Source organism: Oryzias latipes, chromosome 7, assembly GCF_002234675.1.
Source record: "Oryzias latipes chromosome 7, ASM223467v1".
NCBI classification, from domain to species: Eukaryota; Metazoa; Chordata; class Actinopteri; order Beloniformes; family Adrianichthyidae; genus Oryzias; species Oryzias latipes.
This window is the reverse complement of record NC_019865.2, coordinates 13,080,707-13,207,017: the sequence shown is the minus strand read 5'-3', so window position 1 is coordinate 13,207,017 and position 126,311 is coordinate 13,080,707. Positions and strand designations below refer to the sequence as shown.

Sequence of the window (126,311 nt, the reverse complement as noted above, 5' to 3'; positions counted from 1 at the left end):
GCTCATAGCTCAGACGCACATATCAGGTTGTGATGATATTTGTCTCCGTTTCCTTCCCACGGATGTTTACGCGCGCTCGATTATCTCTAGGCCCCGCCCCTCCACATATTTTAGCCACTTGCAGTGACTTTCCCTATTCTTCTCAGACGCATTGGCCGCCTCAGGCATCACTCAATGAAACGCGAGTGTGTGCTCGCGTGTGCTCGCGTGTGCTCCAGTCTCATGAGTATTCGCGCGAGTGTGTGTGTCTGCCTGCGTGCGTGTGCGCTCGCGTCTCATTGATGATTTCATCTCTCATTTCATCGATCACTGACGTGCTCCTTTCATGTTTAATGTATAAAAAATACGGAGGGTGGAGGATGTAAATTTACTGGTCGCACATGTGCGACTGGGTGTAAAATTCAGTCGCACACTCTCAAATTTTGGTCGCAAAATGCGACCAAATGGACGCAGTCTGGAGCCCTGTGTATATATTAAAGCTTCTAAAACTAGGTTCAACTCACCGTTGATTGTGTGTACACTTTTCCCACAATGAAGCCGTTTGTGTCAGTTGTACGTACTGTGAGCATTAACTCGGCTATGCCCACATTTTCTCCTCCGTGATCTCCTCTTACCCTGACAATAACATGAAAATCATGTCTCAAACACATAATTACAAATGCATCGCAAATACGGTACACATCAATTTAAAATGTAATGTTCTTATGTATGATGCCAATAAGTAGAATTTCTAGGTTAAAAAAATTCCAGGAGTGGGTTACATGTATCACTGGGGAAAAAATGAGGTGAGAGAGACTGTTAAGGGGGGGTAAAATGTTATTCATGAGGGGAAAGAGTTTTAGAGTTGCCTTTGTTTATGGAGAGGAGTCTAAAAAAAGTAATTTTATTTTTGTACAAATAACCAAGTACTTATACTGCCTGATATGTGAATAAAATATTTCTTTATGAATGACATGAATACCTCAGAGGAAAGCCATAAACGTTCACAGCGTCACTGAAGAAGGCCAAGTGGGTGTCTGCACAGTTGTTGTCTGCTATCTTCTCAGGTACAGGATACATGGAATACAAGTACAAATACTTTCAACTGACAGATGTTTACGGCGGCAAAAATGCTAAATTCCCAATTGACAGGTAAAACAGTAATACAACAGGATGATAAAATATGAAATAGAATAGAATAGAAGGGTATTTAATAATCCCTGAGGAAAATTTTTTAAAATGGCCATCTTAAAAAAACACATAAACACACATGCATTACAAATAGAAATATCACAAAATAAAAAGATTGATAAAAAAAGGTAAATAATTGGAAAATCAGTGGGTAAAATTAAAAGAAATTACTTGTAAGATGCCCTGCCAGAGAGTTGTATTGCCTGATGGCACGAGGAACAAAAGATTGTCACGCTGTCACGCTTCAGTAATTCCTAGAGAATAAATAAAAACACAACAAACATGGATTAGATCATTTAGCTGTCTGATCTTAAATTACATAATTTTCAAATATATGAAAGGGGAATTTTTTTAAAACACTCTTGCTATGATTACTTGAGCTTGTAGTAAAGAACACCTTTAAAAAAATCAGAGACAAGACTCTGATCACAGGAAGCCTGTGTGTAATACTTACAGTAACTTCTACTCTAATCACTTTTGACAGCTGATTTCTCCCATCCACCCTTTCTGTGACTACTTATCGACTACAAAACAGCCTAAAAACATAATGTTTGGGATTCTTGTCATTACGTCATTGGAAGTAAAGATACGGGGATTTTAGTGGCTGTCACTCTGACACAATCTCACAGGGCTTTTCAGCACAATACGGGTTCTAACGTTAGAAACTTAATGAGGCTTCTTTCATTCAACAGTGGATTCATGTCTGTTATATTTAAAAAATGCCGTTTTCATGAATGTCATATGAATTAACTTTGTTGCACAGTCCACCCCGTCTTAAAGTCTGGGTTGTGAAAATGCTGTGTCTAACTTTAACCCGGATCGCGTTTACATAAAGGCAGCACACGGAACAACTAGCTAGTTAGCATAGCATAGCATCAGTGTTTAAACAAATCGCCGTCTCCAAATCAATACTTTTTATTAAACTTTCTTTGCTGCTGTAAATCCGGCATGCTTTTCCCCTTAGTTCCTTATGAATCATGTTAAGAACCTACAGATCATTGGCTATAGACGCTAGCTTGAACCGACACCGGCTTGAACTTCACTCACACTCACAGGCAGACACAACTTGCACAGGCTAAGCAAAACAAAGCTGAGCTAATTTGCGGTGGGGGTACTCTGCAAACGACTCGGCTGCAGTGTTCATAAAGCATTCACACATGTCACTTGGCAAAGGAGAACACTTCAACTTAGTATTCAATAACATTACAGGACGCACAACGAGGGAATGATCAAATAAATGCATTACTTACGGGCTGAGACTGATCCCGTTCAGAAGACCTCTCCGCCATGTTTGCCGCCCGCGTCCTCCCAACTGCTGTGCTGAACAGCTCCCTCCCTCGTCACTTTGAAAGTGAGGAGTGTAAGGGGCCATTCGATTGGTTAAAAGCGAACCCGCCTGCTTTGCCGATGAGTTTGATTGACAGATTCACTAGCCAATGGTGAGATTAGTCGACCCGCTCCGTCAGATGAGTCTCAATATTCACCGTAGAAAAATCTCTCACACACACGGGGAGATTCACAAACGAGAACGGGATTTTGAATGCACAGTCTGCAGTTCGAATGATCTGTGAGTTCACATCACATGTGTAACTAAAAATCACGTTTGTGAAGCACTTACTGTGCATTTCTGATACATTTATTGTGAATTTCTAAAATGTTTTTGTGAAATACAGTGTGCACATTTGTGAGAAACACTTATTGTGCATTTGTAAAACATTTAGTGTGCATGTGTGAAACACAATCTGTGTGTTTGTGAAACACAGGGTGTGTATTTCCGAATTTATTTTTCACGTTTGCATAAAATGACATTTGTGAATCGGAGCGTGTGCATTTGTAAAACCGGTTGTGTGCATTTCTGATTATTGAGACTGAATTAACTCCATGTTTTAGTAAAATTCATATTGGTTTACATAGGAACAATTTGATAAACTGTTCATTACGGCTTTAGATTTATGGCATTTTGTACGTTTTCTGAAGCACAGGTCTTTGACAGATGTCAAGAGTTAAATTGAGTATTGCAACGGTTTGATTCTTTTTTGTCTTCAAGAATTCTTTTGGAGATGTTTGCTTGAAATGGTTGTCCTGTCCTCTGACACAACTTAGGTTTAGTTAAGCTTTTGGCCAGATGACCCACTGACTTTGCATAGAAACTATTTATGTTCCCCACCAATGTCTTTGTCACACTAATGTTTGTATTTTCCACAAAAAGTTGATGGATATTTTACATTTTATTTTATTCTTGGTCTTGCCTAAACATAACACTTCTCCAAGAAGCTTTTAATATGATGATTGTATTGTTGTTGTGTATTATTCTTATTTGATAGCTTGAAATAAACCATTTCAAATCAAATAAAAAAAACGTTTTGGTGCAGCTTAGGCCTAAAAGCTGAAAGGGGATGACTCAAGACAACATAACATTTTTTTACTGATCGGTTTTTTGTTTTTTTCTATCAGAATTACTTTAGAATTTGTCTGTTCCTGCTGGAAAAAAGTTGCCATAAAATTAGCAAACTATAAAATGATGTTTTTATAAATGCAGATACGCTTTTTAGTTGATCAATGAGAGGAAGTAAAGCAAACTAAAACTTCAATTTAAAAGGAAAAAAAAAGGAAGCCCGGAGGGAAAACTCAAATAATAAAAAGGCAAGAAAAGTTCAAAAATGTCTGATTGACAGATGTAAAATTGGAAGAAGATGCAAACACTAATTTGTGTTAATGATTACTGTTAATGTTTTTTATAGTATTTCCAGAAAAAAAAGAATAGAAAAAAGTATACATACATGTTTTTCTCTTGAACTTGAACAGAGAATAAGCTACTATAGGTACTGTAGTTTATGAGCCACATTGTGCACTTTATGTTCATTTTAGGTTCATTCATCTATATGTTAATCTTTAGATTTATTCAGTTTTTAAAAACATTTTGAAATGTAAAAAAGTTTTGACAACCAAAATAGTTTTGGTTTTTAGCAAACATGAACTGCGACCTGGATCCCGAGCTTTAAGTACGCTCCACACCTTCTACTGAAGTCTTGCAGCCAGTAGAAGTGATCCAAAGCAGGCAAGAATCTGATCTCCAGCACACTGCCTATCCCTTTGTCTTAGAACCCAGGAGACCCTGAGAGCCCGTCCATCACAGTCAGAGAGTGTACCGAGAGCTGACACAGGAGCAACATTTCACTTTGACAGACCAGGACAAATGCCAGCCTGCGGATGAGGGTGAGCCAACTTTTTCTGGACTGTTTTCCGTGGGTGCAATGCAACTTCTAATGAATTATGGTGTGTTATCCCCCTTTTTTTCCCCCTGAAAATGTGTTTTGATTTTGATGCTGACAGTTTCTTGCAGTTATATTCATTCAGTTTAAAAGCAGTCAAGAAAATCCCTATTCTATAGTCTTACTTTTTTTAAGTTTTGAAAAGGTATGCCAGGTTAACGGAGAGTTTATTTCATAACAGAAGATGGGATCAGAGAGACAACATCGGATAAGCAAGAATTAAAATAAAATTAAATTAGATTGAAATAATAACAAATTGAATGTGAAAATGTATTTGTATTTTGTTTTTAATTAATAAAGCTTTTTTTACATAAACAAACGATGTAACGTATGTATTTGAAGCAACTTGGTTACGATCATAAACAGTTTGAACAGATGATAATAGCTCATGTTTTCAACACTCCTAAAGTGCATTCTTTAATAGTGAGTCAGAGATTTTACCTTCATCAGATATGATGATATCTGCCTGACAAGTGAGTTCTCATCTCAGTAAAACACAGCGTGGCCATGTGTCAGCAAGTGTATTCTGATTGGTTTGGATGTCTCAGATGTGGATGTGGTCTGATCTGAGTTCTCACGCTTGACCATGAGTGTCTGTTTATGCCGTATAAACTATCTGTTACATCTTCTTGATGAACTCATCTGAGAATCCTCATTTTCCATAGTAGCATAACTTTTTATATCAATTCACATTGAGTTGTGGGATTGCTGCTTCATCCAAAACCTGGATATGAACTATTCCAACTCCACGATGGAAAGATATTTTTTACAGTAAACTGTTTTATGGAAAAGTTTGACGCAAAGTCCCAAACATTTTTTATATATTTAAAATGGGAAAATTGTTCAGCTCAAGCCAACACTGCTTGACAACCAAAAAGTTATACTTAGATTCACATATATATATATATATATATATATATATATATATATATATATATATATATATATATATATATATATATATATATATATATATATATATATATATATATATATATATATATATATATATATATATATATATATATATATATATATTTGAAAATGTGCAGTTTTTGGAAAAATAACACAGCTGTGAAAAAAGTTATAGTTGTTTCTAACTTTTATGTTACAAGCGATATGGAGGATGGGTCATTGCCAGCATGTGCATAGCATATGACCACTGAGGTCTTGAAAGCTCAAATTTAAACCATTTGAGCTCATCTGTATGTCTGTGTGTGGGCTGTGTCAAGAATAACACAAAGGTGACATGACACATGCCACTGGATCGAACAAACATTTTAGTGATTTATTGAAAAACTGCTAAATTCCCTGTCTTTAAAAAAAAAAAAAACTCCTTAAAAGGTCAATGTGCATGTTACTGAATAAACAATTAGTAAGATAATGTCTCAAATTAGTTATTTTCACCAGATAGTGATGGAAGGAAACTAGGGGTGTAACGATTCATTTTAACAACGATTCAATTTATATCATAAGTTGTGGTTGCTGATCCACCTGTATAGACGATTTTGGTTCGCTTTGAACGATTCGATTCACTGTCCTAAAATTAATCTGGACATCTTTAGCCAAAGATTCAACCAGTGTGACGCAGAGACTCAGAACAGCTGGGGTTTTTTTCTTGCAAGATAATCAAGTGTAAATGAAACATGTGTACAAACAAGTAAACAAGAATTAATGGCAAATCCATTCACATTTTTGTTTCATAAAGTTCACCCCACTGTTGTTTTTCTACATCCAAATGTTACAAATGGAACATTATTAGAACATTCTAGCACACTGTACGGTCACATGTCATTGCTAAATGTCCACACATTGGACTGGAATGATGGACTGATCATTTTATGCTTCCATCACATGTGTGTTGTCCACTGTGATGGACTTGGTCATTTTTAACTTATAGTAAAATAAACCTACCATGCCTCAATCCATTTTCAAAATCAATATAATCAATTTTTATTTTATTTTAATAATAATAATAATAATAATGGATTGGATTTTTCTGCGCTTTTCAAGACACCCAAAGCGCTTACATTATGTCCATTATTCATTCACTCCTCATTCATACTTGGTGATGGTAAGCTACGGTTGTAGCCACAGCTGCCCTGGGGCAGACTGACAGAGGCGTGGCTGCCAGTTCGCGCCTACGGCCCCTCTGACCATCACCGGGATCATTCATGCGCATTCACACACCAGTGGAGCCACACTGGAGGCAAGGAGGGTGAAGTGTCTTGCCCAAGGACACAACGACATTTTGAAAGTGTTTTGTAATGGATTAGGTTGATTCTATTAACAACTTGTCTCAAACAGATCGATCTGGTTGGATCGTAGGATTATGAATGGATTCACTGATTAATTGAATAATTGTTACACCCCTAAGTGAAATCCAACTGTTACACCCTTTATTGAAATTCTACTGTAAAAGAGATTTTTTTTGTAAAAATTACATTTTTTACAAAGTTCATGCCACAGACAAAGTAATGTTCTTCGTCAGCACTAAAAATCCTCACTTGGTGTCCGTGTGACCTCTTTGTCTTTTGAGCTCACAGTACAGAGCTGAACAGAAGTGAGGAGGGGTGCTCACATGTGTAATGTTTCTTGTTTGTGTCTGTGTGTGTACTGCATTTGCTGCCCCACCAGGACCACGTATGGTATAACCACTGATCATGTACCATTACCAGGGAGAATATCAACCACCTTGTTGGAAGCTAATGGAAATCCCTACTGAATAAACAAATCACAATAAAGGCTCAGTAACTTCGACACTTCAAAATAGAACAGCCGTATATGGGGGATGGATTTTGTTTAGGCAAACTGCCCTGGAATGTTTGTAATTTACTTATTTATTGTCACAGTCTTATTATTATTTCTTTTTATGCCAATGTTTTATCATGATTTTAATGATTAAAAAATAATTTAAAGTTATAACTTTTTCCTACCACCATCACCTGACACAAGGTCAGCTCTGCCACCAAAAATGCTGGCCACGCCTCCACGAAAAACTGGCTCCACCTCTGACACAAAAGAGTGGCTTCAGCTTCACCGAAGTATGGCTCCACCCAGAAAGGCTGCCTCGAACTCTGTTATATAAAAACATGCCTCTGTCTCCTTCCCTTAGAGCTTAATTATTGTGTTTTTAATCGTTTTCTTTTTTCTTTTTAATCAGTTTGACAAGAATATTTTTTATTTTTAAAGAAAAGGTTAGAAAAGAAAAAATGATAATGCACAATGCCGTTCATTTTATCATAACTTGGACAAAAAGATGGTCCAAAAAAGAGAACCTTTTTCACATTTGCTGTTTATCCACTGATTTTTAGCAAGAAAAAATGGAATATTTATAGCTGGTTACCTGACATGAGTGAAAAATAATTAAATCATTCCAATGAATTAGAATTTTGTTACGACGAAAAAAATGCAAAATGTGTACACAACTGTTTTACATATAGATGCATTGGCAAAATATATTTTATTCATGATTGCTTTAAATCAGTTATATTTTTTATAGGAACCATGTAATCGGAAGCATTTAAGTTAATTTCCACTGGAAAATACAGCGTGTGTAAATTATTTCAAGGGAAATATTAATTATTTAATTATTCAGTGGAAACGAAATAATAACAATTTGAACAAATCGAGGGAATTAATTTTCCTTCTGAGGGAACAAATTACTATTTTGAAGGAATTAATTACTGTTCCAAGGGAACAAATTAGTAATTTTTTTTCACTCATGTCAGGTCATGGGCTCTGTTGGAACTTTTTTTTCAACAGTGAAATAAAAGGTGTTAAAATTAGAGTAGAAAAGGTGGATCCCAGCCGCATCCTGCGAATCAGGGAACCCCATAAAGTACTAAAAGTCTAAATGTCTGTGTGTGTACTCACACATATTTTCTATATGTGTGTGGGATGGGGGGATTGCAGAATGTCTGAAACTAAACCACAATTGGTTTTTATACGCTTGTGGTTAACTGGACCCAGATGTTGCAGCCAGCATTAAACCTACCATCAAAATGGCCATTTACTTTTCTTTTTACTTTCTCTTTAATGTGTTATATGCATGCAGGCTTGGACACATGATTTTATGTGTAGATAACGTAAGTTTAATTAGAATGAACTGCCAACACCTCTGTCGATGCTCAGAACTAAAATGATTTTGAGGCACAACTGAACAGTTTGGGAACGATTCCTTCATATAAAAGCAAGTAACAGCTGGAATGTTTTGACTTGACACACTTCAAGATTTTTAACTATAAAGAAAGCTGGTGTATTGAAAATTGAGAACACATCACAAAGGAATACTGTACATGCATGAAAATTAAGGTCCACTTAAAAAGTAAGATACCCTCTGAATAACAATTCTGACCTACTTGAAGTCCCACTCCAATCATCTTTTAATCTATTTAAAAGCAGTCCCAGTGGTCTTTTAATTATGATGATGCTGTTTTAAGCCAAAATCAATAAATCAATAGTTTCTGCATAGCTTCAGTTGTTCATTTGAAATTCGTCTTTGAATTGTTGGTGAGACTGTTGGTGCAGAGTATGCCCACCCCTATTTCCCGTTATCCATCTGTTTCGATGGTTTTTCGCCATCTTACAGCCCCTCACAACAGGGGCTCAGTGGAGTGGGTCTTCATGAAATCGTTTTAGTTCATCATTCTCCTATAGTTTACAGCAAAGTGTAGCTAAGTGTATTAAATATAACTGCAACCAGAAAACCCCCTTTTGTGTTTTCTCTGCTCTGCTCTGATTCCAGATAGCAGACTTTTTAGGGACTTCTTTACTGTTAAGCTCTGTCTAATTAAAAAGGCCACAAAATGTCTGAAAATAGAGCAAAATCCCAATTTTATGAATCTGTAAAGTTTGATTTATGTTCTTCAGCACGTCATTTCACCCCATAATTCTAAATAAGGTAGGTAACAAGCTCGACCCTAAATGTTGTATCTTTGAAATGCAACTGGCACTAAATCACCAATAACATATTTAATGGAGGAATTTACGGACAATGACCAGCTGGAAAGGGGGTTCTTAATTTATACGCTGTTGAAAGCAGTATTTAATAAATGTTTTGACCCTCAGGCTTTTATTTGAGGGTTTCTATGTAACATGGAGGAACATGTACTGAGAGCTTCACACCCGTTTTTTTAGGCTGTACTCATGCAAGTGTGCAGATAAACAGATGCTTACAAAGGAAGCATAGAGCTAAAGAGCAGCACCTGAGAAAGGAGAGTGTTAATTGAAAGCGAATGTGTCTTTTCTGGCTGTTGGGCAGAGATGGGCTGAAGTCCCACTTGGCTTCCACTTCAAAGGCCCTGCCCGCCTGACTCGAGTGCACCTGCAGCCGGTTAAACCCGGCTCTCATCACTCAGGCCGTGGAGAAACCTCTCCCGCTACTCAGAGCCCTCATCGCAGATCTTTTTGCCAAATACCCGTAATGGCTCTCATTCAAGAATTTAACCTGCAATAACTGGTAGGCCGTACAAACTTTACTAACAACATTATGGCAAGAGATCTATTCACAGTGGGTTCATTATAGGTCACAGAGCTCAAATTTACTATTTAGAATTGTAAAATAGGTGCACTCATTTAGATGGGTTAGTATTATTTAGATGATATGCAGTTCATATTAAAATCAGGGGATTTTTACATTTTTTTTATCTGTTAACATTTTGCTGATGACTTTCATCATTTTAAAAGAAATACTTGTTAATCTGTTAGGTTTTACCATATTCTAACTATGCATTTAAGCCAAAACCCCAGTGTGTTAGGTTTAATGAAGGCAACTGAATTCACTCAAAACAGGCTTCTGTCAAAATACTTGTTTAGATTTAAGGAACCAGAAGCAACAAATGAAAAACCATTCAGCATTAAAAAACTTCAGTAATTTAAGTCTGTAACCAGGAAAGTAGTCAAGTAATATTAAAGAAGAAGTAAGAAAATTACAATATTCAAAAGGTAGGCTTAAGGTGTTTACATTATTTTCATTTAAGACATAAATTCTAATCTGAACCAAATCTAAACAATGACAGACCTGTTTTTCTGTTAAAAAAATTTAATCAAAGACAAACATTTTAGAAGCAACAATGACCTAAGGTGCTGTTAAATGAAAGGATCCAAAGGCTGCTATTACTTTGCAGCTTTTAGAACCATATCACTAAGGAATCTGAAATGTAGGTGAACATTATAAGACACAGAAAGACTTACAAAATGTAGAATTTTATATTTTTAACAGGATTGCACATTTATTCCATTCATGCATTTTATTTGAGGGTATTGAGAATAATAAGAAACTGAAAATAAAACTTGTCAATGACCTGATTTTTACAAAGCTATCTCAGTAGCGCAAAACGTGACCTGCAGATACGTCACTCAGACCGCTCATTATTAAAACAGAAAACAGTTCAGCAGACACTCAATTCCCTTTAAAAGAAGCAAGAACATCATCTATGGGTAACAGCGGAACAGTCCTCAAAAAGGTACATTTTTTAAATCAGCTTCAAAAACACGTTTTGATATTTATTTCAATCTGGGGGGAGTTTTAATCTACAATTTCAGTTTAAAGTCTGAAATTGAATTTGATCCTTTCATTTATTTCTGATAAGGGCTGTTATATGTCATCTTAATCCAGATTATGGTAAAGAATTTCATTTGAAAACATTCACTCAGGCTTTTTTTCCCAAATTGCTCTGATATTTTCTGTATTATTTGTGCTGCTATGCATACTTGTGTGAGAGTTTACACACACCTCAGACTCATGCAGTATCATGGCACCTTCAGGGGTCCTGTAATGTTCTCCTATGGAGCCTGAATTTGTGTGTGATAAAATCAAAAAATGACAACTTATCCTTGAAAAAAGGAAGACTTTCAAGTATGTAGTGCTTACTCCTATGAAGGCCAATGATGTAACATGACAAGGTACGTAGAATGTAGCTGTGAAACTGTATAGGAACAATTGTCTTTCAGTTCATATGCCTTCTACTGCACCTTTCACGCTGGCAGAGAAGTGATTGACAGCAGGCTCTGACACTTTCTCTGAAAGCCAGCCAAATGTTTCAGAAGCCTCTGGAGTTGCTTTTTTCTTCTTTTTCTTTTCAAAGCAGTTCATCACTGTTGGCAGATCTAAATTTACTAGACAATAAATTACCACAGTTCTGGTTGTCTGGCACACACATTGGGGTTATATATTTTTAGGGCCCATGTTGTAATCTGACATTTCATTAGCTTTAAAAAAAATAATAGAAGAGTTTCAGATGATCGATATCTAAACCGATTCTTCTTGGGAAGCAAAAAGAAAAAAAATCCTTATCACTCAGATATAACTGAGTTTATGTCTCAAATGTTTGAGATCATTTTTGCAGGAACTCAAATAAAGTGAATCTCAATAGTTTTCTAAAAGGGTTTAAACGATTGAAAACAGGATGCCAGATTTGAACACTGGAAACTGCTGATGATTTGACGTCATTTTCTTTAAAAATTTTCACTTTGGTTGCCCTTTTGGTTTGTTCATGTTTGTGGACAGTGGTGTCTCTGTTGGTTTTCTCTCAATAAAAAGATTAGGCTCCAAATGAACTTCCTTTAAATAATTTCTCTGAGGTTTTCTCAAAGTTTCTTCTCTTTCCCCACACTCTCAAAACAAGCACTTGAGGCTAAATGATTCTAAACCATCTTGGAAGTGTTATTTTTAGTCCCTCGTCTGGGTGACAGTGTCAGCTGAGACACCCCTGTGTCCCTGAAGAGGAGGATGTTGTTCCATCCATCTTCTGAATCCCTTCTGGGGTCTTGGGGCTGCTGGAGCCTATCTCAGCTACTGTTGGGCAAAGGTGGGGTTCACCCTGAACAAGTCACCAGTCTGTTGCAGGGCCACATAACCACACATTCACATCTATAGGGACAATTTACAATGATCAATTTACCTATGATGCATGTTTTTGGACTGTGGGAGGAAGCTGGAGTGCCCGGAGAAAACCCACGCATGCAGGGGGGAGAACATGCAAGCTCCACACAGAAAGGTCCAGCTAGAACTTGAACCAGGGCCTTCTTACTGTGAGACGAGAGTGCTGAGCACTGCACTACATACTACATACACCACTGTGCAGCCTGAGGATGTAAGGGTACAGCTCTTAGCTTGTCATTAGTTCCATACCTCCTGTTTGTTTCTTCAGAACAAGCTAATTTAAGGACCAAAACAAGCAAACATTGGTCCGCTCGAAAGTCTGCACTTTTCCTATAAAGCAAATGTGGCTCATTCAATGAGTGAAAATAAGGCAAAAAGAATCAGAGTTTTGAGTTCTGGGTACTTTAAGTAAAAATGGAAAGATGGAAAGATCTAAGAAAGTCTAAATAAAAGTGAAAGTTGTAAACAAGCCTAAATTTCAATGAGTCCATTGATTATTCTGTTCAGATCAGGCACTTACTCACTATATACCCTTGTTAAAGCTTTACTGTTTGTCTTTATTATTTGTGTCTGTTTTATCCATTTTAACTGGTACTTTTGACCTTTTAAATAAACTCAATAAAACTTTTAAGCCCCCACTTGAACCATCTTTTTATCTATTGTGAGAGCATTCCCAGAGGTCTTTTAGAAATGATTATGCAGTATCGGCCAAAATCAAAAAGTCTGCGTCCTATTTTAAGACATAGTTTCTGCAGAGTGGCAAGAGTTCTTTAGAAATTCGTCTCGGAGGTGTGGACAAGAGTGTTGTAAGCCTGTGCTCATTTCCCATCATCCCTCTCTCACTCTAGTTTACAGCCCTCACAACCCCAACTATACATTACACGTGCAACAAAAATGGCGAGGAATATTGAAGCTGCCCGGCTGCACAGTTTTAAGCCAGAAACCATCTTAGAATAGTAAAAAGGAAGATGCACGTGAATTTATTTATTGTTCAACATTTTGACTATTTACTGTACAGAATGGAAACTATTTTTGTAAAATACTAATTAAGTTTTTTTAACTAATTCTTTTTAATAAAGTTTTTAAATGTCCATCTCCATCCTGGGAACTGCTCAATTCTGTTTTCCCTTTTTCTCCCTTCTACCTACACTCTTTGTATGTGGGAACCCGGCCAGGCTCCATGACCTGCTGTCTTCTCTGTCCTCCCTGTTTCAGTCTGCCAGCAGGATGAGAATACACACTGAGCTCATCTCTGGACTGCTTGACCAGTGGCATCCAACGACATAATCCCCACAGGGGACACATTACTATGCCATTAGTGCAACTCTTCCAGCTACAGCTCATGTCTCTGGCTCACTTGGTTTATTCCCCTTGTCCAACAGAAAGTTTGTGGTCACAAATAATCCTGAGTAATACTGGTGTATTAACACAAAAATCTATTGGATTAGTAGCTGAAAGCCCCTGCCACCGTTACTCTCACCTCCATTCCTCTGTTAGCGCCGAGCAGCATTTCTACACAGCAATCTTTAACTGTTCTGCTTTTATTTTGAAGGTGGCTGTCTGACTGAACTTTCACATATTAGGGCAAAAACCCACATCCACCAAGATAGGTGCTTTGTTTTTGCAGCAGAAAAATACCTCATGTTGTCTAGAGACTAAAAGTCTTATCCAGCCAGGAAGAAAAACTTCCTGCAGCATTTCCTGAAATACTGCAGGAAGATTCTTCTTCAGATGTGGTGGTTCTTCACTGGCTCCTGCAGGTCAGGAGTCTGCAACCTTTGACGCTAAAAAGGCCATTCAGTTCAATTTCTTACTGACCAAAACTCAGCCAGAGCTGCAAAATTCTACTTTTACGGTTTAGAAAAACACACTTTATTTATGTTTTTGTGGTAAATAAATTGTTCATTTATGAAATATAGCTTTTAAATGAAATAATTGAACTATGACAGTATTTTATATTTCTATTTGTAACAATTTTAACTTATTTTACTTTTGACAGCAGCGTATACAAGTTCCTTTCAAAATAAAATACACCCTGTGTCAAATAAAATCCACTTCCTGCAGCGGATTGACTTGAATGAAAAAGGTAAGAAAGTCAAACATGCCATTTTACATCATCAGGACTTTACTGTCTTGATTCTTCTTCTTCTTTTACAAGAAAACATGACAATATACTGTAGGTGTAGAATCAATTTTTTTTAAATATTCATCTATGCATTTAAATGCAATTCTATCATTTTTCCATTTGAACTCTAACTAGACACAGTTATGCAGCAGAATATAAGAAATATGTGCTTGAAACTATTTTTAAAAATAGGCCACTGTAGATTTTCCCTTTTACCATCATTTTGCTTAGTTATCTGTCATGTTAAAAATCTAAACAGAAATGACAAAAGCTAATTAACTAAAAGAAACGACCTAAAACAGCACACTCAATATCGTTGGCATTTTTTCTTCAATGCCAAAGGGCCACAATGGAGGAATAAAAGAGCCAGACGTGGCTCCGGAACAGGTTGTAGACCCTTAGTATATAGAGTAAGTCAAAGTTCAAGTCCATAGGCATCCACAAGCATTTGTTTCCCTCACCTTCTTTGACTCGTACACTTCTCACTGCAACCCACGTTTTTTGAATGTGTCAACAGCGCAGATCAATCCCGCCTGCAGTTCTGCACACAGACATGCACAAAAAAAAAAGTCTCCTAAAGGAGCTTAGCTTTAACACTAGCTTTGGCAGAAACACTGGGACTGTTTTCTCAAGCTTTCAATGAAATGGCACTTTGCAACAGCTTTTGCTAATTCTAATAGTTTCAATTCCGACAGGGATTTTCCTGATATGTTTACTTGTCGGCCAGCATTATTGGGGTCAGCTGAATGAGCCATGGCATTTTCTGTCTCAAGAAGTAGGGTTTCTTATCAAAAGTAAATTCATTTAAGCAGTTTTCAGGAACGTCCTTTACTTATTTTACAGGAATCGCTCAAGAATGAGTATTGTTGCAGATTTGATGTTTGAAATAGATGCACTTCATGATCACATGAATAAACTGGGAATCAAGGTAAGGGTGGATCCACAGACCGTCATTCCTAGTGTGTGTTAGTGTGTGCTTTAATCCGTCGCTGTCTCAGCATTCTCTCTTAAACATGTGGTTCATATTTAAACCAAAGTGCTGTTCCACTGGACGATTTGGCTCTGTTTTCTCTTTCCCACATTCCCTGCTTTATTCTTTAAAATTTTCTACGCTTTTACTTGTGAATGTATACTCATTTAAAGGAACAGGCATTTGTTACTGGTTCTATACTGTGCAAACACATTGGACCCAATGTATTCCTCATTATCATTTAATTCAAAAACTTTTAATCTGAGTTATATTTATATGTAGTTCAATCAGATGAGGGATTAATTTTACCATCCAGAAAATGTAAGGGGGTTGCAATGATATTGCATGAATTTAGTATTGAATTTGCAACATTATAAATGTTTTAGTTCATGCGTGAAGCTAACACATTAATGGACTCTTTGCCATCAGCAGCAGCATCACCCTTCCTTGCGCGCACCTTTCTCCATCCCTTTTCAATATCTCCTTCTTCGTCAAACCCTGTAACCCCTGCTGCTGCCCAATGAGGAAGAGGAGCTGTTAGTAACCAGCCCACCCTCACCCCCCTACCTTCTCCCCCGCTTCTCCCTCAGCTCAAACTCTGTCCATCGTGCACTAATAAAGGAGAGGTCCTGCGCCCGCATTCAACCCAACAAAGAGTCTCGCAGCAGACAGAGCAGCGAAACCCCTTCAGCTCTGATTCTGTCTTTTTTTCTGCTTCTGAGTTCAAGGATAAGAACCAAGGAGACTCAGATTAGAGGCAAAACTTGCACTTGTTGCTGGCCGCGGCAGGTAAGCTGCTCTCTCCTCAGAGTCTGGAGCGCACATGGCACCGAGAATACGCTCCTCGCTCTGCTGACAGCCGCGCACCATGGAATTACGCACTGGATAATGAGACTTTATAACTCCATAGCTTTGTAAAATACACTCTCTTCCCATTAAAGGATATCTAGGAATATCTTTTTTTCCTTATATTTTACCGGTGGGGGGAAAAAAACACACGAAAAAGCCATGTCGGGTTTAAACAGAACCCTCATCCTCCGGACAGCTCGGACTCCGCGCGTTGGTTCATCGTGTTCCTCACTCTCATCCCGGTCATCTTCATGTCAGAACTCCGGTGCCAGTTCCAGGATTTACTGTGCCTGCCTGTTGCTGCTGCTGCTCACAACGCCTCGAGTGGACTCATCGTGGTGGTGAGTGGACAACCTTTACTTATTTAGAGCTACCTGGATGGCACCAAACGATTTAGAAACGCACCATCTTCATCATCCTCTTGAGGGGAAGAACAGACTAAAAAGTGCCTAAATTAAATGAAACAAATAGCAAACATTTTGTTAAGGCTATTTTATAGACTCTTAGATTGGTGTTACCATATCTGACAAGTAATGATTTCTTAAAGCTTGGCGTAAAAAAGTTTTTTTTTTGGAGATGTTTGCAGCAAACTGAGCGTAAAATTCCGATGTTGTCATCAAATTATGCTCAGCATGATTCAGAATTTTTTGGGGGGAAATGAAAAACATAATTTCCCCCACCTGTTATTTAATTTCCCCCTGTAAAAATGGCCAAAACACATAGTCATAAATAATTATGAGTTTGTGAATGAAACTCGAGCGTCCCTATGATTCCGGTTCCAAAATGCTTCTTGGGGCCTACTTGTGTTGGCCAGACGCACTGACAAATGATGAGTACAGATCAGTGAATTAGGTTCCCTGTTGGCTGGTTAATTATTCGGCAGGTATTCAGTCACATCCCACACTGACACGGGCGCGCACAGGTGACAGCGCAGTCATTCACAACAAGTGGAGCTTAGAATTTTGCCTGCTGCGCAAGCAAAAAAAAAGTGCGCGTGAGTGTTTATAGGAGAGGTGTCCATGTGTGGGCGGGTTGAAGGAGATGGAATGCAATAGTTTGTGTATTAAAATCAGTTAAAGGGAGTAGTGAGGCATGCTAACACTGGCACTTTGCAATCTTTATGGATTTATTTCCATTAAGCTTTGGCTTTCTTTTTGCTAAAGCTGGAGCCAGTAATGAAACTCCAGAAATAAAATTCATATTTAAATCTCAGTAACTTTGCCATTTTTACTGTGCACCTTACTACAAAATAATAACAATGAGGCTTATTAGTAGTGACCAATTTTACACTATTATTTTATTTATACAGAATTACATTTATTGTGATTAATTGTTTCGTTTGAAAGCACCAGAAGCTATGACAAATTTGGAAATGATCTGATTTGGATTTATGCATCCTTGAATGAATTGATCAACACTTAATTGCAATGATCTAAATACTTAGTTTCTGCAGGGGTTTGGTTTTCTTTCTCTGTCTTTTTTTTGCATCGTCTTTCCTTCAACTGGAAATAAATGAGACCACACCCTCCAGACTCTTTACTTATAACTTAAGTACTGTTATTAAAAAATACATTTAGCGTAATTTGGGCTTTTTGGAAAGACAGACAGAATTGGATTGCAAGAAACTTTCATTGATTGGAATTAAACGGATGGAAACATTTTTAACTAAATTTGCTTGGTTTTCATATATAATTCTTTTGTCAACTTTAGTTGGCAATTTTTCTTTTTACAAATTAGCAAAATTAAACAGAATTTGAGGATGTGTGTACAATTGTTTCGTCCTAATAATGCATACAAAATTAGGTTTTTGGTAAAAATGTTATCTTTTGATCATAAAAAGAATAGCAAATAATTATTATTATCCTCACAGGATAACATTAGCTAGTAAAAGAGTCCATTGTCCCTTTTTGCTTTGTTTTTGTAACTTTATAACGCTTTACAGCATGCTGCTTTCAACTTGTAAATTATAGTTTATTAGTAAATTATAGTGTTCAATAAAATCCAAAAGATCTTCTGACGCTCAAACAAAAAAAAATACATTTAAAACACAACTTCTTCCCTTTGATGAGCACTCTGTTGCCTTCCATCATTTCTAATCCCAGTTTTGGAAGTGTCTCGTCTCCAGTCTCCAAATCTTCTAGCCCAACCTCATAAAACCCGACCACACAACTGCACGCTGCCTCCCCTCCCCTCTGTAACCCTCAAGATGCCCTGCAGCCACTATGTCTGCAGGTAGCCTCATGCTTCTGCACTGAGACACACTGGAGTTAGAGTCCATTTTTAGTAAACCAAGGAATTTTTGTTCACAAGCTAATGTAAAACTGTATTTATATAAAAAAAAAGGAGGATAGTTTCCAAGAACTTTTGAGGAAGGAACAAGATCAAAGCTGGTCAAAACAGTCTGAGGTTGACAGTTATTGGAGGCCCAAGACGTTACCCTCTTTTTTGACACAATTTCAACTCTTTCACTGTGAAACATTCAAACAGACAGGTCCTGTGGGGAGAGGTTAAGTGCTTATTTATTTGAAGAGAATGGTAAATGGTTTCCACTCCCCTCCTCAAACCCTAAACTGCTAAGTGTAGTGAACTCTGACTCACTGAGGACTTTTACTGTAGCTCTCCTTCATGGCCAGGCCAGTACAAGTTTGCTTGAGTTGACAGGCAGTAAAAGTCGCATTTGAATCAAGAAATCAGCAATGTTATACTATTAAGTAATATTTTCAACATCTTTTGCAAAAGTGATCTTCACTCAAGTCCTTTCTGTTCTGGACACTCTCAGGTATATTGGTGCTCTGGGAGCCCGTGTAATCTGTGACAACATCCCAGGTCTGGTGAACAAACAAAGGCAACTCTGCCAGCGCCATCCTGACATCATGCAGGCCATTGGCGAGGGCACCAAGGAGTGGATCAGAGAGTGTCAGCACCAGTTCAGACACCATCGATGGAACTGCAGCACACTGGACCGTGACCACACCGTTTTTGGACGCGTGTTGCTCAGAAGTACGTCTGCATAAACACAATTTTCCATCTGACAGCTGACTGTGTGGCCAAATGATGCTCCGTTTAAACCTCAACTCCGTGTCTCACTGTGCTGTCTTCACTTTTCTTTGTCTTTCATTTTGCTTCTTGTACTCCATGTTTGCTGCAATGGCCTATGTTTAGATGCCCTAATTGAGATTTGTTTTGTTCTATAGGCATTCAGACATAAAGATGCAGCCCGTCCATGTTTTTGTTTACTTCTCAAGCAAGAACTCGCCGCTCTGTGGCACTGTCAAACATCCATGTTAGCCTGCATGTTCTCCTCCAGCTTCCATATCCATAATGCAGTCCTGAAGTGCAGATGAAACCTCTGCATTTAATTGAAATGGAATGCATGTTTGTATAATGTAAATTTGAATCAAAATTGAAAAAATTTACAAAATTAGGTCAGAAATAGTGGTACATTATTTTTTATAAAATAATTGTTGCATGTGCAGAGGATAAATGTAATTAACTGTATGTAAAACTTTATTAGCATTCTGAATTTGTAAACTTTAGTAATAATGTGTGAAACTTGCATTGTCCAGTTGGATACGCTACAGGTAAACTGCACAATAAAAATAATGGAAGCTAAAATAATTAGTTCCATATTTTCATCATTTGAGATGGAACAAGGAATTTTCCTATTTTAGTTGGAACATTCATGGATGTTAGCACCTCTAAAAAATAGACTGAGAGAGGCTTAGGAACCCTTTTTTGACCCTTCCTGTCAGCTGAGAAACTGCTTTTAGAGTTTGTATTTTTCGGTTTTGGAAACGTTTAGCAAAGGTCCTTTGGAAAATTTGGGCACTTATGAGGAGTTCAAAAATAACACAATGGTTTTACCTGCATAATGGCAAAAAAATGTTTAGCTAAAATACCATGATGAAATTGTGAAAGATCATGCAGAAACAACTGAGATAAATTTGCCAAACATCAGCTGTTACTTTCATGTCTGAAAAAAAATTGACTGTTGCTGCGAGACAGAAGTTTTGTCATTTATACATTTTTTCAATTTGTTGTGAATTTGACTTGCATGGAAAAGTAATAAATGCACTTTTGCACCTGAAAGTCAACAAGGGAAATAACTGCTAAATGTCCTAAACTAAACATGCAGCTGTTGTTTTTTCTTCTTCTGTTCATTTGTGCTTGACTTACAAAGAAATGCTTCCTGGGTAGTCATCTGATATAATAGAAAGGAGCGGGTTGCATGACAAGGTGGTTTTCTCTTCAAATTCAGTTTCTGACATCCCTAACTTAGCTTGTTATTGTGCCCCGTCCAGCTATCACAAGTATGTGTGGGGGCTGGTGATATATGGAGAAAAGTAGCAGATATGGAGATACTGGCTCTGCATGTGTGTGTGTGTGTGTGTGATGGTGTGTGTGTGTGTGTGATGGTGTGTGTTCATGTATGTGTGCGGTGGAGAGGAATAAACAGCAATGTCGATGTAAATATTTAGAGAGATATTCTCACTGTCAGACAAACAGTGCAGGTTTGAAAGATGACCAGTGATGCCCTTCTCACTGCTCCCCCACACACACACATGCACACACACACACACAGACACACTCAACTCCCAATTTCTCCTTCTCTTTACTTCACACATTTATTGGGACACTAGTTTGCACTGAACAAAAAGCTTGGATCCTGGTCCCACAATTTTCCCCCCAAAAAAACTTTTTTGATTGTCTTTATTTTGAGAAAAACTTCTTGCAACAATGTTATTTTTATTATAAACGCAGTTTGCAATAACACATTCGTTTTTTATTAAAACAAAATTCAAGTTTACTACTTTTTAGATTACTGCTTTGCATCAGTTTCTGATGCTCACCCCCTAAAATGACCCAATTTTGATTTGGGATGTCGTTTTTTTGTGTACATGTTAAATGTCTGTTGTCAGAAAATCTTGGACTGTGATTGGCTAACCAGGCTCTCAGGGTTGCTACAGAGCACATCAGTGGTGTTTTCTTTAAGATTTACGTGATGAAATTTATAAATGATTGGAGACCGACTCCCATCACCTTTTTGTCTACTGTCAAAACATTCCCAGTGGTCTTGATGTTCTGACAATGCCATTTTTAGCCAGAATAAAGAAAGCCCGTGTCGAACATAGTTTCTGCAGAGCGGCAGAAGTTCATCAAAAATTTACCTATGAGTTATGGGTGGAACTTTTGGCACGAAGTTAGCCTGTGCTCACTTCCCATCATCCCTTTGTATACGCTTTGTCCTGCTTGCTTACAGCCCCTCACAACCCCAACCCAACATTACCGGTGCAACAAAAATGGCAAGCAAAATTTGAGCAATCCAACCGTAAAAATTTTAACCAGATGCCAGCTAAGATGAAGAAAACGAAGACATTAATTGATCTATTTGTCTGCAAGTGGATGCATCGAAATTGATTTTTTTGTCTGCTGTCTGCAAATGTCTTCAAACTAATTTATAACAAAAGTCGCAGAGAAATAGTTTACTTAAAGCTGCTGAGCAAATCACAACCTGTTTTATAATCACTCTGGTGCAAACCTGAAAAGTATTAAAATTAGGTAGCCTTAAAACAATATGGTATGAATGTTTAGAGATCAATATTTCATCAGGAGTGGTGTATTCTTTTTTTTCATATAGGATCATTTGATTTATAACAAAATCCTCAAATGTTTTTTTTTATTATTATTATGTTATTTATTGGAGAAAAGGGATGACATAAGTCCATGTACAGAAAATTTATCAGTTTATTTTGGTCTGTAGTATTTAAAACAAAAACTAAATCCCAGTTTTAATAACCAAAACATAAAGTTTAGAAAACTAGCAGGCACGTCAAATAGCACATCTGTGAATGATGGGAAGATTTAAAAGCATAGGGCTTTGCAGGAATAAAACTTTATCACTTGAGAAACGTTTTTCTATTTTATTTTTATACAAACATTCACAAAGTCAGTTGTGAATATGGAGCTTATCAGTGGTGGAAAGTAAAGATTGCTCAGATGAAAGAAATGCAAATTTATGGATAAATTCCAAGAGAAATTGAACAAAAACACAACTAATTTAGATGGGTACTCAAACTAAAACTTAACAAGAACATGAAACTTATTTGGTCAAATCTTCAACAGTTTTGGTAAAAGAGTTAGGGAAAACTTATTTTCACTTATCAGGTATGAGTGCTATTCTTAAAACCAGACAAAATTTATTTCAGGCTTAGCATTAGATACCATTTTAAACATTTGGTTTGAATGTTTTAGAGCATGAAGGGGATAATTATACTCACTCCTCTCTATTTCAATAGTCTGTGACAAACCGCTGCATGTTTCTTCTGTGTCTTTGGCCACACAATGCTTGAGTCATGTTTCAAAGACCTAAAATGAGAAGAAGCAATGGTGGATATTGATGCCATGACATCACCGCAGTGCTGATAAATGGGGTATCACTGTGACTGTATTTAAACAGTTTATGTGAGCAGAGCAGAGCCGTGCAGCAAGGATTATTTCCATGATAATATTTAAACAGATCTGGTATATTCTACGCATCAGAGCTGATATGTTTCACCTTCTTGTCCTCATGCCTCACACTTAAACATTGTCATGGTACAATGTGTGTCTCGAAGCAAAACATGAGGACTTAAAAGCTCTCAAGTCTTTGGTTCTTAGACGGTCTATTCCATGACGTGTCTGTGATTTGGAACACACTAGGTTACATTACCCTCAAATAATTTCATTTTTTTATTCGTTTTTCTTCCCAGGCAGTCGAGAAGCAGCCTTCGTCTACGCCATCTCCTCAGCAGGAGTTGTGTATGCTCTGACTCGTGCCTGCAGCCAGGGGGACCTGAGAACCTGTAACTGTGATCCTCATAAGCGAGGACGAGCTAGAGATGAAAGAGGCGAGTTCGACTGGGGCGGCTGCAGCGATAACATCAACTATGGGATCAAGTTTGCCAAAGCCTTCATAGATGCCAAAGAGAGGACAGTTCGTGATGCCCGGGCACTCATGAACTTACACAACAACCGCTGTGGCAGAACAGTAAGTTGACTGAAAAAGCCAGTCGTTTTACTTTGGCAAAGCTGAATCTGTCACCTGTGTGTGACGGAGATCCTAGAGTTAAACCAAGTTAAAACGTTGTGGTATGTAAGTTTGTATAATCAAATGAAAAATAACTTTCAAACCTGTCAATGTAGGCAGTGAAGCGCTTCATGAAGCTGGAGTGTAAATGCCACGGTGTGAGCGGCTCTTGCACACTGCGGACATGCTGGATGGCCATGTCAGACTTCAGGAAGACAGGTGACTTCCTGAGGAGGAAATACAACGGGGCCATTGAGGTGACCATGAATCAGGATGGGACAGGTTTCACTGTAGCCAACAAAGCCTTCAGGAAGGCCACTAAAAATGACCTGGTCTACTTTGAGAACTCTCCGGATTACTGCATGCAAGACAAAACAGTAGGTAAGACAGCAGGGGGAGGGACGGCGGCAAACTGAAAGGCAGAGGAGCAATTTCTCATGGCTGTTGATGGATTACCCTGACTGTGTTATGATTTAGGGGTGTTATGTGTGTGTCGTGTGTATGCTCATGCATGAGTTGTAAGTTTTGTGGGCAGAAATGCTGGCATGTGTGTGTGTGTGATGGTAGTCGGATAACACAGAAGGCCTCCTCTGTGATGTTGGTGCAAGCTAATATCCTTGTACCCTGAGGACATGGTCTTTCTACGACCACCTGACCTCTGTCTGTCTCTGTCAACAAACAATATGACATACACATTCACGCCTGCGGTCTCAGGATGTCTTAGTCCACCTTTTACACAGTCATTTATAACTGCGTCAAACTAACTGGTTGATGAATGAAACACTCCTGGACAAATTTTTGGGGCATCTGGCACCAGCATCTCCATCATTCAGAAACTCTTTTCTGTTCTTCATCATACTCACTGCCTTTGTCTGCATCACCCTTTGTCCCAACATCCATCCTCCCCCTCTTTCTCATCTTCTCAGTGGAATCCAGAGCCTAAGGACACAAGCAGCTAATTTAAAAAAAAGTCACTTCTCTGTCTGTCACAGTCTTTCTCCCTCTCTGTCGGTCCGAGCTAAGCGTAGCTGGAGGGCAAAGTGGGCCTCAGAGTGTGAGAGCCTGTCTGTCTGTCACGCTCCACTGTTCATTTAACCCTCATACACAACAGACACACACACACACACACACAGAGGTGCTTCAAAGGAAGCAGTGGCTTGGGAAAGGCAGTGCAACTATAGGCCACTCTACCAACACTGCATAGTTGTGTGTGTGGGTCTGTTGTTCTATGAGCAGCTTGTTGTGATAGGTAGCAGTTTAAACAAGGAGCTTCTCACACCAAACATGAGCTCAAATCTGTGTGAGGATGACATTCATATAAGGCAGACAATATGCCACACATAAGGTAATAGCCAGAGTCATCAACTCAAAGATCAAAATTGGTCAAATGGATCGGTACAACTAAAGTCGAACCATAGACTAGAAATGAATGAAAAACAAAACATTTTTTCTTCAAAGACTTCGTCTTAATTGAAAATGAGTAAAGAAAAACTTCATAGAAAATTAAAAATCTACCACAAGTGTTGCTAAACTCCATGGAGTTTGCGTGGAATTGATAACTATTGCCGATTTATTCTTAAATGGTTGAATGCCTTTACAATTAGAAATGTCTTGGGTTTTTATGTTCCTTCAGTGTGTTGCATTTCTGAGGCTTACTTTTGGACTAAAAACACGAAAAACTCAAATGCTTTAACCAGAAGCTCCTGATGGAATTTAATTTACTGACACTAATAAGAAAAAAAACTGCATAATCTTTAATTTGACCTTTGACTATAAAACTACAACTGTTGCAAATAGCCCCCCAAAACAGAATAGGGAGATCTGCTAACAGAATACGCCATTGACTTTACTCTCTAGGCTAGTGAATTTTTGGCCATTAAAAAGGACACAAAAGAAAAAATAAAGAAACAATTTGTAGTTAAGCATGAAAACAATTAAACAAGCTCTGTTTTCTATTGAGGTAAGGTAAAATAAATCTGACTAGAGGGGAAAATAATAAAAAAGTAGAAACATTGTTCACTGAAGCTTTAAGAACTTTTAAAAATGTTTGGAATTACTACTTAATATGTTCACTTTTTTAAAAATTAAGTTAGTGAAAACTTAAAATCAAAGCATAAATACAAAATAAATTATATATGATAAAATATTCAGCTTTTTTATTAACAAATTTTAAAATGCACTGGGCCTCCACAAAAAATCTAAAATAAAATTCACTGTATGAAAGTCAACTTTAGAAAAGATGAACTAGATGCTGACACATTATTCAATAATTTTGATTTTAAATATAATTTTGTAAATTATAAACTCATCTCTTGAATTCCTTTTGCAGGCTCCCTAGGCACAGCGGGGCGGGTCTGCAATAAGACGTCTCGTGGCACAGATGGCTGCGAGGTCATGTGCTGTGGGCGTGGCTATGACACGACCAGAATCAAGCAAATCACCAAGTGCGAGTGCAAGTTCAAATGGTGCTGTGCAGTGGAGTGCAAAGACTGCGAGGAAGCTGTGGACGTACATACATGCAAGGCCCCCAAACGAGCAGAGTGGTTAGATCAGACCTGAGGAAACACCCCTTTTGATCCTTGTAATGCAGCTTCACCCCTTTCCCCCCTCATGGGACATCCCGTGGAACACTGCATTCTGGAAAAGTCTGTCCAAAAGTGCTCTGCATCTCCGCCCTCCACTTCTCCCACCTTGTTTGCTCATCATAACTGCATGGTTTTTCTACTTGTTTATTAAAACAGTAGAACCCAGTAAAACCACAATGAAATAATACTCATTAGGCCCATTTTGTGTCTCTGTGACTGACTCGCCTGGATTGGGTTCCAGTGACACCGCTGGCTGTTACCACTGAGTCAGTCCAGCCAACCTTTACTTCTGTGATTACTTTTGTGATGTTTTGCAGACAGCATTTCTTCATTACCTGAGCCTTCAAACATATCCAGTATTATTAAACCATCATATACTTGCATTCAGTTTTGGGGGAAATTCATGTCTATCGACAAAAACAAAAAGGAAATTATAAAAAAGAGAACATACGTGATTGGACTTTGGAAAGTAGCTTGGTCAGTGCAATCTGAGAAATAGACTTGGTGAAATAGACCAGCAAACAGCCATCAGTGGACTCAAAGATGGACATAAGATGGACGGGTGCATTATTGAAGCTTTTAATTCTAATGTCTTTTTTAATGATAAGTGATAAGAGAGGTGTTTTAAGCAATTTATTTAAATTGAAAAGTGTTTCATTTCTCATCTATAGATGAGGCTGCACTACCTTGACTTTCACTGGGAGAGTTTCAAGCACTCCCATTGCTGTGATGGACTGGTGTACATTAGCTTCCAGCGTGCAAGATGAGACAACCTGCTGCTGACAGAAAGACAAAAAAAAAATGTCTTGATGCTCATACGATCGAGTTAATCCTACTATTGACAGATTTCACTTTTCTGCTTTCCAGCTTCCTTGTATAACATTGTGTACATTGCCTCATGTAAACAGATCTTCTTATGAAATATATGGTGTAAGAGAAAGACTGGTATTTTTGCTTTTTCCTTTAAAACTACATTTATAGTGGGGAAAATCAGAAGGTTGCTTTCATATCTCCATTTACCATTTTTGACCGAAGTGGCCTGAGAGGAACTTAAACAGCAGACCTGATCCAATCACATAGTGAGAAAAGCTGATTCGGTGTGGACTGGGGTGCGGTGCATTATATCATTCAAGGGGAGGGAAGCATTTGATTAAAGACTCAGGCTAAAACCTCAACCCCTGCTGGCCCTCTCCCACCCCTCACTATGTGGAATTCCAGGTGGGTCCCAGGCTAATGACTAGATGACTGTAATTACCTGCAGCTGTTGATAGCTGGTGATTGGACATGGTTGTGCCACAGAGGATCTAGTGTGGGCTCCTACTGGGACCGCATTTAATCAAAGGCTTCTTGGCCAGTATATCAAAGGGAATACTTTACAGCAATCTTCTCAGCCTTAGCCCCCTCTGCTCCCCACACTCCAATTCAGACACACTGCAGTCCAAAGAGCCCACACAATAGAAGCCATAGTGAATGCCGCACGCTAAAACAAAATTCACATTTGCGCGGATACATTTTTAGAAATCTTGACACGAGCGCTGCATTTTGATGACTCACTGCAACATACTGCCAGCATGCTCGTGATGAGATCCTTGTGATAAGATCTACTTTCAATGATCAAACCAAAGTCAGAAGGCACTGACCTAACAGCTGAAATTAGACCAGAGAAAGGCTCTTCCACAGCAACCAATGCCCCCCGAAAAGACCTGATAACTTGGAAACTGTTTTTAATTGTCACTAAAGGTTGATATAGTTAGATACACCAAGCTTTATTGTCCCTTAGGGTCATTTTATCAGTCACTGAGACTCTTCTGTTGCCATCATTCTGCCTCTGTCTTGAATGCCAGGCTGAGAGCATTCCTTGTGCAGACAGAGACAAACTGTTAGCTGGAAGCTGGTGCTCACTGTCAGAAACCCCGTAAACTAAGTGGCGAACATTATTCACTAATCGCCAACACTTGAGACATTTGCAGTCTTCTAAGGGAACCTCAATAAATTTATCCCAGGATAACACTAGTATTCAAAGAACAAATGATCTAAATCTTTGGGTAGATCTTAAGTGTTAGGAGTTTAACCGTACACATTTTAAAAATAAGATAAATATTACTCAAAATAAAATATCATGTTAATTGCTTTTCCCTGGAAAAGTAGATGATGCCCAGTTGTTTTAGTGTCACAACAAAATAGTGAGACCGAATCAGCTTTTCTCACATGCATAAAAGACATTTATTTGCAGGTTGTTGTAAAGTTTCTGTTAGTTTTTACATTATTGATGTTACTGGTTAGAAGTCACAGCACCAGCCAAAGCCAAACATTGAATTCAAAGCTGTAATAAATCATAAATGGATCCTGTTTTGAAACACCCTTTTTAAAAGACTGTGACTCTTCTCTGCTTCTGACTGACAGTCGTAAAGATGTATTACCAAAATGTCAAGGCTACAATCCATGTCAGTCACTGGTTTCCAAATGACAACAACTCTTAGAATAGAGGCTGAACTTCATTCCAATTACATACACAGACATGTGTGCAAGAACTTGAACTCACAACTGAGCCAATCACAGAGGGAGAGAGATAAGTCAAACAATTATTTCTGAAATTAAAAAAGACCAAATGTGAGACATTAAGGACACGGATATTGAGTCAAACTTGTGAATGCATAGGAGAAACAAACATATAGAGTTACTTTAAGACCTAGTGGGTATGTTTATCAGCAGATCTTAATCTGAGTCCAGCCATGTTCCCCCATAATTCATCATCATTAGCAGCTCCATCTGGCACATCCCTTCAACTGCCTCCTTCTTGCGATACAAGCATGTATTGGTGGGAATCGAGGTGGACTGCCACCTTGGGGTGGTCCAGGTGTCAGTCATGCGATTTGTTTTGGACACATCGTCACACATACCCACCTGCAGGCTGGGACTTGACCCGCCGACTCCCCTATCACCTGTCTGTTGGAGCCATCAGCATGTTTGCAGTCTTTCTGCTCGGTCTTAAGCGTAAAAACGTACACATGCATGTTTATGTGGGCAATGAGACAAGTTCATTCCTTAGGGCAAGCACTTCTTTTAGGATGTAGGGCAGGGCAGTCTGGTGAGGTCGGGGGTCACAAAGTTTAGATAAATGAGCAGAAAAGAGCCCTCAGCACTATGAAAGGCCATCTCTAAACCAGGTCCTGTTGACACCTCCTAAACTCTGACAGCTTGCTTTCCGGTCACCTGTTTGCTGGATTTAAACCTGACCCCAAATTGAGCTGTCCACACTGTCAGTTCTTCCATTCATATACTTTAATTGACTGCCAAGTCTTTTTGGTAAGGTGAGTGTTAGCTCCTAGGCATCAGTTGGTGGAGCTTTATTGGAAATGGGTGGAAACTTTAGGAACAAGAAAAGGTCCATTTTTGTTGGACATCTCAAATAAATATTTATCTCATATGCCAAAACAAATGGGATGTAGAAAAAAAAAGGGGGGGGGGGATTAGACCAACTTGGAGAAATGTATAAAAGAAATTTGCCTCTCCACCACAAGCTTATTACCACTCCCATATACTTGCCCATGTACAGATTTCATTTATTCATATTGTATGAGCGGATACTTAGCTGTTGGGCTGTCATCAAACAATACATTGAGATTTTGTTGCATCACCTACCACAAGCACAGAAGCGCTTTCATATAAGGAGTTACTGTTGAGCTTCTCCGCCAAGAAAAAAAGAGGCCAATGTTGACACGTGCACTAAGATGGATAGTTGTCATTTGATGAGGTTTGCATGTGCATTTGACAGTGCAAGAGTGTTTATCTCTCTTTCTGTGTGGGAATTACAGACACACCTCGCAAGGCACAAACAACAGTGACCTAGAAAAATAGTCGAAATTCCACCAACATACCAGGGAATCTTGGAGTTTGGGCTGACAATACACATGCAAGGCAGAGGTGTGGGAAACAGGAGAGATACAGGGTCAGGGTCAACTTGTGTACGCCTCACAGACACAGATACCAGTGAGTGATACCAGCTGACATGCACTGATGCTGACACAAACAGTAATACCCGGCTACCTGACTGACAATGATCGATAGAGCCAAACTATCCTTAAGTGAACACCACCAATCCAGAACTCAGCTGGTTGTGACTTTTAATTGAATTTGGTGAGGGTGTAATGGCACAACGTTAACAAGTCAGGCACATAAATGCTGAGTAAATAACCCAAAAAGTGACAAAAGTGTTAAAACTGAAGGTATCTGCAAATGGAACCAATACCTGAACCCAAAAAGATTTAGAAATGTGAGTTTGTTGCCGGCTCAAGTGGAGTCCATGTATTTATCGCATCACTGGAGCCAACACAGTGCTCCAAGCCTTCTGGACTCCTCACCTTAAAAAATACAAGCCACTAGAGATACAAACAAGTTCACCCGTACGACGAATCCCTAACTCTCCACACAAACAAACACACTCCATGTGGAATGTGGGAGGCTGTTCTGTTTGTATTTTGAGTTGCAGCTTTCTCCAGGCTTCATTTCTTCCAGGAATACATTGTATATTCTCTTTGGCACTTAAATTGGCTGGGGCATAGAAAGACATCGAACTGCCTTTACCATCTGGATCTATCCCATAAGTACAGCTGTGTCTTAATGCTTTTCCTGACAAGGATTTGTGTTCATGAGTGAGCTGATCTGGAGTCAGGATGCAGTACAGTAGCCTTAATCGCTCAGTAAACAGTGGTGAACAGAGCGAGCGCCCAGCATGAAATAGAAGAACACAGCATGCAAAATATTTACACAGAAGTGTCACTGAAATAAAATCATCTCAGTCTTACAATAAAGTCCTGGAAAAGCAAAGACAACAGACCGAAAGTCATCTGCCCCCCTTTTTGTTCAGAGTGAGTTGTTTATCCTTTGGCTTCCCATGCACTGTAAAGAGATAATTTGGTCAAGTATAGCAGTTATTTCACACAAGCTTTGCCAAGTGTCAGCATGTACCCCACAAAAGCCAATTATCAAGCTGGATTTTATCACTGATGAATTTACTGATTGTCAAAAGTTGAGAGGTTTCATTTTTACTGATGTGGTGTGGACTTAAAAGTTCAAAACCAGAAGATCAGATTTTTTGCCAAATTAAAACATGATCAAATTTTAAACCTAAGAAGAACACAAAACAAGTACCCACTAAGGCCTGCTGTACTACAAAAAGACCACTACAGACAAAAGTGAAAAACTGCTAAATTAGGGCAAGATATCTACTTAATGTAAGTGATGGAGAAAAGGAAGGAACAGTTTATTTGTCAAAGTCACAAGGTGTGTTCTGGATTCCTGTGGATGTTCAAGCTTCTGACTTATGCCTTACTCACAACTGCCCCTTATAGCTAGATGTGGGCTGTCTATAGGCAAAAAAATGGCATCTAGGTGGCCCACACGAAATATAATATATACATTTACCACTCTGTGAGCCTGTAGGGCAAAAACATTAATGCACATTTTTCTACGGGCATGCTGTGAGTGACAGGTCATAGCAAACACTTAAAAAAGAGGTAAGTAAGGGTGCGTAGGTGAGACCCAAGCCTATCATATGGGTTTTTCCATACAACAAGTGTGTGTAGCTTACATTCTTCTTAAAATACAGGCTACTTCATCAAGTACCTGTTCATTCCATTGTGTTTAACTTTACAACAGAAAGGAACATGCTTACGGTCTAATTCAAGACTGTCTACCTATATCTCTGTGATTGTATTTATTATCTACACAAACTAATTAATTTTTATGTTAATTTATGTTTGGGATCAACTTCTCACTCAGACAGGGGGCGTGGTCTTCTTAACAACGAGTGACAGTGGACTCTTTAGATGCTGGACCTACTCCCACAATTGTCAGGCTTGTTTGCTCCGCCTGTTTCCTCGTTTTCTGAAAGGATTATGTGATACCATATCTGCTCAGCATGGTGACCAGCTCAGAGCTGAAAAACTGGCTTCATATTGTCCCAAAACAGACCGATGTGTGAGATCACAACACACTTCTTTGTGCAGTCATTAGGTCTTCTTCAGAGAGTGGCGGGACAGCCTCCCACCATCCCCTCCTGTGCAGAGAGAATAGGCAGGCAGCAGTACCAGAACTCAGTCACGCACAATTGGTATACAAACACAAATCACTTCCGAACTCCAAGCTGCCCGATCTCACAAAAGTGCCTGTCCAGAAACAGGATTATTTAAACAGTGATATGTACCACTCAGACACACAAGCACAAAAAGTAGCTCTTTAAATTCTATTTTTAGTTTTTTCCATGATGCAGTATAAACATTGAAAAAAGACATTTCTTGTGTCATATCATGGATGGTGAAAAAGTGACAGCAGTTTATTGCCATCCTTCTTTGTGCAATGAAACTGTTGAGATTCTGCTGCCAATTACCCCCATCTTAGGCAGAAAAATATAGAGCTCTACAAATATTTCCCTGGTATACTTTTCATTGAAGTCACTGAATAGTCATATGTAAAACATGTGCAGAATTTAAGAGACTAAGATGTTTATAGTATCAGATGGATAAAAGTCATGCAGTTTTTAATTTTATTTTAAAGTCTGGTTCTATATTTTGGTTCCATGGTGACTAATAAAAGGGTGTTAATGGGATTTTGTTCTTGCAGTTTTACAATGATTCTCATATCTTTCCTGTTGGCTTTGAGCTGCAACTGTCAAGTGTTTGAACAGGGATAGTTTAGATAGGAATAAACACAGTCTGATTGTGTTTATCAGACTCTGAGATGTGAACCAACAGCTGTTTACCTCACAGAGAGTCAACCACATGAAAAAACAACAAGGAGAACATGCAATCAGACTGAGCCTGGAGTTGTATAGAAAGGTGATTTGAAGGGGATTTGTTTTGAATTGAATCTGGTGGTTCCATCACCTTGCTTGGTGTCATCCAGCTACTGCTACATACTTCTAATCCTGAAGGAAGTGGAAGAAAAGTAAAGATGAACAAGTATAAAAGTTCTCTTGGTTTTAATTAAACAATAACAAAATGAAAACAATTTCTCAATAACTTTAACAAACATTTATGAGGGAAAATTGACAAATAACTCACATAAAAAGATATTTTAAATCAAAATATCAAATATAAAATTCCAGATTTCCCAAATTTTAAGAAATTCCGGCATCTAATACTAAAAATGTAAATATTAACCCTCCTGTTATGTTACGGGTCAAATGACCCGTTTTAAAGTTTGAACATCTAGGAAAAATAGTTTAAAGTATTTTTTCATGTTTGCATTTTTGCATGAAACTTCTTCTGCTTGCCTTAATTAGCGTAATCAACATATATTGTGAAAATGGTTCATCTCAAATATGTGCAACAAACTAACAAACTGACTAAACTAAACGGTAATCTCTTCCCTTAAACCCTTCTTCGCGGTAAGGAAAACTCCTGATAAAAAAAACGGATTCCGGAAAAAACTAAGAAACCTCAGGGGTGTACACATGAAGGAGGGATCCTCCCCCAGGTCGGACAGGCGATTTACCAGAACTCATAAAGAGGAATTAATTTATCTTACGCTACAACTACATATTTTATGTCCAGCAGACGAGCTTCATTCAGATGGAGTTGGGGGGACAGCCAATGTAATTTTGAAGTATACATTTGGTCATCCAGTTACAAAAATAATACAATTACTGTAAATGTACCTTTAAAAATCAGAACTTTGACAATAAAAAAATATATTTCAGTCATTAAGAAGTTTATTTACACATTTTAAAGCTTGAGACCCTATAAAATGTGAATGAGATTTAGTGGAATAAATCTCATATAATGTTACCTCAAAAATGTATCATTGTAACAGTTAAAGGAAAAATCTATAATACTGGTAATTTCTTTAATCTAAATTTCAGCTCAGATTAAGCAATGAGACTGCATTGCATTTAAATACAACCAAGTTTAGGTGTTTTATCTTGTGTTTTCAATCTGAGATGCACCCCTTACCATTTGTATACAGTGAGTGAGCATAAAGATATTGGACAGTTACATCATTTCCAACATCTATTTTTGTTTATGCTGTGGACAGGGACCCCCCACATTGACTAAAAACATAATCCTGTAAATTGATCTCTCTTTGTACGTGTCACACGTGGGGCCGAATAATCATTAAAGAGAAAAAAAACAATCCAACAGCATCAGTGCAGATTAATAAATTAAAAAACAGAAATAGTAGAAAAATCTGCAATTTGAAACATTAAAACAGTTAAATAGATCACAGGGCTGTGATTTTTTTTGTTGCTGTTTTTGTTATAAATAATATAAATGGTTTAAGAACTTCCCACTTGTTCCTTGTCTGAGAGAGTAAACATTTGTAAAGATGTGAATGCAAAGTAACATAATAAAATGCAATATATGGCACTTCTCTTCTGTAATGAATGTGTTATTGCATGTGTAAAAAAATTAAAGCAAATTAAACAATAATCTTTTTTAGGAAAGTAAAAAGAAAAAAAGTCAAAGAAAGACAATGATAAGGACTAAGATAATGTAAAATCTGAAACGTTTGCATTGAATGACTTTCTTAGTAAACTAAAATTTCAGTTTGTTGAAGAAAGTGGTAATGAAAAAAAGTAATAAAGAATATCAAAAAGTAACATTTGAATTGTAGCCATGGGAATTTTCCTAAAATTTATGTTGTTTTATCATAATGCAGATTTGTTTTGAAGCCTTATTTTCCTTATACTATTTTGCATATATCATGATCTATTGCAGCATGTGAGGACATCATGACCATGACAATCAGCTGAACAGTTCTTACAAATAAAATCACTACCTTAAGCCTCGTGCAGCTTTCTGTCACCTGTAAGGTCAACATGAGGTTGAGAGGGGTCTGAGTGCGGACTGAGCCCAGAAGAGACAGACCTCTTTGGTATAAGGAGGTCAGGATGTGATTGGTGCTAAGCTCTGTCTGGGTCCAGGAATGAGTGAGAACCGAGAGGGGATGGTAGGAGATAAGTCCACTTCAGATGACTCAATGAGACACTTCAGCAAAAGCGCAGTCTAGTGGCTTATAATGAAAGAGATAAAATTAGAGACAAAGGCTTCTCTTAAGCATCTTTTGATACACCTTAGTTTGTTGTTTTTTATGATTTTTAGACTGATATAACATAGTGTTGTTACATGTTAATATAAGTAAAACTACTAAGAATTTCATGAGAATAAACACAAAAAGCACAAGTGTTTGGATCCTCACTGGCTGCAATACCAGTGACAGAGACAGATTAGGTGTCTGAGAGGGACATGACTTTGCAGCCATTCACTCATTGAATGAGATAAAGCGAAAAGTTCTTAAATGCAAGGCGTCTTTGTGGCATCTTAGGTCAATATAAGGCAGCTTTACTTGTGTGACAAAATTCAAGCACTAGAAAATGTGTAGTCCTTTGGAGAAAAATGAGAAATCAAAAGCACAAAAAACTATAAAAAGAAACAAAAGACAGTTCTGGAAAGAGGTTACACACCACCAACAATATCGACTGAGAGATTTGAACAAGGTGTAGAAATTTAGTGCTTTTAATCCAAATCGTATGCAGTATTCTTGTAAGATGGTTCAAAAACCTAATGTAGATATAAATGATAAGAAAAAATTCCATTTACGAATTGTTTTTGGTTAGATCTCTTATGTATGATCAGTATGATGTTGACCATATCAATTGTTCTTCCTGTTTTTTTTCTTCTAACGACCTTGGATGTGACATCACCTTTTTTCCTGCAGACTCCAGGCTAGTTAAAATACTTTGTTTTTAAGATGAAGCATTACAGCAAATTCAGCTACGTTTTTCTTTTGTACACAAATATGGCATGAAGTGTCAAGTCTGGAGCACAAACAAACTTTTAAAGCCACTTTTTCCAACGAATAAAAAATACATACAAGATAAATATTATTGAGCAGGAAAGGGCTCCAATGTCTTTTTACAGCCAAGCACGCTTAATTAACATTTTGTAAACACAAGAAGTTTGATGTTACACCTACTACAAAACACAGATTTGCTAATATTAAAATAAACAAGAGGGCTTGAATTTCTGATCACAATCCAAGACATTGGTTTGAGATGTTTAGAATCTCCCATATCAGAATAACTCATTTCAAAAGGTTGAGGTAAAAGAAACTGTTGCAAAGTCTTACTAAGAAAAAAATACATTTGGATTTAACCTTTAACTATTTTTTATTGTAAACCTTTAACATTATAGCAAGTTGAATGCTTAAAAAAAACAGGAAATCTATAACAGTTCTTCTTTAGGGTATTATTATACTTAGGGTTTCTCCATTTGGACACTGTGATTGAAAAAGAAACTTGCGAAGGTGTAATGTGTGATTGTTCCATTATCTGATGATGCCAAAACAGTGACCTAGACCTGTGCATGGATTTTCACCAACTTCACACTTTTCTCCAGGTTTTTCCCCCTCTTAAATACTTTTTGGTAAATACAGTGTTCCGGCTACAATAAATTCGCCAGTTGTATAAAGATAATAATTTATGAAGAGATACAATTCAAGCTACTTTAATGAAAAAATGAAAATAAAAAAAAGAGAAAAGTCTTAATGAATGTGTGTGAGTCTATGTTTCTCTGTGACCTCTGTGACCCTGCCTGTCTGTTAGAGCAGAGGCTATTAGAGAATCAGAAAGTAGGAGCATCCCCTCTTCCCTTGGTGATAAGATCAAGGCATTCCGACAGTCGAAACGGTCATTACCCTGTGCTCTAGCCCATAATATCCCTCCATTTACACACCCTGTTGCCATGGAAATGCAGCTGCGGCCATTTAAGCAATTTTTGGGCTCTGCTGTCTCTCTGGGTCATTGACACGCACATAAACACACTCAAAAACACACAATGTATCGACATGTTTTTTTGATAAGCATTTACACATGTATGCTGCTATTAGGGGAATTACTTCCCTCTTTTTCTCTGTCACTTATAGACAAACACAAGGACTGGTACAGCTTTAGCTAGGACTTTCTATTGACCAAATTTAAACATTACCAGATGATTTCTAACTCTTAACTTAGTTCTTCAGTCCCACTTTAGCTTCAAACCTAAACAGGAGCATAGAAATTACATTCCTCTGCATTAACTCTGGTCAAATGGCCCCATAAAACCTACTGGGCCCTATTAGTTCCGATTGTACCAGAAAATATCCTAAAATAGGTATCAAAGACAAGCCCACACACATACACACTCACACAGACATAAAGCTGTGCTGTCTGTGCTTCAGGCTCATGTGGGGTCATGGCAACCAGGACAACAGAAAAGTGACGGCGTCATTCTAGGACTGCGAATACAGAGATGGGTATGAGTGTCTGCAGTCGCTTTAATTTAATTTAGCTTCAAGCACACAAATAATATAGGAAATGGATGGGAAGCTGACTGATTTTCATCCATATAAACACATTCTAGCACTGAGCAAACATTAATCAGAATAAACTAACAGGTCTGGTTGTTCAGAAGATCTGGTGACAAACAAACTACCCGTAACTTTCTAGTGCTCATGGGGGCCACAGTCCTGTGGCTTCAGTAAAAACTACCTACATGCAAACACAAACAAACACTTGTAGCTTTTACAACTTCCAAACCTCACACTTTACACAGCAACTAAAACTCCTTATTGCCTCTGCAGAGCACATTATATCCATAAACAACAGCAAAGTTTTACCTTCATTTAGCTCTAGTCTGTGTTATTTAAGAAAATGTGCATATTTATTCAGCTTTAACATTTATCTTGGGCTAATGTAAAAAAAACAAATGCCTTAGTGGAGATAGCAAGTATAATAACTAACTACTAACCAACAAAATGATTAAATTATATCAGTTGCATTAAAAAACAGAAGCAAGAAGGACATGGCGGCCAAGACAAACTGGAAGATGTATTGAAATCTATAGAATTAAATTTCTGTCACTAAAGTTATACAATATTAATTTCTTAATGTGGCTTTGTGACTCCAGCGTTTGGCTGTGTGATTTCAATGACAGCGAGGATGTTTTGAAATTTAAAAGCAATCACAGATGAGGTTGTTTCAACAAATGTAGATGGTTGTAATACCTCCTTGTGTCTTACAAACACATAGGCTGGTAAATAAATTACACATTTTCCATTCTAAGAAAATGCTTGTGACTGAGCGAAGTGTTGATGAAGAATTATATCAGCAAACAAGACAAATATAAAAAAATATTTACCATAATAGTTTTAGAAAACAGCAATCCAACCAAATCTAATCAAAGCAAATGCTGTACGTTAAGTTTAGTGTCAAAGTAAAAACATAGTCAGCCTGCTGACACTGAGCAAAAATGGACCTGTGTTTCCTCCTAGTGGCCAAAGAATAAATGGATTACACAGACATGGTGCTAAGTCTACACTTTCATTTAATCAACATTGTAGTTTTTCTTCTTGGTTTCAGTGAAGAAAAAACAAAAGTTTTGAATTTTGCATTCAGTTTTTTTTCTATTATTATATTTATTTCAGTTTATTTGGCTTCAGTCCAAAGTTGATTGACCTGATCAGTCAAAAGTTTCAAACAAATTTAGAGCTTGCGAAATTTCTTTTAACCAATAATAAGACTGAAAATAGAGTCCAGCTCAGACAGGAAACCTGTTCATTGGATGGATAAAAATAGTCAAAGAATCATACATAATCAAAAGAGATTCCTGATCAACCAATGAATGGATGATTAGAAACTGAAAGGGGTACATCTTACAGTCCCCATGCACAAACAAGGCTGTACATGGTTGTCTGGTGTGTGGTCTAAGGTCCAGATTAAATTATAATTGTATATTGTTGATGAATATATATTTATTTTTGTACTCAATTGAAATGTGAGGGTGACACTGCCAAATATTTATTTTTAACCGTATGAGGTGCAGATTTGGAGATCAGAGACGTATCGTAAGTCATTAAATGAATATTTTGTTAGAGCACCTGTTTCGAGTCATTTTTTTCTTTGCTGAAAACCTTGTTTACTTTTTTGCTTCTGATAAATGTAAAGAAGCTAAAGAAGGTCATTTCATCTGTATTGTTTCTTGTTCAATAATGGTTAAGCTTCAAAACTCAACGCACAATAAACATATTTGTCAAGCATTTTAGTCAAACAAAAAGTTATTTTAAGAAGCATGCTTTTTTTTGTGGCACTCCTCCTTAGCATTATACTGTTACTCATAGATCCTCACTCAGGACCTCAGCCTATAGCTTCCACTATTGTTTCCCATAACTACAATGTGTGACTCAGCTTTATTTTTCTTTAGTTTCCACCACACATACAAGTACTCATCTGGCCTTTGCCACCTCCACCTTCACCTTGTGCATCATCTATCTGTACTCCTGTCTGCTCTGCTCTATTTTCCCAATGTCCCACTTTTTTCAGCCTAACATTTTCCTCTTAAACACAGTCCTAAACTTTATTCCACCACCAAGTCTCCTTATCCGTTTTCTTCATTCCAAATGACACACCAAGTACCTTCCTCTCAGCCTGCCTGGTCACTTTAGCTGTAGCTGTCCAGTCATCTGGGAGAACCTCCTGATCTCCCAAAATCCATTTCAATTCCTCCTTAAAAGCAACACAGCCCTCTTCTTTTTAAATTAACCTAGTCCTCTGCTCTGCCCTTGTCTTCTTTGCCTTCCTCACCACCAGACATTTTACACACCACTATCTTGGGCTGTTGGGCTAGCTACTACATTGCAATTGTTGTTCTCTGTCAGACTGCGTGAGAACAAAATTAATTTGACTTTTGTGTTCCTCCCACCAGTCTTATGAGTCGCCCTGTGCTCTTTTCTGGGAAAAATATCCTCACCATTGTCATTTCCATTCTTTTAGGGAAGTCCACCACCTTCTTCTGTCCTGCTCTGAGCACCAAATTTATTCATCATTTCCTCTTCACCTCTTTCTTCGCCACACTCCCCACTAGAGCAACCATGTATTACCTCATTCATTTCCCTCTAGAATGTCTCTTTCCCCTGTTGTTGACATCCTTCTTGGGGGGATGTAACTACTGACAACATTCAACATCACACCTTCAACTTCCAGCATACCCCCCTGGTTTATGTTAATAATCATTCACAGCTGTTCTCATCTCTGTTAATTGTCCTCAGACTACAAGTTTCTGGTATTTTGTTTGTCTTTGTCAGGTCATCGGGGGGGTATTCCAGGGGGGTATTCCAGAAAACAGGTTATGCTAGCTCCAACGGTAAGTTTGAGGCTAAAGAAGTGCACAACCACCGCTTTCGGTTCCAAAAACAGAGGTATGTTTCGGGTATAGTTCCCCTTACTCATGCTCTGAACATAACCTGGTCTGGAGCTGGTTTAGTCGACGGTTAGTTTGTTTTCAGAGAGGTGAAGGAGCATAGCATGTCCATTTGAAGATGATTTAGTGCAGTGTTTTTCAACCTTTTCTGAGCCACGGCACACTTTTACCTTAAAAAAAATCCCGCGGCACACCAGCATCCAAAAATTTAAAAAAAGAAGGAGAAACTCATAGTCTGTATTGATCTACAGCCCCTCCACAATTGCACATGCATTTTTGAGATAATTGTTGCAGAAAAAGCTGGAAACTGCAGCTGTTTTTTTTCTAAAAGATTCAATAAAAGTTAAGTTAGAAGATTTAAAAATAGTTTGATGTGTGTTCGTTGGTTTCAAGACGTCTAACGACAGATCTCCTTGTGCCCTGTCACTCTCACAACCCAATGCATCATGGGAGATGTAGTGCATAAAACGGCCGGAGATCGGTTTTCGGAGCTTCATCGTTTTGTTTACTTGTTCCACGGTCTGATACCGGATTCTGTGGAAAGCTACAACGCAAAAGACGAGCTTTAGCTGGTATTTTTGTTAGAACTGAGCGATTTTACGAGCTAAATCGGGACAAGGAAGTGAAGACTTTAACCACTTCTGATTGGTCAGACTGATGACATGTGATTAAGCCCCTCAAGAATGATTGGTGGAGACAGTCAAAGGGACGGGACTTTTCCCAAATACAGCCGGAGCTGCAGCTGAATCGCGGTACGGTCATTCTTATCAAAATGTCTTTAATAAAATAAAATAAACTCAAAGAAAAAGTATTTTACGATCTTTTATATTCCTAACTCCTCAGTGTTTTATCAGGGCCTGTTTGGATGAACACAGAGCTGAAATCCTGGAGATGGGAAATGTTTTTAGATCAGTTAATGAGGGCAATTTTCCACGGCACACTTGACCATCTCCCACGGCACACTAGTGTGCCGCGGCACACTGGTTGAAAAACACTGATTTAGTGGATGGAGAAGCTCAGATAATAGTTTTTCCACCATGAGAGGGTGATAAGACCATGTTTGGATGTTGTAAAGACAAAGCTTTTTACTTTGATCTAACTTAATTATTTGCTTCAGTTAAGATAAATCAATTATTTTGAGTTAAGTCAGTTTAAAGATAACAGGTAGCTTTTAGACAGGTATTTTACTTTCATTCAAATTAATTCAATTAAGTAGGTGTAACTTTGGTGCTGCTGTTAGATCGGCACCGCAAGGAATTGTGGGATACCATTCCCTTTGCCTGTCCGGACGGATTTGGGTTTAAGTGTAGGTTTTTGACCACTACACTACAGTCGTCTCAATGGGCTTCGTACCGGTAATTGTAAGGTAAATGTACAATAACAAAGGATCATGAATACATAGAATTCATTAGGATAATACTAAACTTTAACAAAACAGACTAAACTAAACTGGCATTCCTGCCCTTAGACTTCACGGTAAGGAAAAACTCCTAAAAACTGGTAGGTGGCAGTATTGCACATGGAAACTTGTAAAATGCAAAGAAGAAGACGGCCTCAACGTGGGGGTGGTTAACATTCCACAGCATGTGTGGGCGAGGTTAACATTCCACAGCGTTTCAGCATTCCGCGATGTTGAGGGTCCTGCAGGCTGCAGCCAGGGGTAGTTGTGGTCACGTGCACGTTAGGTATGCTGTGTCGGAGCGGGGAATTGTGGGAAATAATCCCCATTGCCTGCTCTGGTCGAAATTGGGTTGAGTAAGGGTTTTTCTTCTGCCTAATACCTTTTCATGTGGCTGTTTTACGTTGTTTCACTCTTAGTTATTTCATCCTTTTTTTCTTTCTTTTTTTCCACCATAAGTGTGGAGAGGAGAGAGGATGAAGAGATGAGTTCGACGTTCAGTGTCAGTTGTGTCAAAAATAAAAACGCTGAGTGCCATTTGTAGTAGGCATGTCAAAATAAAAGCTGAAAGTCTCCCCTTTGATTTAACTATTTCCTTATGTGTATCATCGCAGGCATGTACAATGCTGCCCCCTGTTATGTTCTGCCCTGGGCCACCCCCCACCTCGCCCGTTTCAAAAACCGCCACTGATCAAATGTTTGTTAATGTCAATTCATCTGGATAAATGTTTGACATTATTTGATGTGGCGAATCAGCACTGGAGCTGGCCACACTTGATTGGTCAATACGTAGTTTGTACCGAGAGAGTGCGTGCGGAAGAGCGGGGATCATGACACGCGCAGAAGCACAGGGAGTATAAAGGACAGATAGAGGAAAGCACCAGATGCAACACAAAATGTAAAGTAAAGTAATTTAGTAACACAGGGAAATGAAGCAAAATGTGGAACCATTTGACTTTTACTGATAATAAAAGACTGATAATAGATTGTAACAAAAGAGTGAAGTCTGCAGTAAAATAATTCCATGTAGAACCGGCTCCACAATCAACTTGTACAGACTCTTCTTCTCCAAAACAGCGCAGATTAACTCACTGAGAAACCAGATCAGTTCCTGAAAGCTGAGACACTTTCTAAATATCTAAATCCCAATCTTTTGTTCCTGTTCTGTTCAACTCGCACGCCAAACAGCTCGACCACTGATGGGACTGTCGAGCCATTTGATTGGTCAGTTTAAAACTTGAATAACTTGCAATAAAGAAAAATATCATGAAAATATAAGGCAGTGTAACAGGAATGGTTATTCTAAAAAATATGACTGAGGTTGTTTATTTCTCAATAGAAGTCTATGAGACATTGGCATCTTGGGTCCAGCAGGTCATTCTTATTTGGAACACCAGGGGGAGCCAATGAGTCTGGTTCTCATATACATGCAATCAATGAGTTATATCGCTAGAGGAGACACACCCGCTTGGGAAGCCTGGCCAAAGGTGGCGGAGCGCGACGCCATCTTGGTAAAGTCGTTGGCACCCAGTTGACAATGCATTCTGTAGCCTTTGGTATGGAGAGAAATTAGACTCAGTCGGATTTGTGCGTGCGTAATTCTTGATTTGTGCGTAAATCAGGATTTGTGTATGCATATTCTTGCTTTGTGCGTACGTAAATTAGGATTTGTGCATACATTTGGATTTGTGCCTGATTTGTTACTCACATAATAAGTTTTGTGTATAAGTTAAAAAAATATGAAATGAAAAAAATACAAAATGCAATTTGCGTATGCACAAATTAAGATCACAACAGCTTGAAACAACTTACACAGACACATCTTTAAAAAACACGCACGAATCCCTTGTTACGCACACACGAAGCCAAAGTTGCGCACGGATCTACCGTGAGACTGTATATACTATATATATATATATATATATATATATATATATATATATATATATATATATATATACATCATTTGTTATTGTTAAATAAGAGATACAACCAACCTTAAAAGCTCAAACTTTCATGAAAAATGCAAAGTTGCAGGACTTTTTACAAATTAAAAATTATTACAGAGAATTTTTTAAAATAATTTGTAAACATTTAGAAGTTTTAGACCTCTTTGACATAATGTAAATTATTGAGAAAAGCCCAGCAATAAGTCAACAATAAGTCAATAATTATAATAATAAATCAATAGTAAGTCAATGATAATAATAAATAATAACAATAAATAAACAATAAGTCAATATAATAAATAAATAAATAGATAAGTCAACAAAAAGTCCAAAAGTTATCAATAGATTTGCCCTGAAAAAACAAAAAACAAAGAAAAACAATAGATTTACCCTACTGATTCATGTGAGTGATCAATTTGGTGTAACACAGATGGTATGGTGCCAGGTTCCAAGCAAACAGTCTGGCCAGTCTTATCAAAATCTGGTTCTGTTTTGAACATAGCTAGACTGTATTGCTAGTTTGTAACCACAGTGATCCATCTGGGTCAGCTCTTGTGATAGCTAAGGCCCACTTTTTCCTTGAGTCTGAATCCATTGGAAACCTGCAAGAAAAGTTCAGTCACTGAGTCAGAAATGCATAAATCTATATTACTGTAATAGCCTAGTCCTAGTATACTGTGTAAAGGTTTAACAAAATAAACTTTACATTTATGTCAACAGCAAATTATACGTACATCATCCCAACATGTTGATAATAGCCCTGCAGCATTATGCATGCCAACATGTGTACCATTAATGATGCCCCTGCAGCTTTAAAACAATAGAATTGTAGTACTTACCTGTGAAATGTTATGCCTTCCTCCTTCGTGGACTAATTTCTCCGATTTTGGCAGATGAAACCCGCAGAATGAACTGGCATTTTGCAAAAAATGTGTTCACATGCATGCCCTGTAACAGTAACTTGACCTCACCAAAATGGCGGTGCTCTCCTCCCATGAGGAATCACGTGATGTATCCTCTATCGATACCAGTCCGTCGCAGGGTGCGATATAACTCATTGTGCGCAATACTTGGTATCAGCCATTAACTGCACCAGGTCTGTGCTTGGCACCAGCCACTCACTCTGGAAGCCTCATCGAGTGACAGTGACATAAATACTTGCTTCCGGTTCCAACAAAATGAAGTCAATTCAATTGCCATTTTTTTCTTGAAATGGCTATCATCATGTTGAAACCAGAAATCGTCAGTAAGCAGTAATTGGTCCGAATCTGAGCCAAAATCTCTATGGCAACCACTCTTGCCAATCAGGAGATAGCTGCTACTGAAAGGGAGTTCGGGAGAATTTGTCAATCAAACACTCTGAACGTTCGATGCAAGACCTGATCTACTGGTATTTTCATCTCAAGTATTTACAGAGAATGGTCCAAAAAAAAAATTTATTCAGTGGCCGTCATTTCTGTTGGCGGAAATGCCTTGTTTATGCCAGAGAATGGCCAGACTGGTTCCAGCTGATAAAAAAGTATCACTAACTCAATAACCACTGGTTACAACCAAGGTCTGCAGAAGAGTAACTATGAACACAAAATAGGTCCAATCTTGAGGCAGATGGGTTACAGCAGCAGAAGACCACACCTGGTGCCACTCCTCAGTTAAGACTAGGAAACCGAGGTTCTAATTCACACAGGCTCAACAAAATTTGATAATGGACGATTAGAAAAATGTTGTCTGGTCTGATAAGTCTCAATTTGTGCTACAACATTCAGATAGGAGCAGAATTTGGTGTCAACAACATGAAAGCATGGATCCATCCTTCCTTGTATCAGTGGTTCAGGGTGGTGGTGGTGTAATGATGAGGGGATATTTTCTTGGCACACTTTGGGCCCCTTAGTACCAGTTGAAAATGGTAACAATGTCACAGCCTACCTGAGTATGTCCGTCCCTTTATGACAACACTGTGCATCCATCTTCTGATGGCTACTTCCAGAAGGATAAGGCACCATGTCATAAAGCTGGAATCATCGCATTCTGGTTTCTTGGACACGACACTGTGTTCACTGTCTTCAAATGGACTCCACAGATCTCAATCCAATAGATTATCTTTGGAATGTGGTGGAACGTGAGACTGGCATTATTGATATGAAGCCGACAAATCTGCAGCAACTGTGTGACGTTAGCATGTCAGTATGGACGAAACTCTCTGAGGAATGTTTCCAGTACCTTGTTAATTCTGAGCCATGAAGGTTTATGGTAGTTCTGGTGAAAAAAGGGGGTCCAACCCGGTACTAGCAAGGTGTAGCTAATGAAGTGAGTGTAGTTCTTATATACAGTCGATGGTTAGGACCGGCACGGAATTGTGTCTTCTTGTGGTTTCATTACTTCTGGGTAGGAAAAGGATCATTGGGAAATAACTCACATTTCATTGAAAAATTTGTTCTTTAGTATGCCAAAGGTAACATATCATCATGTGTGTATGTCTGTGTACATGAGTAAGTGTGTGTGTGTGTGTGCGCCTGTACTTCCTCCGCAAACAGAGCTCCTCCCCCCATCATGCAGACCTTCTATAGGGTTGCCATCGAGAGCATCCTGACCAGCTGCATCACCTTGTGGTACGGAGCCTGCCTGAGAAGATCATTGGTGTCCCCCTCACTCGCCTCTCGGACATTTATCAGTCTCGCCTCACCCGCAAAGCCATCAGGATTGCAGGGGGCCCTTCTCATCCATTCCAGAGATGGCCTGTTGCCATCAGGGAGGAGACTGCAAAGTCTCCAGGCCAGAACCAGCAGACTCAAGGACAGTTCCGTCCACCAGGCGATAAGGAGACTCTACTCCCTTCCTGCCTTCCCCCCCTCTGCCCCCTCCACTCCCTTCTGTGAACTTGAACTGAAGAACTTTCACACCTGCATCAGAACATAATATTCACCAAAGACTGCCATCACCGACTCATCTACTTACTGCTCTTAGCACTGTTGTCACTTTGAACTGTCACTTTAACTATCCCATTGCTCTTTTGCATTATTTAGATTATTCATTATAATTGTTATTTTGTATGCTTGCATTGTGGGGCGAGAGGAAAGTATTGTCGTCCGTGCTGTATTGTGCATGCAGCATATTTGCCAATAAAGCTGACTTTGAATATATATATAGTTTACTCTGAAAGACTTAAGAATAGCATGATATGAGAAACAATTATTCATTCATTCATTTTCTTAACCGTTTTTCCCTTTCGGGGTCACGGGGCTGCCGGAGCCTATCCCGGCCACCAAATAAATAAAATTAATTCTAAATAACAGTGAAAATGTAATCATTGATCCAACAACAGGCTTTTAATATTTAAACAATTTCGTGTTTCATTATGATCATGAAAATTATGAATATGAGATGGATGTCAAGGTCTTTAAACGTTCCTTAGTTTCCTTTAAGAGAACAGTAATTATCTTCAACATGTTCTCTGACACAAGTACGTCATCCTAATGATCAGACTAGTCGCCGTAGTAGCCGCTTGTTTTTACGGTTTCGTCCTGTTAGGTTTCGTTTCTTCCGTTTCATGGTGGTTTGGATGCGTTCGCTGACACCTCTGGGCTCAACCGTCTTCACACGGACATGTGTTTCCGCACGGACGGAAACAGACGCCGCCCATGTGGACTGCTAAGAAGTCAAAAGCGATCCGGCTTGTCGAAGTTTTTTTTTTTTTTATCAAAACAATCAGAAGTGCCTTCTTGAGGTTGCGCATCACCCGCGTTCGGACAAATTTCCTGGTCGATTTTTAGCTGTGTCGCTTCACGTTAATATTCTAGCGAAGGAAATATGACTTTTTTTACGTCACGCTGTCAAATTGGACTCGACTTTTTTGAGTTTTTGAACGAGACCAACCGAACCTCAATCAATGACAGAATCCAGCTAAGAGACATTTACAACGCTGAGTTCCGGAACAGGTGAGCGTCTATAGATCCACTCATCGTTGTTGTTGTTGTTGTTGTTAGTGAAAACTTTGTCTCGAAAGCTAAAAACTGCCCTGTTCTTCTTGCAGGACTCCCGGGATTAAAGATCCAAACTTCGGTTCCATTCTTTATGCCCTGAAAACGTGCAGGAAAGTGACCAGACGCAAAGACAAGATATACTTCACCCCCAAGGTACGAATTCGCGTGATTTCAGAATGAAAGATGTTTTCTCAGCTGAGAGAGATCACGTGACATTACTGTAAGCGTTTATGCCATATCTTTGTATTAATTGTCAAATACATGACAATGCAAAGATGAATTCCATTTTATATTGTTCTTTTGAAGAAATATTTAAATAAATTATAATACACGACTATTATTTTATTGCTAGGACTGCTTTGTGGATAATTTGCAATTAAAATAAACCTTCTTTTTATCTTATCACATTCAATACATGCAAAAATGTACTTGAACTTCCCTTGCCTTACCAGGATAGCAACCGCCTGGATATCTAGAGCAAACATGACCAAGGTCAAAATGTTTTTTAAAGCACCTGTAGTCAAACACTCAGGACAGATCACAAAAAGCACGATGGCAGGTGTGTTCTTCACAGAGTTGACAAGACTGTAATACAATACAGATTGTGTGTTATTTTTGTTTAATAGTACTTCCTTAATTTAAAATATTACTTTCTCAGAATGTACGGTGGCCCTGAAGTGCAAATCACATCAACACAAAAACATTATTTAAGATCCCAACAACAATGAAAAAAGTGAAACAAATAATTAAAAAAAAATAACACTACAGTTTAGAAATCAAATCAAAATTCTTGAAATGTAAAACAAAATTCCAGAAATGTATCTGATATATAAGAAAAATAAAGCAAAAATAAAGAACTGGAAAAGGTAAGTAGTTTGGATCACCACTGATTGGATGATGTCGTTTGATTGTTGAAGAAGGAAAGCAGAAGGATGTTTTGAATTGAGAATTATGTGGGTTGATTAAGCAATCACCAAACCTTTGCAGTGGATGTGGCCAGAAAACTTCTGTTAGAAGGTTTGGCTATGCCAAAGAACCCACAGTTAAAAAAGATAAACAAATGTCATCTTCCAATCAGGGATGTATTGACATCCCATATTACCTTCCATTTTCCAGGTTTCTCATTTTTCTTCAATTTGATTCAAGGAAATTACTTTTGTTCTCTGAAATGTTTCCTTTTTATTTGGTTAATTTTTTTTGGACTTGTTTATTTTTTATCTATTTTTGATTACATTTTGGTTTCTGGAATTTTGTTTTGATTTCTCAGATGTAATGTTGCTTTGTTGTTAGTTTTTTTGCTTTTCTAATTGTCGTGATCTTTAATATATTTTTGCATTGAGTGACTTGTTGATGCAGTGATTTGGACTTCAGGGCCACCGTAGTAATGTGTTACACAACTCTTAGATGACTTTTTTGTAAAACCTCCAGGAGCAGAACATAATGGGACAAATGTATTCACATTTAGCTGAGGGCTGATAACGTCTGCTGATAACGTTGCATTTCTTTGGTAAAGTGAAAGCACAACTGGAGGACTCACCCTCACCTTTAGTCAGTTTTGTCTAAAGAAATGAAAATACAGACCCTTTATTCTGAAGAACAATAGAGAAGGTGGAGAACAAACAGAACCTGAAGCTCATGGGCTTCAGAAATCCTCAAATAAATGCTATCTTAAAAATGGGGTTAGAACTGCTGTCCACCTGACCTACAGCAGCAAGAAGAACGGCTACTGATTCAGGGAACAAACAGGAACAAACACACGTATAAGGAACAAGAATGGTCTTTTAACTATGGTTGTGCAGTCTTTAGCAAAAAATCAAAAGCCTGTGTAGTTTTTGAGACGTATTTTCTGCAAAGCACCAGCAGCTCATTAGAAATTTGCTTCTGGGTTGTGGGCGGGACTAACTTAATATTCATAAAAACATGGTAGTTGGACAAAGTGGCCTCGTCAAGCCTGCTTACTTGTTAAACTTATCTAGCACCATTTACTTTAGTTTTAAAACCAGATTTAATCAAGAGGCCAAAAAGTTAATGTCCTACTTGAAAAAGGGGTTCAAGTACAGCCCCCACATCACGAGAGCTTATGTCTTGGAGGACCTATTAACCAAGTTTGTGGCTCCAGATGGGAAGTTCAGAGGAGTTTACGTCAGAAAGTTGTCCTCATTGTCATGTTTTAAACAAGTTGGAAAAAAAAAGAATCAAATAAAGTGAAAGTATGTTAATTTGCACAGGTCAGGTCTTTGTACGTTGACCAGTGGAGCACATCTAGGAACCGACCACGGCAGCCTGTCCAGAATGAAGAAGCCCTCCCAGACGTCATATCAGCAGCCAGCGGCTCACCAGAGGGAGCAGAGACAGGAGTAAGGGCCCGGAGACAACTGGCCATGCTTCTGGTGAAAAAGCTGACAGTAAACAGGTATTATTTAGCTGGTCTGACAAGTTTACTTTACTGCATTTCACTTCTACTAAAAAAAAAAAAGACAGAAGAGTTTTCTTTAATTTCTCATAAAATTTTGATTAAAAACTAACTTTGCTGTTTTACTGCCTCTTTGGTTTTCATGCACCCAGAAAATCTGAAAGGATTTAAAAGCATAAATCCTTGGCTTTATCTGTCTTCTCTTAACAAATTGTATTTGATCATTTTTCTCTCTGTATACATGCAGGACCGAGTATATCTCTGACAAACACGGTGTCAGCATCGTCTCTGACTGTCCGTTTGAAGATGGAAAACTTCACTTTCTCATGGAGGGCACATTTGAGGTTCTTTTCCTTTGAGTATACAATTATAAATTACTTATTGGCAACATGCAAAATGATCTCTTGTCCAAACAGCGGACACTTATCCTGAGTGTAGAAAACATGGGAAAGGAAATCGTCTTCTTCACTTACTACACTCCGCTGCACTGGCTCAAATGCCTGAAACTGTCCGACGTTGAAGGAGTGACCAAACAGAAACCTCTGCAGCTCAGGCCAGGTAATGTCTAACTCAAGGCAGCTAACTTTGATTTGATTTGAGGAGTGAAAAGGATGAAAAGGAACTTGTATAGATGTGATAAACATTTCACTTGTGGCTCTTTGCTCTCAGGTGACAGCTACAATATCCGGGTTGAGTTCAAGTGCAAAGAAGTAGGTTATTATCCAGCTACACTGGCTTTTGAATTCAAAAAAGGCCTGGAACCCTCTTTCGACGCGTTCCACATTGTGCGCACCATCGAAGCGCGGTGCGTAACTGCACTGGGATTGCAGCTGGCCCCTGAATCACCCTACAAGCCTAACTTGCTTCCTGCTTGGACCCCTCAATCTGACTGCATGATTGTGGATGGACAACGACCTGAGGGGTAAGATCATGGACTGTCAAATAGCAATTAAATCTGCGCGAGGTCTGTTTTTTGATGCTAATTGGTTTTACTCCAATTATAGGCAGTCTGTGATGAAGCTGAACTATGTGGTTGAATTAAAACCGTACAAAGTCCCGCAGCACATGACCCACCTCATCGGCTTGCTGAAAGAGTCCAGGTTTAACTCTGATTCAAGGTACGTTTATTGAGGTTTCAAAAAAATCAAAAGGATTTCTAGTGTCATTGTTTCCCTGCTCTGTTTTTTTTTTAAATAGGAAGATGGTGCTGGAGAGTCCCTTGACCTGGGAGAACTACAAAGAGAAGTTCCAGCTCATGCTGTATCTGGAGGAGCTTCAGATGGAAGTGGACATCAGGAGGTACAACATCCCCAACAGCGACAAAGAGTATGCCGTCCTGAGTCCTGACCCCAGTAGCAAGCAACTTCTAGTACTAGAGGTGGGTGTTCATAATTTGTTTATTTCTTCTATTTGTCTTTAATAGCTTTGATAGCGATTATAAGAAGTCAACACACACCTGTTAAGTATTGTAAATGTTAGACCAAGATAAATCAGTTCAGAACTTTTTCCACCTTTAATTTGACGTAATCTATTCCAGCAAAATGAGGTAGTAAGATGAGCAAAACTAAAACTGATATATTGTGATTCAAAATTCTGCACAGCCTTAAAGTAATACTATGTTGAAAAATCTTTGAATTCCATAAAAGTACTCGACCTTTGTTATTGGACTTTGTAAATACAACAGACCTTGAGTCAACCGCGTGCTGAAAGGCTTCTGATGACACTTTGGAACATGGAACTGTTCCAACTTTCTTGATGATGACAACATTTGATGATGATATTTAAGACATATAGTTTTAAAAGAGAAAATAAGACAAAAAAACAAGAAGTATCTGAAAGGGAGTAAGAAGAAGTAAAAGTTATAAATTCTCACTCCACTCATTTGGTTCCATTTAAATCGTATTCCTCACACCCAAATGCATCCCCACACAATTTAAATTTATACTCATATATTTATATATATATATCAGCTTATATTTTGGTATTTGTTCTTGAGTTCCTTTACAGTTTGACATTGTTTTAAGTGTAAACTGGTCACTAACACTTCAATTCCAATTGAAAGAACTCCCCAAAGCATGATGCTGCCACCACCATGCTTGGCAGTGTTTAGTTTTCTCCTGTCGATGTTTAGCTGAACTTGGAAGCTTTTTTTTTCAGTCCTACAACCCTACCCTAAAGCTAAGGCAAATGAAGAATATGTAGAACACACAACATTGCTGTCATATGCACCACACATCCAGTGCTTGGTAGCGATCCCTCTTGAGTTTTGGAAGATATGTGCAGACTTTGGCTTTTGCTGTAACATGACACCAAGAACACCGAATGAGAAGCCTACATAGTAGCAATTGTACCTTACTTGGGGCCCTTGTATCTGAAAATGGACTGATCACACACACAGCATCTTTCTCACAGACTAATGTCTGCGTCCTTGGTTCTCAGGAGCTTGTTTTGAAGATGCTGCAGCTGGGAGCAGTCGAATGTCTGCGGATTTGGCACGGCGGCTTTGCCTCATGACAGCATTTTGTCTAACATTTCTATAAACTATGATTTAATGTGATAGTATGAATCAAACAAAAAAAACTTACATTTATTCAAAAGCATAATTGAAGTACATTTTCTTAGCATGCAATAATACCAGCTGTTTGCTGTTTGATAAAGCTTTGAATGTGGTTGCTTCACTCTGAACAGAGCCGCACCCAGTCTATTAAGAGTATAGGTAGACTTGTGCAACCATGTTATTTGAAGTTCTGAGGTTATAGGTCACATTAAAGACGGGAAACGCTTCAAACTGATTTATTTCGCTCTCATTATTTGACATCACAAAAAGGCAGTATGCATAGTTTTTTATAACCACTGGAACTTCTCAGTAATATGTATCTATAGCTTATAGAAAAATATTTTAACAGGACAAAGGGAATTTGAATTCTATATATTTTTTTAAAGACGTAGTTTCAGGTGTCCTGCTCTCAAAAAACGAATAAAGTTTATCATAATATTTTTAGACCATAACAAATAAAAATATTTATTGTATAAATAAAGATTTTCAAAATGCTGTCTTCTTAAATTGCTTTATTTATCATTCCTATTGATCTTTACTCAGCTTCACCGGCCCCGGCTCTTTCTTCTTTTTTATTTCTGTGTGGACATTCTCGTTATAAACCTGTCTTTAATTGCTGAAGTGCAGACATGTCGAGGCTTCATGAAATTGAATCACACCACTGTGTTCATTCATGTTCACTGACAGAAAAATAATGCTTTCTGCTTCATACCTTTCGTTTTACCTGTCAGCTCCCAGGCGTGTCGGAGAACCGCCCGTCTGTGCTTCGAGGAGATTCGTTGCTGGTGTACCCCCAAGGAGAAACAAACAAGAAGTACCGTGGTTACGTTCACGGTGTGCAGCTGGACAGTGTCAAACTGGGCTTCGCTTCAGAGTATGGCACAACAGTAGCTTGCAGTGAGAAAAGCAAAATCACCCCACGTTGAGCAGAAAAGGTTTGCTTAGCCTTTGTCCATTTTTTTACAATAGGTTTTTGGATCGTTTTAAAAGAGGCAAAGACTTCAGCCTTCTACAGGGCATAAAGTTCAATGTGGAGTTCGTCATCAACCGCCTGACTCTGCGTCTGCAGCACCGAGCAGCAGAACTGGCCTTCACTAACAAGTTGGGAAGTGTGCTGTTTCCTTCTGAACCTCCCTGCTCCTGTCAGCAGCCTGACCTTCCCAAGCTCAGGTGAGGTTGCTGCTTCCCTCCAGAGACCCTGTTCTGTGCAGTTGATCTCAAGGGTTTGCTTCTTGAACAATATTAGTTCAGGCTGCCTTCAAGGACCTTGTGGCTCTGTTTGTCTGGTAAAACTTTACATTGAAATCACTTTTGTAGGCATATTTGAACCTAAAAAAAGGAAATTCTACTGACAAAACACAAAATAGTTTCTTAATATTTCTCATAATGCTTAATTTTAGGATTTGTGAATGCTTTTCTAAGAAGTCCTTTGAAATTGCTAATCCTCTGTGGAAATATTTCCCCCTGCTGGTGATTCCTATCATTACCCTCCTTTTATTTTATTTTGTTCTTTTGCTTCTGTCTTTTGTGTTGATAGTCTGTTTGACCGGCAGCTTGAGAAAAATCCAGAACAGTATGGAGCGGTTCAACAGATTTTAATAGGATCCTCCAGACCTGCACCTTACCTTGTGTTTGGTCCTCCTGGAACAGGTACCAGCACACAGTGCCGCTTTATTCATCACGCAAGTTCTGATAGAGAAAAAGCAAAAGACATTACAGCATTTAAATTTAGTTATAATGCAATACTGCACTTAAAACGCCCTGTTGCACATGCAACCATGTGGAATTTTGACCATTCTAAGTTGAATGTTACGGGAAGGCTACATTTAGCCAGGGTTAATCTTAAATTTAGCACTCTTGTTTTTTTAAGCTACATTAAGAAATGCAGCTGCAATGGTTGAACAACAAATGGCCACAAACCAACCAGACTGATGTCTTTTAAAGTTTAATTTTTGGTAAACATTTTAAACAAATACATTTTCATTTTACATTCTTGGTGTTTTTCTGGTCCATCTTGTGTCCACCATTAAATACTTTCAAACACATTGGTGACAAGGAAACAAAATGGCTCCTAAAGTTACACATTTACAAGAAAGCATTTCAGTTGCAGTATAAAGCAAACGAGCAAAAGTCCTTACTGCACGGACCTTTTCAACCATTTGCAGGATCTGCATGAAGCAACCACACTTCCCTTTTCTGCATCCTTATTGAATCTTACCAACAATGCAGCTTTTGCTCTTGGAAGACTCTATCTTTAAGCAGTTCTATTGAATCCAGAGAGGCTGGACTTTTATATTCAATAACAGACTGGCAAAACAAGTACCGTATTTTCTGTACTATAAGTCACAGCAGCTAAAAAATTCACAATGAAGAAGAAAAAAAAATCATTTAAGTCGCACTTTTGGGAGAAATTTATTTAACAAACTACGAGACCAAGAACAGACATTTCATCTTAAAAGGCAAATGATAATAGCTGAATAGATAACAATATTAGAATGAATGCACGCTTCACTACCGTAACACATTGCTGCTTATTTGGCTTCATGAAACATTGGAGCAATCTATCATATTAGTGCAACATATGAACAATTATTCAGATAACAATAGCATACAGAACATTCTAACAAGTCAATCAAACTCTTTATATTACTTCAAATCACTAAATCAATTCAGTTCTTCATCTTCTGAGCCACTTTTGAACAACTCAGCCGAGCCCAGCACAAGACTAGTCACTGCTTCTTCTTCTGCGCTGCTGTCAGTGTCAAATATTGACACACACCTTAAGGACATGAATACAGTCCCAACCCCGGCTAATCTATGCAAAAGTGTGATTTATAATCTGAAAAATATGGCCATCATGTAGCCCGAAAATAAAACATTTGACAAACAAAAAATATTGAGTAGTTGAAGAATTTTTGACTGAGTTTAGTTGTAGATTACCTACTAAAAATAGGAAAAGAAGCCTCAGAAAACTCTATTGATAGTTTTATAACAGGCGAAAAATAAAAAGCAAATGGGTTTAATGTAACCGCCCCTTATTTTATACATTTGAATTACATTTTATGGTGACATTTCTCATATTCTTCCAGCACAACCTCCTATGAAAGTTCAACGAGTCCCTGGTACAAAATTTAGGCACATTACCTAAGATTTCTTTCTTGTTCAACAAAGAAAAGAGAAATTCAATGCTCCCCTCTAGTTTGGGATGTGATATTCTTGTGGTCTGTTTAGGCAAAACTGTGACTGTTGTGGAAGCCATCAAGCAGATCGAGAAGTTCCAGACCTGCTGCCACATTCTGGCCTGTGCTCCCTCCAACAGTGCTGCTGACCTGCTCTGCACCAAGATCCTGGAGCATGTGGATAGGCACAAGGTGTACCGCATGTACGCCACCAGCCGGGACCCAAAGCTGGTGCCTGACCATCTGAAGGTCAGTCATGGGGGCTTTTTCAATCCCTGTCACTGCTATGGATTTAGGGCTTCTGTGTTTGGTCTCTAACTGACACACTACCACACAAAGTGTTGTTTTATAGATCCGTTATGGATTCTCTATCCTGCTGATCAGCAGCTCTTAACCTGGGATCCCACTAATAATAAAATGAAACAGAAAAATTTAAATAATTTGTACTGATCAATCGTCAATGCTTTCAAAGTGTTTCCTATGATGCTGATTGGGAAATGGGAAGTTCCATCTGGAACCATGTTCTGGTGGAGTTTGAAAACCATTGATCCTGTAGATGAATGGCTGTTAATCAGGATTGTTCTCTAGCTTTTTATTGATATACAACATGTACAAATTCCTTACATTGTCACCAAGAGTGTAAAGATTAATTGACTTAATCAATTTATATTCCAACCAGATGGATCTGTCTGAGGCAAGTTGTTAATCAAATCGACGTAAACATTGAAAAAAAATTGTTTCAAAATGAAATAAATCGATTGTATCGATAGCGGAGAATACTATTTGGATTGATGCATGGTAGGTTTATTTTACTATAAGGTAAAAATGATTAAGTGCCATCACAGTGGACAAAGCACATGTGATAGCAACAAAAGCTGATCAATCCATCATTATACTTTGAACACTTTGAATTTAGCAAAGACATGTGACAGTACAGAGTGCTACAATGTTCTAATAATGTTCCGCTTGTCTTATTATGTGAAAAATAACAATGGGTTGAACTTTATGAAGCTATAATGTGAATGGATTAACAATTAATTTTTGTTTACTTGTTTTTTTTCTACACATCTTAATTCAAACATGATTATCTTGTAATAACATACAAAGAATCTGGAAAACGTCACCTGCACTGTTCAGTACTCTGGTATCTCTGAGTCACACTGGTTGAATTTTAGGCTAAAAATGTTCTGGATCGATTTTAGGTCAGTGAATCTGATCGTTCCAATATGGACCGTGAATCAACAAACACAAATTAGGATATTAATCAAATCATTGTTACAATGAATAGTTAAACCCCTAATCATCTCTCTTTTACTCTCATTGAAAACTTTTTCAAAACTCTTGAACATGACCATTGTGGTGCTTCACAGGATGTCTCTAACCTGGTTGGGGAGTGTTATGAATTTCCTTCTAAAGAGACACTGATGGAGTATAAGATCCTGGTCACCACCCTGTTAACTGCTGGAAGGTAGTGAATAACTCTCTGTAGGCTTCTCTTTACTGACCTGCATGCCGCCTACATTTCACTTTGCTTACTCACTGCCAATATGAACAGCCTCATTCCAGCTTGCAGGGTGGGAATTGACCTCGTCTATTTGAATGTGCAGGTTAGTCTCAGGAGCCATTCCTGTTGGACATTTCACTCATGTGTTTGTGGATGAGGCTGGACATGCAGTGGAGACGGAGTGTTTAGTCCCAATTGCAGGTGAGGGAGATAAACAGCAGTGCGATCAAACTGTCTCCGTGGACCACTCCCCTTTTATTCATTTGAATTCTGTCCAGGATTGTTTGATGCCAGTTTTTGTCAGCTTGTTCTGGCTGGGGACCCCAAACAGCTGGGACCCATCCTCAGATCTCCTTTTGCTCTGAAATATGGGATGGGTAAGTTAAAGAAAATTCTATTTTTTGTGTTATTTGAACTTAAGCCTGTTGAATAAAAATCTACCGTCTGCAGGAGTGTCCCTGTTGGAGCGCCTGATGAATAATTTTCCTCTGTACCAGAAGAACGAAGGCGATTACAACAAACGCTTTGTCACCAAACTCCTGCGCAACTACAGGCATGTCCCAAGAGTCTTAAGACCTCCCAGTGAAATACAGTATCTGTTTTTATATATATATTTATAAAAGTATTTCCTAATAATTGTTCTTTTTCAGGTCCCACCCTGCCATCCTGAAAATTCCCAATGATCTCTTCTATGATGGGGAACTGCAGCCTTGCGCCGAGGAATATTCATGCAGCTCTTACTGCTTTTGGAGGCACCTTCCAAAGATGGTATGACTTCCTTCAATTTGCAACAGTGCTTTGCAAACGGATCAGTTTAGTCTTTTTTATCTTCAAATGTGTAGAAAATGTCAATTTATGTTGCTGTTAAAATCAACAGTATAAAAAAAGCAAAGCAATTTAATTGACTTCAGGAAGGGCGTGATGGAACTGGCTAAACCTCTAATTTTGACAAATTTTGAATATTTCTCATAGAAGTTTTCATAATTCTGGAAACATTTGCAGATGTTCAGACATTCCGGTAGGTTGAAAGATTACTGGAACCCGGAAGGCCTAATTGATCTACATTCACAGGAATGTTTTTACCAATCTCTTTAAGCCTAGTTGCAGACCCTTTTAAAATGGGGTCTGATAAAAATAATAGTTTGTTGTTGTTGCCGTCCAGTGAGTGTAAACTTAAGAGAAACTTTCCTCATAGACATTTAAATAGTCATCAATATACAGAAAGTAGCTCTGCATAAGTTTTTACCTTAATAATGGAGCTCTTCTCTGAAATACATATAAATGTTGTCTTAAACACTGCTTGAATAGAAATACAGGAAAAGCTTTATGTCAAGATTACTTCCCAGTACGATGGCATTCAGTGTCTGGACCTACATGCAAAAAAAACAAGTTTTTCTGATATTTTAGGAGTTTCCTGTGATCTTCCATGGGGTGGCTGGACTTGATGAGCGTGAGAAGACCAGCCCTTCATTCTTCAATGTTGCAGAAATTGAGGTGCTGATGGATTATGTGCAGAAACTGCTGGAGGCGCAGGGCAAGAAGGGGGAGCCAAAAATCGCACCCAAAGAAATTGGCATTATCGCCCCCTACAGGAAGCAGGTTAGAATTGTTTTCTGTCAAGTAACATACTCATAAAACCGTGAAGACATAAGATTTGAGGTGGCTAGGCTGTTAGTCATTCTGTCTGAGGGCTGCCAAAAGACTTTGATTTTGAAAAACTCAAATTTCTAAAACTCTTCAAACACATTTACCCTCTAAGTATTTAATTGTAGTTGAAGCTGTAGTAGTCTGAAAAAACCCCTCTAAACTTCTCAAATGTAGCACTTGCTCTACTAGTTTTAAACGTTTCTGTTGTTTTTTGTAGAAAGAGACTAACAAGCAAAGTGAAGCATGACTGAACCTCCTCTGTCATATTTTTTTATTATCATGTAACAGGTGCAGAAAATTCGTAGAGCCCTGGAAAAGGTTGGCCAGAACTTCAGACTTCTAGACATGAATGCTCTAAAGGTAAATGAAATCTTCAGAATGACACACACACTCAGTGGCTGCTGTGGGAGCCACACCTGTTCAGCTGCTTATTGATATCTGATCAGTTAGAAACAGTTCTGTATTTATGTCTTTAGCAATACAACAAACCAAATGCAACAAAAACACATTCAGTGAAGTTGAACTTGAGTTTGAACTCTGCCACAAGTGACATGGCTCTTCAAGTCGTTGCATGTGTGACTGAGGTGCAACTCCACAGAACAGTCAAAGTAAAAAAGAAACTATTTTTGAACACGGTGTGGCAACCAGTTCCAGAAAAACTGGTCTGAGTGTTTCAGAAACTGCCAGTCTGTTTGCACAAGAATTAATGGTAACAGAGAACTAACCTTGATGCAGCTTTGTGGCAAAAGAAGACACTGAGATTGCTCATCGCCTGAGTACATGCTGCAACATTTATAGTACTTTTTCAAATTATGCACTCTAGATATTATCATCTATTTTAATTCCAAAAGTATTAGAAGATGAAGAGGTGGTGGAAAGAAGGAAAACCCTGTGCTCTGGTACCATGAAAACACTTCCAAAGACTGTGTCTAGCCCTAAAAAAATAAAAAATAAAGTATTAAAGGTCAAATTTGCAGGTAAGCATGGAGTTGTCAGTGTGTGTTGAATCAACAGCTGTGCATTCACCTGTGCATGTCAGGTGGGCTCAGTGGAGGAGTTCCAAGGCCAGGAGAGGAGAGTGATCTTGGTGTCTACTGTTCGCAGCAGCTCTGAGTACATGGAGTTCGACAAAAAGTTCAGTCTGGGCTTCGTCAAGAATGAGAAGGTATGTGAAGTAAAAACAGATGCATGCTGCGTGCTCTTACATCCCGCTAATGCTGTATTTTGTCATCCAGAGATTCAACGTGGCTGTGACTCGAGCCAAAGCCCTGCTGATTGTGGTAGGAAACCCTGTAGTACTGAAAACAGATCCTACCTGGGCTCGGTACGGTTCTCATTTTAGCCCACTTTTTAACGTGTCAACTGTAAAATTGAGCTGAGAGTTTCATTAACACAAATGCCCTCTTCTTTATTCCTACTCAAGTTTCTTGCAGTACTGCAAAGATGATGGAGGCGACACTGGCTTCAAACATGAGGAGAACATTGAAGATGTGGAAATTCGATTGGCTGCTCTCTGCATAAGCATGCAGAGCCATGGTAAGATGTTTCTGCCAAATTCTTACTTTTTTTTTTTAACATGCATTTATTTAATAACTTACCATGCTCTTTTTTATAGCAGAAGAGACAGAGGAGAGTAATGTCCAAAAGTACCAAGATCCTGAGTGGAGGCGTGATATTTGAACACGTACAGAGACTGGAGACCTGTGATTAAAATCTAGACTTGGTTCAGTGCAATCTTACTTATGCATATTGTTTTATAAGATCAAAATGCTTCCAAAAGGGCTCTTTTGAAGTCATATCCATTTTTAAGTGTTACAGGAAGCATAGCAAAGGAATCTAATTGTTCAAATTGTTTCTGTTAGATGTAGAACTTGACCAAAGAGAATGTATTGCTGGGAACTGAAACATTTTTAGAGCAGCGATCATGAATAGCGCTAATAATAATTGGTGCCTATGCAATTATACATTTCAAATGTGAATAATCAATGAACCAAAAAAAGAAAGACTGGACCTTCCGTAATAAATGAAATGCAGTACAATTTGACTGCAACACTGAAACATGATTTTTGACAATAAATGTGAGAACAAAATTATGTGAGCAGAGACTGACTTTTTTCCCCCAGAAGCCTCAATAATAAAGTATTTCAGCCATGTCTGTTTGAATTCCCAAACTAAAAAACTATATAGTGCTCACTTAACCCTTGTGCTATCCTAGGCACCTTAACGTTGGGAGTTGGGTCATCTAGACCCACTAGACAGTGCTCTGAACCTTTTTTCTTCAATGATTTGTGATCTTCACTGGTGTCCATGGATTACATGAAATCTTTCCACCTTTATCCACCTTTGTCATGGTAGGGATAACACGTCAATGTAAAATTGCAAACGAACCACAACCAGTATTAATTTGTTTTTACCATACCTTATAACTGAACGTTGACAGTAATGGTAGTATGGTTACAAGAACTGCAGATTGGGTACTCACTTGGTATTTATTACTTTATGAAAATGTGATAATGACAAACTCACATTAAATATGTGGGCTGACCATTCTCATGGCCATGTGACTAAAGACTACTATGGCATTAGTAGTTGTGGCACAGTAGTTGCTGGTGCTTCTCGACACTCATAGTTCCATCTTTAAAGCTTGGCGGGGGTGCATTTGTAGAAATACATCTTTGAGAAGAATTAATTTGCTTCCCTCTGATTCTTTACAACCATCTTCAACAATTTTGCTATCAACTCAAATATCCTAAATGAAATAAAACTATACATAGTATATTTCACAAATAACACAAGGCAGTTTGTACTGATTTTGAGAGAAAATGGTCTTAAATGGTTTCTGTGAAAAATTATAACAGACTTCAGGTTCGCATCGATACTAAAGATTCCCATATAGAAGCAAGAGGAGTCCAAATCCTGTTTTCCAACTGTTGCTGCTACAGTTGAAGGGGGGAAAAAAGTAAAAAAAAAAAAAAAAAAAAAAATCAAATATATTTGTTATTGTTTTTTTTTTAAAGGAGGTGTTGACAACATTCTGCTAAAACAACTTTTAGTGTATAAAATTAAAATTGTTCCACACAAAGCTCAGAAATGAGCCTGGTGTGGAAAAAAAAAGCAAACCAGGTTCAGGAGCAGGAAACAGGCTAAAGGTTTCTGTAGCTGACAGATTTGAAAGCATATCCACATATATACAAACATACATTCATTTAATTCAAGAAAAGGAACAACTGTCACCCATCACACCGGCGTGCTAGTGGCAGAAAACAGAGTGTGGTAATCTAGTAAACAGAAAGTTGCAGAAAAACTTTTTTTATGTGTCAGTCTTTCATATTTCCTGAATCTGTGAAGTTAGTACTGTCCATGGAAGCCACTGATTTAATGTTTTCCTAAGTCTGTTCTGGATGTCTACAAGTTGTCCCCAGCCCCCTCACAGTAGCTGGCAGCCCCCCTTCTTCTTTTTCTTGCGTGCTTGCAGTGCTGCTCTCGTGGCCATCTCAAACACATCTCGCACACCATCCTTGGTCTTGGCTGAGCACTCAAGGTAGCCGAAAGCGTCGATACGGCTGGCCATGTCTCTGCCTTCCTCAAACCTCACAGGCTCCTGCAGGATTCATGCACAGACATAATTACTTTTTCTTGGAAAGTTTGGGGACTAAACAAGGAGGATGGTAAATATTGACATGATCTCCTTAGCATTAGAGGCTAAAACAGCAACTTGCCTGTTTCATCTTGCCCAACTCCCTGCGTGTGTGGTCATCATTTCTAAGGTCCTTCTTGTTCCCCACAAGGATGATTGGAACATTGGGGCAGAAATGTTTCACTTCAGGTGTCCATTTCTCTGGAATGTTCTCTAAAAAATGTTCAGCAACAAAAGTGAAGTCAGAACAAGGTCATGGGGAACATTTCACTTTACAGCCAAATCTGGACCATCAAAATGTAACAATGTCAGAAAACGCCTTTTTTTGACAGCCAGCTCTACCATCTAAGAACAGCTGGCCGTAGGATCAGTGAGCAACCAACAGGCCTCTTTTTAATAAAATATTTCTCCTATTCCCTGAACAAGCATTTCCAGCTTTACCTAAACTATCTGGGCTGTCTATGGAGAAGCACATGAGGATAACATCTGTGTCTGGGTAGGAGAGAGGCCGCAGTCTGTCGTAGTCTTCCTGGCCTGCAGTATCCCACAAAGCCAACTCCACCTGGCAAAGGCAGAAAAAAAGTCAATGTTTAAGAGGCTGGAGGAAGAGAGAAGATCTCCTGTTACACCATTACAATAATTACCCCGCATTTTCAAACTTCACTGAAATACATGTGAAGAGATGGTAAACTATAAAACAAAAACAGCCAAAAAAAAAACAGTGTTTGGACCGGAAGTAAAAACCTATTCAATCATTTTTTGATTAAGAGGCTAGTAAAGCAACTGCAGATATGCAGGAGGTCCAATGGGCTTTAGGCAGTTAATCAAACTGGTGGCATCCCCTCAGTGTCTGACCTGCTCCAAATAAAGCATGTCATGATGAAAGCAGATCGACAGAGACAACGGTTAGTAAAGCCTTTCGAACACAGCTTAACATTAGTTTTGTGTTTTCTTTTTTTTCTTTTTACTGTGACCCAAATATGCAGTCAGGACCATAAATATTTGGACAGAGACACATTCTTTCTAATTTAGTTTCTGTGCATTACCACAGTGAATTTTAAATAAAACAACTCAGATGCCATTGAAGTGCAGACTTTCAGCTTTTATTCCATGGGTTGAACAAAAAGATTGCATAAAAATGTGAAAAACTAAAGCATTTTTTTTAAACACAATCCCTTCATTTCATGAGCTCGTACGTAACTGGACAAATGAAATAACTGAAAACAAAATGGTTATTACTAATATTTGGTTGAAAACCCTTTGATGGCAATGACAGCCTGAAGTCTTGAACATCACCAGATGCTGGGTTTTCTCCTTCTGAATGCTCTTCCAGGGTTTTACTGCAGCGGCTTCAGTTGCCGTTGGTTTATGCGCCTTTCTGTCTGAAGTTTAGTCTTCAACAAGTGAAATGCTGCTCAATTGGGTTAAGACCAGGTGACTGAGTTGGCCATTCAAGAATATTCCACTTCTTTGCTTTAATAAACTCCTGAGTTGCTTTGGCTGTATGTTTTTGGGTCGTTGTCCGTCTGTATTATGAACGCCACCCAATCAGTTTGGCTGCATTCACCTGGATCTGCGCAGACAGAATGTCTCTGAACACCTCCGAATTCATAGGGCTGCTTCTGTCCTGTGTCACATCATCAATAAACACTAGTGTCCCGGTGCCTCTAGCAGCCATGCACGCCCAGACCATCACACTGCCTCCACAGTGTGCATGCAGTTTGCATGGAGAGCTCCTTTGACTGCATGTTGTCTGTTCACAGCAAAATCTTCAAAATGCAAGCACGAGTCCTCTAATCAACTCCAGGCCTTTTATCTGCTTCACTCATGATGACATAACAAGGGAATTGCCCACACCTGCCCATGCAATAGCATGAAGGTCAATTGTCTAATTACTTACGAGCCCATGAAATGAAGGGATTGTGTTTAAAAAATGCTTTAGTTTTTCACATTTTTATGCAATATTTTTGTTCAACCCATGGAATAGAAGCTGAAAGTCTGCACTTCAATGGCAGCCTAGTTATTTTATTTAAAATTCACTGTGGTAATGTATAGAAACTAAATTAGAAAGAATGTGTCTCTGTCCAAATATTTATGGTTCTGACTGTAGATCAGGGGTCGGCAACCTTTTTTACTCAAAGAGCCATTTGGGACCGCCCCTAATAAAAAAGAAAGCTCCCGGAGCCACAACCCGTTTTGACATCATTATATATATTATGCATGTATATATTATTCAAAGGTGCTCATTACGTCGATCGCGATCTACCGGTCGATCTTCAATGACATGAGTGTAGATCCCGGGCCAGAAAAGATTTTTTTCTAAAAAGTACTTCTTTAAAATCCAACAGCCAATCAAAATCCTCACTGAGAAGTACGGGACTTGATTGACATGGAGATTGGCCAATCGGAGATCGTCTGATGCATACACCGCTGCAAATGCACATTATGTTCTTTAAAGGATGATACTGCGGCCGCGTTGGGAGGAGTTACTGGTTCTGGTCTGATCGCTGCATGGAGCGATGTGTTTATCAATGCATGGTAGACACTGAGAATGTGGAGAGATTATTATTTTGAAGAGTTCTACTTGGTAATCATTTTTCCATGTGTGAGTTCATCAAATCATCCCAGAGAAAGTCTCTTCTTCAACTCCTGCAGGGAAAGCTGCGTCTGAATCTGACGCCCGTGTTTGCATCTCTCTGACAGAGTTTGAAGCCAAAGCCCCTCCCCCGCCTCTCCACCTGCTTTTCCTCTCTACCTGTTCACCTGTTCATATCTTCTGCAGCTGAGAGTTGGTTTCCCCCGCGCTCCTCAGTGTGTCCTACACAGAGAGCGCTAAATACGGTAGTCGGGTCGCTCCAGCGCAGCACAAGGATGAAAGAGCCGGACGCAGGTTATAGCGGGGATAGAGCGGGTTAAGAAAATGAATGCAGGGCTCCAGACTAACTTTTTTCACTAGGAGCACTGTGGCCCCTAACTGAAAATTTTAGGGGCACAACCAGAAAATTTAGGGGCGCATACCGTAAATCAACATGCTAACCAAATGTACTAATTTCCACTGTATTACTAATAAATACTTTAATAATAGATGCAGAAATTACAATGTGCTGTTTCTAATTCAGTGTCACATTTTATTCTTCACTTTTGAAAATGCAACAACAGGTAAACTGACAGCACCATCGCTGTCATGACAGTACAAATAAGTAAAGAAAACGGATGGAAATTTATCTTTGTGACACCAAATAGGTGCAGCCAAGATGCACAATAAGCGTGTTTGAGATCACCCAGGTGGACGCAACGCTGCGCAGATCACCTGGTGAGACATATTTTTGGTTTTGCTCCAACATCAACTGTCAATCATCACAAAAATATCGCGAGAAAGGGGTGGGAGCAAGGGGCAAACCTACCCGGACACAGCTGAAAACTGAACTGACTGAAAGCTGCCCTACAGACTACAAAACAATGCATTATGGGACATGTGTCCTGATGGTCTTTGTAGTTGAGTGATTAATTAAAATAATTTAAAATACCAATTCATTTAAAAAGGCTACATGCATCACAAAACATTAAAATAATCATAAAATAAATATATAATAACACAGATCATACTAAGGGGGAGAAGAATATTGAAACTAAATTGAATGTTAAGGACAACTCCAACATCCTGTTCTCCTTCAGTCTTGCTGCAGATTCGCCTTCATCTCACAGCCCCCCCGGCCTGGTCTCCCCAACGACCCAGGCGAGGTGCCGGTTCATCTCAAACACGTCTATCGTTGCATTTTCCCCACGTATTTTCAGTGTGTCTAAAACTAATGTTGTTTTTGCTCGAACATGTTTAAAGTTCAAGCCCCGTTAGCTGTCACGCATGTAGGTGTGGGACATTTATTCTCATCAGCTGACCATCTCAGCTGACCAGGGGCGGTGTGCTACCGTATCAGCCGTTCATAAACCGTTTGATGCGCCGCCGTAATCGTAACCAAAACTTAACCTTCCTCCGGGTCTGTGTGACCCAGAGAAAGTTCAGCACGGACTGCATGTATTTAGAAAATTACGAGCGAAGAGATACAGGAAAGTAAGGAACTCCTTCATGTGGTCTGGGGTGAGAGGGGGGCTGTCAGGTGTCCTGCTTTCAAGCCCTGTCATTGTCCCGCCCCCACTGTGATCGGTTGGTCATCTCCGTGCACGACAATGAGAAAGTGTCATTCATTAAAACTGGCGGGCTGCAGTAACATTAAACCTTCATATTAAGGTGGGGGCCGCAAAATATCATCTTGGGGGCCGCAAATCGCCCGCGGGCCGCGAGTTTGAGACCCCTGCTGTACACTCTGGCACTGGTACACTAGCCGCAGGTCGGAAGAACGAATCAATAGTTCACTTACTCATAGCTCAGACGCAATATCAGGTTGTGATATTTGTCTCTGTTTCCTTCCCACAGATGTTTACGCGCGCGCGAATATCTCTAGGCCCTGCCCCCTCCACATATTTTAGCCACTTACAGTGGCTTATTCTTCTCACGCGCAGTGGCCGCCTCACAGACGGGCATCACGCGAGTGTCTGTGCTCGCGTTTCATGAAAATGTGCGCGAGTGTGTGTCTGCCTGTGTGTGTGTGCGCTCGCGTCTCATTGATTATTTCATTGACTATTGACGTGCCCCTTCCACATTTAATGTATAAAAAAATACGGAGGGTGGGGGAGGCAAATTTACTGGTCGCACATGTGCGACTGGATGTAAATTCAGTCGCACACTCTCAAATTTTGGTCGCAAAATGCGACCAAATGGTCGCAGTCTGGAGCCCTGGAATGGAAGAAGGCGGCCTGCTGAAGAAATATTCAATATTGTACACATTTTATTTTTAGTCTGAACTGTCTTTTATTTAGAAAAATCTTTTATTTTATCAGTCCAGCAACCAGCAACCTTTTTACGTGGCTCGTGCTTCGTGCGGAGCTAGCAGTGCATTTGAAATGCCATGAAAATTGAAAAAAATAAAATAGAATTTAATTATTATAAAATACTCATTATTTTCCAAAGTCACAGGGAGCCACAACAGATGGATGAAAGAGCCACATGTGGCTCCGGAGCCATGGGTTGCCGACCCCTGCTGTAGATGTTTAATTCACCAAACTCAGCCATGTTATTTTTCTGAATTTGTTATATTAGCTTTACCATCACTAGCTGCTGAGAACTTTTCAAGGAAGCATAAAGAATTTATTTAGATGTTTATTTGTTACCCTCGTGGGCAGAACATCTTTCAAACTTCAGCTGTTAAAAAGTTGTGAACTTAGGATGTGAACTTGTGCTCTATAAAGTGCCGAACACTTGTCTTTCCACAAACTCATCAGTTTATTGCAAGAAAATGCTTTAAGACTTTTATCTTTGAGGGGGGTGATATCAGGCTTCTGGAAAACAGTGTGTTACATTTTTTATTTGAATTGTGCTTTACAAATAACGCTGACTGATTGAATTAAACACCTTGGTTGAGTAATGGCTATTAGGGAGAAAACCCCCACATGACACCAGCAACTGTGGGCTAAGAACAATAAAGAGGTTTAATAGCCTTGCTGTCAAAACTTAACTTATTTAACAATGCGGTTAAATCTTTTGGTCAAATCTAATATACATTACATGATGGCTTGAAAATCACGCCGACTGCCTCTCTAAAAGCTGTTACCAGATTTTGCGCCACAGGAAGCAGGAACAGGAAATGGGACATTAGTCATGATGTACGCTCAGGAAGGTGGCACAGATCACTTCCTGTTGTTGACTACAAGTTTGTCCCCTTGAAACAATGAAATGAGCCAAGGGTTTTGCTTACAGTACACATCAATGGCAACAGCCCATGGTTAACATCTCACCGGGTCAGCGGTGTCACACAGAAAACCAACTGCTCTGGAGACATTTCTATTCTTTTCTGTCACATCTGTTACTCTGTCTTAGTTCTAATGTCACTGATTCTGCAGGCAAATGTCAAGTAGAACTAATGTGCCTTTAATAATGGTAGTTACTGATGCATTGATGTGCAGTTAAAGATTTATTATGAGATTAATGTGTTCACCAGGACAAATAGTTTAGAACCACCTTTAATGAAATCTATTATTAAGTTAACTATTTATCTTTTCCTATTGACAAATTAATGCCAGTCACATGAAATAATAGAAAAAGCTAAAAAAAAAATCAAATTTTTACACTAGAGTGCCCGTTTCAAATATTATTGTGTGAATCTTGAGCAGCTTTTACACTTAATGAGCTCTTCTGATACTTCCACCTTCTGGAACTAAAATATTCATCCAGCTTTCAGCTCATTCGACAATTCTAATATTAAAATATTTAGCTCCTCCAAGAGATTCCTGTTTGTAATTTGGTTTTCACTCGCTGTTTTTGTTCTTTTTAAAGTCCCACACCAATAATCTTTGTATCCATTTTAAAAGTGTTTCCAGTGGTATGATTGTGACATTTTTAGTAAAAAAAAAATAGTTTAAACTCATACATTTAATCTGTAATCCATAATCCATAAATTTGTTTTTTTTAAACCAAATTTGCTCATTTTGGAGGCCATATTTGTTTATCTTATGGTGTTTTTCCATTAATTCAGCATTTATACACTGTTTTAGCAGTTATGTGTCAGTAGAACTATTTATTAAAAAATAGTTTTGTTTGTTTTCTAATTGGAACCTTTGCAGCTTGTTTTACACTTTTTTTAATATATTAATTTTTTCCCCTCAATTATTTGGCTTCTTTAAAAAAAAAGCTTAAAAATAAATAAAGCTTAAAGCAAATTAATTCAGAGTTTTACTCATTTTTCTTGATAATTGAGTTACCATTTACCATGAACTTTCACAGGAAAAGCAATTTGTCATTTGTTTTCTATGGTTACGGATAAAAAAAAACTTAAATCAGAACGTACCTGTCTGCCATCAACCTCAATGTCAGCAATGTAGTTCTCAAAGACAGTAGGGACGTAGACCTCTGGGAACTGATCCTTACTGAAGACAATGAGCAGACAGGTCTTGCCACATGCACCATCCCCAACAATCACCAACTTCTTTCTGAGTGCGGCCATCTAAACAAGAACACAGAATAATTAACGCATACAGTCTGTCTTTAGAGAATAAACTGTAAAGAAGGATTCAGTTAAGCTAGGGTGAGAGGTGCAGGAACAAAACCATAGATGAAAGTGAGTGCAAAGGGAGAAAAGAAAAGATGACCAAAGTCTGTTTCAGAGCCGCACCCTCTTCCCTTTCCTACATTGTGTATGGGGAGTCAGGTAAAAAACAGAACTGGTGAAGGAGGGAAGAGAAAGGAGACACTGCAACCTTGATACTCTGCTGAGTATGCTAATTTCAGAATCAGAAATCAGTCTATTGTCACTGTTACACAAGAAGCTTGTGACAACAAAAAATCCTGGTGTTCTCCAGCTGTTTAGACAATATAAAATAAAAGAATATACATATATATGCATTTCCGCACTTCCTGAACTGCTAAATATAGCACATGATTTGGTATGCAGTTGTTACAGTAGTCCCCCCCCCCATTTACTTAAGATTTATTGACTGATTAGCATGAAAGATTTCTGTCTCATAGAAACATTTCTTGTTATTATGTCAACTCCATACTTCTTTTAATGGGTATATCACAACTGTAGCATTTTTGTCCAACATGGTTGAAATGAATGAATTCTTTCATCTTTTTAAAAGAGCGTGACAACAAGTGAAATGCTGCCTGACAGAGAGGCAGCCACACTGATCAATAGTCATCTCCCACAGCTGGAGAACAATGGAGAACAGAGGACAGTGCTTTGGCTGCCTGCCATCGACATCGACTCACAGATTTCAAGCTACCTGGACAGACCATCAATCACTAATAAAAACAAGTTTTTCACCCAATTAGTCTTAAGGGAGCCAACAATGACACTGATGAACTTTCATGAAATAACAGGCAGACTTTGTACCTCTTCTTGGCAGCACTGAGCTTTACAACGTGTTTCAGATTATCCTTTCAAAACCCACTGTTGCCTCCACAATTGTTATTTTGCCTAAAACCATTGTATTAGTCTTTGATGAAACCGCACATTTCCTGAATACTTCAAAAGAATAATGTGTTTAGTGCACTGGGTACAGTTCCTGGGAGATGGCAAAATCAGAAAAATAGTTTAAGAAATATGCACCACCTTTATACTTGAATTTGAAATAGGTCCAGTGTAATTAACAGACATAAAGTTGTCCTTTGAGATGATTACATCTGAGCTAGTTGCGTCATTTATGTTATTTGTATGCAAATAAGTAAAACAAAAACATTATATTTGGATTTTATCAAGAATTAAACTATATTCCACAAAGAAAAACTAAGTAAATATTCACACAGCATTTATAAAAAGAAACAAAGCAGGACAATTTTTTGATGGTTATTCATTCTATTTCTTCATAATGAAAGTTGCAAAAAGAAGTCTTTCAGCATCTAATAAATGTTCTTCAGCTCTGAAGCTGCAGTTAGCAGTATCGTCATAACAACAAAGAGAATTCTCATTTTTTATTGTTAAAAACATCAATTCTGGCCTGCAAGTTGTCACTGTTTGCAAAGAACCACCTGTTCCTTTTAATTAAATCCTAATGTCATTGCCAGACTGAAGCTAAAAAATATCCATTCAACAACTCCTCCAGACTCATTACTAGCTGTAACGCAGGGATAAAAAGCACGAGTAAATTCACACTCGTTTGACTTTACCTCTGCAGTAAAACGTTAGTTTGGCGTAAATGAATCTAGCAGCATTTTCTAGACACTAGAAATGAATACCTGGATATGTGTGAATGTTGAAACAACAAATACATTTACATTATATAGAATTCAGTAGAAAGTCCAACAAATGTAACTTTGTTTTTTAGCACTGTCATTCAGACCTATAAGAAAAGATCTACAATTAATTTACATACCAAACAATCAAAATGGTTTGTTTTTAAACAGTCAGTTTGAATTTTCTTTGGGGTTTTTTGTTTTGCTTAAAAAAAATTACAAATATTTCTCACTTTTAGAAGATGCGCACACACACACACAATGCTATCTGTTAGCATATCATACACTATGAACTGAACGAATGGCCCTTTAGACAGGACTGAATTTTTTATATTTACAAGTTCACTATTTGATTTTTTGATTTGATCAATAATTGTTTTTTGCATAAAAATGCAACAAGTTTAAGCAAACGTTTTTGATTAATCAAATGTAATATTTATAGTTAAGATTGATTCAATATCTAACTTATTTTTTTAAACCCAGCCCTATTATTCAATATGACTTTATCATCGAATAATTAAAGGGAACTGATTAAACTGATATATTAAGCAATAAAATTCTAAGAAAAAAAAACAACAAATGTCCAATAAACATCTTGAATCTGGAAAATTTTAAGATACCAAACAACTAGTTTTGTGACAACGCACTGCAATATTTTTTTGAACAATTTCTTTTTGCTCAACTTTTCCTGGCAATTTTATCTTACATAATATGTTTGCCAGTGTGGAGTACTAAAGAGCAAAGTTCTCATAGCGACCCAGTCCTGGACCCAGAGCAGTCTGCAGCAGCAACAGTCAAACTTGCTCATTGGCAAGTTTTAAAACCAAAAATCCTAAATCAGTGTGAAAAACTTGAAGCAGGTTGCTGGGATGAAAAACAATTCCCCAACATTTGAATATCACCAGGTTTCTAACAATTTTTTTAAAGCCATGTCTGTGCTTGAAACCCTTGTATAAACAGTTTAAAACAAACAAGAACAGTGAAAGGCTCATGTACTGTGCCTACATGACAAGTCAGCTGAGAAATATAGAACTACATGTTCAAAATGTTAGTGAATTACTCAACCTTTCCTAAACCTTTGCAAAGTGGTTTAATTTGCCTTAAATTATGTCATTCAGAAGGAACGTGCAGTCCAGAATAATTCTGAAATCTGAGCCAAATAATGAATTTTGTTTGGTGGATGGACATTCATAAACCATTGTTTAGCCTTTGTCTATAACAACAGTTGAATTAAACACACAAAAAAAATCATAAAAAAAAAAAAAAAAAAAAAAAAAATCAACAAAGCTCCTGCAAGATCCGTTGTAACAACAAAACCAAAATTAAGCTGAATATTTACCCCAATGAAGAATAGTTGAGCTTTGTTCATGAAGATAAAGTGTAAATACTTAACAGTAATTGAAATTCATAATTGTCATTGAAATATTTTGATTATAAGTATCCTTACATGTGATATGAATCTCTAAACACAAGATGTGACTGTAAACTGTGAATCCTTGGTGTAATTTTGATGAGTTAAGTCAACATATCACTTCAGTGTCCACATTGTCATTTCATTCATTATTTGCCGTCACTGCCTTGGTCCAATAGCTACAGTGTGTTCAGTTTCTCTCCTTTATATTTCATCCATGTCCCTCTTCCACAGCATTTTCCAAGGATTCCACCCTTGTAAAGCATTATCAGTTCCATCATCACCAGCAGTATAGACTGTGGGGTACATTCACCTTGTTTTGTACCTCATTCTGAGCTTCCCTAACCTGTGAATATTTTGGGAGGCAGCTGAACAAGTCAGAACTGAAAATAATCCACAAGGTCAGTGTTACAGAGTGTTGCTAGGTAAACAACAAACCATACCACAGATGTATCTGTTGACCCAAAAACCAAGACTTTACTTTGGAGATGCATGTTAAGCATGTTCAATTTTCTGATTTCTCTTATTTTTTTATTTTGTTTTACCGAATGCAAGTGAAGAACAATGTCTGAGGAAACCTGCAAACAGTAACAGAACCACAAAAAAGGAGAAATGCTGGATTTCACCTTCTACAAATTAAAATAATAATCAGAATGCATTCTATTAGCAAGCATGCCATCATAAAAAAATTTATGAATTTTTCCACTAACATTTATGTACAATTTGACATTCAACCATCTTCTTTGAAACGGTTTGCATGTATACAAATACAGTTACTGGCATGTTGTTAAATGTGTCCATCTGTGTGCAAATAACATGGACTTCTATATTACCCCATATAAGCCAACAAAAGTGTCTGATGGCAAAGTTAAATACCAAAATAGGACAGAGCCACTGAGACTTGTCCCGCCTGATTTATGACAGCCCACACGGCACAGAACATAAGGCAGAAGAAGCATTTCACATGGCTCAGCAAGGTTTTACTGAAGCAAATGAGTTGACGGCACTGTTTGCCTTGGGTCTCCCACTCTTCTATCCTTCCTCCTCCAGGCTCCCACTCTGTAGTGTAATGTCACCATCAGTGAGTTATCGCTGCATTTTCTTTAGAGAGGAGACAAGCATCCTCCTCCTTAAAATTCAAAGTTAAACACAAGGGAAAACTGACATTCCACGTGATGTTCCTGACATGTATGAGATAAACTTCGACTTTCACTGTGTTTTTTTGCAACTTTTTTACCTCTTGCTGATGTATTAGTTTTAAACTGTCTAAAGATCCAGTCTGATCATCTTTTCTTCCATTTTCAAGGGGTTCCCAGTGGTCTCGATTAGGATTATGCCACTTTTAGCCAAAATAAAAAAAACTTGTTTAGGACAAAGTTTCTGCAGACCAGCAGTAGTTCATTAGAAATCCACCTTTAAGTTGTGGGTGGAACTGTTTGTTTGGAGTAGGCCTGCCTTGACTTTCCATCTTCTCTTTGTTTATACTCTCTCTCGCTAGTTGTAGTCTCTCACACCCCTAAACTAACACTACCCGTGCAACAAAAATGGCTAGCAATATTGAAGCTATTCATGCAGATGCCAGCTCAGACGAGGAAAATGAAGATGTTTATGGATCTTTTTGTCTGCAAGTGGATGCATCAGATTGGAGCAGAGTAGGGAGCTTGTGGCTCATCGACTGTAGCACCTACGTCCCTACTACAGGTTGATTCACATCGATATGAATAAAGTAATACGCAGAAATTCAATTCTAAGCATTTTTTTTTAAATATTTCCTCCATAAGAAAAATGCTGCAAGGACATGTTAAAAAACACCATGAACATAATTTTCATTGGAGTGGGTCCTTAAGGGATTTTAACCTCCAATCCAGCTCAAAACTTTAATTAAAACAACTTGAGCTTTAAACCAAATGCCCAAACACTTCCACAACCTACGGATAGACACATTTGCCTTCATTTTCTCTGTGTATGTACTTGCCAGTCACAGACAAATGACTAAGAAGTGAGCACTTTAGATTGGTCTCAAAAATGTTTAGATACCAGCACAAACTGATATTCTGATCATCTATTTGCAGATCAATTTACAAAGCAGATTGAAAAGGTGCACATAGTGCATAGTCAGCCATAATTCAAGTAAAGCACACTGGGGTTATGGGTATTGAACTAAACTATTTCATAATACAGACATTTTCTTCAGAAGCCAAAATGTTTTGTTTTTTTTCATTTATGTAATATAACATGGGACTATCAATTTCGGAAACACCAAAGATACGACAGTTCTGACAAATGTGAAAAGATAACACCTCAGCTGTAAAGCATCTATGGCTTTAAGACCCACTTCAATGAAAATTGTGTGTTTAACATCTTCTTGTGGCATTTCTGTCATAATGAGAGGAAATTTATAGACATTTAAGACTTAAACAGCCTTTCTGAGTATTTATTTAAATCGTGATGAATCAGGAGCAGACAAAAAAATACAGTTGGGAAAAGCTGGTTGGTTTTTTTTTTAATACAAATTACATCCGGCAGGCCACAAGCTCCATGATCAGCTCCATTCTGATGCATCCACTTGCAGATAAATAGATCCATGTCCGTCTCCATTTCGCTCATCTGGCTGAAACCGTACAGCTGGATAGCTCCAATATTGCGCGCCATTTTAGTTGCACTGCTAATACTAGCTTGGTGTTGTTAGGGGCTGTAAGCTAATGGGATGGAGTGTTAACAATGGGATGATGTAAAATGATGCCAGGCTTACTCCCCGCCAACAGTCCCATCCACAACTCAGAGGCAAATTTCTGATGAATTACTTCCACGCTATGTCCTAGAAAATGACACAGGTGTTTTGATTTAGTCTAAAAACAGCATGATCTAAAAATGATTGGAGTGGGATTTGAACAGTGAACGAGGTCGACATTGTGCATCCCTGCAGGTACTATAGACGGAAGGAAAAAAAAAAAACAGATCAATCTTATTCCTATGCGTAACTTTTCATATAATCAATTGATGCCTTAAAACAACAACTATCAGTGTGAACTTCAAATGTTCCTCAGCATTAAACCACCAGTTGTACAATAGCTAGGAAGTAACATGCTTATATGACAGCTGTAAATCAAGGCAAAGATAATTAGGTGCAACTCCAAAGTGAATCACCATCTAGTGAACAAGCGAGAAATGCAGCTTCTGAGCCATGATGACAGCTTTTTATCAAAAGCCTTTATATCAACCCATTGAGCAATTCAGAAGGCTGACCTCAATACAGACAGAAGGAAAACCATCTTGTTAAAAGACTGAGTATAATCATCAGTTAAAGATGGTTGTGTCACAGTAAAATTACATTTAGAAGATGTGCTATAATCATCTTATGACATTTCAAATCCTACTTAATAACAATGTGTTTAGCAGTCACTTGGATTCTAACCCGTCTCAGCTTTTCATCAATTAGAACAGGGTGACCTAAATACTACACACACTTAACATACCATTGTATTGAGGTGATTCACAGGACCATTGCTGCGTCTTTCCTCTAAATTGTTGTTTAAAAGGATCTTTGACGGGAATCGTGGAGGAAGAACTATAGAACTCAAAGTTTTTAAGACTCTAGATAACATCACTTTCTGTAAATCACAGCCACACTTCCCACTTCTCTCCTGTCACAGATAAATTGGGAATTCCCATTTGCGTTTTTTCTTCAGATCACTTGGTGTCCACAACCAAATGTAATGACTTCATGCTTCCAACCCATATATCCTCCAGGTCCCATAAGACAAAACAGGAACTCTTGGCTTCCTGTCCCAGTCCCACACAGGTGGGAGTGTATGTAACCCTTAAGGGGGCAAGTGGAGTGAAGCGTGACAGGGCGCTGCAGGTTTGATTCTAGTTCACACCGACTGCAGAGCGTAGTTTTGTTGTGGGAACATGCCAAGACAAGACAACAGTTCGTTGTGCGATATGAGGGTCTGCTCTACAGTAGCTCAGCACCACAACAAGGGTGTGGTGAGTTAGTGAAAGGAATTTTGTGTTTGATCAGCTAAGCACTTCAGACGAGGGTGGGGAGTGTATTTCAGAATAAATGTTTGTCGACGGCGGAAAATAATTCGACGAATGGTCCAGTTAAAGAATATCCCGACACTACAAGTCCCTACTGTCCAAAAACTGTCCAAACTGGCTTTCTTAAAGAGAAAGCGAAAATAAAGTTTTGCTATGCTACATACAATAGGTTAACTCAGCTCTGTGAAAACCCACAGCTGTACATACTGTACTTAATTACCTCGATAAAAACCTAAACCAGGCTACGGGGAATACATGGTTTACATTTTTCCCAGGATAAGGCTAAGGAGAACAAGGAGGCGTGTCGGCAATTTACGGTTTCTTCCTCTGACGTATTTATTCACCCGATTAAACTCCGAAGTCTAACTGATAAAAAATAAATAAAACTTCCAAGGTGGTACAATTCAAAGCAGGCCGAGTTACTGCTAATCTGATTCAGAGTAAGTTAACGACGACTCCACTCTGCTTCTTTACTTTAATGGACCTCTAAACTACTATCTCTTACTTAAACGAAATATAACTTTAGGTTCTTGCTTAGAAAAAAAAATAAACTGGATGCTTTGCTCTTACCTCTGACAGGGCGGTGCTCTCTAGTTAACCGAGGAGCAGGGTGTTAAAGTCTAACTGCGTTTCGCTGAGCTAATCAAAGTCTGGAGCCGACAAGCCTCAACCGACACTCTCAAGGCCCTCCCATTGTGCTGCGTTCATAGTCCTCTTTAAAACTCGTGTCTTATACTTTTCAAATTGTGAAATAAATAAATGGACTATTAGGAGGCAAATCCCTGGTAAAAATAATCTAAAAACAGTTTTATGGCTATATTTTCATTACTTTAATTGTATTAGTACAATTAATAAAATTTCTTAATACAATATAATTAATTAAAAATATTTGACGACTCAATTGCTGCTATAAACCCAATGGCCATGTTAACATCAAATGCACGTTTACTATCAAGCAAAAAAAAAGCTATATTGTTTTTCTAACAGGGGTAATTTACTTCTGAAATTGAGACTTTAACCGTGATTTCAAATAAAGCTTGATGGTGGTTTCAACAAATGAAAGCAAAGTACGTTTTTTTAACCATTAGTACTACGCGAATGACATACAAGGGTAGTCAACTAACTAACTATTCGCATTTTAAGGACGCATTAAAAAAAAAGAAAGAAAGATTAGGATAGTCTAAATTCCCATTAAACTTGAACGCCTCTTCACGTAGATCTCTTCAGATATTTTGCGCCAGCATGCAATTGGCTAAAATAATTAAACAGTTAAACGTTTAAATGTCTCCTCCTCCTTTACGGTAAAGTTCGACCAGGACAATATATTACTGTGCATTGCATGTGTTTACTGCTTGTGCTTTTATTCGGTTTCTCAAGGAAGCAGACTCCCACAATGGAATCACACAACAGGGATTAGAGGTTTTTAACATGCCATTCTTTCAGTGAGGTCAATAGTTCATTGAGGGATCCCAAAGCAACAACAGCTCCTCAGTCTATGACTTTGGGTATTATGACTCGTCTATGGAATCCACACGGCTCAAAAAGTACTTACATTTTCAAGGTTATTTTCCCCCCTTTGTTTTCTGGTAAGGTGACCCAAAAAGGTTGTTCCTGCTGTAAAAAAACACATGTTAAAAAAAGGGGGAACAAATCAGGTCATGATATAGCACTGCATGAAAAGCATCATCTCAGAGTAATCAGTTAAGCCGTGTATGTTCAGCACCACATTAAAGTAATACGTCTTACCAGTCCACTAAGATACTCACAAATACAGACTTTAATTGTACATAAAAAGATCTAAGACAGATGGAAAAGCAGCCGTTTTTATTGGGCAAAACGGTATAGACAGGAAGTGAACCGGTTGCAAGAGCAAGTCCATCTTCCACTGCACTTTCAGGGGAAAACAAGAGTTTTTAAAAATCGACAAAGACGGTCTGATGAGTGAAAGATGAGATGGTAGAGTTGCATATGCATGTGTAAAAGTATATGTTTGTGGAAAACATGGGGCAATTCTGATCTGCTTCTAAAGTTGCAATTAAGAAATTGTCCCAGCTTGGCTAAAAAAAAAAAGCCAAATTGAAGAGCTTTGCAAAAAACAAGTCTAGAAGTTATTTTTTTACACTATTCTACCTCATCAAAATATTCTTACACTGGTCTTTTTTTTGACCGTTACACATTAAAGTAAGGACACAAGGTCAGGTCACCCAATGTGTCCCAGAGGAAGTTAATTCATGAGAATCCTTAAAACCATTCTATTCAAAACACTTTGAAACAGAGGACACACTGTCCTCTAGTGGTGATCTGTTAATGATCCTGCCAAAGCAAATCTATGTGGGCCATAAAGGTTTGAAGGAAATATGTAGATGGAAAGGGTAACAAAAACCAGCACACGTGCAAGCTTGATTTACTTAAATCTATGGTCTCTGTTATTGAGCTCATAACATATAGTTCATAACTTTTTAAAGACGAAAGTGTGATAAAGCTGTTTGCTTTTACATGAGATAAAGGACTTCTGCTGGGATGGATTGGAATTCTGTTGTACTCTGCTGCTACACGATTGACAGCTGAACTGAATCTGACACAGGGGGAATAAAAATTGCTTGAATGATTTAAAAAAATCTTTTTCCCTCCTCACGTAACCTTCTTTTTGTGCAAGTAGACTAAAATACACTCTAAAAGTGTCACTGTGGCTATGTCCGATTTACTGCCCTAATAACTAAATCTCTATATTGTGCAGCACTATGTTGTGTGCAATTTGCTTTATTTCTTAAAACATTTTTTTCCTAAATCCTGGACATTTACAGTCTGCCAACCTTCATTAATGAAAGCAAATTTATTTCTTATCTGAAAAGCTGTGAATCCCTTTGGAACTGATAAAACGGAAGCTGTATTTGTCTGAAATGACCAAGATATGAAGCCAAATATCTTTTGAATTAACTAAGTCCAGCTACACTGGAGAACAGAAACTAAAAATAGCCAAAGCTCACAAGATTCTTTCCACCATTCAACTTTCTCTGTAAATATGTATAATGACAACTTACCAAATCCACAAGACATGATTTTTTAAATATTAACCAAATGGGACTCAAACCATATTTAACCCTTGTGCTATCTTAGATGACCCCACCCTTGCATTGATGTGTTCTCCCTACCATGACAAAGGTGGATAAAGGTGGAAAGATTTCATGTAATCCATGGAAACCAGTGAAGATCACAAATCATTGAAGAAAAAAGGTTCAGCACACTGTCTAGTGGGTCTAGATGACCCACCTCCCAATGTTAAAGTGCCTAGGATAGCACAAGGGTTAACAAAATTGTAAACTCAGAATAATTTTCAAAAGTGTGTAGCATTTTCCTAAGTTCAACCACCACCCTTCTGCCTTCTAATTAATCTAGGTCTTCTTTTTTCTGTTGGCTAGAATGTGTTACTTTGAACTGGTCTTTTTGACGTGCCACAAGCCACCAATACACCCTCCACCGATGGGGTTGCAGACAGTGTCCTCCAGCTCAAAAGAAGTGTTGTCTGTTTCTCATACTTGCACGAGCTGCTGCAACTGGGTTGAGCAAATGGCTGGATCTGCTGCATTCAACATAGTTGCAGAGAACATTGATGCTTGCAATTGATTGGAAGGATTGATTGTGGAAGTAAAATGTTTTGCACTGTTTGTGTGTTTTCTTTTCTTTTTTTTTTGGACCCTGGATCTGTTGATGACACACTTGTTCTCAGAAACACCTTCCTCTGTTGTTGCCCCATACCCACTAAGATGGCCTGTTCATTACCCTATGTGCATCACCCAGCCTATTGCAGCTCAAAATCCTCTGTGCTTTTATTCGTAGTACATATTTCTTTAATTATGCAGACACACATATGCTATACTATGCAAGAAATAAATGAGCGTTTAGTCATTTTAACTTAAGTTTTGTGTTATCCTAGGCTACCCTTGTGCTATCGTAGGCACTTTAACGTTGGGAGTTGGGTCATCTAGACCCACTCTGAACCTTTTTTCTTCAATGATTTGTGATCTTCACTGGTGCAGCTGGATTACATGAAATCTTTCCACCTTTATCCACCTTTGTCATGGTAGGGAGAACACGTCAATGTTAGGGTGGGGTCATCTAAGATAGCACAAGTGGGGTTGCTGGATTGCTTCCAAATATGAGAAACAAACCCTAAAATCCGATAAGGCTGGCTTCACGTCTGTTTGCTGCACCGGTCAGAAACTGTTGGTGATATTCAAACATTTATAATTGAACATGGTTGAGGCAACCTCTGTCTCTGCAGCATCATTCCAATTTTTCGCTGTTCTGTCAGATCCTTTTTATGTCACATCCAGTCTGCCTCTGATTCTCCTTTGAGACTACCTCTGGAGGCAGATCAGAAACAAAAACAAAAATTGCATCATTGTGGATTGAGGTGTTACATAGAGCATAGCAAGGAGTGAAAAAGAAGCATTCAATGTGGAATGGAGCATGAAAAAGGCTGAAGTCACTGTTGGTATCATTTTTAGCTCCTGCAGATGATTTTATACTTGCTTATCTCAACTGGTGTATTTTGTAACTATGCTTAAGTACAGTCATCTGGGTCAATTGGCATTTATCATTTTAGCAGATAATCTTTTATTTTTTAAGATGAAGTCAGAGCCACTGTCCCTGCCTGTTAGTTCATTTGTTTGTAGACGTCTAATATACTTGCAGTGGCAACAAGGCTGAAACAGGTATGGTCAAGGGGGTATGTACCCCTAAATGCTGTAACTGCCCCCCAAATGTTATAGTCCGCAAAATTTAACAATTAACAAAAAAAAAACAACAACAACGAAAATGCACACACAATAAACAAAAACAAACAAATACAACAAAACAAAAATTAAAAAAAGATGGAAAAAAACATAAGGATGGATGGACAGAGGTTGACAAATAGAAAGAAATTCATAAAAAGGAAAAAAAAAGAGAAATGCAGTCTCAAAAGGGCACAAACCAGTGTCCTGCTTGTGGCTGTCCCAAGCCCGGTAAATGCACACGGAAGTTCAGGAGGAGCATTCAGCATAACATTTTTAAAAAATACGTGTATGGATAGATGAATTGACATGACAACAGCATGGTTTTTCTATGAATTTTTGGGGCTCGGATAGGTTATGACCTCAAACTCTCAGCATACCCAGACTTGCCCCCTGACTGGGCCTGGTTAAATCTGAGCCTAAATGGCAACCATTAAATCATTACAATCTCTTTTATTACTTGTTGAGGTAACGAATTCTTATCAAAGAACAAAAGTAAAGTCAATGTGTTTGTCTCTCTTTGATTTATTTGTTGTGTTTGCTGTTATTAGACTGGCAGCAGCTTCTCTGTTCTCTGTAAAACATTAAAGTGATAATTAAATGATAAGAACCATCACAATAACGATATAACAAAAATAAAATCCCAGTTATCAGACAATGGCTCACTTGGTTGCTAATCTCTGTAAAACAGCCCACATAGGTGAGATGTTTCTTTTCTTGAAGAAGTAACAAAGCACAAGCGTTAAGGTGAGGAAACATCTTTCAGTCAGATTTTGTCACCATGATAAAAATAAATGAACAAAAGATGTGTTTAAAGCAATTCTTATTTACCCATAATTCAACTGAACCAAACTATAATTTGAGTTGACACAAAACAATTTATGGCTTTTTAAACCAAACACAAGTTAATTGGGAATTATTGCTACCAAATTGTAATAAAGCATTGTTGCAAAGTAATATCTATAATATACTTTGTACATTATGTTGAAGGACTTTATTGTATGCACTCAAGATCACAATGGGATGTCATTTTTATTTTTAACCCTTATTAGTTCCTGGACTCACCAGTGAGTTTGCCAATCACATCAACCATTTACAGTGACGCAGGATTGAACTCGACCCCATTAACATTAATTTCCTTCAAAATGTAACGTGTAGGTTTTAAAAAAAAAATTTCTCAGAAATTTTTGGTTTAAGACAAACATAACAAGAGTTATGACACAACATGATTGTGACACCCCTTGAAATAAATCCTTGGAACTTTGTATAGAGTTTAGTTGAGTTTTGCCTTTTTTTTTTCTTTGTCATTTTGCACATTATTTTGCTTTGTTGATTTATGCATTTTTACTTTGTCTGAACAAATTTGCTCTTTTTTTATAAAGCATACAGATTGCTTGATCTACATTTTTAAATAATTTTTGCAGTAAATAAATGACATAATTTACAACTTGGAAATATTTGTTTTGACATTTTCAGCTTAATTACGGAACTGTTGTGCAATAAAATTAAAAATATATCTGAAGCTGGGGTTGTACAAAAATATGGATATTTAGCATTGCCACAAAAACTGTTTAAAAATAAATTAATTGAGCAAATTGTAAAGTAGAAAAAAGCTCAAAAGGAAAGGAACCAAGGGTTAATCACTATGAAATGCTCCTTTTGGAGCAAAAGGCATTGTTTTGAGATTTTGTTCCCTTTGTTTCACTAATAAACATACGATAAGGCTAAAGAACTGTATTTTCCCTGTCACATTTTTCTTGTAATTCACTGAAGTTGTATAGTTCAGCACATTTTTCATTTGCATTGCATGATACCGATGACAGAAGGCTTCTATGTAGTGAGTACAGCTCCAATTCAGACAGTTTTTGGTTTACAGATCTTCCTAGAAATCTTACCGGCAGTCACTTAGTTCACCTTTTTTTTTGATAAGTCAAAGAAAATACGTATTTTTCTTCTGTTATTATTTTATAGATCATAGGAAAGTTAGACAGTTTTGTGCTATCCTAGGCTACCCTTGTGCTATCCTAGGCACTTTAACATTGGGAGTTGGGTCATCTAGACCCACTAGACAGTGCAGTAAACCTTTTTTTTTTTCAATGATTTGTGAACCTCACTGGTGTCCATGGATTACATGAAATCTTTCCACCTTTATCCACCTTTGTCATGGTAGGGAGAACACGTCAATGCAAGGGTGGGATCATCTAAGATAGCACAAGGGTTAAACTCACTAGGTAGGTTCTCATTGAGGTTAAGGTCTCATCTCTGTGGCGGTTACTACATGTGTGCAATTGAGGGTTCATGGTCTAGGAAGCAAACCATTGCAATGACTACCTGGAAAATCTTTGCGCAACCAAGTGAGTAAAGCTTTATTCTCATTTATTTTAAACTATTCTGGAGATTTTAGACTGAAAGATAGTAATGACTGTAGATTCCGACTCTTCAATGATTGACAACTTCTGGGATTGACCACTAGAGGGCTGTCAACTCTCATAGCTGTTTGTTACAGAACTCTATACTTGATGATGATAAAATATTTTCATTATTATTTACAGCATGAATAGTGATCCATGTCTGAGTTTAATAGTGGTGACTTCTTATGATTCACTTCGGGTTAAATGCTTAATCACCCCTCTGGAGAGAAAGTGAGCCAAATTAAAAGAAAACGAAACACTTTACTCTACAACTCAGCATTTATAACCACCGAGCATGTTCTCACTCCTCCCACTCAAGTTTGAAGCTGTTACTTCTTTAAAATAGTGCTATTAGTAGCACAGAATGTGGGCTGACTGTTCTTTCGTCTCCAAAGTGTCTTTAATCTCAGCTCCCTCTGGTGTCTTTTTCCTCAGTAAGATGAAGTCAGTTGAGCAAAAGACACTGCTGGGAAAAGAGAGACAGTGGAATTTCTTCCTATCACCTCTTTTATAGAACGCTCTCAAATGGCAGCCAGTGAGCAGTGCAGATTATCATTAATCATTTGTGGGTGCTGTCATGAGGGCAGAAGGAGGGGTGGTCAGGGGGCAGAGGAAGTGGTGAGAGGGGATGAAGGAGGAAGAGCAGGGATGAATGGGTCCAGTGTAGTACCACAGACAGCATATAGAAAGAGACTGAGGCGCTTTCAGCACTGTGATGCTTCGAAAAAACACACAACTGCATGGAAGGCATTCTGGGTAACGGAAACCTTTGTGAGTGTAAAGCAAAGCCTCTTTGCAGATCGTGTTCTAAGTTTTTCTTTTTTTGGCATTTTTTAATTGCCTAGACTTTAGGGAAGCTTTAAGAATGAGTGCACCAAACAGACATATCAAGAAGGAAAGAAGGAGATGGCAAAAGTTTGATCCTCTTTCACTCTGGCCAAATATCCAGCTGTGCCGCTCAAACATGCAAAGCCGGAGGCTTGCGTCTGCACTTGTGTTTGTGTCAGACACTCTAATCCAGCTTATGTACACTGAGCCACAGTGCAGAGGGGTGATGGATTCAGCCAAGGGTTAAGGACACAGCATCTGATAACACTTTTTGATGAAAGTCAGAGAGCAGTTCCTAAAGTCTCACGAAGGCTGTTGCCCCTGCCTCATCCACTCTCCATGAATCTCAAGAGTCCTGACACTCCCTCGGATGTACAACCATTCAGCATGAACCTGACAAATGAGTTTGCACAAAACCTTTTTCCTACACCATTTTTATCTGATCCTTCCCTGATAAGAACTAAAGCAGTTTATGAGATTTAGGGAATGGAAGGGAGAAAGAAAAACTTAGAATGAGAGAGGATTAAAAAGGATTGATAGAAGGAGTGAGAGATATTCCTGTTTCTAAACTGGCGGCGTGGAACACAATAATCCCACATTTTTAGGGCGTTGTTTTTTCCGAAAGCCTTTTGGATTACGAGTGACTGTTGCATTATAAGGCCTGTATCTAATTGTGCTTAGCAGATTGCAAACATGACCCGGTGGTCCTGTTGTCCACATGAGTGGCACTGAGTAGATGAGATATGTGAAAGGTAAAGACTGAAAGACAGAAGAGCAAAGAAGGAATGAAGAAACAGGCTAAGTCATTTTTGTTTCAAATGTATTCAGTCAAAAAAACCTCACAACTTCAATCAACAAACCGATTTTTTAAATATAATTTTTGGTTCAAAAGCAAGTTTTTCTTTGAGTTAACCACAACCTTGACCTCTGAATATTTAAAAAAGCCACTGGACAAGGATCTTCACTCATTGTGATACAAAAGTCTTTCAGCTGGCTTCCGTAACAGCCTATAACTCTTCTCCACACATGGATGACATCATCAAAGGGCGTTGTTTTCTTGTTTCAGTGATTCTGTTGGAAAAGTAGCTGATGTGTTAAGTGAGCGGTATAACTCCTGATTTTTGGCAAATGGCTCTCAGTGGGAGGCCCTGGGATGGACTTGCAAGCCATCCAAGCCAAGGTACCCTGCCTTCACACAACACTGGTTGGGATTGGTTCCAGCAACCGAGTGAGCCCAAAGGGGATTAAGAATGTTTAAAAAATGGATAGATGGACTCACAGGAGGAAAACGTTTTTGTCAGTTAAATTTTCCGCTATCAATCTTTACAGAACCTTTATCCTTTACTTTTTGACTCAAATTCATATATTTAAACAAAGGAAAAACCTTTATTTTGTTTTTTAATCCAAGATTGATCTTCCACTCAGTTTGCAAATAGTAGTGGAGTTTATTTAATTGAGTATACTCAAGTATAAATATAGCGAGTCCACTAGACCATGCACATGAGGTGAAGGAAGTATACAAAGTAAATAATTCCTAAGACTAAACTGAAACATTTTAAGTTTACAGTATATAATAAACTTCAAGTATACTGCCTCTTTTTCTAGTATAGACTAAGGATACCTGTAGTACTACCTTTTGATAAGGGCTCATAGGGTATTGTTGGTATTTTTACTATTTAACAGTAAGAAATAGAAAATTAGTTTTTATGTCATTTGAAGTGCTGGACCTCCTCTGTTTAAAGAATTTGTAGTTACGTTTAGTTGATGATATTTTGTAGTAGAGGTCACTCAAATAATAATAATAAAAAAACAATAATGCAAATAATTTAAAAAGTGTATTTCAAAGTGCATTTCGAATAAACACAACATTAAAAACAAATAATTCAAATTTAAGGGACAATGGGGATGAAAAAAATAAATAGACAAAAGAATTAAAGTTTGAATGGAAAAGCGTTCAAAACAGATGAGCTGGATATTTGATTTGAATACATGAAATGAATAAATGTTTCAGATTTCTGATGAGAGCGAGTTCCAGAGTTGAGGAGCGGACCGACAGAAAGCTCGGCCCCCTATAGCGCTAAGACGGACAGAGGGCATAGTGAGTAGGATGGAGGACGAGGATCTGAAAGAGCGGTTGGAGATGAGGATACGGAGGAGGTCAGACAAACATAGAGAAGAGAGACGGTGAATGGCTTTGAAAGCATATAAGAATATTTTCAACTGAATCGTGAAATGAATGGGGATCCAGTGGAGTTCTTTCAGGATGCAGAGTGATTGGATGGAAAAAAGTCGTTATGAAGCAGGCGGCAGAGTTCTGAACCAACTAAAGCACATGGAAGAGCTTTTGTGGAAGACATGGAGAAAAGAAATCCAGTAGTCGATGTGGGAAGTGACAAGGCTATGGGAAAGTACAAAAACAGAACCGCCAACCCAAGGGGAGGGTCTGACTAAGGAGGAATCATTACTAACAAAGATATGTTCATCTTCATAGAGTGTGTTTTTGATGTCACCTAGGAGGAATTAAGTTTTGTTGCTGTTTATTTTGAAGATCTTTGAGGTAAATTGCATGTCACATAAACAGTTGGTGAGGGGAGAGTGTAAAAGAGTAAGTGGGTTTGCTAATGATGAAGAGGAAGGGTCTCAGGACAGTGCTTTGGGGTACACCTAAGTGAAAGCAAAAAGTTGGATATTGAAGGTTTTGAGTAAAAAAATCTGGAAATAAATTGAAAAATATGAGTGAAACCCCTGTAGGTGAATGTGGGTAATGCCAATTCAACAATACCCAAGAGATGGAGGAGATGAGAGAAAGTGTCAAAAGCATAACTAAGAGTGAGAAGGATGAGTATGGTAGCCAAAAATGCCATGAGAAGGTCATTGGTGATGTTTATGAAGACAGTTTCTGTTGATTTGTTGCCTGAAGCACCAGAAACACAGAAGTGTCATCAAAATAAAGCGTCAAAGATGTGAAAATAATCTCGCTAAAGTACTTTATGGTGAATTTATGTTTAATCTCATATCTATTAGTACTTAGAAGACAGACTGAACAACAGAAGTGACCTTAGGTGTGATGAATCTGTGTGGAGCTTTAAAAACTAATGATGCTGTGTGGACTTTCTTCTGCTGAAGTCTCTACAAAGAAACAGCGAAAAAAATTAAAACAGGATTTATCATCTAGTAAAATTATAAGACGTCACATCTGTTCACAAGAACTACCCATTTAGAGAGGTATTTTAAATAATCTTGTCAGTTACAACATAACCCCTTTTTGCCACATTTAATATGTGTGAATGTATGAATATGTAAATTAAACCTTTTCCAATCTCTGCTGAATGCCTGGCTGCTCACAACTTAACTCTGCTAAAACACCCTCGACTTCTTGGCTGAGCTTCTGCTAACAGCTAAATTATGCGCTGCTAATGTTGGATAAATGCTGTTTGAAGCTACCAGCTCTTCAAAGTCAAAACTTGTAAATTGAAAAAGCATCAAAACATGTTGACCTTTATGTGTGAGGAATTACATTTTGCATAAATTCTTTGCCTGAAAGCCAGATCTGCATTTGTTAAAAAGCATACTTGATACTCAACAGTTCTAAAGCTGAACTGCTTGGCTTTGCAATTATTATCATATGTAGTAATTTCAAGCACCACAGCAACAAGTCAGCAAGGTTGAAAGGAGGGATGCACTTGAATTTGTGTCAACACAGATGGTTGTCAATAAAAATCAGTCAAAAAGCCCATAAAGAATGATATAAAAAGTCCAATTCATAGACCCTATTTTTTAATTCTCCTTAAATTATTCTTTCCTTCACAAACTTAGATGTTTTGTTGTTTTTGCTCTCCTTGTTAAAGCTGTCCAATGTCAAGAGGACAAGCAGGTCACAGGCATCCTTTTCTCCATCAGTATTTTGAGCATTCCCTGGTCTGTGGTTTTTGGATTCTGCTTCATCTATCAGAGGTTGTCAGTCATTTGTCGTCCTGAAATCTCCTGTTGTCTTTTCCCATCATCTACTGGGTTTCCCAGGACACTTGAATGAGATCTGATTTTTCACAAATGGCCTCGGGGTTACTGTGAATAGAAGGTCAAAACGGGGTAAGTGTTACTTAAAAGTTATAAGCCTCTTTGGTGTACCATGTATAAAGTTTTTGAATAACTTTATTAAAAAAACAGAAGTACTCATTGGGGACCACATTTCGATGTATTAATGGCACTCACTCAAATTGATTGTACAAATAAGAGGCTTTTGGGTAAAGAACTTTAAGTGTGTCCTGTAAAACACATCTAAAGTGAACAAACAGGGCTAAAATGGGATCAGTGGAAGGTGCAAGTTGACCCTGTAATGTAACTGTCATGCCATTTACTGTTTAGTGAGTCCTAATGAGTCTTGAGCATGACTATTTTATAAAAAGGCTTTAGTGCATTAATGTAATTAGGAATGATGGTGGAGACTGGGCTTTTATGCTCATTTGGCTTTGAAGGACTACATCAGAACTTTGCAGGTTTAGCTTAGCAATTTATTTCGTCTAAACCGAATAAAATGCAGCTCAGATGTCTAAATTAGAACACAGTATGCAAAAAAAATGAACACTGTAAATGTGTTTTCTGTAATTTTGGCTAAAATGTTTCTCAGCTCCTTTAAAATATAAATTAAAATAGTTTAGAAAAATATTGCGGTTTAAGTTTTTTTTTTATTAGGAATAATTTAGATAGAAAAACAGTGTAGACTCATGTTTGTCTGAATGCTTTAATTTGTGTGACAGGTTTTTGCTGCATCTGAGAGCAAACACATTGAGAGATGAGTCAAAGTTGAGGTGAGAAAAGAAAATGCCCAAATAAATAACACAACAGGCTGCTATAGTGGTGAATATAACACAAACCAGGAGCAGTCTTTCACAAGCAAATGCACGTGTTACTGTCTGCCACTGTAAGTAACACTGCTTACAATCCTTTGCATACTAATATTATTTCATTTTTTTTAGAGTTTTTGCACGTAAAGAGTAAAGCAGGAGGTGTAATGCAAGTTATCCAACATAACTGCTACATCCTTGCTGAAAACACAATTTTATTGGGTTAAACATTTTCAAATGTTCCATGTTGAAGTATTTCATTAATGCTCCATCAAGTTTTTAAAAACTCATTAGTGTATTGAACCACATAAAAACGTTTCTACATTTCCTTAAATGTATGTCTGTGACCGAATGCCCCCTTACAATCCCACCCCAAATGGAGACTGGATTTGGTAGTGGTTAAAAATATACAATTAAAAGCTTTACACAAGTTCCATAAAAGAGATGTTTACAGTATACTTGGACAGTTGGACTGCGCTTCAACAATGAATGAGGGCGGCTGCCTCCAGGGACTCCTCAACCCCACTGCACTGGTGGGTAGCCAACTGACAACACCAAGGGATATCTCCAATCCAACCCTCGCCAGGAGGGACCTGCTCAGGGCCCAAACACAGCACAACCCCAAACGTGATTAAAAGAAAACACAAAACAGAGGAGGTGCACCTGAGCAGGACACAACTACTTGTAGGCCAAAACAGCCCCCCCCCCTTACACAATGTTACCATATGGCACCCACCAGCTACCGTAAGGAGGAAGGGAGAAAGCAGCCACCTCCAGCCAGGTCCAACCACCAAGAGACTAAAAGGGCACAAAAACACCAGTTTAAAATGGTTAAAAACAAGGGTGTCAAGTTTGATTAAAACATTAAAAACAATGACCAAAAAACACTAGAAGCAAAACAACAGTGGCAACTCTGCTGGAAAAAGACAAATAAGTTAGTTCTTCCTGGGACAAACACATGTTTACAAACCCTTATGTTAAGTCTCATGCCCCAGGGTCAGAACTCATTCCACCACCTGTTAATATAAATACAATTTAAAATGTTGCAAACTCAAATGCTTAAAAGCCTTAGTAAAAAGGTCCATATGTCAAGATCACTCACCAAAGTCAAAACAGGGGGGTATTAAACTATTTAGACTACCCTGACTTTAACCCCGAACTCTGGCTGAAATCCGCCTGAACTTGCTTACTCTGGATATGTCGGTTCCAAAAGACCAGATATGACTTAACGTAATTACGCTCAACTTGGTAACCCTGGGTTAATGCGCGTGCACGTCACGTACATAAAGACATTGTTAATGGATTACTGATTTCCGGAGTCACCATGGAAACGCTCGGATATACTCTCACAAACTATACGTTTGTGAGAGTTTGTGAGAGTCTGAGATTGAGTCTGAGATTTTAATGACTGCGTATGAAGATTATACGCCCATCAAAAAAGTAATACGGTTGCATCAGCAAAAGAAAGAGTTTCTGCTTGGAGAAAAAGAACGGACAAAGTAAACAAACGAGTTTCTGATCTTATTTCCATTTTCCTTGTGACGCATATATATATATATATATTGACATGGTGCCTCTGCCAGCTGCTCTCCCCCTCCCCTGCCTGCTCTGCTCCGGACACGACCAGCTGTCTCCACTTACCCTCATCACCACCATGGCCTCTTAAGGAGTTCCTGGACCTCCACTCGACGCCAGTTCGTTACCTCCCATGGTGCATAGTCAGGCTCGCTCATGTTCTTGTTCTGTTTACCAAGTTCTGTGTTACTTATTGCTCCTCTCGTCTTTGCCTCAGGAATAATCTACTCTGGATCTCACCTGGTCGCAGTCCTCTGGTTTCACGCCGTCTCACCTCTGGAATCCTGCAACTGCTCTCCTCCAGCCAGCCGCCGCGCCTCTGTTGGAAATAAGCCAAAACTCACTTTCCTATATAAAAACTTCTAAACTCACCTTAATGTCTGAGTCTCCTTCTGGGTTACAGCATCTGGGTCACTCCGAATCATAGTCATACCATGACATATATATTGGTAACAAGTAATTGAGTTATTTCAATTCAATTTTCAATTCAACCTAATTTCTTACGTCTATAAAACTCAATTGTTTATACAAATCAGATTTACATATTTATCTCACTAAATGTCATGTAACTCCGATTCAATTAATATTTTTTCCATCTTAATTAATTATAATTCTTGAACTCTCATATGTCTAAGTTTGACTCCTTCCTTAACATCAAAGCAAAAACATACTTGTTCTGGTAACTTTTAATTGGAAATTTGGCTTAACATCATGGGACTTCCTGTTCTCTGCACATATTGACCAATGACTTTCATTCTCAGGTCTTACATTGTCTGATGTCCTGCCAAATAGAAAAAAGGGTATTTGGCCCAAGACTACCACACAACCAAAAAAAAGAACTTGTAGATGTGAAAAAAGAAAAAGTCAAATTAACACAGAAAACATTAACAGCAAAATATGTGACATTAAAGAAGGAAAAGTTGAACAAGTCACTGCAACCTTTTGAAAATAATAAAAAGTCCAAGATAAGCTTGCAAAAGTAACACAGAATCAAATGTTATTTTGCATGAACACATCACCTGTATACAGAAGGAAGTGTCTGAACTTCATAGTGCTCATAATAGATAAATGAGACATCAACAGCCCACTTTACAATATTTGTCTACAACTCGATGGTTGCAAGTTGTAACCAAGAGTGAGACTAAGAACCTAAAGTCTCAAATGCAGGAAGCAGGTGAACAAATAAACTGACCTAATGCTGATGCTGTCTTTTAAGCTCATATGCCTTTCATTTCAAGCATGCGGGTCTATTTTCTCTGTAACATGATGCAATCGGTGTAGGTCACCACACCACTGTAAAGCAAGTGACACCTGAGCCTAGGTCAACAGTTACGCTTAAAAGTGAGGTGCAAAGAGATCAAAGTTTTGTCGATGATCATCGAATTATCAAGGTTGGAAGACATTTGTCAAGGTTCTGTTTTCAGGCGAATGTTGAACACCCTCAAAAGCAACCGTCCTATGACCAAGTGTCTTCATAAAAACATGAAGCATCACAACGTTTCAGAAAAAAGATTGTAAACTGTGAACTAGTGAAGGCTTGGATCATTGGATGTGGTAGTGCAGTTTTTTTCCTCACATTTACTTCACATTAAATCTTTTTTAGAACATTTAAAAGAACACATTCAAGACCCCAAAACTGGCAGATGTACCTGACGATGGCGTGGAAGTGTCTCTTTCATTCACCCACTGTGGCTCAGAATGTCCAGACCCATTTGTTTTTGAGTTGGTGGAAAGAAAATGAAATGGTGAAGTTAAGGTATGATCAGGCCACAGACTTTATGGGACCAAGGAGTGTCTAAACGCAATGACAGACATGATCATAAACAGTTGAAAGAATATGGATTCCTCGTGTACCCCCCCTTTCATGCAGTCTCGTGGATGGGGTATGAGAAAGACAAGTAATCAGATGTGACAAAAACAGCAAATCATTAATCATTCAGCTAGAAGAAAAGCAGTAATGGCTATAATGGAAAACAGACCGAAACATTGGAGTACTTAAATGATCCTAATGCGCTTCAAACCTCGGAAACTAAAATGCATATTTATTGTGGAGTTTGACATTGTGTTGCAACCTCCCGGAGAGTCTGTGAGTCAAGATTTATATTTGCTCATTATAAGGCAGCAAGTTTAGATTTGTTCTGATATGAATTATCAGCATGATGGAAAAAGTCTTGTGAATCTTCAGCAGAGATAAACGTTACAACTGAAGAAAAGAGTGAAAGAGGTTAATGATACCGTCATCTTTTAAGATGACGTTTCATGCAATCAGTGGAGGTTTGCTAAGGTAACAGAGGTTTACCAAAGCTCTGGTAGTATAGAGTCAGAAAAGTACAACTATTATTCAGTGATTGAACTTTAAATACCTGTTTGCAGCAGAATGGTTTCATACGGTTTATCTTATCGTGTTTTGCACAACATTCAATAATGCTGCATCAGGTTAAGAGGTCAAATCAATCAGAGCAATTTGATGGGGGTTTGATACCACCACTCTCAGTATAATTAAATTTGCTTTGTAGATTTCTTTGTTGATGTATGCTGTATATTTATTTCTATGCGTTTCTGAGGGGTTGGAACCTTTGTTTCATGCGGTGCTGCACAGGGAAACTTCTTTATTGTTGCTCTGTTCAGTCAATGGATTTTAAATGGCAGCTTTGTAAAAAAAAGAAGTTATGATTGGTGCTTTATTTTGTGTTTTTTGCTCTCTTGTAGTGTAAGGAGCAGTGGAGCAGTATTTTCTTGGTCTTCGAGCACTTTTAGGAGGTTGGCAGCAATGTTTTCTCTTTGCCTTTTCCACTTTTTACAGCCACTCAGATCACTGTGATCATTTTAACCACTTTAAAAAAAGAATGCTTTAAGTCATCATTTAATCTCTGCCAGTGTTGCTGGATAGATTCATGGTTTTCCAACCCAGATGTCATCTAAAAGCCACAAGACCAAACAAACAAACAAAAACACCCCAACTATTTATCAGTAATTAGTTAGCATGAATTAATCATCCATTATTAATTATTTCCTGATTTGATTGAAAGTACAACTTTAACACATTTTTAATAATATTTCATCCACCATGTTTGCAGTCAGAGTAAAACATGAAAAAAACGAACTCCTATTAAAATTTACTCACAATCACTGATGTTTTGTTCAAATATTAGGAACAATGAAAAAAAGGAAAGTGAAAAAACCCCACAAATAATTAAATACTATAGGAGTTGTAGTTTAACTTATTAGCCTATCATGGACAAGGACACACATGTCTATCATGGACAATAGTAAAATAAAGCAAATGTCTTTGTGAAACATAATAAAGAGGGATTTAATTTTCAAAAACCTGTTCTTGTGAATATAAAATTAAGAAATTAAGAAAATTACGAAAACAGTGAAAACTAAATCAAATATCACCTGATATGACTCCAAAAGGTATTTGTAGTTGTTCCAACACCAACATTAAAAATCTCCCCAAAAACGAAGAAATGAAGAAATCACATGTTGTCACTATCAGAGCACAACTGGCTTTACATATTCTCAGTGTGAAGTTTTACAAGTGACAACTGCCAAATAGTGCATTGTGTAATATAATTAATGGCTGTGATGATTACGAGTATTAGCAAAGAGCCATGTGGAAAAATCCTCATGTCTCTGAGGATTATCTTCTGGTCCTGCAGCGTTTGTCTCCATTTCAGCTGACTTAGTAAGCTGACTGAGGGAAATGTATGACAAATGAATTTGATTGGTCTATTCTGAGCTTCTCTATTATTACGTTCACACGGCCTGTCTATGTGCATGCTAGCATGTACCACTCGTGTACACTCAAAACCTGACTCCCTAAGGCTGTCATGTGATCCACAAAGCTTCTCTCTAAGGGAAATGATTATCTATTCTGTAACAGAAATGCACTGAGGTCTCCGATTGGCACACGTTAAATCCCTTTCTGTGTCATTGAAGGGCCACCAACTGGTGTGTAATTGAGTATAGTTTGTGTGCGCACATGTGGGTGCGTGGATGTTGGTAAATGCCATAGATCCCAAATGAACAATGTTGATTTTAGAGGGTTTCCAAGCAGTTAAAGGGCATTGCATGCATGTGAGTCTCTGTGTGTTATCTCGCAGTCCAAATGCTGACTTTGACTGTGCTGCCAGGGACCGGCACTGAAAATAAACGGTTGGGTTATCCAGGTTATCTAGCTTATCTGCGACTCACCAGTTTCACTTCAGTAAAAACAAGCAAAAAACACAGATAAATGAGGGCAATTTAACTTCCTAACAGGTAAAACAGGAGAAGGCTCTTGGGTATCCCAGCCAATAGGGAGAACTTGAGAGCTGAACATTTTTAATCAATATAAAATACAATTTGTGAATTCTGTAGTTTTTTTTTCCTACCAATGTATTTGTGTATATTTTTGTTATGAATGTTGTAGGTTGTTTGAAAGTCCTGTTCCAATCATCTTTTTATCTATAGTAAGATGAAAGACTCAGTGGTCATTTGCCCTTTTCAGCCAAAATGAAAATAAAAACCTGTGCTGTTTTCTAAGACATGGTTTCTGCAGAGTAGAAATTTGCCTCTAAGTTGTAGGCGACACCATTAACGCAGAGTAAGTATTTCTCCATTTCCCATTACCCATCTGTTTACGCTCTCCCCCGCTAGCTTACAGCCCTTCACAACTCCAACCTAACAGATGTGCAACAAAAATCACGAGTAATATTGGAGCTATCCAGCTGTACAGTTTAGAGCCAAATACCAGCTGAGAAAAGGAAGACGTAAATGGATTTAATCATCTAAAAGTGGATGGAATGGAGCGGAGCAGGGAGCTTGTGGCTTGCTGGTGTAGGTCTTATGTCTCATCTACAAGCTTTTTCCAATTAAATGTTTTCACTTGAAAAAAGAAATACTCAGAAATGCCATCAAAGTTGATATTCTTCATATGTCCTCCATCATCATAAAAAGGCTACAAGAATATGTTACAAAACACCATAAAACACAATTTAAAGAGGTCTATCTATCTATCTATCTATCTATCTATCTATCTATCTATCTATCTATCTATCTATCTATCTATCTATCTATCTATCTATCTATCTATCTATCTATCTATCTATCTATCTATCTATCTATCTATCTATCTATCTATCTATCTATCTATCTATCTATCTATCTATCTATCTATCTATCTATCTATCTATCTATCTATCTATCTATCTATCTATCTATCTATCTATCTATCTATCTATCTATCCATCTATCTGACCCTCAAAGTAAGTCAGCACACCAGAGTCCACTGAGTGGTTTCTTGTGACTAAACGTCTTTGGGCAGTTCTTGTCACCCATGGGAACCCACAAACACACACAGAGGAAGCCACACATTGTGATGCTGGTCAGCTTGGTCTGCATGCTGTCCATCACCCTTCCATTCCTGCTGGTAGACTCTACTGGGGAATGCACGCAATTCATTTAAAGTGAATAAAGTCAAGAACACAAAGACATCCACCAATGTACAATCAAGTTTTATTTTCTTCACATCAAAACTGTCTTTTTCCAATCGAATCTGCATCAGCATCAGAGCTGGTCTGATGCACTATCTGCACGTTTGTGTCATTCGTGGTTCTTTCAGTTATACAGCCAAGCATACTGTCATCAGATGACTAATATCATGTATCCAACGCGTCCTGGCGCAGCCCATATGGCCTTCTTCACGTTACTGTACAGTATCATTTACGTTAATTGAAAGTGTACGTGAAGGAGGCATTCCCTCTTAAGCCACTAAGGGGCGCCAACCCGCCTCATTAATGAACATCACGCTCTGTTTTCCGGGCAAGATGAGAAGAATCGCAACGACATTCTGTGTGATTCCCCAGCAGAGCCGCACTCCTGCCCCGTCACAGGGCAGCTGTCCGTGTCAGTCCGGAGGGGACAGAAAGAACAGCAAAGATTCAAAAACACAAAAGACGTGGGTGCCCCCCTCTGTCGCCATGGCTTAACAACTTTCAGCTGAAGAAGACGGGAGAAGCGCAACTTTCAGGCGGACCCTCTGCTGCTCAGGAGCTGCTTTCACCGGGAAGTCACGTCATCTGCTGTCTTTTTCCGTTGCCGGGATCCGGAGGGGTGGATGGTATGGTGTAACTTTCAGTGTCCAGTCCAACCTGAGCGGACGGCGGAGCCGCTTTGAGGACTGCGCCGGAGAGGGGATGCGTGCGTCCCCGTCGGAGTGGCTATGAGGAAAGAGATTCACCTGCTGGGTTAACAGAAGAGCGCACCGCACCAACAGGTAAGGTACGGCTCACCTGACACCCCCTCACACCCGGGACAGGGCGGCTATTCCTTTGAGTGCACTTTTATAGTTATGTCTTTTTTTCTTAGGCTCATATTAGTTGGAGATCGGAGCCTCTCCATCCTGACAGCTTTGGGTGAGAAAGGGGTAAAAATAATATTTGAATGAATATCAGATAATGGGGAAGAGCTGACATAAGCTGCCTGATCTGGAAGCAATTTTATTGAGAGAGCTGTGATTTTTTTTTGCCTTTGAAGCGGAGATAAATGATTGCGGTGTTTCAGGTGTTGCAATGTCCGCGCGCACTCTCCACAGTGTCCTCTTTGCGCATTTTACACTCAGTTATTCCAATCTCATTTCCCCGTTTCGTTGGTTGCACCCCCCTCCTCTTTTTTTTTAAAGATAATGACACTTTTGTTCCTTATATTCTGGTTAAAACACTTTTAAATAGAAAAGGTTGGAATTGCACCGCCTCTCCACATACTGATGATAGGAGGATGTTTCCAACATCAGTCAGATGTTGTTGGAAAATCCTCCCATCTCCAGCATTAGAATCTTGGAGCAGGATCTTAGAACAGAAGCAGAAAAAAAAAACTCCTGATGCTGGGGATGATGCTATTTCCTGCACTGGAACAGTATTATTTTTTTTATTTTGGGGGGCCTAAGTCTGAGGAGCCCAGACTTTGTGTACACAGTTTGATATCAAACAAAGAAGGTCGTCTCAGCTCTGAATATCTTTTTTTTTTTAAAAACATTCTCCCTCCTTCCTCTATGGAGAACAGAGGAGGTAAGGCAAAGAAGCGGAGTGAGGGAGTAACAAAATGAGCAGGAAGAGAACTGACAGCCAGACAAGACTGACAGGAGAGGAGAGAGGCTGGGGAGGTGCAGTGAGAGGAGCACTCAGGGAGTTTGGATTGGATTTCTGGGCTTTATGGGGAGATAGTGAATACATTAAAGCAAACTAATTTGTGGTTGCTCATTGGTAGCTCCAGGAATGGTTCTCAAATGTATTTTTAATGTAGCCATAGAATGATATAAATCATCATATGTTGCTGCAGCATCGCAAGTTTATTCAATAAACAATTTTGGTTTTTCTGCTCACTGTATTAATCACAATCAGATAGATGTGTCAGGCAGAAGAGGGGTAGGCATGCAGAGAATAAAAGGAAACCAGGCCATCTGAGACTTAAGGTAATTGAAGCAGGAAATAGGAGATTTTTATTTGTATTTTGATTCAGTGATTCCGTAAAGCCTGTATGGATTTATGTAAGTTCCAAAGCCTAAGTATATAATTGCAAATGCTCTTTTGAGCCATATGATGTTTAATGTCTACTGTTGAGTTTCCTTCAGATAATGTGTGCATGCATGGGGCCGTTTTGAAGTAAATCAGAGGCTTTGATTTCATACGAACCATAAAATAATAAATAATACAATTTTTTCCTCTAATTGTAACTAGAGAACACATCAGTATCACTCATCATCTAATCTCCTAGAATAAACATGACAACAGCTTTGAGATACTCTGCTAGGTTATTTCTTTTCATGTATGCTTCTTTAGAATTAAAGAATGAAGTGATGCTGCCTCCCATTTCCACTGAGTTGTCAACATTTCCTCCATCTTCACTGGAAATGCACTTTCACAAAACAGCTTCTAATGCACTTTACTTCAGCTGCATTTTATTTTGTGTATATTTGGCAATTCAACAACAGCCAGTTGGAGAGGTTTGTAAATGTAATCTTTTGATGCCTCCAGATTTGTCATCGTTATCTGACAAAAACACTAATGAATGTTGTATTTTCCAGAGCTTGTTGATTCTCTAAAAAAGGTTACCACTTAATTTGAGTTCAGGAAAGATTGATCCTGCCTTCCTTGCCAGAAAACACCCTCCCTGCATGTAACTGGACATCCTTGGAATGTTTGTCTCCAATCAGAAGAGTTCTCAAAGCTTTTTTAATTGTCTGTCCCCAACTTAAACTGGACTCTAAAATAAATTTTACTAAAATAGTTGTTTTTGTTTTCAAATTGTGCATTTTTTGTTGTTTAGTTTAATGAGATTAAAAATATTAACTTAAAATTGTAGAAAGGCAACTTTTTAATTCCTTTTTTTCATGTAGCTTTTGAAGCTGTTGGCATTAGTATTGGAAAAAAATGTGCTGCCAGTGTCTGTTGCATGAGCTCCAGGGAGTAATGTCTTGGTTAATAGCCTCCTCTGAGTTTGTCCGAGTTGGAAGCCCCACATCGGAGAGTGTTCAGTTTGTCACTTCCGTCTTGGAAAACAACTTGGAAAATGAGTTCCAAGTGCAAATGGAACACAGCAGTGCTTCTCAGTTTTCTTTTCTTCCTTGCCAGAATCTTGTAGTTGCTTTCTGTAAGCTGTTGCGCTGCTTCCTGCCCCACTTGTATCTTTGCAAGTTTAGTTTCCTTAAAGTTTTGCTCTTGCAGCACTTTCTGCTCAAAAGTTCACTTTTGTTACCCAACTGACATCTATCCGGGGCGCTATGTGACTCCAAAGAGAGACAGAACCACAGAAGAGAGGGCAGTGGCTTCAGAAAAATGAATGAATTCGCACAAAGCCAGCACTTTAGATGACACACATTTTGTAAAGTAGGTTTATAAACACATTACAATACAGCAGGGTGGTTTTCAATAACTTTTAATCATATTTCTGAACTGTCTGGAACCTGTAGGGTGTTTATTGAGCCCATTTTGCAATGCAATTTTCTTTAGTCTGTTTGCCTCTCACTCTTTTTACAGCTTATTCGCATAAAAATCCACCCATCCATCCATGCCTACTTCCTGTGGAGGATGGTCACATGGGGTTTTGCAGAAACAAACTGACAAAAACGCCAAAAATATGCAGAAGCATGCTGATATCCAAATCTATAATAAAATCTTTGAGGTCACTCCATGCAGTCTGGAATTCTTTTCAAAAACGCTGGCACAACTACAGATGCCCTGTTTGCTGCTCACAGCATGATGTGTTTGATCTCGGCTATCTGTGTATTTTCATGTGGACTGGAAAATTCTAGCACAGTTATGGTTGGTGGCTCACATTGAGATGTGTGACAGTTAGTGTGAAATAACATACTTATTAGTGGACTTTTAATAATAACGATGTAGATGACCTCCCCTTTCTTGAAAGCTCCATCCCAACTTTCAGCTTAACAGCCAACACCTGGACACAGTTCTGACCATACCTCTGATATGTGGTTGTGACTGGAGTGTCAGATTGGTGAACAGATTGTGTTTTTTTCTGCAGTGTGCTTTACTCCATAAGCTCCATTCATCACAAACACATTCAAATGTCAGTTTCATTCTGGTGTACTGATGTGCCACAAAAGTCATTTGAATTCAATCTGAGTTTTATTCCAATCTGGGTACATTTTTAAAACAGCAATTATAGAATAACAGATTATAAAAAAATAAATAAATAAGATATAAAACAATTTCTAACAGCTTTGCAATTACATTCATTGAAATAGTCATCATTCTGAGAATGCATGAAGAGACAGTGAAGGAAATTGTCTTCCACATTATATGAGGCCATTTATAATATTATTGTCTTCCAAAAAAGAGTGAAAGAAGAGACAAAAACAGAGACCGGAACATCTGCTTTTTTTTTTCTATAACCAAACTTTCATTAATTGTTCCATTAGCAATCATGTGTTGATTGTAGGTTCAATTTTAGACTCTTTGGTATGACCCAACTGTAGGGGTGTAACAATTCAATTTACTAAGGATTCGATTAATATTGTAATTTAAGATTGCTGATACAATTTATAGTCAATTTTAGTTCATTTTGAATCATCCGATTCAATACGATTCACTGACCTAAAATCAATCCAGGACATTTTTAGCCAAAAATTCAAGTAGTGTGACTCTGGGAGAAATACCTGGGTACTGAATGGGGCAGGTTAAGTTTTCCAGATTCTTTGTTTTTATTTATGATAATCAAGTGCGAATTAAGTATGTGTACAAAGAAACAAGTAAACAAGAATTAATGTTGTTTTTCCACATCAAAATAACACAAACGGAACATTATTAGAACATTCTAGCACACTGGATGGTCACGTCTTTACAAAATTCAATGTTTCCACACATTGAACTGTAAGGATGGCTTGATCATTTTTGTTGATGACATCACGTGTGTTGTCCGTTGTGATGCACTTGTTTTTTTTCTTGATAGTAAAATAAACCTACTGTTTCTCAATCCAAATGGTATTTTCTAATAGAGATATCATTGATTTATTTCATTTTGGAACGATTTTTTGATGTCATAGATCTATTCGATGAACAACTTGCCTCAGGCAGATTGATCTAGTTGGATCGAATATAAACTGATTTATCGACTAAGGTGATTAATCGTTACACTCCTAATAAAAGGTTTACATAGGCATATGTTGATGCAATTCAATTTGCTTAACAAGAAAAAAAGAAAAAAAGTGTAAGAAAAAAATTTTGATTTAAACATTTAACTAATTTTTACACCCTAACCAACTAGCAAATTGATTCCACAATTTGCAGTCACTTCACCTATGGCTGGATAGTTAGATGCTTTAGGAGTAGTTTGGAGGTTTAGCACCTTTTTAATCACCTTTTGATGCCTGAAGGATTTCTATCTACTTACACTATCATCTTACTTCACAGATCCTAAAGGTGTTTGGAAATGGGTCAATTTGATGCATAAAGAGAAATTTTCTATTTTGCAGATCTCACTTTGTCACATTATTTTGTACTGTTAACATGCACTGTGCTATTTAGTATCCTCATCATTGACTTCAACCACATATCTCACTAATAGGCTCTCTGGTTCACAGATGATGTCAAAAAAGACAGAAAAAGAAAGTAAAAATAAAAGTATCCTGACAAATAATAGAGTTTGTATCTCACAAACCAGTCTTTCCACATTAGTCAGCTAAATATATTTGCTGGGCATTATCTGAATCAACATCACCAGACTAAGACTCTTTAATGTAACACAGAGGCAAGAAAAATAAGAAAAAAATAGACAAGCGCGAAGGATAAATGAAAAGAAGTAAAAAGCATGTGTCCTGTAAAAGGCTGTGCTGTATTTCATTAGCCATCTCCAGCAGCTGTGTCTGGTGCTTTGAGGCCCAACAGGGACGAGTAGCCACACTAAATGTGTGTAAGTCACATAAAGAAATTGTTTCTGGGAGATTGGGCCTCGTAAATTCATTTCTTATCTGTCAGCCTGTTTTTATCTTGCCTCCCAACGGTGGACTACAACATCCAAAGGCATTTATTTATTTTTTAGACTCTTTTTCTCTCTTTTGCATACACCTTTCTTCCACCAAACAAGCAGACGCTGCACCCAACGTTTGCCATGTTTCACACACACATACATACACTCTGTTTTAACATCCAATTCTTCCGAGAAAATGCACATTCTTGTAGGAAAAACATATGGACTTTGCATTACTCTGAAAAGGCTTGTACGAAACGGCAACAGTGACAGATGCAACGTTTGCGCCTGCTGAGGAACAGCAGAGAGAAAAGGGCGTCAAATGCTGCGCTCGCAGCTCCAGGATTACCTTAGCCTGAACAAACTCCATTACTGCCTCTATTACCCAGGCATACACAGCCCTGGAAAAAGCACTTGCAGAACTACTGTTTACTGTGGCACCTTTCTGCCCCACACTGTTTACCTCAACTGCAGAGTGAGGATGGGGTGAAGACCAGGAGAAGAGGTTCATTGGAAGAAAGGGGGATGCTTTAATCTGACTTGTCACTGTCTTATTAAGGCTGGTGTGCAGTGCAAATGCAGTACTTGACAGAGTTAGTGGTCAGATTAAATAAAATTAATTATAGACCAGTTAAATTCATGTGAAGAGCCTCTGACATATCCAAGGCGTGGGCTGCCTCTAGCCTGATGACGGCTTGGAAAGGCTCCAGCTCCTGGAACAGGAAGATGCAGGTGAAGGAGGAAATTATATTTAGACATGCAGTTAATTATCTACAGTTCAGATTTATTTCGTTCAGCTAATGGATTATAAACTATAACAATCTGCTGCTTCTTAAAGTTTAATATTCTAAAAACTAAGAAAATATAAGTAATATTAAGTTAACAGAAAAAATTGTCAATTGGGTTCTTTTAGACCAAAGGTGAAACTAACGGAAAAAAAAATTCACACTATTTCTGAGGAATTAGAAACATTTTTATTTTTATTTTAGATGAACTGCTGATTACATATTGATAAGCAAAACTTTAGCTAATCGTAAGCGTATTTTAAACTGGCACGTTCAACCAACAGCAGCTGAGATAGGCCCCAGCAACCCCACGACCGCAAAAGGAATTTAGCAGGTTCAGAAAATAAATGGATGAATTTATAAAAGTTAGTAAAAACTATTTAAGATTGTTTGACACCCTGATAAGATGATAGGTTTAGTAAAGCAAATAATGACAGAGAAAGTAAACTTGACTACATGTAACCTAGGTGCTGGTAAGAGTTCTAAATAATTTTAACCCTTCCAAGTTTGTTTATTTGATTTTATTTTGACAAATGAGGAAAGTATTTTAATTAAGGGAACACACTTATGGATGTATAAAGATGGATGAAGAGTGTGGTCATGTGACCTATCCAAATTTGTAGCTCCCTGACTGTCACAGTCTGTTATGGTCTGCCTTAAAACCATTGACAGACTGCCTTTTGTAAGAACATCATAAGCAAATAGACAACAGCAAAATAACACAAAAAAGCCTGAAATCTGTTGGAACACATCTTGCAAGTTGTAGAACTGATCTGTTGACCAAAACATGACACAATTTCATCGTAAACTTTAAAACCAAAAATCCAATAAAAGAGTACAGAACACAAAAGTTCATTGCGACTGTTCTGCATTTTTGGTTTGTTTTAGGTACTGATCCGTTTGTGGGGTGTTCTACCTTCTCTAGTTACCATACTTTTATTTTTCACAAGTGCTTCAAACTTCAAACTGGAAGTCAAAGTAGAAGGCATTAAAGGAGACAAGTGATTCATGTGATGAGGTACAGTTTGAAAGTGTGTGTGAGGTGAGAAATGAACTGCCATGTTTTTGAGTTAAAAGTCATCCATCACCCTCATCAGTAACTCAGGATTCCCGTCATTACGTTTCCCTTCATTTACACTTGTAATGGCCATTTTTGTCTGCTTTTCCAAAATGCTCCTTCCTTTTTAATCTACAAAATTGCACTACAGTTTAAATGCCCCACATTGCTGTTCATTTAGTGAAAATTATGTTGTTCATTAAATGAACGTCTTCCTGTTATAGTAAAGGCGTAGTCTCCTGGTTCATTTGTGCATTCACTCTGCTGCTCGTTGAAGCCGTTAAATTCAGTTGGGTACCAAACAAGGCAATTGCAAGCGCTGTTTACAAGGTTAATAGCCCAACACTGAGTTATTAATGCTTAAGTTATTATATAATGACTATGTGGTTGTCTGAAGAATTTTAATGAGCTATCAACTGGCAGTCACATGATGTCAAATACATCTTAATCACTAGTGGAGGAAGCACCAATGTAAAGTTATTCATATTCATTTTTTAAAGTCAATCTATATAATTCTGCATTCAAAAGAGGCAATTTGTAGTTTTCAATTTAAAAAGAAATAAACAAAAGTAAACAAAGTGTATTTTCTCCTTTATTTTTGTTTATATTTTTCCCAACTGTGTGTTAATCACTAGAGGTTTTAATTGGATTTTAAGCAGATTGTTGAAGATTTTTCATAAATTTATACATCAGCCAACATATACATTCATTGATAACTCCATTAAAGCTGCCCTCTATATGTAATAAGTGTCAAGTTATCCAAAGAGCAGCTGTAATGGGGGACTTTTGGTGTTGGCTTTGCTTCTGCTTTAATTCTGCAGGATCAGGACTCTTTGTTGGTAAATCAGCGATAAAATAGTATTGGTTTGAGCATCCTTTACGCACAGAACAAAACAACTACGCCATAGAGGAGCTTCAGTCACTGTCACTGTTCTTCTTAGGGTAAGTAACTAAAGGTTTTCTGAATCCACAATAAAACAACACACACAATATGTGTAAATAAACACATTTGGGGGCTTAATTTAACAGAAATATGTGTGGAGCTCCCTAAATTATAAACATTTTTTACATCCAATTCTTCTCTTCTCTGTTTGATTAATGCTTAAGAAAGTGGCACTTCAACCAAAATAGTTTAATAGTTCTATCTGCTTTTACCTTTATTTTAATCAGAATAAGATCTGTTAAGGATTTTGGATAGCTTTTTTTCCTTCTTTATTTATCTCCCCCATCAAGAATATTTATATTATGCTAACATTATATAGTTGTGAATTGAATGTATCCTGCTATTTTACTAGCCTTGAATATTCACGAGGAACCAGAGGCTTTGGTTTCTTTATTTTTATTTAACTTCCATTACATTTTTTTCAGGACCCTTGATAGAAAGATTTTACTCTGCCTAATGTATCTCGTCTCCCTCTGGATAGGAGAGTCCACCCCACCAGTAGAACCATGTCAATGTGGGAATTTATGGATGTTAAACCAATATGACAATAAACAAAAGTACATGAAATCATCATTATTATTTATCACTTTCAGGAGAATGGCTACATAAAAAATAAGCGTTTTGGCCCAGTTTTGTTCATGGATCAAAAGCTGCATCGTAAATTACATTAAAGTTATACTTACCATTTATTTTCTAAATGATGATATTACAAACACAATTCCCTTGAAATTACTGCGTTACCTGCAGGCACCTTTCCTTGATCCTCATAAAACCTTAACACATAATTTACCTGCAATGCTGTTGAGAAAAATTGATGATCCAAAAAATATTGTCATTGTCAGTAAATCATTGTTAACATACATGGAAAAATGACAAAATTTTGACCTCAGAAGAAGATAAGTAGTGTAACGAGCTGTTAGATCCTCATAAAACCTTAAGTTTTCATTGTTAGTGCTATAAATAGCCGCGTTGTAGCTAATCTTAATCCATTTTAAGTTTGGTGTGACTCTACAGAGCACATCACTGAAGTGTGGCTCATCTTATTGCTATAGTTGGTGTTGTTGATATAAACGGCCCTTGAGGGAAGTTACGGATACTGATGAACTGAGTCACTGTTGATGGAATATAATGAGAGTGGTAAACTTACTCACCCACTCTGTCTTATCTTTTTTTAATAATTTCCGCTGTATTTTTTTCCTGCTTTTTGCCCAGGGCCTGTTCAGCTGGCTGCTCATGTTTATCTTTTTATACACTTTTATCTTGTAGTCTTTGATTATGTTCTTACAAGTGGAACCACCAGCTATTTTACAGCAGCCTCATTAGTTTGTCAGGCAAGCCCACAGTGCATGCAATTATATGTAATTATGCAATTATGAATCGAGTATTAAGCGTTATATACTATAGCATATTTGAGCTGCAACACACACAGCAGTAATGGTTGCAGGTTGTGGATGTAGTTTGTTTTGGAAGAAAACAAAGTAAAAAAAGATTCATTAACACTTCGGCTCCTTTTTGAGTGACCATCGAAACGATGGTTTTGCTGGCACACAGTGCAGATGTGATTAATGAGGCGAATATTTGAGGCACACTTAAGAAGACATCAGGGTCATGGGATCAACTACGGTTCTGTTGGTTCTGAGACAGCGGTCTTCCTGTGTTCTTGTAGTGTTTCAGCTCATCACTGTTCTTTGGTTGCACACACTAGTTACATCTTTCTGAGACAAACTATTTTTACTTTGTTTATGAAATGGCCAAGATGTTTTTCATGCTGTCTTCATAAGACTTTGTTTTGGTTGTGTTAGATGTGTGATTTCGCCTGACAGTTTAGGAAATTAATTAGGAAGGAGAGACTCCACAAGGACCGCTCATTTTGTTCTTTTTAAATGTTTCTATTAATTTCCATTTTAATTCATTTTTAATAACAAGACAACAAGTAGTGATAGATGAGGGTTACAGAAGCATTGTTTGTGTGTGTTTGTGGCTAAAGTTTTGACCCCACAGGACCGTTCTGTATTTACTCAGCAACAACACACCTCATCCAACTCTTAGCTTGGCTACATTCCCAGTATGCTGCTTTTGTTCTGGGACTCTTGACTAGCTTTTAATGAGCTTATCCTGTATTAAATATTCCGACTGTGTACCTGAGTTCCTACTAGTAAAGCAATAATTTTCAGTAACAAAGATGAAATTAACGTGACTTTAAAAGTAAATCCTAGATTAATGTTCTGCCCCCATGATTAACAGCATAGATCGTTGGTATTGTATGAGTACAAGAAGACTGAAGCTCTGCATCCTCAGAAAACATTTTATTAATGAATTGAAAGACAAATGAAAAAAAAAATGGCTGGAAACATATATATCACACCTCTGGCTATACACTTCCCTAAATATTAGATGATGCAACCGCCAAAAAATAAAATAAAGCACTATTAGTCCACTTTTATCATGTATGCATTTCTCTGCAATATTTTCACCCCTTTTCTGAAATCAATCAATGAGACTATCAATGACTAATATAATAGTAATAATATATTACACTATTTTTTCCAGCCTTCTGAAAGTCAGACATGTTTAAACTGTACTCAGGCAAAAATAAATATTGATGTGAGTTACTTTTACACTTAGAGTAAAAATACTTCTTTATTATCATTCCTTTTTTCTGTTAATGATTTTAGGCTTTAGAATTTAATAATTTCCTCAATTAATCTGATCTGTTTATCAAATGAAACAAAACTGAGAGGAAACAATCTGTTTCTTTCACAATAAATCACAAGCTTTTTTATTCATGTGCCTCATAAACACAAATGTGAAAAAAGATGAATGTTGATCTGTTTAGTTTGTAGTTGAAATCTTTGGCATGGGCCTTTCTTGTTGACATTTCACATCTTTTTAACCTGACTATGTGGTTTCCTTCCCAAATACTCAAACTTCCAGTCACAGCCTTTTATGTTTACTGGTAATAAGCTGGAAGCAGGAATTTTCAATTTAAGCAAGTGGAGATTTAGATGTAATGCAATAAAATGTCAAAATTGAAAAAAACATTAGCCATAATAAAGTGATATCTCTTACATGAATGCTGCATTTTACAAAAATACCACAAACCACACTGAGAATTTTGTTCTTTTTGGTTCACAGAGACCTCATTCCTATTCATTCCTTTAGGAACTCCTCTGTTATTTTCTTTTTCAACTTTTTGCCAGCAGACACCTTTCACAGCAGCTTCTCAACAGGGTTCTGAGGAAGACGAGAATGAGCTACAATAGGTGGTGCTCTTCAGTGTGTCGTATTTCTCCACGTATGCTATTGGCGAAAGCATGCAAGGCTGCGAGGCTCCCAGTGTGTGTGAGAGACGGCGTTGACAGTAATACAAGCAGTATCCGGCACCCCGTCCCAGGGGATCACATTCTTAAAGTGGTTTCTCTTACTAATCCCTGCCTAATATGCCCAATATTATGACACTGCCATTAGCCTCAGCTCTCATCAGCTGAGGGGACATGCAGACATGAAAGACAAAGGGTTTTGCGTGCATTCACACAAACACAAAATGTGTGGGTAGATTTTAAAGTGTGCTGGATTTCCATATAAATAAGGCTCCTAACAACACTTCAGAGATCAGGCTTTTTTTTTGCATTTCCTGTTGGCTTTTGAAATCTTTAGTGCTTCCCATTTCTCAAGAAATCCATTTGTGTACACCTAATGATGTTTTGTGTATTTTTGCTGTCTTTGCAGGAATGTGATCATTAGATGCACTTGACATGATAGCTCTCCAAGGCTGTCAGTGTCATTTTTTTAAGTGTACAAAGGGACAAAACAATGAAGGAGTATTAGGGCCACCATTAAAGAAAAAACAAAACGCTCATATTATATATATATATATATATATATATATATATATATATATATATATATATATATATATATATATATATATATATACAGTATTCCCCCCGTATTTGTGGGGGTTAGAGACCAGAGACACCTGCAAATCCACAGAATCCGCAACATGGAGAACCACCCACCACCCCTCACGGCCGAAGAATGTCCGTCATTGATCATTACTCATCAAAAACACTTGTGAAACATTTATGATGCTCTGTAAAACATTCATTAAAGAATATTGGAATATTGCTTAACAATTTTTCTTCCTTCATCAGTTAAGTGTGAGAGGTCATCTGCTACCAGAAGAAGCCTGTTTCATCCATCATTCATTCATACAGATGATAATTATTTGCGTGATTATCTTCCTCATTGTATCAGGATATTTTCTGGCTGCTTATGGGCCAGCCGTCAATTGGTAACGATTCATACCTGTGATATATTCCTTAAAGTCGTCCTATCATGAAAATCACGTTTTTGAGTTTTTGACATGTAAGTGTGGCATTTTTCTTAAGAAATAGAACAAATGTAGTCAAAAAGCATTTCATTTTTGCATTTTTGAGTATCTCTTTTTAAACCGTTGTCAATCAAACTGTCACAAAGATGCTTAATGTAAGTCAATGAGCCGTTGTGGTGTCACAATGGCCCAGTAGCTTCTGAGCATGCCGCAAGCTCCCTGATTTGCCCTGTGCAGCGTGCACAACTTCAGGTGCGTGAGAAGAGAAGATGGCAGATTAAAGCATTCCCCGCACACATTTAAGTGAGTCCGAGGCTGGATTCTGTTGTTGCACGCTCGTATTTAAAATGAAACTTTGTGTGAATGCAGCTTAGCCCTAACCTGTCATTCTAAATTTTAACCCTCCATCAGGGTCCGTGCAGCCAAGAAAAACGTTCAGCACGTATTTAGAAAATTACATGCGTATAGTCTAAGGTCTATAGAAAGGGTGTCAAACTCATTTTCACAGAGGGTCACTTCAGCATAGTGGCTGTCCTCAAAGGGCCAGAGATAACTTACACATGAAACTAAATGTAAAGTAAAATAAATTTAACTACTCCTTAATGTTAAAAAAATAAACATTATTTATTTATTATACCTTTTTAAAGTGACAATTACAGTTGTATAGAAAACATATGTTTGCTTTTTACTCTAGCATAAATCCTTTTAAATTGGATTCTGTCAGGTTAGATTATATGGACAGTGTTAAAGTCCTAATGTATAGTTGCCCGATCCGATATTTCAAGTCAAATTCCCCCAGATATGAATAAATACACACCAATTTTTAGTTTTTATTTTAAGAAATAAAAAAACTTTCATGCTCTCGCGGGCCACATAAAATGACATGGCGGGCCACATTTGGCCCGCTGGCCTCGAGTTTGACACATGTGGTCTAAAGTATAAGGACATTGAAAAGAATTAGCAGGATACTGCCTCTTTAGAAGAGGATTCTTGACCCGTATGGCGTGGAGTTTTGGAGGGTGCGCCATTTATGCCATCGGCAGTATAGTTGTGGAGGTCCAAATGCATTATGGCACATACATTACTGATGATTAACTAAAGTCTTATGGCATTGGACAATAAAGGGTAGATTGATGGATTAAGTCGGCATGCAATGTGGATGGAGGCTAAGACAACCAATTACATTTTTGAAAAATCATACCTTTTTCCTTGTGAAATGGCAGTTTTTTTAAAAATATTGTTCTCGTAAAATGTTTAATATTGTTTTATACTCTTACGACTTTATTCTTGTCTATTAATGTTTTTTCTTTCATGTTAGTCTTAACACTCCGTCATACAAAACACACATGCAACATCCCAGAGCTAGGATGAAATGGGCCCCCAGTGTCCTAGGAAAGGTTATGTCAAACTGGGGCCCTGTGATGAACAGCTTCCTTCTGGTGCTATACCTGTAGTTGCACCACGTAGAATGCAAAAAAGGGCAGTTAGACTGTCCAATCAAAGAAATCTAGTTGATATCCCTTGCAAGAAGGTTTTGACCAGTCCCAAGGAAAGTAATCTCAAACTTGCTGCACTCAATGTCAGATCTTTATGCAACAAATCATTTTTAATCAATAATCTTATCTCTTCTTTTAATCTTGATTTTATGTTTTTAACTGAAACATGGCTTGACAAAAACACAGGAAACATAGTTCTAGTCGAATCAACTCCCCCCAACTACAAACATGTATCGGAAATACGAGAAAATAAAAAGGGTGGAGGCGTTTCTGCACTGTTTAGAGATAATATTGCAACCTGCAGACTATCATTTGGTGTGTTTTCATCATTTGAGTATGTGTCCTTTAAGATTGAGTTAAAACAAACTCCTCCCTTACTCTGCATAGTCATGTACAAACCTCCTCAGCACAGCCAAAGTTTCATTGATGATTTCACTGAAATGCTCTCAGTTGTGTGCACAGACTTTGATGGTCTAGTCATTACAGGTGATTTTAATGTTCATGTTGATAATGTCAATGACAGAAATGCAAAAGAGCTCAATGCTGTCCTTGAAACCTTTGATCTAATTCAGCATGTAAGTTGCCCCACCCACAGCAGAGGGCACACTCTGGACCTGCTCATCACAAAGGGGGTTAATATTTACAATGTCAGTGTGGTTGATGTCGCCCTCTCTGATCATTTCTGTGTATTCTTTGACCTGTCTGTTGCTCCCAAACCACCGCCTGGCCCTGCAGTTGTCCAAAGGAGACAAATAAATGAGAGCACTAGGGCACAGTTTGTAGAAATGATAAACCCTGAAAACGTCTCTGGTGCCAATGTTGATGAAATGCTGAATTGACTTGTGGTGTGCCCCAGGGATCGATCCTGGGACCCCTTCTGTTCAACCTTTACATGCTGCCACTAGGGCAGTTAATACGCAGTAATAACATATCTTATCACAACTATGCAGATGATACTCAGATCTATGTGTCACTGACAACAGGTGAATATGGGCCGGTGGATTCACTCAGCCACTGCCTCCAACAGATCAGCGCGTGGATGCAGAACAACTTTCTCCAGCTAAACTCAAACAAAACCGAAGTTATTATTTTTGGCCCACAGAAACAAAGAGAAAGTGTCAGCAGCTACCTTCATTCTCTGTCTCTTAAACCCTCAAAGTCAGAAATCTAGGGGTAGTCATGGACTCTGACCTGAACTTTAACAGCCACATCAAGTCAGTAACATCAGCGGCATTTTATCATCTGAAAAACATTGCCAAAATCAAAAACATAGTGTCAAAGCCAGACCTGGAGATACTTATTCATGCATTTGTCTCCAGTAGGTTAGACTACTGTAACGGCCTGCTCACCGGCCTGTCCAAACGAGCTGTAAAACAGCTTCAGTACATCCAGAATGCTGCTGCTCGAGTCCTGACCAGAACCAGGAAGTATGATCACATTAGTCCTGTGCTCAGGTCTCTGCACTGGCTCCCTGTACCTCAAAGAATAGACTTCAAAGCAGCTCTGCTTGTGTACAAGTCTCTCCATGGCCGAGCACCAAAGTACATCTCTGACATGTTAGTGCCATATGAACCATCTCGTACTCTGAGGACCTCAGGGGCCGGCCTCCTGTTGATGGCCAGAGTCAGAACTAAACAAGGGGAATCAGCGTTTCAATATTCTGCAGCTAAAATCTGGAACAGCCTCCCTGAAGTCGTAAGACAGGCCTCTTCTGTGTTCATGTTCAAATCTAGACTTAAAACATTTCTGTTTAGCCGTGTATATGACTGAAAGGTCCTATCTGCACTTTTCTTTCCTTTCCTTCCTTTATTTTTAAATCACTTTTCAATATTTTTTTCCTTTTCTTATAAAGTAAATTTTACGTTGATTATTTCTATGATGTTTTGTGATTTTAATGCATTTTTCTGTTTTGTGAAGCACCTTGAATTACTTTGTGTACGAATTGTGCTATACAAATAAACTTGCCTTGCCTTGCCTTATGGGTTTTTGGATGTTTTACCTGAAGAGCATCCTGGACTGACCAGGCTCCTGGGGCACCAGACAGAAAGAGACGGCATCTTTAAAATGTGCATTTTAGAGGCTATCACATCAAAGGAGATTAGCATGTCGATCACTTTGTTTGTACCACAACATTCTTTTAGCCAGAAAGACTCACCCTCAGAAAGTTAGAGAGAGGCTCTGAATGCAAAATAAGGATTCTAATTTTAAAGCCATGAATTAAAGACCGCTTTCAATTTGAATGAATCAACCTTTATTAGCATTCTGTTTGCCTTTACAAGATGAGGCTAAGCCAGCCTTGTGTCCTCTCCAAGACTGCAGCTGTGGTAGTGAGGGCGGACACAAAAAGGGGCTTCACTTGAGATGCTGATCCCCTAAAGGCACTTTATCACAAGAGATAACATTGTCAATTATTTATTTATTTATTTTTTTGATATGTCTTTACATGTTTTCTGCTGTCATTTGACACAGTGTCTTCCAATTGAAGAAATCAGACTACTGGATTATATTGTGTACTATTAGTTACAATGAGTAAAAAACAAACAAACACAGTAATACATTTATTTGACTTTTTTGTAATAAACTGTCTTGTGGATAAGGTTACGGGGTAGGGTACATCTTGTACATCTTCATTTTCTTAACTGGCACAATTTAACTGTTCTCAAAAAGCTAAACTACACATAGGAAAGTTGTGGAAAATCCACCAATAATACCTATGAGAGACGTAGTTTATGTGCACTTGCTATAAATCATCAGCTTGTCAAAGTGGAGGAGTGTGAATGACTCTAGGAGCTCAATGCCCATGAGGGAAAAGCCAGTCTAAAAGTGATTCCTAAGAACCTCATGAGTACAAACGCATTAGGGCTCCAGGTTCTCTCCCCAGGACAAGGTCATCTAGGGGTCTACCTCGGACCTGTGCTTGGTGAAGTGAGTTTATTCTAATCTGAAAAGTTACTTTTAAGTTGTTTGAAAAATGTTTTATCTGAAATTTAAAGGTTTCCTGGTAAACACTACACACCCTATCCTTACTTTAAATTCCCAGCACTTATTAACTGGAATGAGTCATATTAATAATTATTGAGTCACAGAACGGCACTAAACAGATAACATCAAGATTAAGGAATAAAATACATCCTATTGAAACAGCTACAGTAAGAAAAGAGTTATAATGAGTGGGCCATTTTAAACAGATGCGTTTTGAGTTCATTGTTGACAATGAAAACGAAGTGTTTATTAATTAAAATCTTCTCACAACAAAGCTGTTGTAAAATAGCTGCTCGGTATCCTTCAGAGGTTTTAATTCTGTTGGGATGTAATTAATCTGTCTCTGAATGGATAAATTGATATATCAGGCAAAATTGTTACCCCCCACCCCTCTGCTGTGTACTGGAGGCAGTGGTGTCACACTGAGCTGAAGATATTCTTTATTATAGTGTGCTTTGAAGTGGAAATTTTCTGCACAACCTGGATGCCCACGACTTCTCTAATGACGTCCCTAAAGGCCCTCCGAATGCTCATCGGTATTCCCTGACTCGTGTCATTGAACGCCACTTTAGGAGATGTCCATGGTTCTGACCAGTGAGGCAGTGCTCTCTGATGGAGCTGTCCATGGTGGTGCAGGAGTGATGTGCAGCCTCACTACAGCAGCGGTCACTGTAACCGTCTTTGTATCCAAGTGTCTTAGTTCCCACCTGACAAGGACAAGTCCTCTGTTTTACCTGTGAAAGGTTCAGGGACTGTGGTAAACAAAATATTTTATTTACGATAGGAATTCCCAAGCAAAGATACAAGTTCTGACAAATCTCCTTTAGATAGTATGGTAACCTTAACTCCTAAAAATGCTTGGAAAAGAGATGCTGCTGATGTGATCCATGGTCTAAGGCATATCCATCTAATGAAGGCTTGTTTTATTAGGAAAGATAGCAGAGGACACTATACAACTGCAAAGAAAAAACTTGAAAATGTACAGCCAAAGCAATGAATTACAAACAAGACTATTAGACATTTGAAGTTGCTGTTGGATTTTTCTTTGAGTTTAGTTTACTAGAAATCACCCACACAATACATAACCTCTTAATTGTATGACTTTTATTTTATTCCTTGCTGAAAACTCAAAGTCTTTACATTTTTTTTCTAACTTGGGCCCAAATTTTCTGTAAATTTCGAGTTCAAATAAGTATATTTGTGCACATATTTGGAGTGCATGCATCTGGAAATCTCTATCTACATCTTTCTTAACAGAGACCTACCTTGGCTGAACTGAACTTTGCAAATGCATTAGGAACCTCTCAGACTGACCATAAATGGTTTTGACTTGCGAGGTTTGTCAGGACTTTAATGGGAATCGGGGATGGCGTTGAATTGAAGCTGGTGTAGATGTATACATGTGGGTGTGTGTTGTGTGTGTGAGCAGGGTAAGCCTAGGGGTAAGCTTTTAGAGCCTGAGCAGAAGGGTGTAAGTGAGAAGGAGAAGACAGATTTGAGCAGTTATCTCTCCCTGCAGACCTTCTGTCCAGCCTCCACGTATCCACAGAGACACACTTACATAAAGGGTAGAATATGTGGGCACACACACATGCATTCACCATTCCGATCTGTAATCATGTTTGGCATGCCATTTGCACGCACACACACACAGAGTTCAGTCAAATGGACAAATACATCAGGCTCTAAAAGAAAAATTATGCAGACTGAGTTTGCCTGCCCTCTATTTGTTGTGCAACCAGTGCACAATTTATCCAGTATAACTCCTGTTGCTCATTTAAAACAAGCCATGAGCTCCAAGCAAGACGAGCACTACCTGGGATTAAGGAATAGATGCTATTTTCTGTTGGGAGTGTGATGGGGATGTGCTGAGAAAATTATACACCCCTCCACCTTACTTTAATTAGAGCGCCTACACTTCTTGCTTCCTCATCTGTCTCTTTGTAAGACAAAATAATACATGTTAGAGTGGAGCAGTTAAATAGATGAACCAATAGCTAAATTGACTGAGAATACAATTTTTGATCACTTTTTTCTGCAAAAACAAAAGAAAAATTGCTTGGATCAAGCCTGTGACCATAGGTGCATGAAGACATATGTGTGTTTGTGCGTGTTTGTGTCTGTGGATGTATGTGTTTGTGTATAGGTGGGTGCGTGCATGTGTGCACATCTGTGTGAGCTTATAAACCCAATGCAGATGGGTTACAGTCAACAATGCAAATCAATGCAGAGAATATAGTGGCAATTACCACAGCGGCCTGCATGTGAATCTAGTGGAAGAAACTAACTAATGCATGAATAAATAAGCACAATGAAATGGAGATGTGTGTGTGTGTGTGTCTCTGTTTGTGTGCGCACACGTGTGTGTGTGGACTGGTCAAAGACTGTCCTCTGCTGTGCCTGCCAATTAACGAAGTGTGTAAACCGAGCTCATTAAAGAAACACAGTGCCGGTCACACACACTTTCACAAACACAGTCACACCAGCACAGTGTATGTAACAAGCCAGATGCTTCCCATCTTTAGGCATGTATCCTGCAAATGTTTATTTTTTCTCCAGAAGCGTAGGTCGCAGACAGCAGAATGTGTCTCAATTGTATGTGTGTGCCCTTTTCTGTGTCCACGTGCGAGTGTCTCAATGGGTCGGCTCGGACAAGCCGTAAAAGATTGATTTGGAGTTTGTTGCTTTGAACCACCTGCCAAGTGCTGCCTCGCTAACCCTCCGTGTTCAGAGAACAAAAGCTTTTCACGGCCCCCACCTGCTAAGCTTTCCTCTGTGTCTGTCTGTATCCCTCTCCCCACAGCTCTGTGCTTCTTGGCTCCTTTTCTTGTCTTACACTCATGTATTTTAATCTGGGTTCTCCATTTCTCTGACTCTGCTCTTCTGTTTGCTAATGTGGATTGAGCACAGCACAAACACAAGCTCTTCCTTTGCTTGGCAGTGTGGTATTACTGAGTCATGAAGGTGCTGCTTTTTTGGCAATGGCAGTGAGAGCCAGGTGCTCATGTGTGTTAACCTTACCCTGTCTGCCAGACTGAAATACAAACAGCCAAGACACAAAATACTTTATCCTCGTCTGCTTAGTAAGTGGGATTGATGATGGTATGTCGGCCATTAGTAGTACAATTTGAACATTTTGTAAACATCCAATGACAGTAATTTCAAACAGATTTTGATCAATATTGTGCCATTATCTGATATTTTAACTTTTGTTTAACCTGTTAATGGTAGGGGTGTAAGGATTCAGTTTAACAATGATTCAATTCATATCAAAATTTGTGGTTGCTGATACAATTCATAGTCGATGTTGGTTCATTTTGAATGATCTAATTTGATCCGATTCACTGACCTAAAATCAATACAGGATTTTTTTAGCCAAAAATTTAACCAATGTGAAAGGTGAAATTTTCCAGATTTACAATACAGACAAGTAGGAAAACAAGAATTAACGGCAAATCCGTATGGTCACATGTCTGCAAAATTACCACACGTTGGACTGTAAATCATTACAAGCCATGAGGCTTGATCATTTGTTGCTGTCATCACATGTGTGTTTTCCATTGTGATGTCACTTGGTCGTTTTTATGTTATAGCAAAATAAATCTATCATGTTTCAATCCAAATGGTATTTTCCTTTATCAGTTATTGATTTATTTTATTTTGAAACAATGTTTTTATTGTAGAGATCTATTCAAATAACAACTTGCTTCAGTCAGATTGATCTGGTTGGATTGAATATAAATTGTTTTATCGATTAAGTCAATTAATCATCGAACCCCCAATTAAAGGTTTACCATAAAGTCAGAATTCTACTTCCTAGGGGGTGGTGGTGCTGGGCCTGGGGTGTCTGCGCCTCCGGGGGTGGGGCCCCGGGGCTGGGTGGGCCTGGCCCCCTTGCTGGGGGGGGGGGGGGGGGGGGGGGGGGGGGGGGGGCGGGGGACGGCTGTTTGACCACCGGGGGACAGTCTATCATCTGTCCCCAATTTACCCCCTTCCTCACATAACCTCATAATAGGGTGAAGGGGTGGGGGGCTTAGCCTGCGATGAGCCTTGGGGGGGGGGATTACTAGGCAGTGGCCCCCCTCCTGTGGTTGCCGTATGGAGTGGGCCCCCCCTCTTTCGGTTTTATTTGCACCTTAGACATGTAGGGCCCTTGGTAGGGGGGGTGCTTGGACATCACTGCCAGCAAGCAGCGGATGTCCTCCTAGCACCCTACCCGCCAATTTTAACCGCACCTTAGACATTTAGGGCCCCTTGGTGGGGAGGGTGAGGGGACGTCACTGTGAGTAATCAGGAGATGTCCCCTTAGTGCCCTACCCGCCAATTTTAACCGCACCCCCCTTAGTACACACACCCCTCCCCCCTCAATATATACATCCCAACATAAACACACACACATGCACACACACACTCTCTCAAACACACATACACGCACACACATTTTGCAAGGAAGGTGGGACCTAGGACCATCTGTCCCCTGCCTCTTCCCTGGTGGGGGGTACGGGCCCCTTTGCAACGGCGGCTGTGTCCCCGGGGTGCCGGCTTCCTGGGCCCGGCGGTGCTCTCTCCGCGCGGTGGGGGGGTTCACATTACATCTGAGCCGGGGGTGTTCGTGTCCCTGGGGGGTGGGTTCTGGTCCTTGCTCCTGAGTGCTGGGCCCCGCCAAATTTCCAATTGTGGCCGAGCCTGGTCGGGCCATATTTACAACACCCCTTGTGGGCCCTCTTTTTTCCCCGGGGTTCCCCCCTCCTGGGCGGGGGCGGCGGGCCCCTGCCTCGCTCCTCCTTGGACCAACCGTCGGCCGGGCGGATGGCTGCCTGGAGTGCGGAGTGGGTCTCCCTTGGGGGGTCCTGGCTCGTACCTGGGGTTGGGGCGGGGGGATGCCTGGAACTCCTGGGTGGTGGTGGGGTGCTCGTCTGGGGCTGTGGGCGTCCTTCTCCGGTGGGGCCCTGCGTTGGGTTCTCCCGGCGCGGCGGGGGGGCTGCTCTCCTGGTTGGGCTGGGGCGGCGCCCTCTTTCCCTCCGTGCCTCCCTGCTCTCTGGCTCTGGGGGCCTTGCGGCGGCCCTGCTGGCCCCGGCCTGGGTGGCGGGCTTGGTCGCCCGGGCGGCGGTTGTTCCCTGCCGGTTCCTGTGTGGCGTTGGGGGGATTCCGGCTGCCGCTGCTGGTGCGGTGGGGGTCTTGGGGTGGGGATGGCTGGGCACTCTCCCTCCTTCTTTTCACGTTCCACCATCCATTTTAGAAGAACATAAACACTCACCTGAGCACAGGTGTTAGCTCAACAGACTGAATGACTGAAATATTTCACACTAGTTGGTTTTAAGGCATAAGTATGCGTGTGAACACTATCTGTTTTGTGTACATGTCGACAGGTGGACATTTTTGCAACTAACAGGTGTGTTTATAACATTTGAGTGTGTGTGTGGACAGGCTCCGCCCTTTTTTTTTTTTTTTTTTTACATTTAAACCTTACCATAATGATTAACAACCAGTAAACTTGTTGCTTCATGCTGCTTCATGGTCTTATCCCCCTTCCCCTCCTATTATCACCCCCTACCCCCCCTCTCTCTAACGTCCCTCTCTCTTCTTCCCCTCTTTCCTTTTCCGTCCGGTCCAACACCAAAGATTTTCAGACATGTTTGAAATTAATAAAGTTTGGCCTCAATTACAAAAGGGATTTATTCAGACATACCTTTGGTTTGTCTGAGGATTAATAACCCCTCTTGTTAAAGTAAAATATGTCCAACCCAAGAGGCCCTCAGCTCTCATCTGACTGCCCAGCTGTTGGACAGGACAAGTTAAAAAAAAAAAAAAAAAAAAAAAAAAAAAAAGAATTCTACTTTAAGATTTAAGATTTTACTTTAAGATTTCAGCACCTGGCAAAACACGCAGGCAAATCAAATGTCCAAAACAAATTAAGCTTAATCCCATTTAAGGCACAAAAATTTGATTTCAGTTCAAGTCCCGGCTGGGGGACATGAAAAACACAACATCAACGGGGGGACCTTTCTGTGTGGAGTTTGCATGTTCTCCCCGTGCATGTGTGGGTTCTCTACGGGATCTCCGGCTTCCTCCCACCATCCAAGAACATGCTTCATAGGTTAATTGGTTACTCTAAATTGTCCCTAGGTGTGAGTGAGTGTGAGAGTGAATGGGTGTGTGATTGTGGACATTCTACCCTGCGACAGACTGCCGACTTGTCCAGGGCATACCCTGCCGTCGCCCACAAGTGGCCGGGATAGGCTCCGGCAGCCCCGTGAACCCGAAAGGGAAAAATGGATTAGATGATGAATGAATGAATTTGTCTGATATCTTCAGTGCAGGTTTTATTCATATTTATTGAATCCTTTTCTTGTAAAAACAGCTTACAGTTTTTGGAATTTGAGATGTGTGGGAGGCTACATGGAAAAACGGCATCTATTTAAGGACGGAGGCACAGCTAATCAATATTGACATGATCAATATCATTTCCTGTAACTGCTATAAAAGGTGGTGGTCCCAAACTTGAATTTAGTTGAGAACTGGGATAAGGCTCATAAACCAAGCCGTTCCCAACAAATTAATTTTCCACTTAGTTTGACCTTATTAATGGTCTAAGACAATAAGGGCAAGATTGTTTACTTAGTGCATCGTAGCCTTCAGGTGCTGATGTGAAAAAGCTCTGAATCTGAGGCCTTAGAGTTCATCTGCTAAAATGTAGAGGGTGCACGTCTCCCCTTCGGGTTAGATATAGGCCGAGCTGTCCTGTTAAAAGAGTGTTTGTAGAATATGGAAAATGAAATCTAGTCAACAGCTAGCTGAAGTGGTGCTGGGAAATCCAATCTCTGGTGTGAAAGCACTGCAGAGGTTGGGAAGAAAATTTTTAAAAAGCCTTCGAAGGAATTTATCAGACAGAAAGAGTCTAAATCTAATGACAGCTGCTTCTACAGCTGCCTGTCTTGAAAATCACACAAGTTATCAGTCCCTGCAAGTGGCTGGAAGTTTGAGGTCACCCACGGTCAGATGACTTATTTTCAGTTTATTTCCTGGAATAGACTACTGGTTTTGTGAAAAGCAAAGTCTGGAGAAGGTATCTACCTGTATATGGAGATGTTCCAAACTTTACCATTAAACTTACTAGGTTGGAATTGTTACATTTCTTTGACCAGATCTTTACTTCCTCTTATATAATTCATATAATGCTGAAATAGCATTGAGCAGAAAGGATAAATTAAACTAACGGATAAATTCCGTTCTGACATTGCAGCTCACACAGAGCTTTATGCTTTGGAATGACTAAATGTGGTCAGTTTTCAGTGAGTTTTGTTCAGTTATACAATTACTAATATCCTAATTTCTTCTAAAACATAGAAAAAACAAAGATGGGAGGAGAAACTTGGAGTATTTGATACTTGGGGCATGTTTGAAGTAATCTTGAACCATTTCCTTCTCTCCAACCAGTGGAAAAGTTCCATTTAGAGTTAGACTTTAAGGATGTTTAAAATTTACCAGTAAATAACCTCTGACCTTGTATTTCAGAGCAGGTGAAAGTGTGCAAAAGTACAGAAAGTTATCTGTAATCTGTGAAGCAAGGAAGAAATCTTCAATGTTAAAGTAAAGGCGAGTGCTAATTGTTTTATATCTGTGTTCAACCATGTACCACGGCCTCAGGGACATTGAAACATTTTATTTTATCTTATTTTTAAATGCAAAGTAAGCCACTCCTACAGTTTAATACTTTAACACTTTGAATTACCATAACTTTTTGACTGCAATTATCAATTACACTTTACAGTGGTTAAGTATTGCACATCAGTGCAAAGCTGCTTTTCACAGTCACAGTCAAAGAATTATGGTAGGTCATTAGACATGTATTATTTTCTGTCGTCAGAGACATCTCTGGCGGTAAAGGGTTTACAGCTTGTCGTAGTTGCCTTAGTCACAACTGCCTTTACACGGGGGATACTGGCTGTCTGAAGGCGAAAAATGGGCAAACCTGAACAGGGCACGCAGGACCCTCAGAAAATTCTAAGATCATAGACCACTCGGTGAGGCCACACAGCAAAAATGTTCATTCCTGCCGGTGAGATGTCGTAGCTAACGCTTAAACAACATGTAAGACTAAAGAAGGGTGGAGTCGGTGAGACCCAGGCACATCATACAGATTTATCATTTTTCCCAGTCCACCAAAACCTGGGCACTGGGCAATGATCCTCTTAGTACTGTTCAAATGACAAGTCTGTGCTTCTAGCACACCCCTTGCGTGCAGGTGGCACGCTCCGTGCTTGCTCCTGACTGTTAGAAATTAGGAAACTAGACCATCAGAGTGTTATTTGTATTGACAGCCTACGGGGGTCCTGTGGCACTTACATCTGCACATCCCATGCGTGCAACATTTGCACGGTAAGTAAGGACATCTTGCTAATGACTAAACTGTTGTATAAGGGCACCACACGTGACAAGTCCATGCATCTTACATTATCCTTGCAAATACTTCACAATACACACATCAGATGCATGACAATGGTACATTCCGTCGTCCCTTAAGTTGGCTGCACGAGCCACAAGAGAACTGCAAGATACACTTGCGCTTTCTTTTAAGATGTGTCTGTCTGTCTATGACCCTCCCTTGGATTGGAAAACCAAGAAACCAGCGGGGTCAACCCCTTACCGGGTGCATGTGACTAAGACATTACTTTGCTATAATCTAAGAATGAATGGGAGGAGAAGAGAGCTAAGCTAAGTAAACATTTGGCACAGATTCTATCTGGTCAACCCAGTGCATCCAGTGGACTTGTGGACTTTTACGACACAAAACAGGATTTTTGTCTCTCCATAAAATTCAAATGAGTGTATCAAACTACACTATCACTATCAGCATGCATTTAGCGTGAAAGTATAGCCAGCTAACTGTCATACACCAGATTGGAGGATTTATTGCAAGCTAGATTCTGCATAGCTCAAAAGAAATTCAACATTTGTATCATTTTTAAATGCTTGACGCTGTCTTCAATCATACTATAATACTCAAGAGCAAATCTTCGCCCGAGGCAAACTTTCATGAATTCGCATACACTATTGGAGCTATGCAGCCCACAGGTCACTCTTCACTCAACAGTGCGCCACAAAGCACAGCTGATCAGAGGGGTGCGGCAGATAATTTGTTCAAATAGCTCAAAGAGATGAAGGTACAGAAAGAGTCTGTGTGTACTATGCGCTCATGAGCTTCAACCTTCTATTTATCCATTTATCTCAAGTTTGGGTCCTTTTTACTGGCCTGCAATGTGACAATGGGAGCTGGCAGATTGTGGGGCCGTTGGGGTTGATGTGATGCCAGCAGTGGCAGGTGGTGAATCTGTGAGAGATTACAATGCTTGGTCACCAGCTACCCCTGCTCGCTGTCTGAAGTGCTACCCCTCGCTGATGGACCAGGGTAGTAGGTGTCAGGGGTTTGGGTGACAGGTCAAAGCTTGGCCTCATCTTCTTCCTCCAAAAGAGGTTTGCGGCAGGTCAGTCAGTAGTAACGCACACTATGATGTGCATGGCAGACCAGCTGCTCCAAACAAAAGGTTTTAAATTGTTTCTCATGTATAATTGGTTTCCATTTTTTTGTAATAGTCATAGATGAGAGATAAAAACAAATGCTATGTAACAAAACTTTAAGAAATGTTTTCTAGTATTTCTCATTCATATTTTTTTTTAATACAGAGAGCATGCTGTGACTGTCGCAGACCATTCTACAATTCACACTGGCCATAGACTTTACATGCCTTTTTGTTTGGTTTTCCTTTTCCATTCATACTACAGCGATCAGTTAGCTTCATTTTCACAGCAGATGTTCTTCCTGACACAACCCTCCACATTTTGCCGGACTTGGGACAAGCAAAGTGTAAACTGCTCCCATTTGGTTGCAGTAACTTGTTAGCCCCTGGTATTAACCCGGTTAATTATATAGATAAAATTCAATTTGATTCAATTCAATTATATTTGTATAGCCCAAATTCACAACAACAGTCGTCTCAATGGGCTTCGTACCAGTAATTGTAAGGTAAACATACAATCAAAAAGGATCATAAATGCATAGAATTCAATAGGATAATACTAAACTTTAACTAAACAGACTAAACTAAACTGGCATCACTGCCTTAGACCCTCCTTCACGGTAAGGAAAAACTCCTGAAAAAAAAAACGGACTCTGGGACAGGACGGATAGGCGATTTACCAGAACTCTTGGAGAAGAATTAACTTATCTAAATCTACAACTACATATTTAAAGTCCAGCAAATGATCTTCATCCAGATAAAGTTGGGGGACGGCTTGGGGCGCAAGACAAGCCGGAGACAGGATGTAGGTGTAGGAGCAGTAGTAGAGGCAAGCCAGAGACGAGGGACACGGTCAGGTACAGGAGCAGGTACAGGAGGGGAGTGGAAAAGAGGGACAGTACATGAATCGCACTGCACCAAACAGAGGCATGGAGAACTAAATGATAAATAAATGATCAAGAATAGAGGAGAGAAGGAGAGTAGAAGTAAGTGAGAATAGAGGACAGAACCCCAGTGCACCATAGTTACTCCAGCTTCAAACTTCTAGCAGCCTACTAACAACTTTTTGTTATTGTTAAGTTTAATTTAAAGAAATTAACAGTAAGGTAAATATTCTCTGAACACTAACTAGTCTGACAATAAGCCTGTCCAAAGAGGAATGTTTTCAGTCTAACTTTGAATGTAGAAACTGTGTCGGCCTCTCTTACATGAGCTGGGAGTTTATTCCATAGAACAGGGGCTTGATGACTAAAGGCTCAACCTCCATCTGTGCTTTTATAAATTCTGGGAACCACAAGCAGTCTTGCATTTTGCGAACGGGGTGCTCTGTTTGGTTGGTAAGGCACTATGAGGTCTGTAATGTAGGATGGGGCCATACTATGTAAGATTATAGGTTAGCAGGAGGATTTTGAACTTGACTATAGAATCAACTGGGAGCCAGTGAAGTGAAACTAACACAGGAGTGATGTGATCTCTTCTGCTAGTTCCTGCTAACAATCTGCTGCATTCTGAACAAGCTGGAGACTTCTTAAGGAACTCTTTGGACACGCTGCTAACAAAGAATTACAGTAATCCAGTCTAGACGTAACAAATGCATGGATGAGTTTTTCAGCATCACCCTTAGAAAGTATATTTCTGATCTTAGGAATATTCCGCACGTGAAAAAATGCAGTTTTACACGCCTGAGATATGTGAGCCTAAAATGATGAATCCTGGTCAAATAAAACCCCAAGGTTTCTAACTGTGGAATTGGGGTTATACTTACGCCATCCAGGGAGACTATCTGAGCAGACAGAGCATATCTGAGGTTTATAAGACCTAGTATAATGACCTCTGTTTTTTCTGGGTTCAGGAGGAGGTAATTAATTGTCATCCAGGTCTTGATGTATCTGGTGCAGGCATTCAGTTTTCTATATATGGTCATTTCTTCATATCATCTGCATAACAGTGAAAATTAATGCTGTGTTTCCTGATTATGTTTCCTAAGGGTAGCATATAAAGCATAAACAGGATGGGTCCTAAAACGCAGCCCTGTGGGACTCCATAGTTAACTCGAGTGCACTGAGAGGACTGTCCATTTACATTAACAAACTGGTACCTATCGGATAAATAGGTTTCAAACCACTGGAGGGCAGATCCTCTGATCCCGATGTCATGCTCTAACCTTTGGAGCAAAATACTGTGGTCGATAGTGTCTGTGAGGAATCGAGCAGCCAAAGAGGACAACAGAAGTTTAGCAAAAAATGAAACTGGGCCCTTAAAAGAGGTCAACAGAAACATAATTAACTCAGGCAACAAACTTAACTTTAACTTAACCAAATGAACAGACCAAGTAACAGAAACAAACTGACCTAACCAAAGACACAACGGGGTAACATATATAGTGGCTGATCAGACCACTTGAGAAACATGGGGGGAAACTAATAACTACACAGACATTTAACAAAAACTATAAAGACAATACTAAACACAAAACTTGGTCTGTTAGTGGAAAAGAAAAAATATATTTTAAATTTAATTTATAATTAGTACAATTTTTCTCTAAAAGACTTGTCCATGACTCTTACAACTGGTTTTTCCAAACTTTTAATTTAAATCTAATTAAACTAATGAGTCCAAGAACCATACCATGTCATTTTCTTT

At 38.6% G+C, this 126,311-nt stretch overlaps 4 protein-coding genes across 6 annotated transcripts in view; 3 read left to right on the top strand and 1 right to left on the bottom strand.

The window, feature by feature from the left end:
- Positions 1-16,430: 16,430 nt before the first annotated feature.
- On the top strand, positions 16,431-25,896 carry wnt2bb (wingless-type MMTV integration site family, member 2Bb). The gene is made up of 5 exons (NM_001201501.1): positions 16,431-16,612; positions 19,051-19,271; positions 23,021-23,298; positions 23,454-23,718; positions 25,667-25,896. The coding sequence occupies exons 1-5, from the start codon at positions 16,431-16,433 to the stop codon at positions 25,894-25,896; spliced, it is 1,176 nt and encodes a 391-aa protein (NP_001188430.1).
- A 21,285-nt stretch (positions 25,897-47,181) lies between these two features.
- Positions 47,182-60,874, top strand: mov10 (Mov10 RISC complex RNA helicase). 2 transcript variants are annotated; one of them, XM_011477124.3, is made up of 23 exons: positions 47,182-47,436; positions 47,532-47,634; positions 49,710-49,894; positions 50,142-50,238; positions 50,311-50,452; positions 50,564-50,816; positions 50,899-51,012; positions 51,092-51,272; positions 53,183-53,325; positions 53,421-53,621; positions 53,989-54,101; positions 55,683-55,879; positions 57,001-57,098; positions 57,238-57,335; positions 57,413-57,511; positions 57,585-57,687; positions 57,785-57,902; positions 58,542-58,733; positions 59,070-59,141; positions 59,821-59,946; positions 60,017-60,105; positions 60,205-60,317; positions 60,400-60,874. In XM_011477124.3, exons 1-23 carry the CDS (start codon positions 47,309-47,311, stop codon positions 60,459-60,461), a joined length of 3,027 nt encoding a protein of 1,008 aa, XP_011475426.1. In that variant the 5' UTR covers positions 47,182-47,308; the 3' UTR covers positions 60,462-60,874. The 2 variants fall into 2 exon arrangements, with proteins under 2 accessions (XP_011475426.1, XP_011475425.1); XM_011477123.3 differs by having other exon boundaries at positions 47,183-47,436; positions 60,397-60,874.
- A 377-nt stretch (positions 60,875-61,251) lies between these two features.
- LOC101155194 (rho-related GTP-binding protein RhoA-C) lies at positions 61,252-77,357 on the bottom strand. Its single transcript, XM_004070475.4, has 5 exons — positions 77,226-77,357; positions 69,318-69,473; positions 62,860-62,980; positions 62,501-62,631; positions 61,252-62,382 (listed from the first exon to the last, which is right to left on the bottom strand). The coding sequence occupies exons 2-5, from the start codon at positions 69,471-69,473 to the stop codon at positions 62,209-62,211; spliced, it is 582 nt and encodes a 193-aa protein (XP_004070523.1). The 5' UTR covers positions 77,226-77,357; the 3' UTR covers positions 61,252-62,208.
- A 19,523-nt stretch (positions 77,358-96,880) lies between these two features.
- Positions 96,881-126,311, top strand: part of LOC101154949 (protein FAM19A2) — a 107,271-nt gene continuing 77,840 nt past the window's right edge. The window contains exon 1 of one of the 2 annotated variants that reach the window (XM_011477122.3): positions 96,881-97,352. The gene's annotated coding sequence lies outside the window, so the exon portion shown is untranslated. The remainder of the gene's footprint in view (positions 97,353-126,311) is intronic. The other variant, XM_004070474.4, reaches the window with a different exon arrangement.

Coding starts and splice junctions, on each gene's coding strand:
- LOC101155194 (XM_004070475.4), bottom strand. CDS start 69,473: ATGGCCGCACTCAGAAAGAAGTTGGTGATTGTTGGGGATGGTGCATGT. Junction 62,632..62,859: donor AGACAGCCCAGATAGTTTAG/GTAAAGCTGGAA, acceptor AACATTTTTTAG/AGAACATTCCAGAGAAATGG. Junction 62,383..62,500: donor AGTTGGGCAAGATGAAACAG/GCAAGTTGCTGT, acceptor TGAATCCTGCAG/GAGCCTGTGAGGTTTGAGGA.
- wnt2bb (NM_001201501.1), top strand. CDS start 16,431: ATGTCGGGTTTAAACAGAACCCTCATCCTCCGGACAGCTCGGACTCCG. Junction 16,613..19,050: donor CGAGTGGACTCATCGTGGTG/GTGAGTGGACAA, acceptor GGACACTCTCAG/GTATATTGGTGCTCTGGGAG. Junction 23,299..23,453: donor ACAACCGCTGTGGCAGAACA/GTAAGTTGACTG, acceptor CTGTCAATGTAG/GCAGTGAAGCGCTTCATGAA.
- mov10 (XM_011477123.3), top strand. CDS start 47,309: ATGACTTTTTTTACGTCACGCTGTCAAATTGGACTCGACTTTTTTGAG. Junction 57,099..57,237: donor ACCCTGTTAACTGCTGGAAG/GTAGTGAATAAC, acceptor TTGAATGTGCAG/GTTAGTCTCAGGAGCCATTC. Junction 59,142..59,820: donor TAGACATGAATGCTCTAAAG/GTAAATGAAATC, acceptor TGTGCATGTCAG/GTGGGCTCAGTGGAGGAGTT.